At 34.9% G+C, this 142,471-nt stretch overlaps 1 protein-coding gene across 5 annotated transcripts; it reads left to right on the top strand.

Annotated features, from left to right (window-relative positions):
* Positions 1-21,351: 21,351 nt before the first annotated feature.
* On the top strand, positions 21,352-105,252 carry twz (BTB/POZ domain-containing protein twz). Of its 5 annotated transcripts, none has more exons than XM_017614971.1 (5): positions 21,352-21,544; positions 49,327-49,389; positions 99,762-99,869; positions 99,946-100,421; positions 103,817-105,252. In XM_017614971.1, the coding sequence occupies exons 1-5, from the start codon at positions 21,495-21,497 to the stop codon at positions 104,257-104,259; spliced, it is 1,140 nt and encodes a 379-aa protein (XP_017470460.1). In that variant the 5' UTR covers positions 21,352-21,494; the 3' UTR covers positions 104,260-105,252. The 5 variants fall into 5 exon arrangements, with proteins under 5 accessions (XP_017470460.1, XP_017470462.1, XP_017470461.1 ...); XM_017614973.1 differs by lacking the exon at positions 21,352-21,544 and adding an exon at positions 44,221-44,600; XM_017614972.1 differs by lacking the exons at positions 21,352-21,544; positions 49,327-49,389 and adding an exon at positions 44,227-44,280.
* Positions 105,253-142,471: the final 37,219 nt, after the last annotated feature.

Here is a 142,471-nt window from a genome sequence, read left to right as displayed (position 1 = left end):
AAATTACAGTTATTTTGGATTTTTATATTATATGTCTTAGAAAACAGTTATTGAAGACTTTTATTTATAAAAGTCATCTATAAAACCGACCGACAGTCACCGACTTTTATTTTTCAAGTCGTATGTATGAAGTCATTATAATATTTCGCAGTTAAGAATGTGTTGGAGAACTAAAGTTTACTAAGACTTATACAAATGACTTTTATAAATATGATTTTAAAAATAAAAGTCAGTGCCTGATTGTAAAATATATAATTTAAAAACCAAAAATAACTGTTATTATGCAGATTATTTTGATAAAAATCAAAAATAATTGTTTATTTTGGATTTATCAAATAAAAATTAAAAAAAAAAATTGTTATTTAGGGAGTAGTTAAATAAGAGTAAAAAAATGATGGTTAAAGGGCGATTTTTTAATAAAAGTTGTAACTGTTACGGTCCCTGGTACTAATTCAATATTAACTTTATCTTATCAATTTAACTGAATTAAGTTTTCCAAATAGGTGGCAACCCTTCAACCTCTTAATTTGATGCCCATATTGAAATATTTAATTTGACCCTTAAATTAAATGATATTAAAATTTTCAAACAGGTAGCAACCTTCCACAAAAATGGTTTGGGCTGTAAGCTTTCTTAAACCTCTTTCCTTTGACAGCCTTATTGCAATATTTAATTTGTCTTATCAGTTTATCTAAACTTCAAATTTCAAACAGGTGGCAACTCTGTAAATTTTTCTTCTTCTATATTTTAAATTGGACCTAAGCAATACATCGGTGGAAATTGCATTCGGTTCCATGAATTAGTTTTCGAGTGACATACAGACATACAGACCAGAAAAAATTCTAAAAGTTGTTGATTTGGCTTCTGTTTTAATAATTAAGACCCACCCTTATTAACTTTTCTTTAGTATCTTCACCACAGTTGAACTTATTTTCATGACGAAGCTTCATGTCAAAGTAATAATTTTCCGCTCGGAGTCAACGTACTTTTCCATTTATTCTTGCACTTACATGTTTAGGTAGACAGTTTAAAGATGTTGCTGTGTTGCTACTGCTAAACAATGCTGTATGTATGTACATACTAGAGGGCTGCATGAATGCATTCAAAACGGCTTTTGAATTATTCATATACAAAACGAATGAATGATTTTGGCTTCAAATTTTTTTGAATTTGAGTGTCGACGTTACAACATTCAAACAAGGTGAAAATAAATTGAATTTAAATAAATGACAATTTTTTGTACGAATATCCAAAAATATTTTTTCTATGCACATATGTACAAACATACATATGTATGTATGTATGTATTGCTGCGCTCCTATTACATACGAACAATCTTGTTTGTAGAAAAAAACTTTTACCGAAATGAGTTTGAATGATTTGAATGTTTTCCATTCATTCATTCACATTCTTCCATTTGAAGGTAGAAAATATAAAACAAAATGTATATTCATAACTTACAAAATTCCAAACGCTGAGTGTTTTCTATGTGAAGTAAAATATTCAAATCTACTATACTCTGTTTGGCTAGAAGTTTGAATGAATTCATGCAGCCCTCTAGTACATACACACATGCTTACACCTTATGTGGAAGCCCTATTGTGGAACCACGACTGGACAATATTTATTTCTGCTTGTTCAAGAATTTGGAGTCCCTGACGATTTTCGTAGTTGATTTATATCCGCTACATCACATACAGAGGCCGTAAAAACGGCAACTGCAGAAGCATCACTATACTTAGGGCAGGTGTTATGAGAGCAGCTTAAAAATTCCTCTTTTAGGAACCAGACAGGGCATACCTTGAACCCATATCTAATTTGCTAAAGCATAACAAAACTCTTTAAATAGCGCTTAAAAGTAGCAGAAAGCATAGGTTAAGTTAGCTTAGCTAACGTAGAACTAGCTGGCTAGTTAAAGCCTCGCATAGACAGATATTTTCGTCCATAGGGATACCAACTAAGACGACCACTTAGGTAAGCACTATCCAGCAGCTACGCTGGCTAGCTCATGTCGTTCGAATTGACAGAAACGCTCCAACTCTGAAAGAAATAAACGCGGGTCGCGATGCTGGTAACAGAGGAAGAAGAAGGCCTCCTCTGCGTTGGAACGACCAGGGGGAGAAGGACTTGGCTACATTTGGCAAAGAAGAAGAAGAAGGTAGGCACTATATTAAGTATCCACGAAACCTTCCTAGCGAATTTTATGATTTTGTAGAACCCGACTTTTGCGCAAAGTTCGGCGTCTATGAAACTATTGGCGACCGTATGTTCACCGTATAGATTGTGCCCATCTAGGCCTCATAGCTTCCTACTTTATTTGTACCGAATAACCAAAGGCCACCTGTTTGGAAGACAGTTTGACGTCAAATGTGTCCCGGTGCTCAGATACTAGCGAAGTGGTTTTATTCTGCAACGGATTTCAGCCTCACCGGGCCAAATTTGAATGATGTGCAAAGGGGTTTCTTGGGTTTAGGGCAATAATTTGAGAACAGAAAGGATCTCTTATTGTCATTGTACTATCTATAAAGCAGAAAAGCCGTATAGATCCGCCGTGAGGTCCCTGTGATGGTGCCTACATCGCTTCATTGGCGGGCAATGGCAATTCTCCAAGTGTATTTTTGTCTTGAAAATGCTTCTCACTAAAACCATTTTCCGTTGGAAGGCGGCGTAAAATTTAAGATCCCTCCATAAAACAAATAGTAGCCAAAATATTACAGTATATTTTGCTTAGCTGCACATCCTTCTTTGCACGAAAAACTTGTGCACCTAACCGAAAAAGGCACTTAAGCGAATTTTCTTTACTACTTCGATGAGGAAGGTATCCGAATCCCTATGAAACCAAATAATGGAGAAGCACTTATCACGTAGAAAATAATGCAAGCGAAATTTTTTTCGAATGGTATCTTATTATCTATATAACTACATAAATTGATAGCCATTTTCGTTGTTCTGCGATATGAGCAAAATAAATAAAAGCTTGTAAAATTAGGTAATTGTAGGGCCAGTGCAGGTAAGCGTAATACTTTCTTTTATAATTGATACTAGTTACACAATTTAATGGCAGGTATCGCCAATGTGCAGGTATGTTGATTGCATCTATCGCAGCAGTTTCCTTATAAATGTTAAAAATAATGTCTCAGATGCGCACTTTGGGGTAGGTATCTTAAGTGTGCACTTAAGCATAAAGGCAGCAAAGCAAAATATACTGTATTATTACAAGCCGGCCTTGCATGTGCGAAGCTTCGCCCCGCGCTGAATGTGGATAAGGCATATTCTTTCACCTGCTCTTCCGTTTTTTACTCCAACAACGGTGAAGATCTTCTAATTTTTAAAAATATGGTAACCCTACTCAAAAAATAATAACAAATTTCTGAACATCTATAGGCCAAGCCGTTTCATTTGACACCTACTTTTTCGTATTCCAGCGAACAGCCCACATCTTATAATTTTTATCACAGCTGGCAACCCTCTTCGAAAAAATAAAACCTTATTGCACATCTAAAGGCCCAGACCTTTCTATTCAGACCACACTTCTAAATTGAATGAACTGTGAAAATTGGATGTAATTAACAAAAAATTACTTCACTTAATTCACGTAAGGTAGTAATTTTGAAATAGGTGACAACTCTACTGAAACAAATGAAAGCTTATTGCACATCCGGGGATTATGTCCTTTCACTTAGCACAGAATTTTTTTAAGACCAACGTACATTGAAGATATTTTAATTTTTAAAAAGGTGGCAACCCAACTCTAAAAATAATACATAACTGAACATCTAGAAGACAAACCCTTTCATTTGACATCTCACTTTCTCTAACTCAACAAAGGATCTTATAATTTTTTAGACAGGTGGAAACCCTATAGAAATTCTAAGTACAAAAGATAATACTCTTATCGATACAGAATATACTAAAGAAACTCGTCCAATTCCTGTCAGTTATTTTCGAAATTAGCGCGGGGTAAAATAGTACTTTTTAAATAGGTGGCTACCCTACTCAATAAATAAAAGTTGTTGTTTATGCTAAGGCCATGCGCTTTCATTTGGTATCTCATTTTGTTTTGCAACGAACGATGAAAATCTTATAATTTTTTAACAGGTGGCAACCCTACTCAAAAAAGTAATACATTATTGCACATCTAGGGGCTAAGTCCTTTTAATTGACAATGACGGTGAAGAGCTAACACCTTCGCTTATTAAGATTGAATATAGTAATTTTCTTAACAGTTGGCAACCCTACTCAAAAAAATTTAAAAAAGAATGCTTCTCTAGAGGACAATCGTTTTCGCCATTTCTTGTCACCATTTTTTGTAATCCAACGAACGATACGCATATTATATTTTTTAAACAGGTGGCAACCCCATAGAAATTCTAAATACCAGAGGTTTCTCTCCTATCGATGCAGAATGTATTAGAGAAAATATTGTCCAAATCCGTTCAGTTGTTTTCAAGATTAGCCTTCAAAGAATCTGTAAAACAATAATTAGTTGGTACTATTTAATAAAATATACTACTTACTTTCCCATGCATGTCAAACGTGGATCGCTACTTCGACTCGAAAGCCATGATAACGACGTGAAAGCATAGGCTCAATCATTTATAAATGTTTATTTGTTTGTTCAAAACTGGATATTTACATATATCTCTGCATTTACTTGAATAATTATGTTGAAATAAAAACCAACTGATGGGTAATTAAATTTTCAACTTTTTTAAGTGGGCCATCAATAAGAAAAACGAGTTATACCACTCCGTGTTGCACGCTACATCGTATGTATGCCCACTTAGTTAGTTGAAGCAGAGCACATCGAACGTTGCTTGCTTGCTTTTGCCGTCTGCTTTTTTCATACATTTGCACGGATGCAAATAACGTTCCGCTGATTGTCCAGCTGCGCATACATACGTGCCTCATACCGGTTCAATTTGTCGGCACACTGGCATGCGTTATTGGTGCAATTTGTTGTTAGCAGTGGCGCTACCAAGCGCTTCCCCCTATGTTGCTAATTGACTTAGCAGCTATCCACTCCAGACATGCATGTGGATGCAACTGCAACTGCGAATAGTACATCCCCACATGCGGTCGGTCTAATGTGCTACCACTTGTGTCTGACCAAAGACTGGCTGGCAGCCAGACCGCCACATTCGCGTTTACTATTTTGCTGCTGGTACAACTCCTGGTGATGTGCACTGGCAACAGCAAGCACCTTTGTTTAGTTGTTTGACCATTTGGCCAATGCTGGGGTGTGTACTCGCATAGCTCGTGGCTGTTTTTTTTACGACGCAGCTATCGCTACTGGGCCATACTAAAACTGGCATTTAGTTAGATACTACTCGTAACAATTTGCTGCTAATATCTCGCGCACTTGCATGCACTTGTACTACAAGCTGCCTGCAGTTCGGCGAATCAGCCCGTACGGTTTGATCGTCTCTACGTCGTTGTGTCATGACATTAAGGTGCCTTTGGTTATGTTGCCGAGGCTATGGTGTGTTTGCATTATCATTAAGGATGCGTTTGGCGCCTTTTATTTGTGCGTTTTTATAGCATTTGGCGCCACTTAAATGGCTACTACTAAGTTGCTGGATAATGGAAATATATTCATAGATATTGGCTTAATTTGCTTTGTTAATTTGAGCGCTGCCGTTTCATCTTCACCTTGATAATGTGTTAAAGAAATATTTAAAGCACAAGTAAGGTGCCGCACCAAGCTTAATATTAAATGTGTTTGTATCATACCCTGCCTGGCTTGCCGGATATTGAAGCAGCCAAAACAGAGAGCGCATGAAATCAATAAGCAGGCCACCACTAGAACATGATACTTGAGAAAAAGAAAAACCAGCGGCTTTCCTCAGAGAGGTTGCTACTATTGATCTTGGTGGAAAATGGAATTTATGCTGTAGCTTACTTATCCCTTACAAATTCCTGCTAATGATAAGTGAGCAAGTATGTACCGAAAGCAATATTAGAAGACAACTTAAAGTGCACCAATCTGAAGGGTTGAAAGTTAACCCCTCCAAAAGAGATCTGCTCTTGTTCACAAGAAAATCAAAAGAGGCCTCATTTTTTTAGTCGAGGTAAGAGAGTGCTACTTTGACCACACACAAAAAAAAAAATCAGTTCCGGAGAAGTGCCATTTGTATTATTATGTCCTTTGAGACGCTAAATCTAAATCCTCTATCAGAATTGGTCTTGGTTCAAATCTAACATTACCTACCATTAGGGTAGTTCTTAAATGTTTTTTTTCCCTCTAATACCCAAAATCGATGCTGCCATAGTGGAAGATATTGCGTATAAATTTTGGTCCCGCTTGAAGTTGGTTAAGGCGTGTCGCACAGGGGGCAAAGTTCAGATTACCCTATGAAGACGCCTTAATTGTCTCCAATGGGAACCAAAATTTATATGTGTGGTATCTGTGACTTTGGTATTACCGATTGATTTTAAGGACCACCCCAATTTACATACATGAATACTTCTATGATTTGTAAAGTTGAGGTAAGATTTTAGCCAAGAACCGTTATGCTTATGCTGATAGTGGATCCCGGTTAATCCCCCTAAACTACATGGGAATATATTTTTATGCCACTTCTCCAGATGCGCGGACATTTTAATTTGCAACTTTGTAATGCCTGAGGTCCTAGTCTGTTGAAAAGCTTTACATTAAGGGAATAATAAGAAAATTATTGCAAAGACTCGCATGCCTCGACATATGTTGAGCGGTGAGTAGTGCATCTCAGAAAAAGCTTAACATGATCTCTAGCCTTTACGTTCATGTTTTGGCTGCGCTTTCCGATCACAGAAGAATGAAACGAATGCCAACTACACTGAGTGTTCAAAAATGAAGCAGCGAACAGGTGCCGATCTTTATTCTCCTGGCTCTGCAGATCAGCCAGTCTCTTTATTTCCCTAATGACAGCAATGTTTTTCGAGCTGATATTTATACCATTGAGAAGGAAACTAGTCGCCTACTAAATAGCACGAATAAAGACAGTTAAGTCATTTTGTGCTATGACTTATGGACCCATGAAGAAGATGATTGCGAGGTCTAGCGGTCAATATGACCGTTGTCAAATAGGAAAAAATACAGAAAATTTTCTAAAACTAAACAAATCACCTTGCTCTAACTATGACGAATACCGAAGGAATTCTCTTTTAAGAAGCCGACGCGTTGAAAATGAGACGTGTTAATTGATCAACTTACTGTGCAAATGTCTAGCCCTGCAGCCGAGGCGACTTAAACCACTGGGACTACGCTTCTTCACCGGTTTGCCAGAAATATCGGAGGTGTAACTCTTGAACCTTCTCAACTTAATTTAGGATAGCGAATGGTTTAGCAGGTTGGCGATTATTATCATCTAGTGAGTAAGAGTTTAAAATCAGATATGTACGTAAAAATTAACTCAAATTCCAAATAAAGCCCAAAAAGTCTTAAATTAGACCTCCTTATTTGGATGATTTTAAACATCGATCTCATTTGAAGTGAATGACAATGCCACAAAAAAGATTAGATGTATGAGCTCATTTACGAGTGCCACCAACTTCATCAACTTCATGATATCAAAGTCGTACAGGGTTAATAAATAGATTCGTTTGTGCAATCCACTGAAAATTAAGCCTTTAGGACCATACATCCGGCAGCGATCTGAGGCTTGTATACTTCGCCGGGTCTTTATAAGTGGTATTTAGTTCTTAGCAACAGGTTCTACCATGAAAGGTCTCCAATCGGAGAACCAGAAGCTAAATAGATGAAGATGTGAAAGGCGAGCTGCTTACCTCTTCAGTACATGTTTTTGTGATAAATATATGTAGGGGAATACCAAGAGATCTCAATCCCTGTTCAACAGTCTATAGTTTACTGAAGGTTTCAAGATCAAGGAGAATGTAGGGCACACATCTTCACCTTACTGAGCGGCACCTCATTAGGGCGTAGCCGTGCACCTCCTCCCGAATATGAAGATGTAAGGATGACAAACAGCAAAGCTGTTGGAGCTAATGGCCTGCCAGCTGAGATTTTCAGTCGAAATAAACGGATGGCTGAATTTGGTATCTCCATGAAACTGATATCGCCCTGTAAAATGACGGAGAGCACAGCCCGCACAGTGAGGACTGGGAAGGGTTTCACCGAGCCGTTTGATACCAGAAGGTACAGTATTGATGTTCTTGTTATTGTATCAATTTCCAGCTGAGTTAAAGGAGTAGTAGTGCTGCTCAAAAATCCTTTAAACAAGGAATAAGTACTCTCAATTGTAAATACATATGAAACAAATGTATGTATGAGCGATACGCTGTTGAATAATGCCAACCTCATTATCCTTTCTTTTGAAGAAACGATTTCCATTTAAATTGTACTCGCTTGAGTACACGAAGAAAGTAAAACAAGCGTTTCAAATGTGAAAAAGTATGCAGCGAATAAAGTGAATATTGGTACATTGCGCTAAGCGGAGGCCTGGTAATAGGGAATGAGCAGTGGGGCGTGCAGTGGCGTGCAGTGGAGTCGCTTGAAAATGTGCGCAAAAGAAACAATTTGGTGCTTGCATTCCTAGAGTTTTCCACCTGACGCGAATCGTGAGTGCTGGATAAGTCAATAACGCTGGCCTGTGCACTTTCCCCACTAGCTAGCATACAGTCGTACATGCATACATACATACATACATACATACATACATATGTACACATGTATATGGCCATTATTTTTCATTTACTCACATTAAGTAAATACGAGCAGAGCAAAATGAATGAAACGATTTTACAAGCAAATGAAATGAACTGAACTGGACCGAAATGAAATGTAGTAAAATAAAACAAAATATTTTGAAGAGGGAAAGACGAAAATAAAATAATAATAAAGTGGGGATGGTAGTGAATGGCGATGATGCATTGAAATTCGAAAATTCGCCAGGACTATACCAACTGGTGCTGGAGACGAGTGCGAGGAGATTGCGGAGCTGTAGCAGCAGTTGTAAAAGATTATGACGAAGAAAAGGTAAGCGGCAGTAGATGCGGGTCGAGCAAGTAGAATGAGAAAAAAAAAACATTGAAATAAAACATGAATACCGAAAAGTTGCCAATAACATTTAACTTTCAATTGTAATTTTCGAACGAATTGACCGCAGGGCAAATTGCTTCATACGCACATGCACTCCAAGGGAAGGATTTAAAACACACATACTACATGTACACAGCCGTATGTTTGTACATACATATGCATGTGTAAGTCAGTTTACAGAGCAAGCTTATTCATTTTCTTTAAGTCAACCTGCAGCATGTACACATTCTACATGTATGTAGTAGATATGGCGAGCAGCAATGATTTTTGGCAAGACATGAGTATGTGCCTGAGCGCAAGCCTCTGTAGGAAATTAAACCAAATTCAAAGTAACTTGAAACCGATAGATAATCACTTAGTTGATTTTCATACTCGACTAAAAACTATCGTAGCTAACCTTCATTGCCATTAACACAATCGACAAAATGAAGATTCCAGCGGACCTGTTCCTGTTTGCTTCTGTTGAATCGCAGGATTTCCTGGTGATGCGGGCGACTGGATGCAAAGATCAAAACTGTCAAATGGTCACATCGTATAAGGCTGATCTCACTGACTATAACAAACTTATCACACGCTAAAGAGGGAAATCGAGGAGGAAGTAATGCTAATCAACAGAGAAGCGCTCTGATGGTGATGGCACCTTCACGAAAAAAGTAAGTGCGCCTGGGCCGCACTGGAGAAGTGAAACTTACGTTACATATAAAGTTTATCGCATAACCAATATATGCACATACATATGTACACATCTGCTCTTGCTTAAGGTTATATTTTTTGTCTTTTTTCTATCCACCGTGTTCTTTATAATTACTTCAATGTTATTCTGTTTTCCTTTATCTTTATACTCTATGGATAAAGCCTTAACTGCAGTTTATGTCGTTTGAAAAACGGAGATTACAAATCGAAGGGGGTAATTCCGCCAATTAAGTAGAGGCAAACGAAAGAAAAAAAGCAAAACTTAAGAAAAAAACCTTGCCGATCACCCTGCATCAGGATTATTTAAGTTTCACTGAGCTCTTAACTGCAGTTAAGCCTTTGGTGGAAATAGGCTAATAGTCTTATGGAGAAAGCAAAATATTTTCGCCTATAACTTTTTAAGTAGCCTAGCTGGCGAGATGGGGATTTCACGTACGCATGGAATAGAGGTTAAAGAATATGATAGTATATATGACTCCATTCTTTCTTAAGTCTTACATCTAATGACAACGTATGATTTTGAGAATTTTTTTTCTGTAAATAAACACGAAAATCGCTTTTTTCTAGAAAAATTCGATTTTATCCGAACTTTAGCACCCTAATTCGAGGAAACTTCGAATATCGGAGCTTCGAGCATCGAATTTACCCATCCCTAGGGCATACAATTCAGAAGCAGTTGTTATCGTCCCAAGTATTTCCCAGCCAACTAACCAAAAAAAAACCGCCGCTAAAGAAGTTTCACTTTAAAAAGCCAACTAGAAGTGAAGCAAAATTTTGCAATAGCCAATTTTCTCTACAGGGGTGATCGTCATTTAATATCCTTTGAAGTACCTACATATATTTGTATGTATGCAAGTCATTGTTACACAATTACATTCACGTAACGTATATGTATGCCCATACACAAGGTAAAAGCTATTCATCAAGCTTACCGAAAACATACACATGCATACATATTTATATAAAGACATGCAGTTGCAATGTTGCAATAGTTGTAATTTAGTTTTTAGTTAAATAAACATGCATAGAAACATTTAATTTTTTATTTTACAAGTCTAATATTAAGCCAGTAAAACTTTTTGCTTTTCATTTTATTTAAATGACTCTCTATATTTAAACAAAATTTATTTAGACAAATGCATTGAAGCGTATGTGTAGCTATGAGAAAGGAAAGCAAAAATAATATTTCCACAATTGCATGTTTATACTACATACATACATACATACATATATACATATATATGTGTTTAGTTCAAACGCATTAAATTACATTTGGAATATTCGTTTGTGTGCTTTGATTCTTTTACGAAACATCTGATTTATCCAAGTGGGCCCTGAGTTAACTTTTGGCTTTTTGCAGTTCATTTATTTCTTATGCCTAGTGGCAGCAAGCGAAGTCGATATACACACATACATACACATATATGCACATATATGCATATATATATATATTTATAAAACTATTTACATATTTCTTTAGCTGTAATTGAAATTGAAGTTAATTTACATTTACACAGATGCAGTTGAGATTTATTTAATTTAAATTTATATAAAACTTTATTTGCGCAATGCTTTTCTTTGTCTTTTAACAAAACAATTTTTACCCTGTTGAACGATCTCAATTACTAATAAATTTATTTTGTTGTGCTTTTTGAAACTACTGTCTTATATATTTGGATCAGTACCAAGAAAAAATTTCCACATTCTGTTTGATTTTATAAAGTCAATCCTCGCAATACAGAAATGGTGCTTTTCACAAGGAAGTATAAAACTCCTATATTAAAACCTCCCACTTTAAACGGGGTGGCACTTACACTCTCAACCGAGGTCAAATACCTTGCAGTTATTCTAGACAAGAAATTGGACTGGAAGCGAAACATTGGATACCGCTCCAGGATGACCAATACCGCCCTGTATGCCACGCAATGAGCGGCAAAACGGCGAGCGCCTGAGCGGTGAATGGCTTAAAATTAAAACAAATGAAATACTATTGAAGTGGCCACGCAATGAGCGGCATTTTTGAATGATTGGGCGACGCCGCTCGGGAATAAAAGCCGCTCACCGCTCAGCCGCTCATTGCCTGGCCTCGGTCTTAGACGCCTATAGGTAAAAAATGGGAAACTGGATGTACACAGCTTTGATTAAAAACCATCCTTTTCTACGGGGTCGACGTATGGTGGGTGACCTGCGCTAAACAACACTTTGCCCAGAGAGCCAAGGTGGAACGAGTGCAGAGGACGGCTGTCTGGCTCGTTACGGGAGCACTGCCCACTACACCCACCAAATATCTGGAAATAATGTTGAATCCTCCACCTGTTGATTTCTACGGAACATTTCGGGTCGGCTGCAGTACGGCCAGGTTAAGTACGATCCAACCGCGGAGTGATCTTAAAGCACAGACAGACAGCAACGTTGTAGAATACACAGCCAGTAGAATATTCATTTAACATTGTTTTATTCTTTCAATTATAACTTCTATATATTTTTTAACTTGGTTTTAATTAGTTGTTTTTGACTTTTTTAGTAAAATTAAACTCTAAAAAATTAATTTAACCAACAATAAAAAAAGTGAAATAAAATAAAAAAATAAAAAATAAAAATAAAATAAATAAAAGCAATTTTTTTTTGGCAATCGCTCCAACCGAGGATCGAACCTGAGACCTGCTGGCTTGTAGTACGCAGCTCTCACCACTCGGCTACCGCGGATGAAGTAGTTGGCTGCTTTGTTTGCATATTGGTTTGCTCAGGGAGCGTAGAACACAAAGAAAAAGCAAAATTACTTAGCGTGGACACTCACCTTGCCGTCGGTAAAGCAGTCACCGTATTAATTCAAATAAGTTCTTATTTAATTTTAATTGGATTCCCATCTGAATTAGTATGGTGACTGCATTACCGATGGAAAGGTATATGCCCATGCTAGTTTTGTGCTTTCTCTGTATTCTACGCTCTCTGAGTTTTCGCCAGTGTTGTCATCGAATATTTGCTTGATCCGCGTTAAGTTTGGGAATTAACTGTAGGACTTAATCCGGATCAACTGGAGTAAATTCCCGATATACATAATTCCGAATTAACGAGTTGATCCGGATCAACGCTGCCGTCTGTTTGAGCTTTTAGATTCGGAAACGCAAAAGTACTTGAAGCTCAACCGGATAATCTACGACAGTTAGATTATACCATTCCTCTACTATGTTTAGACAACAACTTCTCCACAAGAATCCCAGAGAGGAACGAATGGGAAGGGGTTCTGTCTTAAGCTCAAAAAAAGAGTTAGAGAAAGATATAGGATTTACTCTAATGAACTCGCGCTAAACCTCAATTTTCGCTTACGGGACCATTGTAGCGTCTTTTAACCAGAGCTAAACGCCATAATGGAACCAGCTTGGTGACTCAAAACCTCCGCCGCTCCAGGCCGGCCTATCGCTATTTATTCTGACACCTTTGACTGCTATCAAATCTCTCAAATCTAACGCCATAGAATGCAGGAAGACTCACAACCTGCTGGCATCAAAATACTCCTTGACTGTTCTATGAGCCTCTAGGCACTGGGACAATCCTGGCAACTGCCTAGCCGATGGGCTGGCAAGGAGGGGACGGAAAAATTTTCTCAGAATGCGGACATACCTCTAGCCTCCTGTAAACACAGAATAAAGGCGCTTACCTAACCTAACCTAACCTAGATTTTATAAAAAAAGATGAATCATCTAAACACATTCTTTTAGGGCCAGTTTTGCAATGTCTGGTTAACAGTAACTACAGGTTAAACATCGTTATCGACTCTCTGTTATATGATATGTAGTCGATCATGTCGATAACGATGTTTAACGTGCAGGTTTTTCGTTAGTTGAGAGAATTTTTAGTTGTGGATACTTAAAAAAATTAGGAAAATATACAAGTGGAATGAATTTATGTATTCGCATACTTGCATAACACATTCCACAAGCACATGCACAAAAATACTACAGTTACAGTTAATAAAAGCATTTTTTACTATCGAAATGTCCTGGAATTGTATTAATTAATATTAAAATAAATTTCTTTCGGTTAGTTACAAATTCATGGTACTACTGTTTTTTGTGATTTGTATGATTACAATCAACTTTATCTATGTAAGTACATTAGGGAGATCCAAACCCAAAGAACAATTTTTTTGGGAACATTCAAAGTTGACTTAGTGTTTGCGCTGTAGGACTCGCGGTGCGCTAAACATTTTGAGAGGAATAAGCCCTTCGAATTCCAGTTCTAGGACGTACACCCTCTGAAAGTAGTCAACGGAAATAACGATTTTTATAGCCGGGGAAGAAGGCCTCCTCTTTGGTGAAAAGCACAGGTCGTGAAGGACTTGGCTTCGCTATTTGCGCAATTTGGCAAACTCCAAACTAATTTTAGACCCAAAGTTTTTTCAGAAAATTTGTTTAGGATTACAAATAGAATTCTCGTATGCTATACGCGCATAGTAAAAAAAAATTGTCCCGCCCTAGTGCATACATAAGCAACCATATACATGTATTCACATACTAATGCGTTATGTAAAGTTTGTGGATAATTTCATTATGTAAAAAAGTCCGCTTAACATATTTCGCAAAAAATCACGCATAGCATTATTAAATAGTGAGTATAATTATGCTGCATAACTCGTATATTTAAAGATGTAATTAAAAATTAATTTGGCAAAGTTATATAATTGATTTTTATGTCTATCGGGGCGAGTTTAATTAATTAGCATAAAAGGATTGCAATGGAATTACATTTGTTGGTGGAATATGAACAATTGTATTAATTTGTAGTTGAAATTTTCACCTAAGCTATGAGTAATAAACTAATCCCGTTACAAATCGATTTCTGGAAATAGATTAAGGGCCGGTTACTCAATGTCTGGTTAACACTAATCTGCGGGTAAACATCGTTACCGACGTCTTCGACTCCATGCATATAGCAGGGAGTCGGTAACGTCGATAACGATGTTTACCCGCAGATTAGTGTTAACCAGACATTGAGTAACCGGCCCTTAGCTACTTATGCATACAACTTAAAACATTTGTTTGTAAATGCATGAATCTTCTACCCAGCCAACCAGCGGAGTCCGCTGGGAGCAATTAGGATTAGTCACAAAGGAGCATATGAAAAAAGTGTGCCGATAATATGCAAAGACTCCGTTCGCACTCCCCTATTCGCCTATGATTTTTTGAAAAGGACTCCTTAAATCATCCGAAGATAACCTAAATCGAGTGATTTAGGAGCGTTTTTGTGGACTGAGTAGGCGATTCAGGAGTAGGGTCAAACTCGACGTACAAAAACCACACTTTTTAAGCCACTCATCATGCCCGTGCTGGTATATGGCACAGAAGCATTTTCAATGACAGCATCCGATGCGGCAGCCCTCGCTATAAATTTCTGAAACGTTCGTTTCGGGTTTCGTAGCCGCTAAACGGATCCTTCCCGCATCCGGGTTGTTCGGGAAGAGACTTCTCGCTGCTCAGCGCCCAGTTAACGCTTTCGTCCTTTATGTTTCTCAGGGAAACGGGATTGTTAGAGAGACATCGCCTAAATCTCGAACACTCCTGACTGCCCTTCACGCTTTCATAGAAGAGTCTCCACGCTTTCCAAATCTCGGATTCTTGTAAGGATACTGCTTGAAACGCGTTTCGTCCAAAGTGAATTTTATGTATAAAGTTTGATAGTTTGATTTATAGAGTTTTGGTTAAAGCATGAACCACATTGTAAATATTTAAAAGAAAACACCAATAATTCAGTTTTGACCATGAGGTGTATCTACATTTATAGTATATTATCTATATATAAATAGGCAAGCATGAATCAATTGGGAACAATTTTCTGTTATGTTTCTTGACTGATTCGAATAGTTGTTGCTTTGTTGGAAAGATGTTTAGAAGGAGTAGTGCTCAAAGTTGTAAGTTTTCCGATAGGTGGCGCAGGTGGCGAGCTATGCAAAAAAAATCGCATTTATGGTCGGATTTGCTTCAAACTCAGAATCTATAATACGCTAACGAAATCCCATACAGATGTAGTCATCCCTACTGCTACTATGTTTCTCAACCGATTTTAATGATTGTTATTCTGTTCGAAAGATGTTTAAAAAGAAAGGTGCGCATTTGGTTTGTTTTTCCGGTAGGTGGCGCAGGAGTCGAATAATTCCCTAAAATTTCATTTATGGTCCGATTCCTCCCTACTGTTACTATGAATTATGAAATTATTTAACAGAAAAAATTTCATTTCACTTAAAAATATTAGTGACCTAGACGATCAAGACGTGCTCATGGACCTCAAAAACGTCACAAACTAAATGAAAGTGCGTGAAAAATTGAGGCGGCCGAATATTGACAACGGGGCAAAACTAGTATTTTATAAATGGCCGAACAACCAGCGAAGTACTGGCTGGGAGTGTGCAAATATTCGCAATCATTTAAGTAGTATTACGAATAAAAGCACATACACACATACAGGCATACATACAAACATACATATAATCTATGTACATAAAAAAATATAAAAATACACAAAAAGTAAAAAAAAAACACAGCAATCAAAACAAAACGGCAGACAAGCGAATAGAAAACGTAAAAATATGATTGCGACGGACGAACCAAGTCCGCCTGCCCTGCAGCCAACTGCGAATGAAGAAGAACATATCAGGGTTACAGTGCGGAAAGAATGAGAGCAAAACATGAAATTTTTATTCATAATCAGCACTTGTGCTGCCGAGGGCCATCCCTGGTAGCGCCTGCGGCCATCAAAGCGGCAGCGAGTTGTGCGCAGAGCAGCGTTCCAATCACAATCACATACACACAAACCCAGCTAACAAATACTCTTTAGTTTCATACACATACAAACTCGTTTGCGTTGACTGGCGTTCGTTGAGGCGCTGCTGGTTAGTTGGTTGGTTGGTTGGCTGGTTGGTTGGTGGGTAGTAGTAGCTCTGTGTATTATTTTCAGAGTTGAAATCCATCATTGGTGCAGTGCCGGCGGTCACATTTGGGATGAAATATTATAATTACGAGCGAAAGGCCCGCGGGCGCTGCAAAGCGAGGCAAGGCGCTGCCTGGCAAGTGAACGATAGGGAATAGTGGTGGCTAGTGGGAAAGGTGCGAGCGGTTCTGGCGCAGGCACTCAGCCAAGCAGGCGATAGCGTAATTGAAGCTCTGGTGGCAGTACTGAAACTGAATCTGTGTCTGTAGTCGGAGCTGCTGCTGCGGCTGCAACGACGTCGACGTCCGAGATTGAGTCAGTTTGTGTTTTGCTGCAGGTGATGCAATAAAATGTGGTAAGGTGTGGTGTATTAGTTGTAGCAGAGCAGAGGAGAGCAGAGCAGCGCAGCGCAGCTTTGTTGCTTATGATGGGTGGGGTATCTTAGCTTAGTTTCATGTTTGCATATACATAAGTATAGGTACTAGGGACATATATGTATGTTAGGGAACAACTTATGTTTGCGGACGCTAGAGTTGAATACTATCGACGTAGGTATGTATGTATGTATGCTTGTAGTTGTGTTGAAGCAGGCGATCTAATGCGGTCCAGCAAGTAAGTATTCGCCCAAGCGATGTTGCTGTCGCGTAGCTCTTGTTGCTATCTAACTTGCCGTCTGCGTGTACTGGAGATTGTGGCCAATTTTATTGCTGACGGGTATTCTGTATTTTCTATGTTAATTTTTACAAGTGTCAAAGTGCGATTGTATGTGCATGTGGAGCGTAGTGTTTTGTTGATTCTGCCAAATGTGGCAAGCAAATCGCCAGTCGCTACTTTGTTGCTAATGGCGCTTTGTTATTGATGTTTTTGTGTTAACAACAGTGCCGCCTCATCTTAGATGTAATCATTAGAAGTGGAATGTGAAAATTTAGACACACTAGCAGCACAATCAACAATTTGTTGCAGTTGAAATTGCCGAAACCAGCAATATTCATATACATTAGGGTGCCCATCAAAAATTATTTTATTTTTTTTTACATTTCGAGACCCGATTCTATTGTCAGCACAATGTGTATTGGTATGTTTGTTCGAGATCGGTGAAGTAGTTTTTGAGATACACATATATCATATACATAAGTGGGCGGTGCCACCCCCATTGCCTAAAATTTCTTGAAAAACCACTTTTTTGCTAAAGAGCGATTGTATATATATAAATTGTGAATAAATATTGATGAATTTCTTAGCCACACTGCTTAAAAAATCGGAAATTCCGATACATAAATTTAAGGCCGTATTCAATAAAAGTCGCCTAACTACGACAAGTTTTATGCAATTGCAATAAATGAGCTATAAGTTTATTTAAAAATAGATTTAGATTTAAATAGTACTCCATATTTTAAAATTGTGGAAATTATCGATGGTCAAAATTTAAAAAAATCAAGAGAACAATTTTTTTTTTTTTTTATTTACCCGATAAAAAATCCCAACAAGCCAAGTCCGACAATAGATTATTATATACAATTTTAAAGGCCGATATATCCTCTTTTCAGTTCATATTCATCTTTGAAATCGAATCAAAAATAGTCATTGAAAAACTCATAAATCTACAAAATCGTGTCTTCTGGTCTCAATCGACAGGTCGCGGCCTCTAAATGACCTTTAAAAAATCTATAAAAATACGCAATAATATTTCTCCTAAAAACGAATAAAATTAGGGAATAGGGTCTTGAAATGTCCAAAAAAATATTTTTGATGGGCACCCTAATATACATACATACACCTGTAAGCATATTTGAATATACCCTGAAGGAAAAAATTATCAATCGATTAAAATAACCAACTTCTAGTTAGCTTTTTTGTGGTACTTCGATAATTAACTAACTTTTAATTAGCTATTACAAAACTAACTTTACGTTAGTTGTAAAGTCGTGCATAAGTCATGCAGACGTTGTCTTGAGTTTTTTTTTACACTTTTTGCACTTCGCAGATTGTTTTTCGTACTCAGGACAAATAAAATAAAGAACGAAACTTTACATTATCATTTTGATGTTATTTATGTCTGACCGAATTCAAATAATAGAACACCCACAAAAGAACATGTAAACAAATAAGCAAATATGTAATGTTAAATAAAATAAGTAAATATGTAAATAAAATAATATAAAAAATTAGAAAAATATTTTTTTTTTTAATATTTCCCTGCAGGGAGTGACGTTGGCTTATACCTAACTTTAGTCTGTTTACGCGAACACTAGTGCTAATTATTAACTGTGTATTTTGTTCGAAAAAAGCTAACTACTTTTGTGAGGCGATGGCCGCAAAAAAGTCAGACCTGGATACCTCTGCATTACATGTCAACTAACTTGTAACTTACTACTTTTGGACATAAAATATCAATAAGAAAAATAAAATATTTTTTTTGTTTTTTTACTTTTTTATTTTCTTATTTATTTACTTTATTTTATTACATTTCATATTTGTTTACATATTCTGCTCTGGGTAGCCCCATATTCGAACACCGTCAGACATAACTTCAAAATGATAGTATACAATTTCGATCTTCCTTTTATTTGTCCTGAATATGAAAAAGAATCTGCGAAGTTCAGAAAAAAAGTGTATTGAAAGTAATTTTTGTATGAGGATATTTAATAGAAACTTGTAAAGAAAACCAACTCCCGATTGCGTCTGCATGACTCCTGCACGACTTTACAATTCACTTTAAGTTGGTTTTGTCATAGCTAATTAAAAGTGAGGTATTAATCGAAATCTCGCCAAAAAGCTAACTATAAGTTGGTTAGTTTTAACAATTGATAATTTTTCACTGCAGGGTTTATGTCCAAAGGTAGTTAGCTACAAGTTAGTTGACATCAGAGGAAACAGGTCTCAATATTTTGCGGCAATCGCCCTTCAAAAGCAATTAGTTACGGCCAAAGGAAATATTTAATAAATATTTAGTTACCACTAGTCGACTGCTAGTTAGGTAATAGCAAACTAGTCCCATTTCCTGCCGGGTATATTTACATGCTTGTGTATAAAATATGCACACATACTGCCAGCAGCCTTTGCAGTTATGATGTTGCATGAGGCGCAGTTGCAGCGTTGCTGCCGTTGGTGGTGATAATTCAGATGTTGCCATTTTGATAAGCGTCCAAAATCGTACAAGTTGAATCTGTGTAGTTGCATGTGGCTTTTGTTGCTGTTGCATGCAATCCGAGAAAATTGTTTACGCCTGAATTTGGTGGTGTGCATGAATCGATGGTGCGGACAAAGCGAAATGAACTTAAATGAATTGAAACGAAATAAAATAAAACACCTAACGAACCCCAAGTAGCCCCTGCTGGCAAGAAATATTCTTTGTTTAATATCCAGACTATACAAACCTCTTATGATTCTTTTTATAAGTTGAGAAATGCTGCGCTAACGTTCCTGCGTTTCAGGCCGACGAAGTCAATATCATCTGCATACGCCATCAGTACCGTATTTTTTCTGTATTTACATCGATACCCGAGTGGAAGATGGAGCTATCTCGGCAGCCAGTTCGATAACATAGACATCTTCGGATGACTTAAGGAGTCCTTTTCACAAAATCATATGCGAATCAAGGAGTCCGCACGGAGTCTTTGCGGATTATCTAAGTGAGCTTTCTGGAACTCCGAAATCACTCATTTAAGGAGTCTTAAAGGCAACGTTTTTTCATACTTATTTCGAAGGCACTTTTATCCGGCGCATATGCTCCTTCGGGACTCTTTTCGGAGCCTCCCTAGGAGCATAAGCGCGCCGCACAGGGTGTCCTAATTGTGCACCCTGCGGACTCCGCTAGTTTTCTGGGATGTACGTACATGAACTTCTACACAATACGTACGTACATTTATTTTATATACGTACTTGAATAGTATATCGTGCCTTTGTCGCAAGAATGTAATAATACCATTAATATTTTTTTTAGTTAAGTATGTATGTAGGTACATATATTGAAATTACCGCCACCTCATTTCTCTGTTATCTAATAATGCCATAGATGTATCAATGGCTCATTAGAAGAAAACGTGTCTTCATTTTCATCAAGGCACCGAAGGAGAACTGTAAACTTTAAAGCCATTATTATGGAGTTTTTGATTTTTTCGGATTATGACACTCTTTCAGCAAACGAACGATATGTACATACGTATGTATGTATATCTGCATTTTAATAGCACAACTCTCAAAACATTATTTTCGGCCTGAGGTCACACCTCGAGACATTTAGTACCCACCATCGCCTCACATACATATGTACAAACAAACAAATGTATAAATGTGTGCAAATGCCTTTGTATTTATGTATGTATTAAAATTCCATTCAGCGCATAGCTAGCGGCAATGCAGAGCGCCTAAGGCGAGGATTCTTTTTCTAATATCTACAATACACGCAAAGGCAAACGAATACGCATACATATGTACATACATAAATGTTAAGTGCGAACGCAGCACACCAACGCACAAACAGTGTGGACTTGTCTGAACCAACTAATTGCCGGAAGCGATTACTGGCTCGCCATTCACCAACACCAGTACGCTACGTTTCATTTCCTTTGATTCGACGCTCGCTGGTTGGCTTGGAACCGGTTTGACGTACATAAGTTAATAGTCGTATGTAGGATCGATTGCTGGGTTGCAGTTGGTTGTTTGGTTGTATGCTGCGTCGCTCAGTCTTTGCTGATTTTTTATAGTGCTTGGTGTTGGTGGATTTGAACGGAAAAAAGTACACAGATAGGTACTTACAAGTAAATACATCAGTGTTGACTTAAGAAACAATCAAAAAGACGTCAAAGTTGTAACATACTGACAATATTTACGGTTGATGAAAGTGATTCATAGCAAGATTTGTCACAATACGCGGAAATTGGTTATGTAAGTTAACTGCATTCGTTAATTTATTAGCAAGATAGACAAATTTAAAATTTGCGTATGACGACACAATTAACAATTTTTGTATATGCACACCTCACCATATCTCAGAACATTACATACTTCTTAAATATTTGAGTTCAAAAATACTGTGAGTAAATCCAAACATAAAATGAACTGGAACTGGTGGAAGTGGCAACTTGTTGCAGCATGGTCACGTGTGCTGCACAAGCACACAAACATTCCGAAATAAGCGCATGAATTTGTTTCGACGAAGTTTTCGTACTCCTGTGAGAAAAGTTAAATCTCTTAAAAAAATTTAGTTCACATTAGTCAAAAATTTAATGCGATGCCATATTGAACGTAACTAAAAGCTTAACTAATCACAAATAAGATGTCTGTTGCTGAAATTTTACTCATTCAGAATTTGTACATCAACGAAAAAACGAAAAAGATTCTGTTATCGATTGTTTATCGATTTTGTTATCGATTGTTTTTCGATTTTGTTATCGATTTTGTCATCGATTTTGTTATAGATTGTTTATCGATTATTTATCGATTTTGTTATCGATATTTTTATCGATTTTGATATCGATATTTTTAGCGATTTTCTAATCGATTGTAATCGATTATTTATCATTTTCTATCGATATTTTTATCGATTTTGTCATCGATATTTCTCTCGATTTTGTTATTTATATTTTTATCGATTTTCTATTTTTTATAGGTTTTGTAATCGATTTTGCTACCAATCCAAACCAAAGTTGTCATCGATTTTGTTATCGATATTTTTATCGGTTTTCTTGGATGTTATATATATACTAACTGGTGGATAAAATTTATTCATTTTATTCGCGTATAATTTTTTCATTATTTAATCATACATTTTAGAATAAAAATATCGGCCACTCGGCTACACTGAAGTTTCGTAAATTTACGAACTTTACGAGGTTTACGAGGCTTTAACGAGTTTAAGGGAAGACCCCTAAAGTATCTTCTGCAACATCTTTCTCACCGAATCCGACAATTTCTGACTAAATCCTGTAAATCTGCACAGAACTCATGTGAAGAATATTGCTTTAATTTCTACGCCTAAAATTATAATGCAAAAACTTGATTTAAAGAGTTCCTGTAATAGCGACGAAACACTGCTTACATTCCGCATCAAAGCTTTAGGCGCATTACGAGCATTTCACAAAAAAATACTTATATTTTCATCGCCAGACTAAATAAGTATTTTTCCGGATGAATTTTTCATCGGAGCTGTGAATAAAATTAGCGCATAAATTGATTTGAGGTACTGATACTATTTATCAATCTCGGGTTCTAGGCCTCTGAAAAGGTGGTTTCTCGGGCGTGAAGCGGCATGCTAAAATTATACTTAAGATAGCCTCAGCACCAACTTTTCTCTACAAAAGTGGTGAAAATTTAAATTTATAAAACTGATATTCGTACGAGTCCGGTTCAAACTATTTTAATATAACCCAATAAGCTTTTCTTGAAATGAATATAACATTACAACTTTTGTTGTTTTAATCAACAATATTTTAATAGCGTTTTTTGTTTTTAATTATCATTAATTTCGCTGAAATTTTCCATACTAAGATTCACCATAGACTAGACTGCACTGAGAAAATAGTGAAGTTAAAAACTTAAACAGAGAGTAGCGTTGATTCGGATTAACTCGGACTTAATCCGGATCACTGCAGTTAATTCCCGAGTTGATCCGGATCAACGCAGCCGTCTGTTTATGCTTTAAGTCAACTAAATATGTTTCTGTCAACATATTATTTGGTAATAATTACTCTATTTTGTCATAGTTACCAAATCATGTGTTGGGTAAAATACATTTAGCTGGCTTTATTCCGAGTGTAGAGCTTTCCCATACAAACAGGCAATTTATATTAGATTGTTTTCGGACATACGCGAATATTACTGAAAAAATATCTTAACATACAAATGTTATGCAATAGATCATATATCGACACTCCAACACAGTCATGGTTGCCACTTTGTTAAAAATGCAAAATTTTTTTTTTGCAATTTTCGTTCATGAAAATATGCACTTGATCTATTAGATATATTTAACTATCGAAATCGAGCTTCCAGGCATTTCTTCCTCCTTGCTTGTTCGAGTGTAAGGCATTAATTTTGATCACAATTTAATATCACAGTTCAATAATTTAACATTTCGCAATTGTTGCACGCGAATTCGGAATTAATTTTAACGCCTCGAGAACATTTGAAAACAACATTAGTTTTGAAGCAAACTAAATAACTAAAATAGATATTAGTAATTGTATATATGTATGTATACACGACTGGGCGTGTTTCTACATATGTTTCTCGATATGTGTACGTACTAAATACGTATGTATGTATGTATATTTATTAAACTACCAAACGACAATAAAGCCTCAAACAAAATTTCAATTCGACAATGAGAAAACGCAGTGTGTGTGCATTTAAGCTTGAACAGGTAAATTCTACAAATTAGCTGGAGGCGTTAATTTCAAATCAAATATAAAATCAGCAGAAATACAATGATGACGACCGCAACGAACGACGACTGCAGCGTTGGCGTTGAGTGAAAAAAAGTAGCAGCCAAAGCAACATTTATGACAGCGGTGGCAGCAGCTGCAGCCACACCATTGCCGGCGGCAATGATGGCAACAGCTGGCAGCGGGGGGCAGTGGTGGCGGGAGCAAAAAGGCAGATATAGACGCGGCTAAATAAGCATCAATTTTGTGCTAAAGCAAAATTTTAAAGTCGCATTTTATGGCTGGCAGGCAAACCGGTGTTACCAAAGTTAAAGCGCCGACGGCGATTAGTCCAAAGTAACAAAAAAAAAACAAAAACACTTTGCCAAGCACGCAACCATTGAAGCAGTCGCTTAAATCAGCGGCACACAAAGGTGGAGTTGTTAAGCAGAGGCGCGAAAAAGAAGAAACGAAACAAAAACGAGTAATGTAGAATATACATATGTGTGTATGTGTCTCTAAGCGGTTACCCAGAAACAAGTCGGTAATCAGTTTCGACGTAGAATGCGTCTTACGTTTCGATATGGAGGCTATGCTCAAATGTTGTAGTTGTAATTTTTAGAGCTTTACGAAAACGCTTATTGCACGAGAACTAATGAAGTGATTTCAAAGAAAAGGGTGGCGTTGCAAAGAAAAAATTCCAAACCTGTCGACAGATATATTTCTGCAAGTAACCGATTCGTTGTCTGTCCTAGAAATAACGGTAAATATTGGCTTATTTTGGAGTCAATTTTGAGCCTTTAAAGTGCTCTAGCAACTTACGATTTGGAGGTTAAACTTTCATTTTCGATATACATATAGGTTCTTTGGAGCAATAGAAATTTTATCGTGTGCGAATTTTATATATAAACAAATATTGAGCATTTTAATGCAAATTTTTTTTGAAAAAATTAGCAAATTTTTTCTACTTCAAAAATGCTCGAAAACCGCAAGACTTTCCCTTTCATTCGGTGTATGGGAAGTATTGGTTGATATCTTCTAATTATGTTTATTTGACTCAAATATATGGACATAAATAATTTTCAATATAAAATCACTTCGTCATCATTTTGTAAACACGTGCATGCGCTGGAAGTGAGGGAAGGAGACAAAAGAATGTGTGTGTAGGCATTTCGACTTTTAAGTAACAGATGGCGCAATATTTATAAAAGGCAAAGGTGAAGGGGAATATGTAGATGAAGAATATGATAAACATAAAGGTAAAAACAAAGATAAATATAAAGAAAAATATGAGGATGAGGATACCGATAAAAGGAAAGATGAAGGTAGAGGAAGAAAGATTAAAGTAAAGGTAATTATAGAGAAAAGGATATATACAAAAGGAGGAGACTCATTCTGGGGACTATTTCGGGATTCTAGAGATTTTCGGAATTCTCGGAACTTATCGATATTTTATATTTTTTGCTATCGATATTTTTTTATCGATTTTGTTATCGTTGTTGTAATTGATTTTGATTTCCCATCGCTTAATTCCATTCCAGTTTAATTTTTGTGGTAGTCGTGTTTTTTGCCGGGTACATACGAAAACACATTTGCAGAAGAATCTGTGCATGCAAAAAAAAAGTCACAAAATACACACTCAGAAAACGATGTACACGGACGGAAATCGAAAAAAAAAAATTTAACTAAAAAATAGTGATTAAAATGAACACTGCAGCCGCAAAAAATCCACTTGAGCGTGGATGTGATTAGCGTGCTTGCACAAAAGTGCGGCGACGCAAAGTGCCGCCTAAGTGGGGAAAAATCGAAAAATTTGTTGTCTGCAATGTGAAAGCGCTTGATATTTTTGTAAAGAATTAAGAGCATAGCCATTCGTAAGCTTTCACCGAAACAAATGTCAAAATTACATTCTTTGAAATAAAATGTTGGTTTCACGTTTTTTATTTCCACATATGTAGATAGTAGAGAGCTATAGGACGAAAAATTCTGGAATAAAATTAAACACAAGGTGTCCCTGCGGTATTCCAGGAAAAACATTTTTTTTAATCGAAATTTCAAAAAATGGTAAACTTTAATGGAATGAATAAAAAATATATGTAAAAACATGTTATTTTTTACTATTTTATTAAATAGTACAGCTTTTACAGCTTCCGAATGAAGATATAAAAACCTGCTCATTTTTTGCACTTTTTGGAGTAATGCGTTTTTTGTTAATGCATAAAATTATTGGTTTAATTTTTTGTCAGTGCCATCAGATCTGCACGTTTCGTTCTATTTTCCAAAATGAAGTGTCAGATTAAAAAGCTTGACCTGTAGACAATAGAGGTTTATATATATTTTATTAATAGTTGCCACCTGTTAAAAAATTAAATGAAAATTTTTTAATAAGTTAAATGAATTATTAAGCTATGGGTATCAATATAAATGTGTATGCAACGGGTATAGGGTTGCCAGCAGCTAAAAAAATCAAGTTCCATTGGAATTAAAGGAATTACGTTATTTAAATAGATAGGTATCACCATATGAGAGTCAGACGAAAGAGGTTTAAGAAGGCTTTAGCTTGCAAATATTACGAAGAGTCTTGCCACCTGTTTGTAAAAACAAATTTAAACTAATTTTTTAAAATAGAACGAACTATATGTACATACCAATGGAAGTGCCAGAAGAACACAAATTTTCAACTTCAAACTGAATTTACAGTGGAAGTATGAAAGTTATAAAACAAAAAAACAATTGCATTTTTGAATTTAGCGTCCTCAATATAATTCTATTTTTGCCCAGATTTTATATGGAAGGGAAGCACTGTGCAACGGCGTTGTGAAATTTTACGCTCTTATGGTAAGTACTCTCTCCTCTTCATACAAACACAACAACGCCTAAGTCTAATAAATAATTAAAATTATTTTTGCAAAAATTTTATTTTTACACAAACATTTCCGTGATTCACGCTATCGATTACTTTTAATCACACTGCGTACCAGTGAAAATTAACTTGGAATGTCACATTGCGCATATTGTGGGCCTAGTTGAGTAATAAATAAATAATATAAAAAAAAACTTTTTAATATACAACGCTTTTATAAATGGACTAAAAAGTAGAAAATAATACTTCTCAGTCCCATAGAATTTGTTTTGATAACTTTTGATTTTGAAATTTTAGCAAAAGTCATTATAAACAATCTATGAAATTGAAAATGAAAAGCGTGGGGCGCATGTAATACACTTGAATTGATATGAAAAGTAATATATGTATGTATGTATGTGGGTATATGAATAACGACCGCTTAAAATCGATTTCAAAGTTCTACTTTCGCTGTAGAAATTTTAGGTCTACGTTATGTAGTTTGACTATTGTCAATTAAATCGAATGCTTTGTATCGCATGCGCTCCACGTTTTTCATTTTCAATTTCATAGATTGTTTATAATGACTTTTGCTAAAATTTCAAAATCAAAAGTTATCAAAACAAATTCTATGGGACTGAGAAGTATTATTTTCTACTTTTTAGTCCATTTATAAAAGCGTTGTATATTAAAAAGTTTTTTTTATATTATTTATTTTCTACTTTTTAGTCCTGTCTGAATAAAATTTTGCAATAGATATTAAAATAATTCAACGATATTAATAGAAAGGTGCACACACATGCATTTACATATGTATGTACATACAAACGAGCACCAATTAATTTTATTTAAAGAAATGGCGTGTCGTCTATTTCCGCTGTAGCAAACGTAGTACATAGGGCGACATCTAGATGTCATCTACCTCGCCCTATTCACTACAGATGTCGCCCTATGCACTATGCTTTTTTATAGGAACTTTTCAAAGCAAAGGTTTTATGGTGTCGGACACACAACATTGAAAGTTTCTGGATGCACAACATTGAAAGTTTCTGGACACACAACATTGCAAGTTGACAAAAGCGTTGTAATAAAAACTGGGGCTGAAAATCTCAAAATTAAAACTTCACAATTTTTATTAAAGGTGTATCTTAATACACTCTACCAAAATCTGTGAAAAAAGCAGTTTCGAAAAAAGTGTTGATTGGGGCCTTTGTCAATTAAGTTAACGATATGTGAACTTCAAAACTTGGTCCGCTCTTCTTGTTCCCTCACCAATTTCTATGCGACGCTGAGGTCTTTAACTTATAAAAAATCTTAAATACCTTCCGTCAGTTATAAGCATTAAAGCTGTATGTGATGCAAACTGGTTGTCGTCGCCATATATCGAAAATTACTGTTTTTAAGTTTCTGAAAAATTAAAGGTGCGGACGAAAATTGTGATTAATCAAGGAGGTAAATGTGCATTTGATGACGATGACGATGACGATGACAATGCAGCCAGTGACACTGGCAGTGGAGGAGCCTAGCGGCTAAGGCATACAAGTATGTACAACGAAAACGGTGATGATGATAATGGTTAAGTGACGTTTGCACGCAAGGGCAAAAATATCTGACGCATCATTCGCGCAGTGACATAGAGAATGTGGAATAAAATTGGAAAGATGGACAGACCCAAAGAGATACACTTGAGCCTAAAAAAAAGGAAATGAAAAAGCGGAGTTGTGTGCTTCAAGGCATTTTCGAATTGACTTAATTTATGATTTTTTTCTGTGGTAGTTGATGAGAGTGATGTTGTTGTTGTTGTTGTTGCTGTTGCCGTGGTTGTAATAATAATAAACGATACCGCCACACAATCCTAACGTTATCTTTGCTTTAAGGTCCTTTGCGAGATATCTTACCTTGGCAAGAAGAGCGAAAGCGTACAACACAAGCAATGACAACAATAATGTGCTCCAATATTAACTACCTCTGGTGAAACTGGTGCTAATGTCCGCAGGAAGCATTTATTTACTAGATTTTTTCTGCACATTTCATTCCTTTTATATTGAGACAAAGTGTAGAAAACGAAGAGGAGGTGAATATAGGAAACGGGTAGGGTCTTTAGGCAGAAGAAGCAGGGCAAGAGGTGTGCTTGCAACAACAGAGAATATCAAGCTGTCAGTTTTCGAAAAGCCAACCGCAGGGCTATTTAATACATTAAAAATTAATTCACACACACACATACAAAAGTGGACAAGGAGACATGCATGCAATGGTTGCTTATGTGTATAGATATTTATTAAACGCCTGCAGCAGGAACGGTTAATATAAAAACAAAAAATAAAAAATAAAAGCAAACAACAAAAAGTATGCAATAATAACAAAAAACGGGAGGAGGGAACGTTGCATTTAGTTTATGAGGTAAATGTGAAATGTCACGCATTGACAGGTTTCTGAGATGTGTTTAAACATTTTTGACCCCAAACAAATTGCAACAACAAAGCGCTGACTGCAGGAGTTCGACCAAAAACGAAGGTTGTCCATGTGGGCAATGCCAATGAATGCGATGCACACGAATTGGCTGCAACAGCGTATGCAAAGGCAGCAACAACAACAACAGCAACAGCAACACCACTGCAAATATTGCCACAGAGCATAAAAACGTCAAAGCAACATAAAACTGTGTAAACCTTCGTGACTTGAACAAAATATGATTATCAATTCGGCCCGAAGGCGCATTCCTGCATTTCCATACAAAATGCGCTCTCAGATTATTATTGTAAAATATGAACAAATACATATATAAGAATACATACGTATGTATGTATGTACATATAGATATGTATGTAAATATGGACATTTAAATATAAGTATATATATATATGTAAAAACCATATTTTCCCATACAAACAAACAGATCAATCAGTGCACACTGGTTGAAACAGCCGATTTTTGGTATAATACAAATTTTTAAGAGCCTATCTCTTATTTTACTAGAACTTACAAACATCTGATCAAAGTAGGCTAGAATGCCAATTTACCTACAAGTAGACGTTTGTACCATCTATACTATAATTATAATAAAAACTAAATAAAGTAGTAATTGAATGAATTAAAAAAATTTATTATGAAAATTCCACTGGCATTGAGACTCGAACCTTCGACCTCGCGGCTCGTTAATCCACATTGCGGCCATCTGTCAAGATATAATTTTGATCAGCTCAACCGCTAGTCCAGATCAACGTTGCCATATATGGTAGTGCTCAAACATATACGGTGTACCTACGGTGACCAGATTTCTGTGGACCAAAATCTGGACATTTGTCAGAAAAAAAACTCGAAAAATTCCTAAAAACATTTTTACTGGATGGGTATTCTACCGAAAACCTCTAAAATATTAAAATGTTTGCAAAATCACGTTTTCTGACACCTTGTTAAATATAGTGTAAATGTATGTGTTTATAAAGCATATGCAGTAGCGGCTCCATTCAAGCCACAATTAAGGCAATTTCGACCAGTGTGCAGCATACGTGTGACATTAAATGGTAGGTTGCCATCTAAGGTAGTATACTACATATAACTTACATAAATATGCAAATGTATGTACATACGTGAAAGTTTGTTTGTATATATGTACGTACATGCATATGTATGTAAGAGCGATTGTTTGTGTAACTGTCATACAATTAAAGTCAAAAAAGTTTTTGTAATTGTTTCGTAGTTACATATTTGTTTGGATACTTTTTTAAATACAATTTTGAAAGTTTTGTTATGCATTTTTATATACATATGTACATTAGGGTGGTCCAAAATAAGTGAAGTCGGAATTTTAATGCTCTCACCCCCTAGGATTGTTCTTTATCGAAAAAATACACACATTTTTTATTTTTAAATCAAATAATATTTAGAGGTCGCTCGGAGTGCTCCAAAATTTCCATGTATTTTATATGGGAAAAAAACAATTTTCGTAGAAATGGTATGGAATTCTTGAAAATCAATGTTTTTCGATCGGAAAACTCTAGTCCTCTTCAGGAGAATTCCAATAACAATGCTAAATTTTTCATTTGATCGTTTTTTAATACTAAAGATTTTTTATTCAAAATTTGATTTCCAAATAAAAAATAGGGGTACATTTCTTTCATTATAGAACAATCTTAGTGGGTGTGAGCATAAAATTTCCGACTTTACTTTTTCACATGCAACTTTGGACCAGCCTAATGTACATTCATATTTCTATATACACATGAACAGGGCGTGCAAATATTTAAAACTGATATGTAGGGTGACCAGGGGGCATATTGTGTGATATTTAAATAATTACATACAAAGGTAAAAGTCAATGATTACATATGAACATATCTATGTATGTAGTATATACTTATATGTATGTATTTACATACCCTTATGTCTTTAATGTGAAAGTATAAACCCCTTAGCGTTTTGTGGCAAGTTTTTACGCAAACTTCAAATAAACATCTTTTTGTTACAGCAACGGCTACCAACTTATTCGACCAGCCTAATAACTGTGAAAGCGTTTCTTGCTAAAGTAGTAGCCAATAGCTAAAAATATTTAAAAATAAATGTTCAAAAAAGTGGAAAATGTTTAGAATTTTTCAAAAATGTTATTATATTTTAGAAATCGAAGAATTTTCAAGGATTTATACAAAAATACCACGAGCAAAAGATTTTTTTTCGCCAATTTGTGACATTTTAGGATGGATTTCAGAACAAAAAAAAAAATCTCACAATTTTGGAAAATATAAAAATTTCTAAAATCGCTATAATTTTGTATAATTGAAAATATTCTCATTCTACCTTCGCCTATATTATTACTTTTTTTGTTTTTTACATATGATAGTAATGAATTATATAACTTAAGAATAAGCTGCTTTTTTTGCGCGAAGACGCCACGAAATTTTGGAAAACTAAAATATTAGGATTTAGCTAAGTTTTGCCAGTATACACAGTATAGTTACTTAACTGTCAGTTTTATCCTTGAGCAGAACGTACGCAAAGTACCCATTCTGACGAGGTTTTCATGTTCTTTCAATGAAAATTATTTGCACCACCGAAAATGTCAAAAATATTTTATGGGCACTTGCCACTTTCGTACTTTTAACAAAAAAGCCACGATATGTACATACGTACGTATATACTCGTACATATACAAAAGCATATATTTTTAATTCTGATTAAGTACAACGAAAGAAGCCCTCCAGCCTTACAAGCGCCTAAAAAATTCCAATAATATTGTTTAGCAAATTTTTGTTTTTCATGCCAAATACATATGCACACATGTACGTACATACATATGTAATCGTACGACAGTGAATTTTTGCAAACGTCATCATGCCAATATTGTAAGGACCAAAGGCAATAATTACTTACATATATAGCTGCATAGGTATGCAAATGCAAACAAACGTTCATATATGTATGTATAAACATATGTACGTTTGTATGTGTATGGGTAGCCACGGACACAATGCCTCTTCACATGCTGGACCCCAAACGCTGCTACTCGTTGTTGGTGTAGTGGAAATGGTTTAACGCCGCTGGCGAAAAATCGACCAAAAAGCCTGTAATTTGTAAAATCAAAATGTCAAAATTTGCGAGCAATGTCAGAGAATAATAACAATTGCGAAGTTTTAACACATACATATGTATCTACATATGTACGTATGTATTTATATGTATAAATTCTTTAGTTGTGCGCTCATATGTACCATAATTGTGAATGCGTTGACAGAATGGGAGAATTGGCACTGCAGGCTCAAAATGTCCTCTACATTATGTGACCACTGTAAACATATGGACGTACGTATGTATGTATATTTGTATGTGTTTGTGTGAGTTTGTGCTGGGCGCAATTAAAATATCCAACACACTGCAGGGCTGGCGCATCAATGGCGATAGCACCAACAGCTAAAATAACACAATAACAAAAACAATTGCAGAGTTCGAAAGTAACAATGGGAAAAATATGTGTATGCGTATAAAGTATATTATATATTGTCGCCTGGGTAAAAGATTGTCTCATGTTACTTTCGCGATTGAAGTTTGGTTACAATTTCTCAAAAACGCGACAATAGCTTTTTTTCCAATGTATCAGAAAATGTTACTAGTACACGAAATTATTTTATTTTTATTGTTTATTGCTAATTATTTTTGAGTTTATGAAGTATTTTATTTAATAAATTTTTACTTTATGCTACATTTTTCTGCAGTTTTGCAGCCACTTTATATGACATACCATAAAATATGATAAAAGTTTGTACCAAAGAAACGATATTTTTTAATTATTATCTCGGAAACTAAAGGAGATATCCAAAAATCAATTACGCCATTGAAAGATCTTGAAAAATTAAAAAAATTACTGTTACAATTTTACTTAAGTACCAGGTTGGCCGACCTTGCCCGGAGTGCATACACTTTTTAAAATTTCACGGTTTGTATATCAAATACTGGTCAATTGGATAGCTTTAAAAAAATATTTTGGAAATGAAAAAAAAAATGGATTTCGATATTTAGTAAGTAAATTTCTTACTCTAAATTTAGGTGGCAACCCCATTCCGAAATACGCCGGATTTAATAGTACATACCTAGAGCATATACATACTGTGTATACTAACAAAAAATGCTGATCAAAATTAACAAAATGCAAAATTATATTACATAGAAGCGTGGCAAACCGGATCGAAAATATTTTCTGACCAAAGTTCTCAACAATACTTTTCATTTGATGTTCATATTGCTATGCTTTAGATAAACTGTGAAGAATCGATAATAAGTGGCAGCCTTACATCCGAAGGGACAACATTTTGTATACAGGGAAAGCACTATTTAAGAACCTTCTCTTGTTACCCATGAATAGTAACATTCTATTTTTTTTTTAAACAAAAAATTAAACAAATATGCGATTCAGACTAGGTGGTAATCCTACTAAAAGTATTTTTTAATAAGGGATCTTCAAAACTACCTACCTTCCATTTGATACCAATATTATCATGTTTTATTAACTTGTAACTAATTTCGAATAGGTGGCAACCTTATACCGAGATAATGCCTATTAAGATAACCTTGAAATCCAAAACATTATCTGTGTACAAGATTTCTCAAAATCATTAGAGACGTTTCCGAGAACCATATGGATATATGTATATATGTATATCCAGAATCCAGAAGAATTGCTCAATTAATGTAATAAACTAAAAGCTCAGTTAGTCCAGACTTAACTTAAGTTAACTTACCGTAAGAAATCATCAATGGTTATTCAACACGTCAACTTAAGCCAAGAGCGGAAATATTTTGTTTTTGTATTTCTTTTTTCAGCTGTTTAACAGTTCGCTGGCTAAAATGCCATATCAAAAAAATTTATGCAAACAAAAATGTTTGCTTTCATTTATTTTTAAGAAATACAAAAACGAGAGTCTGGCAAGCCTGATTCTCTCACCGCTCTCAATTTCCGTAAGGCCGTAACTTGAGAACCTAAAATCTACAGGTTCTTAAGTTTCTTACGGTAAGTTAAGTTTTAACTAACCGCCAACACAGTTTCTCATATAACAGGTTAGCCAAAATATTAAATTAAGTTAAGTTACGGAAATTAAGTCTAGACTAACTGAGCTTTAACTCGGAAACTAAAGAAGATATCAAAAAATTTATAACAACAATCGCAATTTAGTATTACAAATGATTTATATAACTAAACATCGTTAAAATGGCGCTTATGTATATAAATGTACATATAGAAACTTCTGCATTTGTATTTTCAAATATGCATACATATGTTGGTACATTGTACATATGTATGTATGGATATAGATACCCAATATCGATGGCTGAGTGGAAGATCGACCTATCTCGGCAGCCAGTTCGAAAACGCTCTATCTCAAAAAACTTTTCAAGAACGCCCTATTTCAGAATTTAATTGAAAAACACCTTATCTCAAAATTCGGTTCAAAAACGCCCTATCTCACTTTAAAATGTATTGAAAATATGCTGATATAGGGCGTTTTTGAATCGGCAGCTGAGATAGGGCGTGTTTGAAACGAATTTTGAAATAGTGCGTTCTTGAAAAGTTTTTTGAGATAGAGCGTTTTCGAACTGGCTGCCGAGATAGGTCGATCTTCCACTCAGCCATCGATATGCGCAAAGCAAATGTTTTTCCAATTTTTTTTCCAATCTTTAAGAAATTTTAAGTTCTCAAGTGGATCTATATCATTTTTATGCAACATTTTTTCCAATGTTTGACTAAAAGCTGAAGCAAGTTTGAACTCAAATTTTGCATATAAAAAATTTGGTCTTTTGTTAGAGAATAGGTTTGTTATCCAATTGAGGTACACTTGAAAATCAACTTTGGACCTTGGAATTTGTATTGGCTCTCCACTTGATCGCCAACCCAAATGTTTATTGGGTATGCGCGTGCGTTTATATGAATGTAGTTTAACTTAAATGGTAGATATGTTGACTATAGCGCTGAAATGCGGCCGATAGCCAAAACAACCGCAATAATTGCAAACATATCAGCGGACAATAACGACAGTGACATATTGTAGAACAATAGTGGCTGGGATGTCATGACAACTTAAGCCTGTTCTTATGAACATTTATGTACATATGCGGATGTATTTACATGAATGAAAAGCGTCCATATAAAAAATTCATATGCACATATACATATACGTATGTATGTACAAAGAAATTTAAAAATGAAAACTCTTAAAGCCTTTTACTTTATTTTTTTTTTTTATTTACGAAATAATAATTCAAACACATAAATATTGACGAGTTATTTTTTATAAACCGAAATTTCGAACTTTTTTTAATAATAAGAAAAATTCTGCAAACTTCATCGCAATTTTGAACCTTTTATTAAGATTTCTTGAAAGATTTTGAATTTGCAACTTTATGACCCAATGAATTTAAGTGCAAGGGCAATGAATTTTGCTAAAATTTTAAGATCGAAACTTATCAACACAAATTTTATGGGTCTAGAGAGAAGTCATGATTCAATTATTAAAGGTTTTGTAAGTAGATTTTTTTTTTTAATTTGACGCTCTCACCCACCGGTATAGCTTTTGGGAGCAAGAGGAAAAGTGAAAGAATTTAACCACACAAAAAGGTGTGCATAATATTTTGAAACAAAAACGAATTTACTTTAATTATTTAATTTAAACTACATTATTTACATCGAATATTGTTTGTTTGTGGAATTTTTTTGTATTAAACAAAAGAAACAATACTATACAAATCTAATTTATTGTCGCCAGCGAACGCAGAAAAAAAATTTTCTTCAAATTTAGAAAATAACAATTTCACTATAAAAGTACGTTTTCACAAGTTTTAAATTCGGCAATTTCGATTCTCAATTTCAATTAGAAATTTTACAACAAATTTAGAATTGAAAAACAATTCCGAAGACATTTGTTTACAATCGTTGTGAAAGGCTGAAAAGTAAGCAAAATATATTGTTGCTTTATCTACTAATCAAAAAATTTTTTGACGTATAAATCACTTAAACGTTATAAAACTTCAGAATTTTTACTCAATTTCACACAAATTTAAACTCGTACACAATTTTAGCTGAAAAAAATATGGTTCATTCTAAATACAGCAAAAAACATAAGAATAAAATTTGTAACTTTGTGCAAAACACGGGGAAATTCAATAAATTTTTATGTAAATTTTCGACTTAATGGTATTTTTAGGAATTTTTTTGAAAATGCAGTTTTGTAGCCCATTAAAGTCTAGTATAAGAAAAGTTTAATGTGCGCAGAATTTTAAGATTTTTTTTTGTGTTGAAGGTGCTTAGCATTTTTTCCATACAATGTATTTTTGAATCTTTTTTTGTAGGGAAGAAACTTCAAAAAAAAATTGCCAAAAATAAACGGTAATTCGTGCGTACTTCAAAATAGCACTATATTGTAATAAAATTTATTGGGCTACATAACTGTATACTAAAAAAAAACCAATAAATCTTATTAAAATGGTGAAAATTTGCATATAAAATTTTTAAATTTTTCTGAATTTTTTTCGTTGTAGTATGAATCATATATGTGTTTATAAAAAATTAGCGAAAAAAAAATTAAATTAAAATATTTGCATATATGTATTGTAAAATTTTTTTGTGCCCAATATTTTTTCCGGCAGTGTATGTATGTGTGTGTACATATCTACGTATGTTCTATACAAGATGATAATGAATGATTTTGCACTGTTAGCGCTGAGCACTAACTGCGGGTTACTTTTCAGACTCCGCTTGTAAAATGATTGCTGTGTTGATGACGTTGGTACAACTAAATGATGTTCGTTGATATGTTGTTGTATTTAGTTGTTACAAAAGTGCAAATGATAATAATAATGTTGGCGTTGTCTGTGTGTGCAGCTGATGACGATAAAGAATAGAATTAAAGCCTAGCGGCTAACAAATTTTAATATGAGGTATAGTTAGAAAAGCGACAACGACAACGGCGGTGCGCGACAGGGAGGATACAAATTTTACAGCTGCACAAAACGACAATACCGCCAGCTATAATAACAACAAGAAAGCTGCTGCAGCATTGATAGAAATAACCAGAACAATGACAAAATAGCAACAACACAAATGGAAGTAAAAGCACACAGCTTTGGCAGAAACAGTGAAAACAACAGCAACACTAACGGCACCGGCAACGGCAGCGGCAACTGTAAAAGCAATAACAAAAGCACTCGCAACATTTTTTAGCCGCTGGCAATGCAAAGAAAAACTTGTGATAAACTAACCTCAAGCAATATTTCGAAACAAATATGCTTTAGGCAAATCAGCTGTAATTAGTGTAGCATCTTAATCGGTTGTAGGGTTGGCGCCGGATGGGCAGGGCGTTTGGTAAAAGGCAGCTATGAGCGAAATGCGCTCAATGAAGCTAAGGAGGCGGCTCAGTGAGGGGTGTGACGACATAAGAGAACGCTGCTTTTTACATAAATTAGAGTGACGCAATCGGCTGGTGATAGGACTATGCAATAGGTTTCGTTGGCGCCGGCGTCTACTGCAACGCGTTTTAATGCCCGCCAGCAGCAAGGGGCTGCAACATGCAACATGCAGCACTTCTACCCAAAGCACCAGCGCAATGGTAAGATAAACGGCTGGGCGGCAAGAGAAATGCATTGAGACATGCGACATCGACGCCTGAAGTTATGCTGAGGCTTCGAGTTTGAAAAACTCACACAAGAAACTGTGTTGGCTGCAAAAGAGTGAAATGGAAGCTGAACAGATACAAAAGCGGGGATGAGCCCACACACATTGCAGACTCATTAAATCATACACGTGTACAAATATACTTATATATGGGGCGTTCCATACCAACATGGACGGGGTTCACGCTTCATTTGTGTGATTTGTTTCAAATTTTTAGGGTTGATATATAAACATAAAAATATAAATATGAAATTTGAACTTGATTAATACATTTTTAAAAACTTTAAAGCACAAAAACCAAAACAAATCGAATTAATAGTTTTCCAAATATCTCGAGAACTGGGGGAGGCAAAAATTAAAAAAAATCACACATACACACATTAAAATTCTATATGAAAAAAAAAATTTTTTTAAATTTGTTTTTTAACAAATTTTATCATAAAAATTTTTTGATAAAAAAAAAAATAATTTTTGAAAATGTGCCATCTCAAATAAAACTTGGAAAAAACTCATAATGGTAGCTCCGAGTATTGCGCAATATTTAACTATAGTGTTACGGGGTGCATTCAACAATAATTTGAGTTATGAATTTTTTTTACACCGAAGTTGAGTACATTACGAATTTATAAATTTTAAAATTTTATTTTACTGCAAAATTGTGTTGATTTTTAATATTTTTTTACGCTGAGAGGCTTTTTGAACTTTCTTCTTTCTAATGGAAGAAAATGCGTAAAACCGATTTCAAAGAAAATTAAAAAAAAAATTAACGCCAGTTTTGCAATCGCTTAAGAACTTCGATTTTAATGGGCTGCAAAACTGCATACTCAAAAAAAATTCTACAAAAAAATTAAAAAATTGGTAAATTTGTAATGTATTCATTTTACTCAACTTCGGTGAAATAAAAAAAAAAATGCATAACTCAAATTATTGTAGAGTGCACCCCATAATACTATGGTTAAATATTGCGCAATACTCAGAGTGATATTTTTCTTAATTTTTTTTGGGATGGTATATTTTCAAAATTTTTTTTTTTCAAAAAAAGTGTATGTGAAAAATTTTTCAAGAAAAACTTTTTTTTTTTTTAAATATCTCCCTTCATAGATAATTTTGATGTGTGTATGTGTGATTTTTTTCAAATTTTTTCCTCACCCCGTTCTCGAAATATTTGGAAAACTATTAATCCGATTTGTTTTTGTTTTGGTGCTGTAAAGTTTTTAAAAATGTATTAATCAAGCTCAAATTTCATATTTATTTATTACTTATGTTTATCTGTCAACCCTAAAAATTTGAAACATATCAAGGACATGAATTGTGTACCCCGTCAATTTTGCTATGGAACACCCCATATACACACGTGCGTATATATTAAGGTAAAGTTATATTGTGGCACACCTGAACATATGAAACCACAGAGTAAAAGATATGCGGTTTGAAAAGGGGTGGTGACATGCATCACGCCTTTGATGGTGTTGGCGACAACGTAAATGCTGGTGATTCTGACGGTGAAAGGAATTAATGCTGATGGTTTAAATTTTATTGCAATTAGCACTGAGTTCTATTTTTGGATACACACATGTACCTATGTATGCAAATTGTGTTTAAATATTACCGAATACCATTGGACCCGACGGATTTCGGATGCTGATGCTGAAATATTTAGGACCGGCGCGAGTAGCCTAACCCACAGAGGTCCTCAACCTTTCAGTGACCACTCTCATCATTCCGTATGTGTGGAAATCAGGGAGTTTGGTCCCGGGTAAACCTGCCAGCAAAGGAGACACATTGCGCCCGAAAATGCTCCTTTCCCCGGACGCGAAGGTACTTGAGGTCCTGCTATTCCCGTAATTTAAACACCATCCAGATAACTCGTGGCCTAAACCATAACCGCCCCTGTCCTAGTAGCGCTAGATTTGTGAAAAGCATTTGACACCGTTTGTCATTCCACGCTATTGGAAGACATTGAGGCTTCCTCCTCTTTTTCACAGGGACTCAAACGGTGGTCGGCGAATTGTATGACCGTTGTCGACCGTTGTCAATAATCTTTAGAGATCAAACCCTAAAAAACTAGAAGAATCAGACAAGAGGTTTCACAAAATGGTGTTCTCTTCCCCTTACTGTTTAACTTCAACATATCGAAGCTCGCTCAGCCCCACCGGAGCCAATTTCCCTGATCTCATACGCTGACGACTGCTCAAATGGCAAAACTTTTTACCTTTAGTTGATGAAATTGAACGAATAACAAACGTCTCCAGATGCACAAGAGGTTTGGAGTGACTTAAGTTAGTGCAAATTTTTTAATCCTGCGAAAGCAGGTGGCATATAGGGCAGTAATGCAGAAGCGGTAGGTGATATAAGCCAACCGCAGCGGTAAAAAATATTGGGAGATCTATACCCACTGCTCATTTACATATATCCGGCCGATCAGAAGTTTCGCGATTAAGAAGAAGTGAACTCTGAGTGGGGTGGGGCGGAAATGCCTGCCCGCAGAGATCTGAGCAATGATTATCTTTGTTGAACAGATTCTATAATGTTGAGTTCCCTGAGGCCGAATGAAGGTTTAATTCTAGCACTGAGCCCGCACTCACGCACTATAGAATCTTCACAGATGGTCCCAAAACTGATTCTGGATCAGGATATGGGTTCTTTATCGCAGTCAATGGGGATAACCTTCACTTTTATCATATGCTTCAGTCTTCAAGGCTGATGCATTTGCAGCGCTCAAGGCCATGTAGTACATGGGGGAAAACAGCTGTAAGGAAGAAGGAATTTACGTGTCTGCAGTGGCAGTCAAGCTGCACTTAAGGCATTGGCCAGTAGGGCGGGTCGAAATACACAAAATGTTTGATATGAAAATTGTATAGGTCTTAAAAGGTGCTATTTTAATACCTTATTCTTGAAAATAAATCCTAGTTCGCTGCGATAATATCTTCCATCTGCGAAATGAGCTTGAAAATTTGAAAATAAGAGTGAGAATATCAATTTTTTCAAATTTTTACAACGAGTTGTTTAGATAAAAGCCGGAACATATTTCCTATCATAAAATCATAAAAAAAAAATAATTGGGCAAATTAAAAGTAACATCAAAATATTGACTAATTGGACAGCTGACTGGTCACTTCACGTGGCACAAACACCTGACTGTGGTAGGCGTACATGATAACTCCATTTGCCCATTCTACCTTGAAGAGGATGAGACGGTGGAACACTTTTTTTGGTGCTGCCCCGCCTTTGCAAGAATTAGGTATGAGACATTTGGCCGTGATGTATTGAGAGACGAACAACTGAGCTCTTTGGCACCCAACAATCTGCTAAGAGTTTATTCGTAAATCATGTAGATTTAAAACAGATTAAAAGGGACACGAATGAGTACAATGGACGGCGTTGTTTTGTGCCTGATTCCGACAAAAAAAAAATAATAAAATCGTCTTTCCTTCTTAATTTTTTAATTTGTTAAAATACTAGCAGATCCGGTGGACTTCGTCCGGCCCAAAATTAATTTTTTATTTAAACATTTGGTCCAATGTTTTCACCAAAAATTTACGTACACGTTTGATTTTGTGGTCGTCAGAAAGCATATCCTCCATTGCCATCTTAAATAACCTAATGAAAGAGTTATGTCCGTGAAGAAGTTTTTGTGTCAACAATGATCTGGTTCGATGTGGAATCGCCCTTGAATCTATATAGAACAGTTGGTGGCAATTTCAAAATGGGGGAGTATCATTAGTCCACGAAAATCGAAAAAACATAGACTTATTTCAGACGAAATACCTTAGATGTCTTACAGTTGTATTTGTAGGCATTTATCAAGAATTGTCTTTATTCAGTTTAGTCGCCGTAAAGCAATGACTGCAATGGTTTTGGTGGTTGATTTAACGGTGGTAATTTAACTTTGAACCTTGGTGTCTCCGAGTGAATCCACTTGACTAATTTTACCAATAATTCGTCTCCAGCTTCACCTTGCAGCTCTTTTTGTGCAATAGAACCTATTCTCGAATATGAGCCAAATCGGACAATAAATACGATTTTTAGTAATAACTCGACTCCAGCGCCACCTGGAGCTTCAAGTTGTGAACCTAAATAATACAGGGACCCGCTGAAACACATAAAAAAAGTATTAAAATTGTTTCGTGAATTCGTGAAGAGAAGCAAAAAACATTATAAAGTGAGTATCAAAAACATGTGGCATGTGGCATGTTCTCCGTTGTTTTTGGTACTAACACTTTACAGTTTTTATTGAAGGTGTATTTTAATACATCCTACGAAAATATGTGAAAAACGCAGTTTCGAAAAAAGTGTTGGTTAGGGCCTCCGTGAATTAAGGTAACGATATGTATTTACCGATAAGTGAAAGTTTCAGTATGTTTGGAAGGCGCCACCCCCCCTTTTCCAATAAATCCTACATTTCTCCCTGAGTATGGGAAAATACCTCGGTATCTGGTGTACCTATCAGAAAAAAGTATCCTATATGTTAATCCCATCAATAAGCTACCTACTTACTAAATTTCAAGCAAATCGCACCATAAATAAGATTTTTTTTCCAATAGAGCGGGTCCTGGTCCATTTACCGGAAAAAATACACTTTTTTGGGCCATGGTGGTTGCTGAAAGCTATTTATATATAAAATTTCATGAAAATCGGACCAGTCGTTCGAGAAATTACCTGTTACAAAAAAAGCAAATTCTCTTTATATAACTAGTATATACGATATTACTTTTAACTAACCTATACAATTTTCGTATCAAACATTTTGTGTTTGTTCGCGCCGCCCTTGTGGTCAGCCCGCTAACTACTTCCAACTAGTTCTCGACTTAATTATTTAAACATAACGAGCTAGCTTTTCTCAGTGAGCCAAGTAACTCGGGAGTACCTGATAATGAGACATCTGACCATTTGGCCAGAGTTTGCTCAGGCCAGGCATTCCTCGGTTCGCAACCAGTTATAGAACTCCACACTTCGGCCATCGAAGCCACCAGCATTTAAATATTGTTCGACATACATAAATATCAAAAAAACCAGTAAACATAAGTTGGCGACTAACGACAAGTGGAGTGAGAACGACAAACGGCCGCCGGCTATTGCATTCTTATAAAATTACCATAGCGTAACACGCTAAGTGGCCAAGCCATTTTGCTAATCTCGCGTTTGTTTTAATTACTTACAGATATGCTAAAACAAGCTACATATATGTATGTATGTATGTATGTACATACACTAACCATCAACAGCCAAAGCAACAATCAATTAAAACTCTAACAACAATACCAAACACCCATCCATTAGCTGAGTAACAACGGCAGCAATGATAATCACTTTTAAACACACACACATACACACACAAACGTATATTTATTTACATACGATGTATTTGTGTGTATATAATTGGAGCCGTTAACACACATTGCTTTGCCGGAAATAGATAAATCAAGCAGAAAAACTTGAACAACAACGACGGCAGCGTTTGAGAAAGAAGAGAAAACAAAAAAAAAATTGTCGACCATTGAGAAAAAACCGCCATAACAAACCAAAACATTGGAAAGGAAAAAAAAAACATAGCAACAACTTTTCCAACTGAACACAACCGCAATAAACAACAGCATCGGCAGCATTCGAAAGCGCGCCATAGTGATAGCAGCAACGACAACAACAACAACAGCAACAAATGGCACAAAACAAGCAGAGGATTCTGCGCCACATCAAGGTCGTCTAGGAAAAAGGTGGGTGTGGGTGTGTGTGTGTGTGTGCGTGGCAACGTGCAAGCGAGCGAGAGCAAGAGAGAGAGAGAGGCTCCAAAAGAGTGCAACAACAAAGTATAAACAACTTTTTGTTGGCTATAAAGGGGGCGTAAGGGAGGGCGTAGTAAACATAGAGCTAAACATAGAGCGCGTGTGTCACAAACGAACAAGTTGCACGAACCAAGAAGCGAACAAATTGAAAACCAATCGAGCCTCGAACCGACACAAACGAACATCTTTGGCAAAAGCATAGCAAACAAACGAAGCGACATCCACCAAAACACTGTTGGCGCTCAATGGAGTAAGAGCAACACTACTAACAAGCGCAACAGCAACAGCAACAGCAGCAGCAATAGCGGCAGCGACAGCAACAAAAGTAATAAAATACAAAAACCAGCTAGAACAACGGCAATCAAAAGCCGACATTAGTACCAGCAGCGGAAACGAACGGTGTGTGGTAGTAGTCTCGGCGGCAAGTCGCGTGCATTTGTGACTTCAGTTCGAAACGGACATTCGGCGCGAATGCAAGTCAGGTAAAATTTACTGCTGCACTTGAACGATAAAGTGAAGTAATAAATAATTATAAACACAAGTGGTTGTTGGGGAGTAAATGGAGAAAATTAAGCTTTTTTAGGCTGACTTTTATATATTTTCGGATTTCACATTTAAAGCGTACTAAGTGTTCCGTTTAAAGTTGATGAAGTAGATAATATTTTTAAGATAAAATATTACGCAGAAGTAATTTTGTGCTTTCAAAAGTTAAGTGATCGCTGTGAACCTTTGTGTTATTTGAATTTTTAATTGTTGCTGTTGAATACGTGAAAGTGCATTTCCTCAACCTGAAGAATATTCTGTGAGTAATAATTATGTTAAAGCTGAAACTGCAATTTTCAAGCATTGATGATGAGTCGTAATAAATAAATATTATAGTCAAATTTTCAATATATTTTTAGCAAAAGCGTTTTATTTTGAAACGAATTTCCGTCATCTTTTGTCAAGTTTGGTTTGGAGACACACCGGTTTTAGTGTTGTGTCATCTTCAGTGGCATTTTCCATGTAATTATGTTTAGACCATTGTCATAAAAATATGTTAATTAACCCTTGTGCGGAAACCTGAAAACTACTAGGTACAGTAGAAACCTAGGTACAAATGTAGCTATGTGCATCTTTTGGAATTTATACAAATAAAATTTATTTTAATTTGAGATATTTAAACATTAGGCACTTGTTAAGAGCTGTTCAGGATTTACTTCGTGAGCGTGTACGTATTCTACAAGTTTTCACATAGTTAGTAGTATATAAAATAAATAGGTACATTTGTATCTAGAACTCAGTTCTACGGTATACCCCCACAAATCATAACAAAAGTTCACTTTCTATAAATTTAATAATCTGGGATTAACCAAATTATAATACAAAAAAATTATTCCGAATTCTGTTTCAAACCGGTAGTGGGTTAAATTGACCAGAAGTCCATTCTTTTGAATGAGGCATACTTGCTTTTACCTAAGATTCGGATTCTGCGGACAAAGATACGTGGACTTTCCGGTAGTATAATGGACATACGGTCTGTTTGACCCATTTCCGGTCGAAACCGGACATCGGTGAAACGATCATAAGATAGATAATTCACGACTAGGATTTTAAATTTCGTTTCGTTTTCCAGTACAAAACATTTTTGTCCATTTTAGAGGTTGAAAAAGAGGAGCATAGAAGTGTCAAACAAAACTTACATATTTTTAACTGCAAAATCCGAGTCTGCAGTAGAAATATATGTGCCTCATTTTAAAAACTGGACTTCCTTAAATAGGGCGAAAATATGGAGCATCCCCGACTTGGTAGTTCATATTTTTGCGTTCATCATGAGCAGGTTGTATTTGTCTCAACTAGCAGTCCTTATCACAGGGTACTGGGCCCTTGAAAGCCATGCTGCAAGACTGGTACTGGGACACAACATTTCTTGTCGTAGCTGTTATTCATTATATCAAGAAGAAATGGTAAATCATCTGCTCTGTAGTTGCCAAGCACTACGTATCTCCCTCTCGAGTGTCAGGACACTTTCGACCTCTATTTTTGAAGCCATGCAAAACTAATTTTGAACTAAACGAATCATTCCATGGTTTATGTCAAGATTTTAACTCTCATTCCAGCAAGTTTGACATATCGGACTCGATTTTTGCTATAAAGAAAACTATCATTTCCACTCTCAATAATTGAAATTGTATTTAAATTAAAATTTGAAAAAGATATAGGTACTAAAAGAAGTAAAAATAACCACTAATGCGCATAAGCCCGTAGTTGCGTATGTAACGTATACGCCCCGTAGCACCAAACACAGTCCTCTATTAACATGTTTACTCGCGCGCCTTAATATAAAAGCCATCTTATTCAAAAGTAATTAAATATTGGCGTAGGAGATTTTTACACAGTATTCCTTATGCACTTGTTTATTACCTTCTTCATGTATATAACAATTTTAGAATGAATTTCGAGTTTGCCAGTAAAAATTGTAAAAATGGAGTTTTAGTTTCTCTCAAATCATAGTCATCTTTTACTCAATGTAATTTTTTTTTTCATATGGTGATACACTAAATTCGTATCACTAGAGTAATTCGTTTTAGACTGAAGAGCATTTTCACCGTATGATTTCAATATTTAAAAATATCTAAAGTTATTGACATTAAAAACATCGTACAATTTAAAAAATTAAATTAAATTATCTATTGCGACAGATATTCCGCATGGTGCCATTTTTTTTTTTGGTTTAGTTTGGTAGCACACTTTTGAAACTTCACAGATTTGCTCTGCTTGATGCCAATCTCCATTGTCTGTAATATGAACATTCTATTTGAAAACTGCCCAAGGTTATTAAAAAGATTTATGTTTTTTCTCGGTGACAATGAAAGAATTAATAACTTCGGTACCTTTTCGCCTAAATAAAGGTTTTAAGTAGCGATGTGCCGGGTAGAGATTTTGCCGAATAACCGGATTCCGGATATCCTGTAAAAAGTAAGAGCCGGATTCGGATATCCGATCGGATATCTGGTAGACTGCTTTTCTTAACAAGTTTCACAATATTGTTATATGTATTAGGTTTTTTTTGTTTAGCTAGATTTTCTGCTTTTTCGAGCTGAACTATCCAATACGTAATTAAGAATACAAAATTTCCCCTCTGAAATCCAAGTTTTGATATAACACCGTATTAAAAAGACAGCTTCTCCGTCTGCAACCTGGATTTATCGATTATTTTTGGTAAATAGAGGAACGTCAAAGACAAAAGATAATCAAGAATGAATGCCGCAAAGAAAAAAACGCGTGACTGACGTTTTTTTATTTTTAAATGTGATGAAAATCAAACTAGTGTGCACGGTAGCATATCGTTTCGCTTCCCGAATCGCCCGGTAAGGCTTCATTGTTGCAATATTTAGTGACACACGTTTCAAAACTCGATTTATTTTCTGACATCAATAAATCTAAAAACTGGGAAGATGGTGAACCAAATAATTCGAAATTATAAATCAGCATGGAGACGCCTAATGAATCATATGAAAACGTCGAATTCTAGTGAAAGCTTCTATTGAAGAGCAAGACCAGAATATTTGCCAATGCTTTGAGGAAATAGGCAACGGCTCTGATACTGATTCCAGTCTTTCTAGTGATGCGGATTCGATTTTCTGACGGGTCCAGAGGTCGGAAGGCAATGGAAAACCTCCGAGTCTATTTCTGCCATGAAAAACAGCTTCTCATAAAAATACAATCGCCGTTCGGAGTCGGAAATCGAAATATTGCAGTTTCAAGCATTTCTGAAATTTACCGTAATATGAAAAGCGGCCGTAATTTTAGTCCGATTTCAATAATTTTCAACGGTTTGCTTTTATGTGGCAAGCACAATAACAATACCGAGTTTGGTACAAATTGGTAGAACGGTTACCGATATACATATATGTAATCATAAGTGGGCGGTGCCACGCCCATTTTCCAAAATTTTACCACAAACGTATTTCTTGGTAAAGAATTGTTGCAAGCATCAATTTTGAATAAATTAGCTTTAATATTTACTGATTTATCGAAGATTTTGTATTTCTCTAAATTACCGTTATATGGGATGTGGGCGTGGTTACACTCCGATTTCGCCCATTTTCAATACCAACCTACCTTGGATTAACGGAAACCTACATACAAAATTTCGTTGAGATATCTCAATTTTTGCTAGAGTTATCGTGTACACGGACGGACGGACGGACAGACGGACAGACGGACGGACAAACAGACATGGCTTAATCTATTTCTCTATGCATTCTGAGCATTTATGTATGCATTTGTCTATATCTATCTCGATTCGTTTTGGCTGTTACAAACAACCGTNAGTGACACACGTTTCAAAACTCGATTTATTTTCTGACATCAATAAATCTAAAAACTGGGAAGATGGTGAACCAAATAATTCGAAATTATAAATCAGCATGGAGACGCCTAATGAATCATATGAAAACGTCGAATTCTAGTGAAAGCTTCTATTGAAGAGCAAGACCAGAATATTTGCCAATGCTTTGAGGAAATAGGCAACGGCTCTGATACTGATTCCAGTCTTTCTAGTGATGCGGATTCGATTTTCTGACGGGTCCAGAGGTCGGAAGGCAATGGAAAACCTCCGAGTCTATTTCTGCCATGAAAAACAGCTTCTCATAAAAACACAATCGCCGTTCGGAGTCGGNTGGCTGTTACAAACAACAAGTGCGCTCGGGTATAAATATATAAATTTTCAACTCCTAGTTACTTATTAGACACTATTAAAATTGATTATCAAAACTAAAAAAAAATGCTGAACTAGATTTTTAAATAGAATCTTCTATAATCGAAAACTGGAAATCCGGCCGGATTTTAGCCATATCCGGCCTGGCCTGATAGTCGGATAACAGAAAAAAGGCCGGATAAGCCGGTTTCCGGATGTCTACCGGATGCCCGGCACATCCCTAGTTTTAAGGGTAAAATTGTTCAAATACTTGATTTAATTTCTTATTGTACTTGTTCGCATGCCATTGATTGAAATAAATGCAAAAAACAATACTTTGCTGTCGAGAGGATGGAATGGCAATAACTCGCGAATTTTGCTGATATGTATGTATACATATGGGAAAATCTCCGAAACCGTGCGATTCAATGCTATGAAAACGTAAATTTTTTAATTGAACACAAAAAAATATTATATATATCAAATTGTTTGAAATCCATTGAGGAAACATTAAATGCTTGTGTGATTAATTTTTCTCAAATGCTTAAAGAGTTCTTCAACCAACTTCTTAGATAGAGTGTTTTTCTATCAACTCTTGAACTAGGGCCATCTTAAAAAGTTTTCTGAGATATGGCGCTTTCGAACTGGCTGCCGAGATAAGTCGATCTGGAAATGGAGCAGCATTTAGAAATCTTATTTATTTTTATCTTCCGTGCATTTCGAAAGTTTTCAGAATCTTAAATGTAAACCCAATTAATTTAATTTCTTTTTTAAATAAGTCGCTATGCTGAATTCTTCATTATGGCTTTAACTAATTCACTTAAAATTTTTTTATAAACTCCCGTAGAACTTCTTTCGTGGCATTGGATCAAAGGTCAGCTTTGACAGTGGATTCCTCTTGCCCCAAAAGGTGAGTACTAGCTATTTTCCATTATATTAAAAACAAATATGTAGAATCATCAATATTAGCCAAATATAACATTAACAAATAGTATTATAGATACGATATACAAATGTGCATCGTTCAACATTTTAAACCGATTTAAAAAGGGAAGAGGTAATTAAGTGTGTATGTTTTGATGTACATACATACACAATTTTCTTAACACTTATGTACACGTATATAAAAACTCCCATAAAAGGGCAATTAAACTAACGATAAAGATCGTATATGGCTTACTTATTTAGAAATCGATCTTGGTGTTGAAAACTTAATATTTAGTTTTATTGAGATTTGATTAAACTCTAAACGCGCCCTAAATTTTAGTGCATGAGAAAAATAATTAGCTGTGAGCGGATGAAGATAAACTAATTTTTGAAAGCGAACAGATTTGCTGGGTATGTTAAAATAATCAGCCCGAGAAATTCAGAGTAATAAATGGAATCATTAATTAGATCGTAAACAAAATTTAGAAAATGGATTATTCTTATGGTCTCAAGTGATTTTAAGTTTATTAACATACAGAATTCTTATCCGATTTTAGACTATACTTTATAAAATAAGTTATACTAGGTTTCTAATTTGTTTGTATTAAATTTTTTAGCCCAAAGAGCAGAAAAAGTGACAATCTTGAAGACAAGCGTTTATCTTGCTCTTGGTAAGTAATGTTAAATAATAATAACTAGTTGAAAACCATTATAGTGGGGAACGACAAAAAATGCACAGCAAAAATGTAAAATATTAAAAAAAAAATGTACCAAAGCATATTCAATTTTGGTATACTGTTAACTCGGTGATCCCCTTTAATTATTTTCAACTAATTTTTATTATGTAAAATTCACTAACAGGAACAGGAGAATCGATTTTCTTCAAAATTGTTACTTTCGCTGCACTTTGCACTAAAATTTTTTATATAAACCTATAAAACCCCACCAATATCGCTCAAGCAATCTTTTAAGAACATAGCCTAGTTAATTTAAAAATAAAAAAATTTAAATCTGTTAAGAATTGGAGGCTGTACTCTATTTTAACCTACTTTTTGATTTCAGACCACTGCAGTGGTGCACTGTGCGGCGGTCAGTCTAAAAATAAAATTACTCATACGCCCCGTATAACTTTTTGGAAGAACCCTTTCCAAAAAAAAACGAAAACTGGCAACTATAGACTAATAGATCAATTAAAAAAGCTGTTTCCTGTTGGAACTAGAACGACTAGTTCAATCGTTTATTGATATTTCCATTAACTTCAACTCTTCAGAAGAAAGCGCGGTTTGAATTTGAAAAGTCTTATTCTTGAAACAATGCAGTGAATATAATTTTATTTGGAAAGTTAACTATATCACTTAAACTGCTCTCGACTGAAAATTCGACACCGAATTTAAAGCCTTTTTGACGCTTATTATGCATTTTTATTGAAATCTGTGCGGCAGAGTGGCTGTGCGGTGAATTTGAGCGGGTAATTGTTAATATGTCATTGTGAAAAGTGTTTTCTTATCTTTTTTCCGCAAAATCGCATTTAACAAAATTAATGTGCATCCTATTTAATCAAGGAAAAATAGTTTCTGCTAGGCAAAGTAATTCGTTTTATATTTATATTAGTTGCTTGGAAATTCCGCTTACAGGCCACCTCTAAAGAATTTAAACATTATCTTGACTATATTCTCATAAATAAGTTTAGTGTTTAAAGAACTAAATTTAGTGAAATCCTTCCACCGTATAATGAGAAAAAAAGTTGCCTTTTCGAAAAAATTCTACACGCTCAAAACATTGTAAATTTTTTTCTTGATATTTGGCCGTTAGCCGTGTGATTAATTAAATATTCGCAATGCGTTGATAGTTAGGAGATAACTTCACTGCCTGTATTTCGAAAAAAAGCTTTCACGCCTATGGGAGTGTTTCATGTTAGAAGTAGAACCATTTTTAAGAAAAAGCTTTCTTTTCACAAACTACTTGAGTCGAAATTTCGTATTTTAAATAGGCATGTACAGAAAAAATAGGTTTTTGAAAGGTTTTTAAAATTAAAAAAATTTGCAATTTCTAACGGTCTGATTACATTTTTGGTCAGTTATAGTTCGGCTAAAATAAAATGCCCTATGACATATTTTAACCGCCGTATTGAATTCAGAAAATTCCACACAATTTTTGCAAGCACATATGTATATCTATTCTCTAAAGTTTAGTTTTTTTAATCTTTCAATTTCCGGTCACATTAATTTCTTACGATTTTGCAAGTATAAGGGCTGTTCCTAGCTGTTAAGAACTAAGGAAAATTCATATAAATGGAAAAAAAAAATCTTTCATCAAAATTTCGTATATCGGTTTGCAGCTCTCAAGAAAATAATGCTCGTTTATTTATTTCTTCAAGAAAATTTACAGCAACAGCGAAGAACTTTTCAAGGAACAGTAATACTTAGGCTTACCATGAGTTTCATTTTCCGGTCCTTACATAAGTAGGTATTAGAAATCGTATTTTTGCAAAAATGTAAATTTTATTTCATATTTGGGTTGGTTCGTAAAGATTTTGGTTTAAGGCGACAAAGCTCTAGAAATTGGCGTGGAAGTTTTAGGACTGAAATTAACAAAACTCAGATATGTTTGTGGATTTTAGAAGAATATCAATTCATTAAAAATATTTGTTTCGCAACTTTATTTGAATTCAAAGGATCTAATTGAAATGGGCGTGGTAATTTTAGGACCTAATTAATTAAATTAATTAAATTGAGATTTTATTAAGGATGTTAGCAGAATATCTAACACGTTCACCAGCAACGTTTGTTCCGCAACTTTGTTTTTGTTACAGAAGAAAGTCTTATTTTTACGTTATCGCAAATTCATATTCAAATATTTTGTTTGTGAGCTACATAATGAGAAGAAGATGGTAACTCGATCACGCCCTTCCAGTGGTAGCTTTCTCACTTCCCTGCAAATTCGCATTATATTAGATATTGAAACACATCCATAATATTTTCTTAGTTTAAGTAGTATGGAAGATATGAGCGAACAAGAAAGTACTATTTTCGAAAAAGGACTGCATACACGGAAATTCTTATTAGAAAGTTGGCGGGAGCATACAGTTTTTTTAAGTTCTTATTCTTCATCTTATTTGGCGCTGTAACTGCCTAGGCGATTATGGCCGAGTTTAACTTTTTCAAATTTAATTTCCTAAGTAATTTGTTATATAAACGATTTTACGCTAAAAGCATTTTTATTAAAATTTTTGTATTGACGTTTTTTATTTTGCTCCATATTACCCACCTTATTATTGGCTTTGTTTAGACCATGCAACTTTTTAAACCTGGTTTAAATTAATCTTTTTGCTTCTTTTATTCGCATTCAAGAATGGAGTGTCCCATAGTCATATATATATATATGCACGGTATGTATGTATGTGAAAAACAAGCAAACATATAACCATTCGCTTCCACCAAGTGTCAGTGGTAACTTTAAAGCGCCACAAAATGCGAACGTGGAACCGTTGCGGTGATGAGATTCTCAGACAATTTCCATTGACGGAAATTGCCTACATTGCGACGGCGTTGATACATTGACAGGCAAATATCAACAACGATTGCAACAATCAAGTCAACAATAATGATGCATGGACATGTACATATCTATATTTGAATGTATGGCTACAATGGAAGAGCAAATGTAGCAACAGCAACAAAAAACAAACCATACACACAGCGTCACTTGTACACAAACACATACGAGTGCATCGTGACAACGCAGTTGCAGTTGACAGTATTGTCAGTGGCGTCGTGGCAGCGTTAGTATGCGCATACAATAAACTGAATATACAGCCATACATACATGCATGTGCATATTTATGTATGTATGTTTGTATGCTGGTTGACAATATGGTTGCCATTTTCCGTTTGGTTGAGAAAGTCGCGTAAATTATCCCCCGGCCGCAAATCTCGCAGTCTTTTGCTTGTCGCACGGACTGGGCTAAGCGGTTGTCGTTAAGTTCCCTATATACATATGTATGTATAGTAACGCACTATTGGGTCTTTTGACTTTTTTCGTTGTAAAAATTATAACATTTGAACTAATAAAGATATTCTAATAATGTATCAAAGAGAAATAGGGTCTGGTACGATGTGTCGAAATTTAAAATGTAGAAACTAAAAAAACAGAAAACCAAAATTTCGAATAAAAATATTTCGAAAACCAAGATTTTCGAGAGAAAAATATCCAAACAGAAAATGTCGAAATAATTCAATTAATGATGTGTAAAATTCTCGAGATTATGTTATCGAAATTTTTTTATCGATTTCGTTGTCGCTGTTTTTATTGATTTTGTTGTCGCTGTTTTTGTCGATTTTGTTGTCGATATTTTTATCGATATTACTATCGATTAATTAATCGAACTAGTTATAGATATATTTATCAATTTACCGATATCCTTGTCTATACAGTTATCGATGTTATTGATATAATAATCAGCACAGAACATATGATCTCACGATTTGACATTACATGTAATGACATCACATGACATTAAATCACATGATATGACATGACATGACATTACATGATATCACATCACATTATATGTATATCGCACACGTAGATGTGAAGTAGTAGATGAAATGTAGGGCGATTTTTTTGCATAAATCAATTCATAGGACTTACATTAAATTAATGCGAATATTTTCATTCATTCATTTGTTTTTTGCTGTCTCTTGTTATTGTATTTGATACATAATTTCGCTTCTTGCTACCATGCATGCTACCACTTTGCAATGGGGTGCTATCATACTCTTCGAAATTTGGAATGGTATTTTTGCATTTCGTGCAATTCGTGCATCGTGAAAGACTTCGAGAATAAGCCTAATGTAATGCATTACCTGCCATCACATCACATAACATCTTATTACGCCATCGCACCTCACATCATCTACACTCTAAAAAGTGCATGTAAAACTACTACTGCAAAGTGTTTATTTTTACACCAGAATATGTGTAAATATACGCACAAGATTTCAATATATGGTTTTGAACATGAAATGCTTGAAATATACACATGAAATGTTTAACATTGCAAAAATTATGAAAGTAAAAAAACATTTTTTTGGTAATAATAAATATTTAGTGGTCATATTGAGTCAATTTTAAACAATTTATGTGTAATTTTGCTCTACGCGACAAATTTGGTATGCGAAAGTAAACAGCCAGTGTTTAATTTTATTACGCGGTATGTAGATTTGCACACATTACACTGAGGGAAATAATGCATAGTAAAAATGAATACTTTATATTTGATTATCGTTTAAAAATGTTCGTATTTAAAAATAATATTTTCATACAAAGATTATTACGCACGTATTTGACTGTTCACATCTGAGTATGTATATGTAAGTGTACATACGCACCCCAAGCATGAAGAGCGCCGCTCTGAGAGCTGTGACAACACACACATACATACATATTTATCCGCACAAATCGCGTGCTCTGGTGTTGATGGATATTCAACATTTGAAAGCAAATATATATAGCTGGGTGTAACTGAGTGCGCAAAGATGCTTGCCACAAGTTGTTGATATCTGGAGATGGTCGGGTTCGAATTCCAGTGCAGGCAACATGCAAATTTACTTTTTATTTTATTTTTTTCTTGATTATTCACTTCACGGATGCTTTTTCAGTACGAACGCGGTCATTTTAATATGCGCGTAATTGAATTGACTATTTACCAATATACAGTGCTTTCGTTGACGTTTATAGTAAGATCAATTACGTTTCTATTTGATTTTAATATTTTTTTCCCTCAGTGTAGGAGAGGAAACTGGTGAGCTCTCTTTATATGCGTAAATTAAAACAAACCTTTTTTAGAGCAAATTTTAAACATTTTATGTGTAAACTGTAAAAGTTTGAACAATAAATGTTTAAAATTCAACAAAACAATTTGGAATTTGTTGTACGCCACACATATGATAAGTAAAAGTTAACAAGTGGTGTTTAATTTAATTAACACGGTGCGTAAATATGCATTCATTAAGAGAGGAAACGTGTTACCTATCCTAATATGCGCAAATTTAAATAAAAATTTTTTAGAGTGTAGGTTTATATATAGACGAAGAAAAATTGCCATCTTTGATCGGATCTACCTCCGATTAATTGGTATCTATCGGCTCATCCCTTACGGACGCAACGGCCTAGTAGACAGGGTATTCGCCTAGCAAAGTTGGCCTTCTCTAGCAAGTGTTAGCTTCTCCGGGTCGCGTGTAAAGGTTTACAAATTAAATTCTACGTAGGATGTGCTCGAGCGAATGGTACTGTTAATTCATCATATAAAAAGATTGGCAGTGCTCTTGTCGCGCACTTAATGCCGTACTTATTCTGAACTTGGTTAAATGATATAACTAAAATCTAAGAAGTGCCGCACCAATTCGAAAACACAGACACAACCACAACAACGCAATATGCAAGCTTCCTGAGGCAAGCGTGATGGAGAAAAGGCCGAGCGGCTATTAGAGCAGTTTGCATTGACCCTTTAGACGCTGCCTGTTGTGATTATACATATATATGTACCTATGTCTGTATGTAATTGCTGATACCTTAGTCAAATGCATGTGTGTGACTTTGCTGATATCGTTTTCTCGCGCTGTCATTGCATTCCGCTGATACCGCAATTTGCAGCTAAGCCGCAACTATTAAGTACATTGCCTTCTGGTGGCATCGATGCGGTCGTCGCAGCGTTCACTTACCGCCGGCCAAGCTTACAAACCGACCACCTATTATACATACATACATATATACGTTTGTACGTTTGTTCATTCGTTTGTCGTTTTGCTAACAGACCCCTCCAGAAACTGTCCATATTTGCAACTGCAAAAGCCGCTGGTATAAACGGTTTCGTGGACAGAAGACAATTGGCATCGGCATTGGCTTGGGCATCGGTCAGCTAGTCAACCAAAGCTTACCGCAAGCCAATCTGGCGACCAAGCGATCGGCCTAGCAGGCAACAGCCAGCCAGGCGAATCGCGCTCTGAACATCTTCAGTTCGCTGCGCTACAGTTCAACTGCTTTTTGGCTGTGGTTATTGCTGTTGTTGGATATTCTGTATAGCCAGCGGCTAAATCGCGAGATTTTCGCACGGAAATCACGCTGATTTAGTTGTCGTAGCCACAGCCGCAGCCGCAGCCCCAGCCGCCGCTGTTGCCTTGCTTTGTCTTGCCATCAATGTTGTCATGGGATTTATTGTTGTTGTGGTTGACGTTAAATACACAGTCGTGGCAACAATAACATTATACGAAACAGCAACGCCAATGGGAATAACATACATCAACAACAACAACAACATGATAATAAGCATTGGCCAAAATCGTCGTAGCTTTAACGCAACAATGAAGATGAGTCGCCTTTAGCCGGTGAAATATGGGTAATTATTTGGATGTAAAACTTAACAAACACACATGCACCTACATATGTATACATATCTGTGGCGGTATGTGTCTTCATTTGTATGTTGGTATTGTATTTGTGGGTTTTTCACCATGCAATTGTGTGTGTGTGTTTATGCCGCAAAGAGCTTTGGGGAATGCGCTTGTTGGGAACCAGCAAGAATTCGTTTCACATACGGATTAATCCATATATATATATATATATATATATATATATATATATATATATGTTATATCCACATAACTTAATTCTCACAAACGTAGTTGTGTACATTTGTACATAAGTGAGTGGTTTTGCCCACAATAAGACACTGGAGATCTGCGCACGCTTTCGTATTTTCTCTTCTCTTTGTATATTAAAGCTACATTAACGATTTTAGCGCGAGATTATAATTTTTTTTATGCTAGTATGCATTTTTTTTGTGGGAGGACAGGGAATGAGGTGAGAACTAGGTTGTACATGAATGTTGAAGACGAAAACATTTTTAACGCAGCGTCACACAAACCTACTTAATCATTCATTTTTCGGTTGGGAACTTGGCTATGGGCGGCTTAGTTTGGGGAAGTAGGTGTGGGAAAATAAGAACGCAACGGCATGCTCAATTAAATTTTTGACCTAAAGAGTAAGCAATGTTACTCACTCATATCAGGAGCGCCAGCTAATTGTTATGGAGTTTTTTCGAAACTCCGAAATAAAAGTATACGTACAAGCTTATTGCTTCATATTTCCTTTCACCCAAAAATTACTTTTCGTTGAATCTTTCCGCAATTTGAGCCAATGAAAATCCTCGCCCTATTTTATCGATCAATTTACAAGAAAGACTCTTTCTGCATAACCTATCGTATAACTAATCGTTCAAAATATCTTTCGTTTTTCTTGAGATGTATGGTCTCATTATGCTTTTGCAATACCGGACGCTGATTGACAAGTGCCCGTTGCAGTGGTCCGCTGACAAATTTCTGATATTTTCACACCTTCTTTTCACAAAAAGAAAATTACTATTCCTTGAGATTTTGGTGCGTCTTCCATGCTAAAAAGAACATTGCTATCGCAACGCGTCTATATCAGTCGAACACCTAAATAAGACTGAACAATATTGCACTTAATAGTTGCATAAACATGTCAAGACTTGTTTGGCAACAATAACATTGCCTATAAGTTCTAATACGTACTGGACAATAAAAGCATTCACACACCTCGAGACTATACTGCACATTTAGGCCTCTATAACCGTTAGCAGCAGAGATATCAGTATAAAATTCAAACATAAGTATCTTACCCATGTCTCCATACTGGGTTAAAGTTTCTGCACATACACATTTGTCTTATTTAACTAATAATTTGCATTTATCTATTAAATTCACACGCAAACGCTATAATTGTGTAATCATAAGTACTCTGAAATTCAAATATTTACAATGAATGTCATAATAAATTAAATTGAAAACAATGCCTTCGATTAATTATGAGTTTGAATATATGTATGTACATCTATGTAAGTTCTGATAGATAGAAATTCAGCTTGATTATTTATGCAAATGAGGCAACGTGATTTGTCGCATAAGCTGTAGGGTAGTTTTAACAATTAACAAGCCCCAAAACACTGCATCATACATTGCTTATGCACTAGAATTGCATACACCCTATACCCAACAAACCACCTGGGTCCTAAATAAATGAGGCAGCCAACTTAACTCACGTCTTGTACATAATAAATAAAGCATAATTAGATCACGTTAGCCAATTTCTATAATTCCTTTTTTAAAGGTGTTACCTCGCAGGTGGTCCCATAGTAATTTGCTTTAAATTCGTTTATCGGATCATGAAAAAATTAACGATAATCTTACATTTTTATGTGAAAATTTAAGTCGGATTTTCTTTTGCTTAAAAATTACTTGTTAATAAAAAATTTCAATTAGTATATAGTGAAAATGTTGTACAAAAAATCCATTTCCTAACGATTTGTAATTATAAAATTTACTATAATTTTCGTTAGCTGGGTCATAACGTACACACACACACACACACACACACACACACACACCAAAATTCGGCCTACTCAAATGTCAGAGTATTCAAATAACAATAATATCTAAATTTCATTTTCACATGTGGCAAATACATATGTATGTATGTATAGCCAGAAGAATGCGAGGATGAAGCGTAAGGAATATACATATTCGGCGCCCGGATAGATGGACGACGGATGGTGAATGACTTGAACGTTTAACTCGTTGGCTCTTTGATGCCTTGGCTGGTTGTAAATTGGTTTGATGCTGTCTGTGCCTGTTCAACAGTGTCGACTTTGTTGCTGCAACAACGCCAACGCTGGTGCTTAGTGCAGAAGGCTGGTTCACTGAATGGTTGAATGGCAGTCAGTCAGTCGGCTTTGCTAACTTTGTAATTCGCAACGTTCCTTGACATCAAAGCGCCTCAAGCGATTTCTAACAAATAACAGTGTGAGATTTTGACTTAATGTATGAATTTGTATGAATCTACAATAAAGATAAGTTGCAGTCCGATATATGTATGTACATATATACTTAAATAAAATTTAAGACCCAATAGCGTAGAGTTGAGTAGTAAATTGTAGTAAAATTGGTTTAAACGATGGTTGTGTGTGTGTATAAATAAAGCACACACACACACATGCAGTTGAAAATACAGCTTAGTTCACCGACTTGTTGCATCTGTTGCACATCTGCATTGACAATGAAATTCATGTTGCTGACTATTTGGCTACCGTTTGTCGTTTTATTTATTTGTTTTTAGTTGGGCTGTCGACTTCCGTATTGCGTCAGTAATTGAAAAAAAAGTGTTGAAGTTGAAGGATGCACTTACTACATAGGTATATACTCGTATGTTGCTACTGCGTTACGTGACAGAAATAGTTAAGATGCAAATGTTTTATGGACACATACTACGGATTTATTTTTTTGGTCTACGTGTGTTAGGCCTTTAGTGATCAGAGAGCATGACCTGACCTGACCTGACCTAACCAGACCCTCACCACTGCATGTCGGTTTAGCGCACGCTGTTCGAAAAGAGCTTGAAACAATTAAAAAACCGCAAGCAACGTTTTGAGAGCGTCCTTGACTGGACACAGTCCGGTGGGACGCAGTGAGACAGTCGTACATATATAAACGTCGGTAAATTGAAGAATACCTTTGAGCATCCTAAAAGCAAGCACGTGAAATGTTTACTACTATTTTTTTTTAATTATTGCCATTTCCATCTCCATAGAAATGCGAATTTGTCTTGCTACTTTTGCAACCGGTTTTGTTATGTCGAAGATACTTTGTGCACTTTGCTTCGGGCAATAATCTGTGCACCACCTACCGCACTACACACGGTCAACCGCCTCGTCTCACCTGTACTTCACTAAGTATTTATGTAAGTAAGTACTATATACAGTGACTCAAACAAGTGACCACGTGTTGATTTTTGAAGTAAAACTTCTTTAGCGGCGGTTGGTTGGGAGTACATTCATTGACAAATTCAACGGAAATTTCACATGGAAAATAAATATAAATATTAAGAGAAAGATAAATAAATATGAGATACCGAAAGATGTAAGTATAGATGAATATAGAAAAAAAAGATCAATGTAAGGGTAATTATAAAGAAATGGATATATGTAGATAGAGAAACAGAGACTCAATTTGGGATCCATTTCGGGATTTTAGAGATTTTCGGGATTATCGGTACTAAATCAGGATTTTCAAGACTATTTCGGGATTTCCGGGACTAAATCAGGCTTTCCAAGACTATTTCGGTATTCTCGATACTATTTCGAGATTTTCGAGACAATTTTGGAATTTTGGCTATATGTATATATCGATCTTGTTATCGATATACTTATCGATATTTTTATCGACATGATATTAGATTTTGTTATCGATATATTTATAGATGTTTTTATTGATAATTGATGTGCAGAACATTTTTCAAAATTCAAATTAGTTTAACATAAAGCGAAAAAATCAGTTCAAAAGTGGCACCAGCACTAATGCCGTACATGTGCATGGTTAGGGCGGAAATGCCTCCTAAATGTATGCTTTAATACTGGTACTGAATTTATGATACGTGCTAAGCAGCAGTTTAAGAATGAGATTTATGTATGTATGCACATGAATAGATTATTTAAGACTGGTACAAGGAAGGATATAAAGTTTAGTATGTAGAAGAAGAAAGGGATAAGGCAAAGATTAAAATAAAAGTAGAAGAAACCGAAACATAAAGATAAAGAGGACGGTAAATTTAAATACTTAATATATGTAATCGCAAAGATGTGGGTGAATATGTACATTAAAAAAAGAATGCAGATGAAGATCTGGTTAAAAGTTACGGAAATAACAAATAGAAAAATTAGAAGATAAAAAAGATAGAGAAAATAATATAAAAGTAGGGACAAAGACCAAGAAAAAGAAAGAGATAAAATTGAAGGGTCACATGTTACGTTATGTTATGTCATGTTATATGTTATGTTATGTTATGCCATGTTATGTTATGTTAAGTTATGTTATGTTTTGCTACGTTACTTCATGTTATGTTATATCATGTTTTGTTGTTCCATGCATTTCACCTCAATTAACTTAACAAAATTCAACTCATCTCAGCTCAGCCCACCTCAACTCCCCTTAATTTAAAAGGTTGAATTTCAAGCGCTGGGCGAACACTAGTTATATTAACTAGACTGTCGTTTTATTCACAATTTTGAGCCAATCAAATGCATATGTATATATTTATATTGGTTATGAGACAAAGTAGATATGTTATGTAAGTTTCACTTCTCAAGTGTGGCTCAGGCGCACTTACTTTACTTAAATAAAATTGTGTATCAAAATTGCCACTTTTAAATATGAACATTTTTGGGTACTCAGTTTTATAGCCCACACAATTTTAATCTGATGAAGTGCAAATTCCAACGGGCTAAAAATCGCGTTGATTTATACCAATTTTTTTTTTTGTTGAAATTTTAAACTTTGGTTTAAATGGTTTTGGCTGAAGCTTGGGCACTATTTTTTATAGAAAAATACAACAAAAAAGTTTGCCTTGAAAACCAGTGCGAATATTTAAATAAATCAAGACGTGGTCACTTGTTTGAGTCACTATATGTACCTTTCAGGTCTGTATATAAATTTTATTGCTAATTTTTTATTTAAGTCACATTGTTTTCACTGTTGTGCTGCTTTGTTTAAACTTTTGCCTTAACTGAAGATACACACCTAAACACATTTATATTGCCAGTAAAAGAAAGAACAGAAGAAACAAAAAAAAAAATGACTTGCCCCACAGCTGTGCTAATGTACGTCTGCCACTCGTAAAGTATTCGAGTGTTCGACGTCGTAGTTGTCGCCGTCGCAATATCGCTGCCGGTAAAATTCTATAAATCTATTGATGTATGTATGTATGTGTGTGTTTGTGTGTGGTATGCTCACCTAACCGATTTTTTTTTTTTGCAATGTATACTTGCGTGTGAATGCATATATTTACTAAACAAGTTTGCTTTTAAAATGTTTTTGATGCCTTCGGCAATATTTCTGGTAATTACGATTTGATTAACTTTAACTACATACATAAAACACATGTGCGCGGCGTTGTAGTGGTTCGGTCAGTCGCTTATGGGTGGGGGGGTGTGGTAAGAGGGGATTCAAGTAGAGATATTGGAGCAACTGTTTGAGCGTTTATGTATGCAGCACGTCAAAGGGTGTAAATATCAAGCGATGGAGGGATGGTCGGAAAGTAAAACGTGCGACAGCAGGGCGGACGATTGAACGCTTTGTGCAACACTGCTGCATCGTGTATTGGGTAGGCGTGTTGTGAAAAAATTTTTTAAATCACTGTAGCCTTTTATGTGCATGCTTATATGTACATACATATATACTTGTACGTAAACCATATACATACATATAAGCGCAATAGTTTGTGTGTACTGTGCTTAAAAGCAAAATTGCCAGCGGCTTTCTCATGGATTTTACTTTATTTGTTATTTTTTTTTTCTTTATTTGCCATTTATTTCATTACTTTTATGGCAATTTTTATTGTAGATGATTTTCCATTTTCGCACTCTCTCGTTTTATTGTTGTATCTTTGGGCGATTTTTATAGCAAATAAATTGCTTTTAAGGTAAAAAGTAGATTTTTTTTATTTAGCGTTTGCTTTGAAAGCCGTATTAAGTTGATTTTGCTCATTTGAAAAAGTATGTACATATATACATATACTACGTATGTATGTAATAAGTGCATTAGGCAGGAAAATTAGAGATATTTTTAGTACTAATAGAAAGTTTAATTAAAGATGTGTTCTGCAATTACATATTAGAGCTTCCAGAGGGTTTTCAAATTTCCGGAAGAAACTGTTTATTTCAGTTTATTGCATTTATACGAGTACGAATTCCACCAAAATATCCAAAACTGGAAGCGATTTCGCTACAAACTAATGGTGTTTTCGGTTCTACCAAAAAAGGTTACCTTCTCTTTGCTATCTACGCACAAATACTAAGAAGAGGGCAATGAGAAGGCAACATTTTTTGTAGAAACGAAAATGCCATAATTTTGTTTTTATCCATTAGGCCTGCTCAAGTTTCTGGCGAAATTATTTTTTGACTAAACGGCAGAAACTACAGCTGTTTGTACTTGCAGCAACATCGACAATTGAAGCGGATCCATATTCCCAGACATGTATACAATTAGGGTGTTCCAAAAAAAGAGTAAAGTCGGAATCTTTATGCACTCGCCCCCTAGAATTATTCTATACCGAAAGAAATATACCCCTATTTTTTTTTTGTTTTGAAATCAAAAAATACTTAGGGGTCGCTCAAAGCGCTCAAAGTTTTCCATGTATTTTATATGGGGAAAAACAACTTTCCGTGGAAGTTGTATGGCATTCTTAAAAATCAACATTTTTCGATTGGAAAACTCTTGTTCTGTTCAGGAGACGTCCAATAACAATATCCATTTGTTTATTTAACCATTTTTTAATAAGAACGAATTTTTATTTCCGGTCCTTTGCACTTTTCCGAGTTTTTGGTGGTTTTTAGCGGACCTATTAATTATAGTTACTATGAACAAATTATTAAATAAACAATTGGGTATTATTATAAGGAATCTGCTATAGAGGAGAAGAGTTTTGGATCGAAAAATATTGATTTTCAAGAATTCTATACCGTTCCTCCAAAAAGTTGTTTTTTCCCATATAAAATACTTGGACAACTTTGAGCTCTTTGTGCGACCTCTAAGTATTTTTTGATTTCAAAACAAAAAAAAATAGGGCATATTTCTTCCGTTATAGAACAATCCTAGAGGGTGAGAGCATAAAAATGCCGAATTTGCATTTTCTTATACATTTTTGGACCACCCTAGTGTACATACAAATGTACATAAATACATATATAAAAGGTGTTTTTGAGCTAACAACTATCGGATATGGTTTTGGCAGTAACCGATGAGCTGAAAAACTAAAAAAATTTAGGAAAGATGAACCAGCATTCGAACTTAACAAACAAACGGAATTCAGTGCAAATAATAGCAATAGCAAAGCGCCTGACATGCAAAAAAATGTGTGCAAGCACAAAGAAGGAGTAGATCGATCATCATTGCAGCGAGCATTTGGAAAATGAAACCTACTAGCTGCATTTACTTGTTCATACGAAGCTAAGAAATGTGAAAAATTGCAATTGATGATTGTCAAAAGAACATCGACAACTTTGATATGCCTAGACTACGCTTATCATTTCTATGCGAATTTCTACAGTGTGTAATGTGCAACTCCGAATTGATTAATTGTGTGCAGAAGTTCCAGCTCAATTTTATTTTTTATTTTTTAAGTTGCCAATAGGCTGTTGCTCATCTTAGAGTAAATTATTGAAGGATTGCGATTTCTTTCAGCTGGGGTTGCCCTTCTATGCTTATAAAAATTGTGACCGGCTTTTGATTTTAAACTGAAAGCTAATGCGGAAAATGTTGAAAAAATATGCGACCCTGGCCAAAAGAAGTTAGTGAATAGTATCTATTTTATCCTAGTAAATTTCAGGTAGGTCTATAAATTCCGAGATTCGATTAAGGACTACAAAATATTGAAAAAAATGGCCTAACCCCTTACCCAGAAAATTGTTTCGAGCCACATATAGAATTCTAAAATATTTCAAGATTTTTTCAAGTGAATTTCGAAGGCTCCCAAAAAGATTTGTAAGCAAAAGTATATTGACCAGGAACATATCCATTAAGATTACTTATTTCCAGATATTACTGCATGCCCGACTCACCTTTCGCTGTTCGCTATGAATAACTAATGCCTATTCAAAAATTTGTGTAAAACCTAATTTGGCTCTGTCAAAATGGAACATTTTCAAAACTCATTAGACCATTACTTTCCTCCTCACTCTAACTAACTAACTAGATACAGTTGATGTGTATCCCTTGTGTTATGTTTAGTATGTTGTAAAATCTAGACACCACCCACATAAACTTCATTATCACGCTGCACCACCTTGCCACACAAATTTGTTTTCCACTATGTGCCATTCAAGTCTATTCTAGTCCATTATCACCCGCGGCTCTATCTTTTCTATGCCAGTTAAGTGTTGTTCGCAGTGCCTGCAGCCAATCTTTTGGTTGAAAATTTTGAAAAGTTGTCTTGTCCGTACACACACACAGCAGTTGTCAGTTTTACCATTTGCCTGTATGTGTGTACGCAAAAACTGTCTACGCATGTATGTGTTACCAAGCCTCTGACTAAGTGGACAATTCGTATGGAGGTACATAGATGAATTCTCAGTGTCCACTGTGCATACATACATTATACATATATTTATGTAGTTACGTATGTATGTATATGAAAGGCTCTTTAAAACGTTTGTTTACAAAACGAGCAGAGAAAACCGACTGGGCGTACCATTATTTAGTGTGTGTTTAAGGGTGTGTGTTTATCTATTTATGTGTGTATGTATGTAGTGTGTGGCATTTGTTGGCTGTTGAAGTACAATTGTCTCTTGATGGTTGACCAATGCTACGTATACTAAAGTTAACGTTTAATTTTGGGTTTTGTTTTCTGGTTGTTTGTCATTCTTCCTGTTTTTTTTTTTGTGAACCGTTTTCCTGAATCTCTTGCTTGTGTGCAGTTAACTTTGTTTGGCGTTTTTTTATTTATCCTGGTCGTTCGATAGACAACACCTACATACATATGTATCATTGTGCGTGTTGAAGCTGCTGCGTTAAAGTTTGTTTTAGTTGAGACGTGAGTGTGGGTGTATGCTGATATCACTCTTAGTTTGCCTTTAATTGTTTCAGTTTTATAGCCATGCTGCTTTTCACGATTTGTGTAAAGAAAGTATTGATAATTATTTTGAAATTTTTTTATTAAGTTTCTCTGTCTCAGCCTAGGCAGCCTATACTGTAAAGTCAGTAATACTAATACTAGGAGCTCATATTTCATATAAGTTCAGTTAGAACAGTATTAACATATTTTTTATTTCGGAACGAAATAAATCATCTTACCACCCAGTCGGAAAAATCAACCAACACCAACCCTAAAATATGTATACATTTTATATCTTGACAAAAGAAAACCTCATCCATTTTAAATTTTCGGACTATCTCTGATACAAAATATTTCTCAACCTCTGAGGCGAACTCTTCCAGCGTATTATTGGTTTCCTAGCAGCGATTTGATATATCTGCTCTGTGTGTTCGCTACCATAGTCTTCCTCCACTGTGTCCCATTAGCAAAATTTCGCCCATTAGCAAAAATTTCAGTGCTTCCATCGAAAAGAACGTCTGCGACATGTGTGTATCTTGGGCTCCGGCGATGAAATTGTTGTCAGTAACAGGTTTTATGATTATACCTGTAGGTCTGTTCAACCTGTTTGAAAAATTATTTTTAGTTTGAAAATATTTTGAAGAAAGTTGCTACCTGTTTGAAAAGTCGAAATTATATAAATTATACACAAATTAAATGAAATACTAAAATATGGGTGACCAACGAAAGGGTGTTGTGAAAGCTAGGGTTGCCACCTGTTTAAAAGGTTAAATGCATTACTAAAAGATAAGTACCAACCGAAGTGGGTTTGAGAAAGATTTATCTCTAAATTGTATTTAGGAGGGTTGCCACCTGTTTGAAAGTAAAATTAAATTTAATTCACTGAAATACATATAATTATGTACCCAGTTGACACATGTATCACAATTTAAATTAACTTCAATTTGAAAATTTAATTCAACAGGGTTGCCACCTGTTAGAGTAGTCGAATTTACACAAATTATATGAAATCTTTAAATATGAAAGTCAAACGAAAGAATGTTAAGACAGCTTTAGCTTCAAAATTTTTTTTTTTGATCGCGGCTGCCACCTATTCTCAAATTAATATCTACATTATACATACATATGTTCATTATTCTGTCAACCACAGGGAATTTTTCTCAATGTGTGCAATAGTTTTTATTTTAATGTCTTTTCGCAAATTTTTGGTAAAAGTATATTTCATACTATAGTAAAAAACATAAAAATAAAATTTCTAAACTTTGTGCAAAATTTAGGAAAATTCACAAAAAGTTTCAACTTTTTCTTTAGAATTTTTGGCGAAATTTTCTCCAGTTTTGTAACGCAAAAGTACCGATCTTTGATATGTTTTTCCATATGAAAAGAAATTTTAATATACAGTATAGTCCGTTTAGCTGCCTATTCGCTAATGTGCACTATTTCGACAAAAAAAAATACTATTTCACAAAAAAAGAATGGAGTAGAAATTCTTGGAGAATGATGTAATTTTTCTTATAGGTCTTATCCAATAAAATAATAACCAAATTATGAAATTTGCAAAACGTCCCGAAAAAATTTGAATTGGGGTCTAAACCTCCGATTTTTAATTTTTTACCAGCTTTAGAAAATAGCAACTCTGTAAATTTTCAACCGATTTTCAAAGATAAACATTTACCTTTTACTCGTTATTAAACATACATCACGATTATTATTACAGTTTCTTTATAAAACAGTGCGCAAAAACATCGCTCATTTTAAAAAAAAGACAAGGATCCGTTAAGAGTTCTAAATTGATATATGTATGTGTGTATATATCATACGACAGGTCCAAGATTCTTCTTTCTAAAACAGGCAAGAATCAACTAAGTCACTGGCTGATAACACTGTGACTGAAAATAAACTTTTTTATAGCCATAAAGAAATTAAGCATTATTAACAAATAGATACAATTCTTAAAAATTCAAAATGAAGGACATAATATGTCGGATACAATATGAACCTTTACTGAATGCGCCATTTTGAATATTTGAAACCTGATTCAGTTTTGTAATCAGCCATACAAAGAAACTTTGGATTTAAAATTTCATACAAATCTTATGATTAAAAAAATCCATACGCCATATTGTATCCGCCATTTTTAGTTTTAAAGAACTGGCTTCAGATTTGAAGTCATCCACCCCAAAAATCTTAGATACGGGTACTTTGGTTTTGTCTTTACTTTCCGAAAATTCTTGATTTTTAACGGGTGTAAAATCGTGTCGGACCGTGTAATCAGCTAAGTTAGAGGCTTTTAGTGCCCAATATACCCAAAACCGGTTTTAGGCGTCCTAGAATGGAGAAATCCTCGAGATGACTTTTCTCAAATTCATTATGTATAATATCTAAAATTATTTCTATTTTGAGAAAGTATTTATTTTCTTTATAAATTGTTTATAAATATTTTTAAAGCTTGTGGTGTTGTATAATAATAACCTCTATTTTGATATATTTCGGTAGCATTCCCATTGAATGATTTATGGACAGCAGAATAGCAGTTCCAGCAATGTGTGTGATCACTAAGCATTTTTAAAAGAGCACCGGAAATTGCATGGCAAAAACTGAGATGTAAAGTTTCGCAACCAGCCGTAACCAAACTAAAAAGTAACATTTAAAAATATGCACGCTTGGATTTTTTTTACATTTTGGGTTCAAAAAATAACAGCTTAAACTAAAAACTTTAATGCTGTTCCTCTTGAATCTTTCATTTAATGGAATATGGCAATTTTGCGGCTCTATATGCACACACACACACACACACACACACACACACACACACACACACACACACACACACACACACACACACACACATGTATGCACAAATTTCGCCAACGGGTCTAATTTGTGTTGAAAAACAAAAATACTCGCAACATTGCTTTAGGCATATTGAATTCCACTCCCTTGCTAGGGGTCACAAAATATTCTTACTAAATATACATATGGTTGAAAATACGTATTTATGTATGTATGTCTATATGTCGCACATGTGTATACATTTATGCAGGTTTAAACGCGTATGCCAACTATATCTAAATACTGTATGTATGTATGTACTCGTAGTTCGCGTGCGCTGTTGTTTAGCCGCGGGTGGAATGTATGTATGCACATGTGTGTCTGTAGCATGTTAGTATGTTGCAAGTAACTGCAGGCGATTAAAATTTCATTATAGAAAACTTGGGAAAATTCGACGGCGACATACAAGGGTGTGTAGAAAAGGTGCAAGCAAACTCCCTAAAGTGTACACTGTACACATTTATATTTGAGGCCATGAGCGCCAGAGAAGCCTATCTACAAAAATATTTTTGCAAGTAATATGGGAAAGAAGTATCTATAACTACATATTTAGGATATACGGTGTTTTACTGAAAGGTTTATAGCACCTACGTGATGCTACCTTGGAAGCTAAAAGGGCGTGCCCTGGGCTATTACCGTTCCACTTCGAATAATGCATTTTAAGCTGTACCCCAAGTTCTTTGAAATGTCAGTTAGGCTACTCTGTCTCTCAAGGCCTCATTTATGTAAGAGTTCGCATGCTGCATTCCTATTATCAGCTTTAAAGTACGAACCCTATTAACAACCGCTAGCACCTGCAAAATATCAAAATTACAGGCTAGGATATTTATGATGTGCATATTTCCGTAGGATTTTTTAAAGATACAAGCGTATAGTAAAAGCCTTACTCAAGTGTGGCTCCTCAAATACCTGATGAATATTTGCAAATAGATGCTAGCAATTTTCTCGATTGCTTAACACTGAGCACAAACCAAAGCACCCGCACATAAACCCGGAAAAAATTACCATGCATGGCGGATTTGAGAATCTCCAGAATTCTGTGTAACGGGCTTTAAATGATGATAGCTATATCTGCCTAGGAAAATTTCTATGTCCCTGGAACACAGCCCTCCACGTCTATTGATCTTTTTATATAACACAGCTATTCAGGGCATGCCATGCGTGGTGATTCATACAATTTATCCTCATGATGAGGAAAAACCCGCCGACCAACCGAAGTCAGAGACAGTTTTCCTCAAGAAACCATTTAGCATAGAAATCAATGGGCGTGTAATCGAGAAAGATCTATCATCCACACACTTCAGAGAACATCAAAGAAAAACCAAAAAAAAAACTGTAGCTGACAATGAGGTGGCGGTAGTGGTGGCGGTGGGTTTTATCCTTAACGTAGAGCGTTTTTCGGTAACATGGAACATTTTCTAATAAAAAACTGCATTCGGCGCTAAGAGGTTAATGCTATCACATGACGCAGGATATCAACCCCACCCACTTTAAAGGACATATAAAAGAGCCAGATGCTAAGCTACGAAAGAACCTCCGCAAGGAGGAGCATCTCCCTTTAATTATGGTTTATCGTTGTACACAAGGTAGTTATTATGCCTTCTTAGTGAAAAGGGCCTCGACGTGCAAGGCTACGAGAATGTCACTGTCATCGCAAACAGAAGACAATATTGTGTTTTGTCAATTTGCGCAAAGCTCATAAAAACTACTAAAAAATACATACATACATACAGAGTTCACTGAACATATGGTGCGACATAAATGGGTATAACGCAAATCCTAACATATTTCCTTTTTCCCGGAAAAACTACCATTAGCCTGAACCATTTATTCAAGTAGAAAGGATACGCTTTTCTAATGAAGTCAACTACCTGTAAGGCTCTCATGGTATCCACACCTAGATAAAGCTATTCAAAAGGCAAGGGCCGCTATTTGGATCAGCCTGAACTTAATGTGAAGGAACTGACGAAATTATTTCGCCTTTAGCAATAAGTTTTTTAAGAAGTAAATTAAATTAAATAAATAAAAATCAAAAACAAATGAAAATTCTTATAAAAATCAAATCAAATTTAAAAAGATATATATACTTTTTTTAACAATACAAATTTTAAATTAAAAAAAAACCTTTTTTTAAAACAAAATTTAAAAATTAAAAGAAAATTTAATTGAAAAAGTACAAAAAAAAAAAATAAATAACATCATAAACATTAAACGAAATCAAATAAATATATTATATTTTTTAAAACAATAAAATATAAAAAATTAAAAGTAAATGTAAAAATTAAAAACAAATTAACTAAAAAAATAATTAAAAGAAGAAAAAATAAAATAAGTTCCTAAAAATTAAATGAAATAAAAAAAAAAATTCTTTTTGGTTGTTGTTGCTTCCGATAGGGTTTGTCTCCTTTTTAAAACAACCACACTTAAAATTAAAAGAAAATTAAAAAAAAAAAATCCCGCTGCCCGAGGACTCGAATCTGGATCTTTCGAATGGCACGCCTGTACTTTGTTCACCCAGCTTACTTTTCCCCAAGTGGTGAAAAGGGCCTAAAATAATAGTTTTATCGTATAATTTCAAATCGATAGTAAAATTAAACTAATTTTACAGAAATTTCTGACAGTAAACGGAACTCATCAATAAATAAATCTATTTAGATAATTATGCTCCAGAATTAAATACATAAGTGTGCTTTTCGTCGACATGGAACTTTTGTGACGTCACATCGACAACTGGCTTTGCTGTCATATTTCAAAATCGCATTCTTACCGTTGAGTTTTGCTGGTACTTCTTCCTTTCGTCACATGTCAAAGAAGATATTTCTTCCTAAAATNGCGAAAATATCTATTTAGATAATTATGCTCCAGAATTAAATACATAAGTGTGCTTTTCGTCGACATGGAACTTTTGTGACGTCACATCGACAACTGGCTTTGCTGTCATATTTCAAAATCGCATTCTTACCGTTGAGTTTTGCTGGTACTTCTTCCTTTCGTCACATGTCAAAGAAGATATTTCTTCCTAAAATACAGATACGCTTCTAAATACATACGCGCTCATGGGCATACACACACATACTCTCATAAGTTGTATGTATGTATGTTGGTGCACACATTGCGGGTGGCTACCTCTCTCGAATGGAACTTTTTTTTCTTTGTTATCCTCTTTTTCCACTTTCTTAATGCTGCTTCCCAACAACTACTGCTGCGTACGCTTCATTCGTCTTCCGAAGCGCCAACGGCATTATCCTTCAACCAATCCCACCACCAATTTACCTGTCTGTCGTCAATCTTCATTTGCTTGCGTTCCGACAAAAGTTTGGTTGAGAAGTGACTGCCAGCGGTACAACGAAATTGCCAACAAATGTTTGTATACATATACTATGCACATGCATACTCACATAACTGCATACACCCACATGTGCTAGTATCTTTTCACACATACGCTTGCGTAGCATTCCTTAATTCCACTTTTTTTTTTGTGGTATGACTTTTTCCACAGAATCATCTTTTTTTGTAGTTTGTGTTTTGTTTTGGTATTTCCTTCATCTCCTGCATTTCAAATCATGCCGTACACTATAGCACAAGCAAAAAATCCAATCGCAATTCAATTTCCGTGAACGTTTTACAACACTAAACGAAATTATTCTGTAAGTTTTGCGAATACCTCGAATTACTTGCATGCTCTCAGATTTCTGTGCATGGTTTGGGCGCAACGTTTTGGATACGTGCACTTAAAAAAATTCAACTAACTTTATGCAGGCTATTTTAGAGTTGAATAAAGAAGATTTTGTTTAAAAAAAAATTACCCGAAATAAGTTCTTAAAATTATTTACTAAAGTCAACTTCCGGCTGGGAATGAAACCAAATAGGTACATAGAACATTTCATGGTGCATAACCTGCTTCTCCAAAAAAACAGAACCTTCGAAGTTTGCTTAGGATCGGTTTTAGTGGCTGTCCTCCTTACGAGGTCCTCTGTCCTCTGTGCGAAGTTATAGAACTGAAAACTAGTAGGCCGCCGCTTTAAAACGTACTAATTAATGAACTGGTATTTGGATCGACTGTTTGGCTTTTTACTGCAGGGATTCTACAGCTCCAGTGTACTACTAACCAGTTAAAAATTGAAGAAAAGTTTAATCAAATAGCTGTATTCCTTAAAACGTACCTTAAATTTAGGTACGTAAAAAGTGTGGGATCACTGATGCAGCACCACTCGAAATTGTGATTAAATGAAAACTTGAAAAAGATATACTAAAAAAGTCAAAATAACCACTAATGCTCATATATACGTAGTTGCGTATGTAACGTATATGTCCCGTAGTACCATAAGAAGTCATCTAACAACTTTGCTTGCACGCCTTAACTTAAAAGCCCATTTTATTTAAAAGCTCAGCCAAACACTAACATATGTGTAAGCGTCAATCTATTATTATTATTAATTAAATATTAGCGTGGGAGATTTTTACAGTACCTATTCCTTATGCACTTGTATATTTCTTTCTTCATGTATATAACTATTTTATGTTGAATTTCGAGTGCAATAATAAAAACTGTAAAAATGGAATTTTAGTTTCACAAATCATAGTCATCTTTTACTCAGTGTAATTTTTTTTTAACTTGGTGATACAGTAGTTTAATTTTAACATTTTGAAATAACTTAAGTTATTAAAATTACAAAAAAAAACGCAAAATTTCAAAAATTACAAAATAGCTGCGAATATCTCCGCACGTTGCCATTTTTTTTTTTTTAATTTCGTGTGCACTCTTGAAACAAAGTTATTACAAAAAAAAGTGCGCCTGGGCCACAATGGAGAAGTGAAAATTACGTTACATATCTAGTTTGTCTCATAACCAATATACAAATGTACATATGTATATACATCTGCTCTTGCTTAGGGTTATATTTTTTGTCCTTTTCCATCTACATATATAGATCCCTACATTTACCCTGTTTGTTCTAATTACATTTATGTTATTCAGTTTTCCTTTATCTTCATTTTTATCTTTACACTCTATCGATAACAAAATCGATAGTAATATCAGTCAAAATATCGATAGCAAAACCGATAAAAACATCGATAATAAATTCGATAAAAATATCGATAGCGAAATCGATAATAATATCGACGGCAAACTCGATAACAAAATCGATAGTGAAATCGAGAGCAAAATCGACAAACATATTGATAACAAAATCTATAAAAATATCGGTAAAAATACCGGTAACAAATTCAATAAATATTGATAACAAGATCGATAAAAAAAATCGTTAACAAGATCGATAAAAATATTGATAGCAAATCGATAAAAATATCAAAAATAAATCAATAAATATCGATAACAAAATCAATAAAAATATCTATAAAAAAATTGGTTAAAATATCGGTAACAAAATCAATAAAGATATCGATAACAAAATCGATAAAAAATATCAATTTTTATGTCGATAGGCTTCGAGAAAACCGAAAATCTCTAAAACTTGTTTTCCTCCTAACCATTTCCGTGTGCAATTTCCGTTGAATTTGCCAATTTACTAAAGAAGTATCTCTTCAAAAACTATTGTGATTTTTTTGAGTGACAATGAAAAAAAATAATAACTTCGGTACTTTTCCGACTAAATAAACGTTTTAAGGGTAAAATTGTTCAAATATTACTTGATATATTTTTTATTGCATTTGTTTCTGCCGCTCCATTGATTGAAATAAATGCAAGAAGAATGCTTTAGTGACACTATAAAAACATCTCGTGGAATTTGCTCACATAGAGCAGTGTCGGCCACACCAACCCAAACGGCTGCATATCTGGATCTGCCAAGCATGTGAGAAGCGGCCGGCAGCGCGATAAGGCTTCTAATAAGTTAATAATATTCTGTAGAATGCCTTATTATAAGGACTAGTGTAAGCCCAATTTCGAATGGGCTATAATGTTTTATCATAAGGCGTTATTTTGCACAGCATATAATCCTTATGCATAGGAGTGTCTCTCATAGAGTTAACCTTATCAGGTTGTGTTCCATACATCTGCCATACTGGTATTCCTTACAGTTTCATGCATTAAACTGTAAGACTTACAATCATATCAAATAAGGCCCGTATAAGGTCTTAATATTTAATATATAGTATTACGTATACGAGTATGTATGTAGAAGTATAAAAGTTGCTCATACGCCACCGCCTCTCAAGGCCTTTTAAAATAAAATCTAAGCAATTGCCTCTTCTTAAAAACAAAAGTCATACGAAAATTTAGACTTTATTGCGCTTTTAATTAAGCATTTTCTATAACTTTGGTTATAATTCATTTATGTATATTTGAAAGTTGTTTTGCTGTTCCTGTAAAACTTCAAATTGTCACTTAAAGCATTTTATGATGTTCGTTAATATATCAAGAAAACAAAATCATTGCAGCTATTGAAACGAACTTAAGTTGACATACTACGAATGCTCCCCACCAATGTAGGATGGGTGAGTGCACTTTCCAATGACGCAAAGATTACCCAAACATCACAAGTTTCGCCTTCAGCAGTGTGAAAGGAAAAAATGATAAGTATAAGTATACTGAGGCAGTTTTAGGTAATTTAGAAATTTTGAAAAGTTGCCAAAGTTCGTTTATGATGTTGTGGGTCGACCATGTACTTACATAAATATGTATGTACATATGTACTCGAATCCTTTTACAATTTATGTACACATACATATGCACCATAAATCGATATACATATATTTGGGAAATAAAGTACAGCTTTGGTGGAATACGTCTGGGATGGTTAACTTCGTTTATTCTCTACAGTCAATTTGCTACTCGAAAAATGTTGATAAGATAGTAAATCTAAAACTGAACATAAGTTGGGGATTTACAGATTTATTGGATTTAGTTTTAGGTGAAGCACCATAGTGAAGTGAGAGCATTTTACAAAAGTAAATATTTACATATCGTCGTTTAAAGTGCAACACCGCGTATCAGCAAAATGCAGAACCGCATATGTGAAGTTTTTGAAATCATTTTCTAGAGTGTAAAAGCACCCATATTTCCAAATGGTTCTTTTTTTTTATAAAGAAATCGCACTTCTGGCTAGTATATTTCACGACGAATGGATAAGGATTGAGCAAAGAGCTTGTGTAAGTAAATCCAATTTTTGGCTGCCAATGGCAGTTACGCGGTTTTGCAGAATGACGATACGCGGTTTTGTACTTTAAACGATGATATGTAGCTCGCAAAGTTTTCAGAACGGTTTTCGTACAATAAGTTTTCCTCTACTGTATCTCCTGGATTACGCTATTGATATAAATTGTATATCCGTGTTGTTAATGCAAGTACTATTACTATCCGATATAAAGAAAACCAATCTCCAAGTATACTCNGCAAAGCTTTCAGATCGGTTTTCGTACAATAAGTTTTCCTCTACTGTATCTCCTGGATTACGCTCTTGATTTAAATTGTATATTCGTGTTGTTAATGCAAGTACTATTACTATCCGATATAAAGAAAACCAATCTCCAAGTATACTCATACATACATACATAAACATTCTAGGGCGGGTCAATTTTGTCGAGTTTGCCCAATTGCCCAATTTTCACTGTGGCGCCCTCTNGCTCGCAAAGTTTTCAGAACGGTTTTCGTACAATAAGTTTTCCTCTACTGTATCTCCTGGATTACGCTATTGATATAAATTGTATATCCGTGTTGTTAATGCAAGTACTATTACTATCCGATATAAAGAAAACCAATCTCCAAGTATACTCATACATACATATATAAACATTCTAGGGCGGGCCAATTTTGTCGAGTTTGCCCAATTGCCCAATTTTCACTGTGGCGCCCTCTGGCGGAAAAATCACTTATCGCATGTTGTTGTACACAACCCAGTGAGAAAATGTAATGTATAGTAATTGAAAAAATAATCAGTAAAACAACCCTTTTCACATTCGAAAATGCATTTTTTCCCAGGGCGATGTCATAAGAAAAGTGGGGCATACAACCTTGCATTACCTAATATCGAGAAATGAATGTGTTTTAATATGAAATTTTTGGAACTTTTTGAATACATTCGAATACTGATTACATAGTTAATAATAATACTAATACTATGTCCCCACGGTCACTGCCAATTACTTAGTTCGCTTCTGAATTTTTTTGGTGAATTACCCCGTTTACACGACTCATTCCTAATTCGATTTGACAATTCATTATGTCTATTCTCTCTTGCTCTGACAGTTGAGTTTCATAAATTTCCGATTAAATTTAGAAACGGCAGCGATCAGAAACGCTCCCTTCAAAAGCTGCCGCGATGAAGATGTGAAGCAATCAATTGACAACTTTCTGCGTCGCCTGTCCATGCGTACAGCCGAACCATGTCAAGCTTTTGGGATCAGGCGTATTCAGAAGTCTAGCAGGTAGAGCGGAAGTGAAATTTTTGGAGCACCTCAATTTCATTTGAACAACTATGACTCCGAGTGAAAGTCTGGAACAACTAATACACGCCTTCCTGACCTTACCTAACCGACAAAAGACGCTACACATACGAACAGAGACACCCTCTAGTTTTACACATTACAAATCTACGATATGAGCTACAATCTTTCTTGATAACATCAAATATATATGTGATACCGAAGCTGTTAAATAGACTTCACTCAAGCTTTTCAACAAGACAACTTCTTTTAATTTTGAGCTTAAATATAGCGCACACAAGCCGATCAGAGTGATATACACACATATGTATGTACATACCTGAAGTGCTGATAATTAAGCACATTTGTCTAAGTAAATTTGAGTGCATTTAAGTGAAAAGGCAAAAAAAGTCTTCAAAAGCAACAACTGTGTACAAAAGTTGCTGTCGAAGTAATTTGCGGTAGCAGCCAATTAACGTTCTGCACAGTCAGAAAATTCGGGTTTCAAGCACAATTGTTATGGCAAACCATACCAAAACCTCAAGGGATAACGGCAATATGCAGTGAATGCAAAATGCAACCAAGTGTAAATGCAACTGCCGCAAACAAGATCACAATATGGTACCATGCACTGACTGGTAGCTGCTATTTGTTGCTCTTGTTGCTCTTGTTGCTCTTGTTGAGTCTTTTGTTGCACATGGCGCCATCATTTTTGGGGAGAAGAGGATTTTAATTTGTTTGTAATTGAATTTCAATACGCTTCACTAGTCAAAAGATGCACTACCTATGCCTATACATTCACTACATTCCGCATGTTGTGCGCTATGCGTGTTAATTAAGTCGTACAAAGAGGCTTAACGTACATATGTATATATATGCCACTTATCAAATGCCAAATGCAGTTGAATAGGAAAAGCTTTTTCTTGTGCTTACGTTGTGGAAGTTTGGGGTTTGAATAGCACGCCCAATGCAACATCACTTGCACGCATGTATGTATGTATGTATATACCTTACGTTTCCAATGCAATTAGGCACCCATTAAGGTAACTGCATTTCACACTTTATATTTTTTTGTTTTTTAAAACTTTTGGAAAATACATATGTAGGGCGTAATAGCTGCTCCCCTCACTTGTTTCTTTGGACCCATGCATCATACCTTGCTTGCTTCAATATTTATTAGCAAATGAAATCAATTAGTTATTTGTGGTTCAGTCAGTTGCCAATTGCACTTGCATGACCTCGCTTGTTGCTTTTCATAACATTTTGATGCTTTCAAACCAAATTTTCGTCGTTTTCCACGTGAATACACTGCGCGCCACTCAACTGTAAATTTGTGAAATTTTATTAATTAAGCCCCAATGGTTGCATGTTTTTACCATTCAGTTGCTCGTCTTGTTGTGTGCTTTGTGCTATTACTGTGCCTATATGTATGAGGCATCTATATGTGTAAGCCTATGTCCATACATATATGTTTGTATGTACATATATGAGCACTAGGATGGTCCAAAAATACATGCAGGGAAAAAAGTCTAAAATATTGAGCTCTCACCCCAAGAATTTTTCTAAATGTAAAAAAGAATACCATTGCTTTTTTTTTTAATATATATAGAACTCCCTCAAATGCCGTAAAGTTTTCCATGTTCTTTAATAATAATAATAAATTGGCACTTTTTTTCAATATTTTAATTTTTTTTTTAATTTGGGTTTTGATGTTTGAAGCCAGGCCCCGCGCACTGCAAGCCACTATACCACAACGGCGCAAAATGATATTTGGAACCGCCCAAAGTGTTCTATAAAAAATTATGATCTTCAAGAACGCTGTATGATTTCTAGGAAAAAGTGTTTTTCCCCATAAAAAATACATGGAAAACTTCATGGGCTTTGTGGCAGTTCTAAATATATATCTATATATTTTTTTAAACAAAAATACAGCTATTCTCTTTTCCATTAAGAAAAATGCTAGGGGTGAGAGCTTAACATTTAAAATTTTTTTGGACCATCCTAATGTACACATATAGATAGACATTGCCATGATTATTTGTGAGCTTTTATTTAATTAATTTCTTTTAGCTGTGCACATTTATGCTGAAACCTGCAATGAAATTGGCAATTTATAATACACAATTAATTAATAAATTCATGAATAATTTCAGCTCAAATGATTTGATGAGTTTTTTATGTTTACAATTTTGGTATGCGCTTCTGTGTGAAATTCAAGTTTATTTCATCTTTGGTTATAAAAACATTTGCAGTTTCCACTATACGCAATAAACATAAATAAATTTAATTAATTTATGCAAGCGCAATGTGCAAAGAAATTTTCCCTTTTGCAAAATATTAAATTTGGCATGAAGTGAAGTGTAAATTTTTGCACATAAAAATTTTTAATTCATAAATAAGTTTTATGAAGTTACATATTTTCGATGGTTATTTTCAAGTGAATATATAGAAGGTGATTTTTTGATGTACATATATATATTTATGATTAAAAACCTCAAATTCTCGATTCGTGCGACAAAAAAAATGCGCTGCAATACAATGAATATAATGTATTGGAGAAAACCCGATTTTGGAGTTGTGCCATCTTTATTGACATTTTTCGTTCCGAATTGTTTCTGTTTATAATTTTTTCTGAGTATACATATGGGACAGAAATAATAAATCTGACGTCTTCAGTTCAAAAGAAGTTTTTAAAATAAAGTTTTGACATTCTAAAAAAGTATTTATTTCAGATAACAAGTTAAACAAGACGAGCTCCTTTGAATCAAATTCTACCCAAATTTCATGCGAGAGATAAAAAAAAAACTTTATAAAAGACAAGTTTCAAGTAGAGCTCTTGTTAGTCGACTAGTCGACTAATCGGTTAGTGAAATAGCAAAAGTTGTTTCAAAAAATAATCGACTTCACTTAATCGAATAACCGTTTCCCTTCGACTTTTTCAACTAACCGCTCACAAACAACTAGTCGATTATCCGTTCATTTTCGATTTTTCGACTAGTCGTTTTCTTTCAGTAAACATTGTTTTTTTTATATTTTTTGAATACTTATGCTTATTGACAAAACCCAACCACGCTAATAGCAAAAATTTTATGGTGAAAAACTGTCACTATTCGAATAATTTCGGTTAGTCGATTTTCAGACTACTCGATAGTGAGCGGTTAGTCGAAAGTGAACGGTTAGTCGAATTCGAGCGGTTAATCGAATAATTGCTATTCGACTATCAACCGACAAAAAAGTTGCTAATCGACTAGTCGACTAACCGAATAGCCGGATAGTCGATTTTTAACAAGAGCTCTAGTTTCAAGGTGAAATGTTGCTAGAAATTTGATTTATGGCTTTAGGAGCTACTGAAATCTCGCAGTTTTACTTGTAGAGATTTAATATGGGATACCCAGTACAATCTAGCCCATTATACTAGTCATTATAAACTTACTAATCGATTGCCTTGATTGAAGCATACTGTGGTATACGAAATTTTTTGTTTTGCTTCGTATAATTGACCCTGAGTGAAATATACACTTTCTAGTTTACGGCCACAAACACTCAAGTATTGGCCTTGTGATTTGGTGATCGTCGTGACAAATGCAAGACGAGTCGGAAACTGTATAATCAGTTACAGTTGAAAGAGGCTACCGTTAATACTCATTTAAACAACCTTTATTCTTTCCTTCATCTACATATTCACTTAAATCTTAATTATTGTATTAATCTTACAGGGAAATTCTTGCTAAGACAGTAAAAAGTCTTTCGTAACACAAATGAGAGACCAATTGTATTCGAAGTCTGAGTGCTTGACCAAATAGTCGTCCAGCCATCACTAGGGACCGTAACAGTTACAACTTTTATTAAAAAAATCGCTTTTAACAATTAGTTTTTGACTTTTATTTAATTACTCCTAAAATAACCGTTATTTCTGACTTGTACTTTATAAATCCAAAATAACAATTATTTTGGATTTCTATCTAAATAATCAGCAAATAACAGTTATTTTTGATTTTAAAACTATATTTCTTAGGTAACAATTATTTTTATATTATTTTGATTTTTATATTATATGTCTTAGATAACAGTTATTGAAGACTTTTATTTATAAAAGTCATGAATACAAATCAGTCACTGACCTTTATTTTTTAAATCGTACTTATAAAAGTCAAAGGTATAAGTCGTAGTAAATTTTTGTTTGCCAACACCTTCTTAATAAAAGTCGGTGACTGATTTATATTGATGACTTTTAAAAGTAAAAGTCACTGACTGAATTTTATTGATGAGTTTTATAAATAAAAGTCTTCAATAACTGTTATCTAAGACATATAATATAAAAATCAAAAATAATTGTTATTTTTTTTAATGTTGCATAAAAAATTTCTTTTTAATATTTTATGGCCTTATAGCAATTATATTCAACAATTTTTACTGAGCCCGAGGCCGTTTCGAATCCTATTGAAAGATATCTGATGAGAAAATGTGGTGATTTCCGAAACAGCTATCACTTCTACATTTTTTTCAAATTATTGTTGCTTTTCCACAATAAGTTTTCATTAAAAAACGGCCTCGAGCTCAATAAAAATTGTTGAATATAATTGCATAAAAATTAAAAAAAAAATAGTTTCAAATTTGAGTCTCGGTGAAAAAAGTAATCGATTGGCATGTATCACTTAGTTGTAGAACATTTCCATCATAGTGAACTTTTCCATGACAGTTTTTGTCAATAACTGTTATGTTCGGTCCCTGCTACGCACCCATCTGCATCATAATCATACAAATAGGCTTCACTTAATGTCACGCAATGGACTATAGTGGGTATTTATGTCTGTAAGCAAATAAGCATGTAGGCCACCATCGTGGTTGAGTTGAGTTGTTGGTAAATTTTACGCGCTCAATTTGCAACGCTACGACGTGGCAACTTGCCATTTCGCGTTCTATGTAAATTGACTTTTTGATTGATGCAATCAGCCGAACAACTGTAAGTGATTGTTGTTGCTACCTTCACCAAAGCTCATGCTTTGCAGTCGCGATGCATGATAAGCAAAATATGCTACAAAACGTGTGCACTAACTTAGTAACATGTATGTACGTATGTATGTATGTACACTTTTGCAAATGCACACATTTGCATAGTATGTGCACAGTGGCAAACATTGCAATGTCGTGCTGCAGTTGGCATTGATGTTGGTGTTGTTGTCGCTGGCAGTCAAGTGGCGTTGCTGCCATTTTAGTGATTTTGACACCTTTCGCGCAAAGCCGTGTGTGTGTGTGTGTGTGTGTGTGTGGGCAAGCAAGCGTGCCCAGTGGTCAAAAACTCACACACAATACAGCAAAGCGGTTCGTGTGAAAATGCAACAACATCGCCTGCTGGTGTATAGCAACATTGGCCGGCAAGGTGCAAAAATGCGTTAATTATCTTTTAATTGCTTAATGAGACTTTAACGGTGTCGCTGTCGCTGTGTACGGTGAAGTTTGCGGTAATGACGACGATGGCTGGACGCCACCAAAATCCTGTTGCATTAATTACGCATGACAACGTGCGGATGTTGTGGCGACAAGCTGCTTTGCACTGACGTTTTGTTGTTACTATTATTGCAATATTGTTTGTGCGCAAACGCATCGTTGGCAAATTGTGATGATGGAGAGACGGCGGCGTTTATTTTGTTTTGTCAGCGAATGTACATACATAGTTGCAGCTGTTGAAAACGGCACCAATGCTGGTAGCGAGTATGACGCCTGGTGTTGTGTTCGATTGAGCGTTGTCATTTGGCCAACACCTTCGCTTTGTTTTTGTTTGCGCAACTTTGCCTTCGTGGCGCTATGTTTATTGTTGTCACACAGGAGAGGAGATGAATTAAATTATGATTATCTACTTCGCTCTGTTGCTACATATTCGATTCCATTGTCCGCGAATTATAACAACAGCATGTGGTTGAAGAGATGAAATTATGCGTGACACTTAGCCGGCAGCGTTCATAACCCCAAACAGCCTGGCGGAAATGTCAGATTTTACATCGAACCAATGTGGCGTTTCTTGAGGGGTTTTCAAGAGAAAATATGAATATATTTGAATAAACTGAAAAAATACATACATACATAAATAAAAAAAGAACCAAATCGCTGTGCGAATTTCGTCCGTCGAAGCGATGCCATCAGGTAATATGATTTGGGGGTGTAATATTTAGAGGTCGCGTTTAATTTTTTTATTGCACAAAATTTTCAAATGTCAAAGTCTGCTATTAACATGTTATCATTCTGCTTATCAGTGACAGTAAATTTACAAGAAAAATGAATATATTCGCGAAATTATGGGTAAATTATAGTAAAATTGCATACTTAGTTTTTCCGTCTGACGTAAGGATTTTTTTAAAGGGCTGTAAAATTTAAAAAATATATTATTTCAAAAAATTATTAAAAAATTCAGCGCAATGTAGGATAACAATAAAAGTGTCATATAAAAGAAAAAAATCTGTAGAATTATAACAGAATAAATTTTTGGTGCATAAGGACGAATGGGTACAGAAAATTTCCTTTACAAATTTTGTCTTTAAATATCCTTGAAAATTTGTAATATTTTTTATTTTTATTTTTTTTTTTTTNTGTTTGGGATTTACGCACGATTCTCGTTCCCTGCAGTTTTTATTAACTTAAAAAGATAAAATTTATAAAAAGGCGCATTTTCAATACCTATTCATCCTTGTAAACCAAACAATTTATTTTGGAGGTTCTCTCATTTGATACCCTATTGTTATTCCAAATTGCACTGATTTTTTTCAATAACTTTTTGAATTAATCGTATTTTTTAAATTCAAAGTCCTTTGAAAAAAATTCTGGCGTCAGAGTGAAAAACTAAAACCGCAGTTTTACTATATTTGGCCCATTGTTTGGTGAGTATATCGATTCTTTCGTGTGTTTTGATTTTTTTTGTTTTATCTCGGCACGGGCATATATAGGTTTCAGTAAACCAAATTCATAAAATTCAACCCGCGGCAAGACAATTATATTAGGCATACTAACGCCATAAAATACAAGGTTGCTTAGTACTTTACAACAAAAGCAAAAAAAAATAAAATCCAACTCACGAAGAGCTGGTTGTTAAATTGCAGTTCTTGTTTTTATTAGGCTTTGATCTTTTAAGTTTACGCTAACCCATTTCGAAGTAGACAGCACACCTGGAAATTTCAAACAACTTGCTGAAAATTTTGGAGTGACTCGTAAATTGACAGCTCAGCTCGCAAAAGTAAAAAGAAGAATATGTTCGCACCACATCCTCATTTTTTGGCAGTGACTGTTGCCAGCGGGGAGCAAAGTTCTCGAAATTGAAGCTCATCAAGACGTACTTAAGATATATTATGGCCCAAGAAACATTAAACGCTTTAGATATCCTATCTATCGAAAACGAGATTGCCACTCAGACCGACTTGTCCAAAACAATCAAAAAATTTGTTTTGTAACTGATATTTGAAGTTTTTGATTATAACAAAAATTAAAAATTCTTAAATTTCGACTATTTTTGCAATACATTGATTATCCTATAAAAATAGGAACCGAGGTGATAAACATCATTCGCATCAGCTGAATTATAAAAAAAAATAAAAATAAAAATTAACTGAAGAATGCTATGGCGTTGCTACAGAGAAATACGCCCGAAGCCAAGAGATAGTTGAGCAATACCGGGAACAGAGACGCCAATTATGAAATTGGAAAATAAGGCAGCAATGAAGTGATTACAAAACCGGGGCTGGTCCTTGCGAAACCGGCCATGGAGCAGTTGCAAAGCCGCCTATCTACCGTATGTAGGCTTAAGTATTGCATTTTTAAATACTACTTTAAGCTTATAATTATATATTGTTATGATCTAGGTTCAAAAGAGCCGTAAGAAATAAATAAATAAATAAATAAATAAAAATTCAATTCTTAAAGGAGATCGAGAAAAAATATTTTCTATAAGGCCGTTACTTTACGAATTTCTTGCTGCAATAACAATTTTACGATTTTTAAGCATGAAGCTCTGTGCCTGGAGTTCCGATGTACCAAATCAAATTCTTGCTAATATGGCGATTTTTCAGGTTTCGCAACTAGTCGATGAGCGGTTTTGCAAAGCCATCAGTGATTTGATAAAAAAAAAAAGAACCTACATTGGGTATAAGGACGATTCTGGCGTCGATCTACTAGACCAAGGTGAGGTCAGAAGAGCAATGGTGCGACATAAAGACAACAAAGCCATCGAAGCCGAAACGATGAGATGTTTAAAGCTAGCGGCAAAGAGCTGGAAAGAGGCATGTACATATTACCTAGTGAGCAGAATGTGGTCTAAGGAATACATGAGCACAGATTTGAATCTAAGTGTACTTTGCTTAATCTTCCGCCTTCTTAGCCTTTTTTGTTGTTGCATTTTTCGGGGCTAAATAATCAAAAAATTTCGAGTATAGATTCCTATCGACGATACTGTGTGAAAGACTGAAGCTCATAATAAACCAACTGATTTTGGGCATTATCAGTGTGGTTGTTCACGTTTGCCTGGTTATCAGATTATCTGGTTAAAAATTATTATTATATACTGTATTTTATTGTTGTAAATTGAATAAAACATATAGCCACAATGTGGTTCCATACATAGTGACGCCGCACGAAGAAACACACCTTAGTATCCAAAACTTCGATTTTTCATCCATATTTGTAAATTTTGAGTTTATCTTTAACGTAACGCAACGTCCCGTAAAATTAAAAAAAAAAGACGCTAAGGTGCGTTTCTTCATGCGTCGTCACATGTATGTATGTCTTCAAGCGAGTAAATTCTGCGCCAAATGACTTGCAAACATCCCCATAGGTATTAGAAATATACTTTTATCAAAAAGTAATTATTGAATTTTGCTGAAATTTTTGATTGCTAGTTAAAATCTTGAAAGCAAGTCAATGGCAGCGACGAGTATGTATTGCGTTTCCATTGCAGCGGAATAGTATACTTTTTTCTAGTAGTGCATGCACTATATGTGAATAATAAATGTACATGCATACATACATATGTATGCATGTTAGTGTATGCTTGTGTGCGCTAGCTCATGTGAATTCGACAAGTAGCCGCAGGCGCGCCCATGTAAGATAAATAACTCAACAATGAGAAAGATTTAATGAAATTTTTGGCCAACAAGTAGCACAACCAGGGGCACACAGTAGTAACGACAACAATACAGAGAAATGAGTCTTATTCGTATTTAGTTGCGGTAGCCATATCAACAATGAAACCGTACAAAAAAAAAAAAAAACAATTATACTATGTACGTTAAAGTGGTGCAAAAATGCATGTGAAAAAGTAAAGCCGGAATTTAAATGCCGCCACCCGCTAGGATTTTTCTATACCGATTAAAATGTATATATATATATGGGGCGTTTTCGAACTGGTTGCCGAGATAAGTCCATCTTCCACTCTGCTGTCGATATCTGCTTAATGCTCAGCCCTTGCAATTGCTTATGGTATTTTTATATTTAGGAAAGCAGAAACTCAATTTTTATTTTTTTAATAAGTAGCAAACAATCGTCCATTAATAAATATAAATTAAAATGTTTCTGTATTTTGATTTTTTCCACCACATAGTTGATTTCTAACAATAGATTTTTTTTATAAGGAATTCGTAGAAATACGAAACACAGATTCTTCGCAATCTCTAATATAGCGTCCAAAAAAAGAGAAAGTGAAACTACTTCTTAAAAGGATTGTATCAAGGTTATTCCTGTGAAGCAGTGATCTCTAAGGTACGAATTTTTTCCAACGTATTTACACGTCGAAACTACTCATACGCACTGGTACACCCATATCGGAAATATTTTCCTTTGCAAAATTTTGGTATATTTTTAAGCATTTTTGTGATTGCACAATTAAATATACTACAATAAACACAATTTTTGTTAGGCAATAATTAAAATTTTTTCACAATTGAAGTTGCCAGCTTTGGTTTTATGTTAACGCCAGTGAATAGAATATCCATTTCAATGACATTTTTAATGTACATATAATAACCGTGAACGGCAGCGCGAAAATTGATATTTCTGACTTGCCTAATTTTGATGTGAACCATATATTTGATGTGAACGGCAGCGCGAAAATGAATCTTTTTGACTTGCTTAATTTTGATGTGAACCTTAACATAAAACTCGATCTTAGTCTCTGATTAATGTCTACATCCTACAAAAGTCAAATGCCTGCATTGTTTCTAATGATTTTCGAAACAATACCTTTGTATTTCAAATTGCAATGATTACATACATGCAGCGCTTCCACCAACAAGCGCTCTTTTAACAACAAAATTTAGAAACTTTACTAGGAAGTAAATGTAGTAGCTCGTTAAATTCGATATTTGTATATACATATATGTACATACATAGAAATACGCACGTACACACCGCTTCACTTAAGTAGACACAATATTTTTGTTTTCTCGAATCAAGCTTATATTTTTACTTGTGGATACCGTTAAAGTTGCACTGTGAAGCGTGATAAATACATATATACACTGGCTTCGATGGATTTAATAATTGTTATGGCGATGTTTGAAAGAAAGAACGTTGTTTGACCCCAATCCATAATCGTGGAGAGGGTGAAGTGGCCTAAAGATTTAACTTTTTAAAATAATTGAGCTAAAATCACAAACACCGAAAAAAAGGGACACAAATTAAAAAAAAGCAACCCTTTCCCAAATATTACACCTTTTAGATCAATTTCTTGAACAAACCAGCAAAATAATGCTCTGTTGATGTGGTGTGAGCGCTATAAAAAGAAGGATAACCAAGCAACAATTTAATTATTTCTATTGGCCACACTACTAATAGGGAATTTACATGACTCAACTTTCAAAGGCGATTAGTTGAATCAAAAGTTGAACGAAAGTAGGCAGCTGACCAACTGCATTGAAAGCGATTAGTTGAAAGGCCGTTTACATCAGGCGATTGTAGCTTTCAACTAAAAATCGTCACATGTAAATTCCCCATAACCGATGCTAAATTAATTGCAAAACATTGGGGGTTCGTTGTTTTGCAAAATGTATGAGTCAGACAACGGACTTAACGATTCATAGCCTCTCCTTCGGCAATATAGGAGACCAGGCGCGAAATTATTTTATTTATTACAAAACTAGCCGACCTCGTATGTATGAAAAACTGACCGTAAAGATAATGTTCCTATCGATACAGATTATATTTAAAAAATCTCGTCTAAATCCGTAGTTTTTGAAATTAGCGTATTCAAAGAATCTCGACTTTTTTTAAACTAGATATGTATAGAAGATAGTAATTTTTAAATAGGTGGCAACCCTACTTTAAACAAATTAAGTTTTCGTACATGCGAAGGCCATGACCTTTCATTTGATAACTCATTTTGTAACCCAACGAACGGTGAATTTCGTTCCACATTTTATAAGGTGGCAACTCTACTGAGAAAAATAATCCATTATTGCACATCTAGAAGCCAATTCTTTACATTTGAATGCGATGGTGCAGAACTGATGTCTACGCTTATTAGGAATGTATATAGTAATTTTATCAACAGCATTTGTGCTTTTCAAGAGGTCCTTTCATGTAACACCACAACTTTTGTAATCCAGCGAACGGTGCGGATCTAATATTTTTTTAGACAGGTGGCAACCCGTTCAGTAGTTTTCGAGATTACCGCGTACAAAGTATAGATTATCTGAAAAATCTTACGAGCAGATTATTTTCCATACATTAGTTGTACCCAATACTATTACTTTTAAATATTAAAATTAAAGTATTGGTTTACTCTTTGCTCTTTCCTAGCCACTGGGGCTATGTATTCAAGTGTCGACTGTCTTTTAATTTGTTTTCACTTTAAGCTGCTCCGAAGCGCAGACGTAATAATATAAACCCGATTCTTGAATTTAAAAAAAGTGTGACTATTCCAGCAAAACGGTGTGTGTATACACATATTCGAGTCCGTACACTTATATAAAATACTTAATAAAAACTGCTTGGATATTTTGTATGGAACTGCATACAATCTAGTAAATCTGTGTGCACATTAGACTGGGTCGGTTACCATACAAAGTATACAAATTTCAAAACCCATATTAAATTAAAAACTTATTCTGGGTGAATTTTGATGTGATCAAATTGTTCGTCCTTGACGCAACCTAAACGCAGCCAACATAAATGTTTCTTCGTAACTTATTTATTTAAATACGATATATATACATTTTTTTATATCGCTTTACATATAAAAAAGCTATGAAGAAAACTTGATTTTGGCTGCATGATGTGACAAAGGAGAAACTTGTTATGACGCCAAAATTTTTCCTAGTTGAAAACTTTTTTCACGACCCAGTCTAATACACATGCCTACGTTCATTTTCTAAATTTCGCAACTATGATATGTACATATATGTATGTACATATGGATGTATACATGCCTGCATGTTCTTTATTTCATATTTTTTAATAAATTTTTCAAAGTTTGTTCTTGAAAGCCCTGCAGTCTTTTAATATCTACAAGTGCCCATACAAATATATTTGAACAACTTTGTTGCCCTTAGTCTTGCACACATGCATGTATAAGTACCAACATAACTATATATTTTTACACTCATATATGTATGTACATATGCATGTGCATGCATCCGTATGTGCTTATATGCACTCGAACAGCCAGCCAGCCAGCCACAAACCGCCCACATAGTAACTGCTCTTGCATACATTCTAAAGCGTAGCACTAAATGGAACTTCTATTCCCACTTCGGCGACTTCTCTAACTGTGGGGCATTTCTGTGCGCACACACAAACNGCCACAAACCGCCCACATAGTAACTGCTCTTGCATACATTCTACTTCGGCGACTTCTCTAACTGTGGGGCATTTCTGTGCGCACACACAAACACACGCACACACACTCGTATACACTTCGTTCTGTTACATGGCTGGCTATATCCCTATGCTTGGCATGGAGACTTTTTTGCCGCTGGCCATAATCTTACTAACCAAAGAACCAGTCAACGAAGTCACCAGCAACCACTAACACCGCCATCGTCATCGTCATCGTCACCGTCACCGCCATCACCAGCACCGTCATCAACGTTGTCGCCATTATTCTCGTCCTCCTAGCCCACTCTCGGTATCGTTATCGCCTTTTAGCTCAAAGCATTGTTTACTTCCATACATTATTGCTCGTACCTCATACATTTCTACCACCTACACTGCCTGCATACATACATACATTCATACATATGCATATCTATGTACTTTCTTCGCTCTGTTGAAGCTCTACGCGCAGAGGCCAAAGTTTTTCATTTGCCATCTCATCAGTGTAGTGATTTAATTCAGTTCGAAAGGCAATATTGATACAACAACAACAACAACAACAAACTGCCGCACTCACATCTTACCAACCAAACAGAAAGGCAAGCATACACTGGTCCTGAATTCTTGCGCGCCAACTGTATTGCTAGATACTGTAGGGCGAGCAAGCTTCTCAGTGTAGTTGTATGAGTGCAAGAGGAAACAACAGCGCAATGAAATGAAAATCAAACCAAACGAAACCCATCCAAATGCCCAGCGGCGATGAATTTTTCTTAACTTGGCCCAAAGGAGTTTTTGATTTGTGTGCCTCTCATTCGTTTTTACTAACAACGCTATTGGTTTTGCTGTTGTTGTTGTTGTTGTTGTTGCAGTTTTTTGTTTTGTTTTGCTTTGCCATTCGCTATGTTTAGCTTGGCATTCAACATCGCTATCTTAGTCGCCGCCATCGTCGACATCGCCAACCTTATCGATTTACTTTGCTTTAGTTTCTTCCGCTCGCCTTCCGAGTTTTTCTTTTTTCTTCTTTTTTTTTTGAGTTTTTGTTTTCCATATCGCCTCTGGCGCAATTCTCTGGTGTGTCTTCATCCTGCTCTATTTATACCTACACATATGCAAGTGAGCATACATACATACATATGTAAGTATATATGCATGTATGGGAATAGCTTTGGGACTGGCTTTTGCTGCTGCCATTCCGTGGCCTATGCTTGGATGAAGTTGCTGGTGGCACTGTTGCATTGGAACAGTATGAGTTGCAATGTACGCAAATATACTACTATTAGACTGTGAGCACAGTGTATACTAAATAAAGAGAAGGAAAGGTTGAAACTTTTCCTTAGGTATATATTTTAGTAAAGTCGCTTAGAAGTTGTTTGGGTATAACAAGCACACAGATATACATAAATGCATAAAAATGTGCACATATGCAAGCCTATTTCGATAGTATTCATGGATGAGTAATGAGCGTACAATATACCAAGATTGTTTGCTCTACATACATACATATACTTATGTGGTCAACAGTGGCCCCATTGCAAAGAAATGCTTTCAAAAATTAAAAAAAAAAAANTAGCGTACAATATACCAAGATTGTTTGCTCTACATACATACATATGTACATACTCATACTTATGTGGTCAACAGTGGCCCCATTGCAAAGAAATGCTTTCAAAAATTTAAAAAAAAAAAATGACACCCAGCGTGCTTTGGGGCGGCTGCTAAATTAATCCTTTATTATTCATTCTTGGCGTAACTTAAGGATCGTCGCCAATTTATTTTCAAAACCCTATTCCTCTTTATACTATATTAAATTTCCTTCATACGTTTCACTGACTGCGAAATTTTCTGAGGGCTTCATTAAACATAAGAGATTTTCACTTTATTTTTTAAACCTTTCAAAATATTTTCAAACTTAAACCTTCTCAAAACTTTTTATTATGATACCTTTTTTTTAACTTTATTCCCTTAATTCAAGTCCAAATTTGATTTTCTCTGCATGTGGCAATCCTCCCAAATTTACTTTAGNAACTTTGTTCCCTTAATTCAAATCCAAATTTGATTTTCTCTGCATGTGGCAATCCTCCCAAATTTACTTTAGAAATTAAGCTTCTTCGAAAACATTTCCATATTTATCGATTTTGTTATCGATATTTTTATCGATTTTGTTATCGACATATACCGATTTTATTATCGATATTTTTATAGATATTTATCGACTTTGTTATCGATATTTATCGATTTTGTTATCGATATTTACCAATTTTGTTATCCATATTTATCGATTTTGTTATCGCTATTCATCGATTTTGTTATCGATATTTATCGATTTTGTTATCGATATTTATAGATTTTGATATGGGTATTTTTATCGATTTTGTTATCGATATTTTTATCGATTTTGTAATAGATATTTTTATCGTTTCTAAAAGATTTTGCTACCAATATTATTATCGATTTTGCTGTCGAAATTTTTATCGAATTTTTCAATAAAAATAAAATATTCCCATAAACTTCTTCTTCAGTACACGGTTAAAAATTTCGATTTTAATTTTAAACTTTTTGGACTTCATATATGACCAAACTAAATTCAGTTTCAAATACAAACCTTACAAGTTTAAAAAAAAAGAGAGCACATATGTTTGGTTTAGAATTTAAACAGTTCGGTTTAAATTTTCAACGCAAACATTTTCATAATTAAGAATAAAAAATAAATAAATTTCTGATGTGCATTGGACCCGTACAGCCATGGTAGCAACCAATTTGATCAAGTATCTTTGCACACTCAGCTGCAGCCACGCATGTAAATGTGCTTTCATATGTTGAGTTGAAGCGAAATGTGGTGCGCTGTGTGCAAAAATTTTCTATTTCGGTTTAGATTTTAAACCAAATTTTNCAACGCAAACATTTTCATAATTAAGAATAAAAAATAAATAAATTTTTGATGTGGATTGGACCCGGACAGCCATGGTAGCAACCAATTTGATCAAGTATCTTTGCACACTCAGCTGCAGCCACGCATGTAAATGTGCTTTCATATGTTGAGTTGAAGCGAAATGTGGTGCGCTGTGTGCAAAAATTTTCTATTTCGGTTTAGATTTTAAACCAAATTTTCTATATATGAAACCTAGAAACTAGAATTAAAACATTTTGGTTTCATTTTTAATCCGCGAAATTTTGGACTAAAATTTAAACCAGAATATATTAAGAATTGCTTAAAACTATTGACTGGTTTAAAGAGTAGACAATAAAAGATTATAAAAGGCAGTAGTCCCAGCGCGGTTTAAAAATTAAACCCAGATTTTTGACCGTGTTCTCCAGTGTGGCGCAGGCGCACTTACTTTTTTTCTTTGTGGTTTATGCAATAATGCGTTTGATAAATACTCTTACGAACTTACATAACAAATTTTATAAAACTTATATTTGATCTACGAGTTCGCTTTCCCATTCCACTGTCCGACATCTTCTTTTATACTCGCTCTCTCGCTGCTTCCTCAGGCCATAATTTCTTAGTGCAGTTTTTCTGTTTCAACGACAGCGAGACGATACCTCGCCGCTTCTACATATGTATGTATGTATGTACATGCTACTAACTTTGCTGGCTTCTCATATTCCGCCTTATCCTTCCGGATTTGCACAATTTTGCTCTGTCGCCAAGCCCGCCTGCACTGTGAACTTGATGTTTTGATTATTGTGGGAGCACAAAACGATATTTCATAAGAACATAAGGCTCCAAGCGCCTTAGTCGGAAACAGTATAACAGCGATGCAAATGTACAAATACGAGAACCCAATCAGCAATTGAAACTTGAGGTCAGCAGTGATAAGCTTCGATACCAAAATTTTTAATGATGAAAAGCTAGCAATGAAACCTAGCTACAAATGCATGTATGTACATATATACGAGTATGTATCTAGAAAATAATTTTTAATTAACTTTTTGATACGATTTCAGAGCCTTAGATGTTAACGCAGGTAATTTAAAGATTTATTAGTTAAAACTACCAGCCACATATGAATACGAGTTTTTTTAACTGGGTGCTTATATTTACATATGTGTGTACATAAATATGTAAAAAATTTGCTTAGCATAGATGTACAAAAATACTTGCTTGTTTTATCACTATTATGGTGCATTTTCGTTATTAAGTACTGCTGCTTGGCTTTACTACTATCACAGCACATTGATACATATGTTCAAGTGTATTTGACTACCAATGTATTGTATGCATATACTACATACATATGTGCACGTGTAGGATTCTTACCACGCTACGATATCAAGTTTGGCTTCTGTTGAACCGAGCCAAAACCGAAAAGCTCTCAGGGCGGTATAAATTATGATAAGGTTTATACCTGTAAAACTTTTTCTACTTAGGTGCTGGCACACACATACATTTAAATACTCACATGAAAATTCGTATGCGGGTGAGCATATATGCAATATCTTTTAAATACAAATACGAACATACACTCATAGCCAAACACAAACATATGAAGCAAGGAAAAGTTTACTTTTTTTTGTATGAGTTAAAACTTGCCGTAAGGAAGATTTGAGCGGCCAATACAACGATGTAAATGGCATACCTCTATATGTATGTATGTATGCATGTGTGTTGGTATGCCTGAACACCTGTTGGCAGTTGCCCAAACTTTGTACTCAAATTGCAATGCCGGTTTAAGTTTTAAGTCTACTGTGGCTGCTTTGTTAGCTCTTCCAAAGCACAAAACAAAAGGAATGTTGCTCTGGTGTGAATGGCTTAGTTGTGGTTAAATAGCAATCTCTATATGCAGCATCTTCTTCGTTTCTTTGAACCATAAGAAGCCGCACACTAGTGGATTACTGAGAATTTGGTTGCCACATTATCTCTGGCATATTTCCTTGTGTTATGCTAAAAATAGAGCGAGAGTCCGTAAATACTGTAGATAATATATATACTAAGTTATAATATACTAGTGAATCCGCATAGCGTTAAGACGCCAAATTTAATTTCACTTTTTAAACAGGTGGATACCCCAGTCAAAAACCTTAATAGATATTCCATCAAAACACCCGCTGAAAAAATTTCGTTCCGCGGAGATATGACACTGATTTTCTGTCAAAATTTCCAGCGCGAAAGAGCTGTCACTATCAAAATAACACATGATTCAACAAAGAGCACTATATAGACCACACTTAATATATCGTTAATATAGTATGGAAGAGCGTAACTCACATTGTCGCATACGAAACCCTGTAACTAACTAAAATCCCAAATTTAACTTTTGATTGATTATGACGCATTACATGGAATTATAAGACCACTCATCGCTTTGTGCAATAAAACATTTTAGTTAGTTGTGGCTTTTTTGCATTTCAGCGACGATGTAAGATACGGCCACTCCTTACTATACTAACGATATGTAGATAAAGATAGTACTTTTCGAATAAGTGATAGCCCTTAAAAGCTAGTGCGCCTGGGTCACACTGAAGAAGTGAAACTTACGTTACATAGCTATTTTGTCTCATAACCAATATACATTCATACATATGAATGTACATACATAATACATACATCTGCTTTTGCTTAAGGTTATATTTTTTGCCTTTTTTCTATCTAGATCCCTACCTCTACGCCTGTTCGTTCTAATTACATTTATGTTATTTTGTATTCGATAGTAATATCCAAAAAATACAAATATCGATAACAAATTTCGATAGCAAAATTAATAATATTGGTAGCAAAGTCGATTAGAAAAATCTATAAAAATATTGATAAAAATATCGATAACAAAATCGATGAAAATGTCAATAACAAAATCGGTAAATATATCGATAACAAAATCAAGTAGAAAACAAATAAAAATATCGATAACAAAGTCGATAAAAATATCGATAACAAAGTCGATAAAAGTATTACAAATTTCGATAGCAAAACTGATAATAATACTGGTAGCAAGATCGATTAGAAAATCAATCAAAATATCGATAACAAAATCGATAAAACTATCGATAACGAAATCGAAGATATTTAAAAATCGATAAAAAATATCGATATCAAAACCGATTAATAATCGATAAATAATCGATAACCAAATCGATAAGAAAACCGATAAAAATATCGAATATTATATCGATAAGTCCCCAGAATCCCGAAAATCTCTAAAATCCCTAAATAGTTCCCAGATGGAGTCTCTGTGCGTCTATGTATGTATATCCTAGTCTCTATAATTACCTTTACTTTAATCCTTCTTCCTCTGTCTTCATCTTTACTTTTATCGGTATCCTCATCCTCATCTTTTTCTATATATTTTTCTTTGTGTTTACTTTTGTGTTTATCATTTTCTTCATTTACATATTCCCCTTCACCTTTGCCTATATATAAGTAAAGTGTTTAAATTTACCTCTTAACTTTTGCCGCATATTTGTTTTTGTTTTTATTTTTACCTTTTTATGTACTGGTCTTTTTCTAAGTATTCTTTTCTCATCTTTTATTAGCACGTTTTTGTTAAATGAATACTATATGTTCATTCAAGAAGCACTTGCTTCCATCCCAATCATTTCCGTTGAACCATTTCCGTTGCATCATTTTCGTTTTACCATTTCCGTGTGCAACTTCCGTTGAATTTGCCAATTTACTCCCAACCAATATATTTGGAAACTAAAGTTTTCGTTAAACTCTTTCGTTTTACACTCATATTTGAGTATTTAATTTAACTTGTATATAAGTTGGACTTTTTTTAACAGGTGGAACCCTCTTTAAAAAATGTTCAAACTAAAATCTTTTGTTGTTTTGAATTTTGAGTTGTGTCGTTATTGCAGAGGACCATCGACATACAAACTAGAGGGCTGCATAAATGGTCTTTGAAGGGCCATCAACACGTTTGCTAATTTGGCTATACTTCACTTCACTTCCTCAGAGCTTTAAAATTTTAAAATACTGTCAAAATCGGACTACTGCAAATAGTGAATCAAAATTTTGCTTAAACAAAACGTTGCTGTAATAAAAAAAGCAAGCACACTGCATTTACTGTCGTGTGCAACTACTGGTGTACAGTAATGCAGCGAGTGCAGTAAAATCCTAAGTATGCATAAATGCAGTGTGTGTCTATGTAACCTAAACTTAGCAACAATTTACCCCAATTAACCTTAACTTGGGATTCTTTGATAGAAGAGAAAAGCTTATTTACAAGATGAAAAACGTATACACGTATGTTTTTTATTAAAATAAAATTTGGATACATGCATCACGATACTAATACAAAGTGACTAACATTGAACATGTAAACTGCTACCGTTTACTGCACTCGCTGTACCTCCCCCGTTATTTTTCTGTATATAAATACTGTCATTGCAGTGAGGATTGCCAGCAGCGACACTGCAGTATTTGTTTTGGTTGCAAGCAAGCCATGAGTTTCACTTCATTTATTGCCAAGTGCGTTTGCTTCATTAATGCATTTACTGAAGTGTGCAATAGTGTACAGCAAAAGTAAAACCATTTGCGCAGCCCTCTAATACAAACTTCGGTTACAACGTACCTATGTTTTGCATACTTAATGTGAGTAGATATATACGTATGTATGTATGTATGTATGTTTCTTCAACCGCCAACTTTCCCACATACACATACAAACTCATGCCTTCACCTTAGGGCACTTGCTACAGTTTTCTTTTGATTTTGGTAAAGTTTTTCGCCTGATTTGCGTAACTAAATTTTGTGGGTTGCTCTATAGTTTATTTGTGTTGTAAACATTTTTTGTTGTGTTTTGATTTGGCTGGATGGGACAAAATTCACTTATGGGTAATGTGAAAATACTGATATTCAAAGTAAGTGTTTATAGTTTCATATAAGACGAAAACTTTAGGGCAAACAAGAAAAAAAAATTATTCTGCAATTTATAGTTTTGAGCGCATCTACGAGTAGCCTTTATATTGTGAGAGTGGGCAAATTTGAGTTAAAATCAGGGACCGATCATAACAGTCATTGATGAAAACTGTCATGGAAAAATTCACTATGACGGAAATGTTCTGCAACTAAGTGATAAATACCCATCGATTTTTTTCACCGAGACTCAAATTCGAAAATAAATTTTTATTTGCATTTTTGATGCAAAATTAAAAAAAAATAACAATTATTTTTGATTTTTATTTATTTGTCTTAGATAACAGTTATTGCGGACTTTTATTTATAACGATCCCCTGAGAACTCAAGCGTTCCCCTAGGACTCACGCTCTGGCTCGCGGCTTCCAAGGGATTTTATCCCTATGCATTGCCATTAAATCGGCGTCGGGTCACAGCTACACAAGAGAGGAAATGGCTTCCTTACATAGTCGCACCCGACTTGTCGTCGGCGAGGAAAAAAAGTAGTAGAAAGAGGTCTGCGTCGCGAGGGTCCAAGATTGTTCTGGAGATTATCCTTATACACCTGGCATATACACAGCAGCACAGACCTCCAATCTCCGGCCGTAAGGTCTACTTACGGTAGCCCCCTGTCCATTACAGGAGGACTAATTGCGTTTGAGGTTTTGGGCCTCTTTGGTGCGTAATCTGCCGAAACCTGCCTTTTGGTGGTCCATGGAACCCCAAGAAGTAGGTGCTGGTTTTTTGTCGACACTCCTCTCCTGAGGCAGCCCACGGATTTCCCAGATATGCCCCTGGATCTTTCAACCACCTTCTCCAGATTATCGGAAACCGAGACGCTGCTAAATTTTTTAAGCAGTCAGCCTAGAAGCAGCTCTTTGATCGCGTTTCGCCTTGACTGTTGGTCGGCACTTCCTTTTTAGTACGCGAACCACTGGGATCTGGAACGCTTTTGGTGGCCTACTGAACCGAAGCCGTTCGGCGACCGCGTAAAAAGTTAGTGAGTTATTCACATTCTCAAAAGTCTTGCACAGCGAAATTGAATCAAATACGTAAAAGTTTTTGAAAATTCTTGAAAAATGTTCCACGCGATGCAGGGTTGCATTTTACAAAATAATTGTAACTTTTGAACAAATATTTTTTCTGAATGGAAAGTGAGGCATTCTAATACTGGTAAACGCAAAATGTAAAATAAGACGTCAATGCCCTTACATAGTAAAATAAATCAAAAGTGCACATGGCGACCCACACCAAAACCTTTGGCGCCCAAAGCAATGCACGAAGACCTCGTGAGCAGCAGCAATATGTTGCCAGAGGGCCAAAAAAATGGAACTCTGACGCAGCTAAAAACATGTGTATATACATAGTCGTTTATATATATATATATATATATATAAGTCATTCTATGTTATTGCACACTGCTTCTGTCGCAACCGCTACGAAGTTTTGTTTAGCATCATGACGCAGCGCCTACGCGCAAACACTCCGAGCATAAAGTCTGGCAATGCATAGACGGCGGAATCGTATGCGAATTGAAGTATACATCGAAGCAGTGGTGCGACTGCAGCGCGGTTTCAAAGAAATCGAAATTGCCAACTCGCATGCGGCAATCCGTTTTTCAAGTTTTCAGGCAAAAGTTTTTGCCAAACTTGCCAACGGCCTATGGTAGTTGATTTGCATGCGCACGTCTTCGATAAAAATAATAAAATAATGAAAATAATAAAAGAAATTAAAGGTTTAGGGGGATCATTGCGGTCAAACTATTCATTATTTGACTAAAACCGTATTGATTTTAAAACTAAGTGAGTTTATAATTTTTTCTCTCTCTTTCTTTACAGAAAAAAATGCGATATGGACCGCGAACGCGAAAGAGATACAAAATCGCTCGAACCGCGCGATCTATCATCGACGGGACGCATCTTTGGCAGAGGCGATATTAAAATAAGGTTAGTAAGTGCATTTCTTTGTTAATTTTTATTTATTTGTTAAAATTCTCAATCGCATCACTTTCTACGCTTTCAGCGCTTCACCCACTGTCTCGCCCACGATCTCTAATTCTTCGTCGCCCACTCCCACACCGCCAGCTAGTTCATCGGTACCACCGATCGTTGGTGGTGGCGCTTCCAGCGCACCGGGCAGCACCTCCGCCGCTGGTGCTAGTTCCTATTTGCATGCAAATCATAAGCCCATTACTGGAATTCCATGTGTGGCGGCTGCTTCGCGTTATACTGCACCCGTACATATCGATGTGGGTGGCACGATTTACACCAGCTCATTGGAAACGCTCACCAAATATCCAGACTCAAAGTTGGCGAAACTCTTCAATGGCACCATACCGATTGTGTTGGACTCGTTGAAGCAACATTATTTTATTGATCGCGATGGCGGCATGTTTCGACACGTATTGAACTTCATGAGAAACTCAAGACTTTTAATTGCAGAGGATTTCCCGGATCTCGAGCTGTTACTTGAAGAGGCGCGCTACTTTGAAGTGGAGCGTAAGTATTTATTCTGATTTTTATGAATATATAGAGACTTTACTGCCAAAAAGCCGTGTGGATTATTTTTTTTTTTCAAAATTTTACTTTTGATCGAGAAATATTGCTAGATCATCTAGATGCATTTTTGGAGCAAAAATAAAATTTGGAAAAAAATTTCGCTTAAATTTTTTTTGCGGTTAGGACTCGATATGTATGTATGTATGTATACAGTAGCGGTCAAATATGGATGAATGGTGTTTCGTGTCGAATATTTACAATGTTTTTCAAGCTAAAATTTTTCTGATATTTTTTTATAAAATATGATTTATGCTTTAACAAAGACTATATAAATCACAATTGCAAACTTTGTACAGAACTTAGAAAAATTCCACAAATTTTTATCTAAATTTCGAGCTTTTTAACCAGAATTCTTAGAAATTTTTTGGGTATGCAGTTAACAAGCTTATAAAATTCTGGTAAAAGGAGTGCAAGTTTTAAGCACCTAAAAAATCGCACTGATTTTTAATCATTTTTTTTTTTGTTGACAGCGTTTTGGACTTTTTTCCATTTAAACATCAATTTTTTATGGAAGAATATACGCACGACCGATTTCAAAAAAAAATATATATAGAAAAATTCAACACCAGGTTTCCTAAATTTTGCTATTTATATGAAAAAAATCGTAAAAGCCGTCAGCAAACAAAAAAAATTGAATTTTATAAGTTCTCCTTCAAAATTTAAAAAGCTAGACCGAGCAATTTTTAGCTCTTAAGCTGACTTTACGCGAGTCGATTTTTTGGTAGTTTTTTGTCGTTCAACCAAAATCGATCCGTGTAAATGGCAATTCAACCGGTCGCAGCCGACAAAAATCGACTGAGCCAAAGTAGACTTGCGTTCAACTTTTGCCAGTCGACGGCGAACCGTCATTTTGAAAATTTGTTATATTTTGTTGTTCGGAAAGCATTTCATTAATCTTTTTCGAATCATTTCTATTCACGCTTTAAAAATAATTTTTCTGCGGCCCATATTAGAAGAAAAAATTTATTTGCGACTCTTGTCGACTCATGTAAATGATTTGGCTGGTCGAATTTCTAGTCGAGAAAGTGAAAAAAATGGTTTAAATAAATGTCTGAGTGAAATTAAAAGTAGTAAAATTTCACGGTAAATATTTTCGTAGAACATTTTAACCCATTAGCTCCTGCCTGAAAGGGTCGTTTTGACCCTTACTTCAAGAAACCCCGCAAAAAGTAAACTTGGAAGGTCGTTAGAGAATTAATATATTCTAGAAAACTATTTTTCGGGAAATTTTACTAAGGGTCTTCTTAGGTAAAAACTTCATGCCACCAACGTAAAAGTCTATAAAATTAATATCTACTGAGCCTTGAAAAATTTTACCTCTTTGGTAAAGTGTAGTTTGTATACACAAATTTTCTTCTTAGCTACTTAATTCTTGAAATGTTTGTCTGTTTAGATCAATATCAAAAAATTTGCGTCTTTCCGCACTCGGTACTTTCATTGTGCTCGTGGTCATCCTAGCTTTCATTGTTCGCTCACTGGAGATAAGCTAAAGAATATTTCCACCGGAAAATCATCAACTGTACGACCGTGATGTTCAAGTCAGCACTGTCGTATTTGTATGCCTTTAGCTATATCCATGTATTTATGAAACTATTAAAGTTCGTCATTCCCCCTACTTTGGCACTCGTCGCGCACGAGTTAGGTAATTAAACAATGCAGTTCGTAGCAAAAGCTTGCACTTTATTTGAATGGAATCTTAAGACTAAAATTACAATGTTAGCTTACATCTAATTGGGATTTTGGGGAGAGTTAACAGTGGGTGATTTTTCTAACATGAGTCTGGTAATAACATTATGTTAGAGTAACAGAATGTAACTCACGCGAACATGCTTAGAGTAGTTCTCTCGAAAGCCTTCTCTTCTTTGTTTCAGCGAAATAATGAACTACATGGGCATGAAAAGGAATTAGTAAAAAGTGCGATCTGTTTGTCATGGGAGACCTCTTGCTTTCAATTATCTAACGAGCCCGCCTGTTGGAAAAAAATTGTTTGCTCGCAATGCTGTATCCTGGTGAACGAAGTCCTTTAGTACTTCAAAATTGTATCTGACAAGAACGACCCTTGTCCCAAAGAATACTCTTTTTGTGTCAGCTAGGAGGTGAAAATTGATTGCTCTTGAATTAAGTTGTAGTGAGGAGGAAGATAGAAATCTTATTTCTCAGTGAAAACTTTGGCGAACTCTGTCTTAAACTGTACTTCTCAAAAAAATTAAGGTAGGTTTCAAAAGAAGGAAATTAAGTGTTAATAAGTCCGTAGTCAAAAAAAAAAAAAATACAAAAATTTGCAAAATATTTTTTTCGCGCTATCCTAATAATTTTTAGCCAAGAAATATGAAAATTAGAATCTTACAGCTTCAAAAGCTTTTTTAAAGTCTCAATACGACTATTTTTTACCTAAACCCGCAAAATGAAACATCACTGAAAAATGTAGAAATATGGATTTTTTTGTTCCCTTTCTCTTTTTTTGAGTAGTGTACCTTGATAGGTAAAGTCAAGCCAACATACTGTCGAAACCCGATACATTTTTGAGAACCCCCACACGAAAAACTAGACCCCCATCGAATTTCCTGTTGACCCCTGGGCTCCACCTGGACCACTTTGGAAATCACTGCTCTATAGCAACGTTGGATAGAGAGAGCTTTTACTCTGCAAGTATCTATACCAAAAGTATGAAAGCCTGAAATAGCTTCGCTCGCGGAAAAGGGGCACCGCCACTAATACATAACCCGGGGGGAGTTAGGATGCTTTTTGTTTCACTATTGCCATTCTTGCGTCCTTTTTACTGAATGAAAGGACTTAGCTCTTGACTTAATACCTAATACGTAGACCAGGGGCGGGTCGAGCGGGGGGGTTTTAGGGGTTAAACTACGTGGCAGTCAGTGGCGGACCCACGGGGGGTGTTTTAATACATAGACGCCATATTATACATACATATGCGCCATATTAAAACACACCCCGTGCGTCCGCCACTCACTGACACGTAGTTTAACACCCAAACCCCCCCGCTGGATCCGTCACTGACTTAGACTCTTAATAAAACGCGTTATCGTTTGCGCCATTTAATAGTCTTACGGCGAGCCTTCCTCCTGCCTTTCATATCGGGAAAAGTTTTTTCTTGTGTTCATTGATCACTAGACACTCAAGGTAGATCATTGATATTTCAGAAGAAATGTTCTTCACATCTTGATTTACCCACTAAAGCATACTTTTGCGATCAATTAGTGCCAAACGTCATTAAGTTCAATTTAAAATTTTTGCATTTTGTTATTATTTTTCTACAATTATCACAAACTAACTAATCACTTTCACTTTCCAACTTTTCTTTCCTTCCTCCATAGCCATGATCAAACAGCTAGAGAGCATGCGCAAGGATCGTGTGCGTAACGGTAATTATCTGGTGGCACCACCAACACCACCAGCGCGTATTAAAAGTAGTCCGCGTACGAATTCTTCGCCGGAATATAACTACGAAGTAGTCGCATTGCATATATCACCCGATTTGGGTGAACGCATTATGCTCTCTGCCGAACGTTCACTACTCGACGAAGTCTTTCCCGAGGCCAATCAGGCCACACAGACCAGCCGCAGTGGAGTGTCATGGAATCAGGGTGATTGGCGGCAAATTATACGCTTTCCATTAAATGGCTACTGCAAGCTGAATTCGGTGCAGGTGCTGACACGCCTGCTGAATGCCGGCTTCACCATCGAAGCGAGCACTGGTGGCGGCGTCGAGGGGCAACAGTTCTCCGAGTATCTACTGGTGCGTCGGATTCCAATGTGATAGTCCTATGGATGGCAATTTATTTACGTTAAAGTAATTATTTAAATTTTTAAAAGACTTTCAGCGAAAAGAAAAACTAAATAGATATTGAGTACTGAAATAATACTAAATGAAATTAATAAATAAGGAGGCGAGAATTTGAGAAAAAGAGCAAAATGAAAAAAAAAAAATTAAATTGAGGAGTTTTTAAATGCAATGAGGGGAGGGCACACACAGAACTGGTGCGGTGCAGTAATTTGAGTGTGGTGCATATGTATGCGTGCAACCTGGTTGATGAGAACCTGCGTCATGCCGTGACATGCAATTTTAATGAGCTCGTAGTCTATACAAAACAATATACATACATACATACATACAAGCATAGTTATACTCAATGTAACTAAATTAATTGATTAGTGTTTTAAGCTCTTAGAGTTAATTGAAAACTAAAATACGACGCATTAAAGAAATGTTTTGTTTTTTTTTTTTACTAAATACTTTTAGTTTAAATAAATTTAATTTAAACACATACATATGTTAATTGCATGTACTGATTTGCTTTACGAATTGACTTACTGTACAATTGTTAGCCAGGAGATAAAAATCTAAATTATAAGAAAATTGTTTACCACTCTGCTTGGCTTTGTGTTAATTTGTTTTAAGAAAAATATTTTTGATCCCAATTTGGTATACTGATTAGAAAGATAATAGTATTTAGCAGTAGCCAATACACATAAATGCGTGCATACATTCGTACATACGTATTTATTAAGTATGTGTGTTTGTATTGCATTTCAATTCAACGTTTTATGAATGTAACTTTTGCAGAAATCAATAGAAAAAAAAAACCAACGAAACAAAACAAAACCGAAGAAAACCAGAAAGCAAATTAAATGTATTTTGAAAAAAAAAACAACAATAAATAAAACCCATGGATACACGCATGCAACGCATAAGATGTATGAAAAAGTGGTACTCAATAAATTAATTATAATTAATTACATTAAATGGAAATACTTTGTGTGATTTATTTAAATTAAGGACGGACGATGCTCCCAATCATTGAGAGCGTGTAAGTATGTGTGAAAAGATTTAATAAACATTAACATTTCACTTTTATTGTGGGACTTTAAGATCTACAAGGGCCTTAAAACGACAAAATTGTATTTCACTTTAATCCGTTTAGCCATTTTCGGGCGATGAGAGCTTTGGCTGGCTGTCAATTTTTCACTGAAATTTCAAATCCCCTGCACCGCACTTTTTAATTTTAATTTGACATCTCATTTTTGAAATTTTGNAGTCATTAAGAGCGTGTAAGTATGTGTGAAAAGATTAAGTAAACATTAACATTTCACTTTTATTGTGCGACTTTAAGATCTACAACCTTAAAACGACAAAATTGTATTTAACTTTAATCCGTTTAGCCATTTTCGGGCGATGAGAGCTTTGGCAGGCTGTCGATTTTTCACTTAAATCTCAAATCCTCTGCACCGCACTTTTTAATTTTAATTTGACATCTCATTTTTGAAATTTTGAAAGAACGGCGCAGATCTGACTTTCACAACAAATGCCTTCGCTTAATATATTTATGTGTACATATAAACAGTGACTCAAACATCTATAGAAACATTGTCCAAGTTTTAAGAAAAACCATACAAATAAAAGTTTCAAACTTTATGCAATGTTTAGAAAAACTATACGAATTTTCATCAAAATTTAAAACTTTTTAATCTGAATTTTTAGAAGATTTTCGGGTATGCAGTTTTAAGGCAAATATAAATTTGGCCCAATGAAGTGAAAGTTTCACCGGCTCCAAACTCGCGTGGATTTTTAATAATTTTTTTTTTTAACACTTTGGCTATTAAAAACTTTGAAATTTTTATACAAATTTGTTAAATTTTCTTAAATTTTGTATAAAGATTGAAACTTTTATTTACATGGTCTTTGTTAAAGCTTGGACAATATTTTTATAAAAAACTCATCTTTCCGTGTATACGATAACTGGAGCAAAAATTTAGATATCTTAACGAAATTTGGCATGCCCTTTATCCAAGGTAGGTTGGTATTGAAAATGGGCGAAATCGGACTATATCCAAATATTGGCTACAAATTGTTGAAAATTAGTATGTGTAAAAGAATTTTGGTACAAAATAATACTTTTATGGAAGTTTTGGAAAATTGGCGTGACCACGCCCACTTATGATGAAAGGCTGTATCTCAGTAGCCCCTTCACCAATCCTTACCAAACTCGGTACGAGTCTTCTTTAGGGCTAAGAAATCTGTTGAAAATCTTTGAACTCAGGCAGTAACCACGCCCACCTCCCATATAACGGTAATTTACACGAAACAAGAAAACTGCGATAAATCAGTAACTACTAAAGCTAATTCACTTAAAATCGATTATTGCAATTACCACCTAACATAAAATGAGATTTTAACAAATATTTGGACAATGGGCGTGGCGCCGCCGCCTTATAACCACAAATGTGTAACTCGGTAACCGTTTTATCAATTTCTACGAAACTCAGTGTACTTAATAACCTTCGTACGGAAGAGCAATTTGTTGAAAATTATTCAAATCGGACTGAAATTACACCCGTTTCATGTATAACGGTAAATTTCAGAAATGTGAAAACTCCGATATTTCAATAACTAAGGACGCTAATTTATTCTAAGTTATTAGTTACAACAATCGCTTAACAATAAAAAATACTGGTATACACTTTTAGGAATTGGACGTGGCACCGCCCATTTTGTGACTACAAAGGTGTACCTCGGTAATCACTTTATCGATTTCTACCAAGCTTGGTTCAATTATTACATTAACTCTAAACCAACATAATATCGAAAACCCCCCAGCTTATCATGCAAAGGTAATTTAGAGAAAGTTGAAATAGCGATATTGATACCTGCGCCGGGTATATAAAGTTCAGTTTCGCTCGACTTATACTTATTTATTGCTTTTTTTATTTAGGCTTTTAATGTAAATTTTAAATTTAATTAGGAAAATGTATATACATACATGTATAAGACTAAAGGGACTTGAACCTGGGACCTCGGGAATACCACGCCAGTACCCTGCTCTGTCAGCCATTGCGCCTGTTGGGGTGCCGCGAGCAAAATGGCATACTTATGCTTTTCACGGGAGATGAATTGGCAGACTATCTCATCAACTGACATGATGCTATTACTATTTTACTAGTAGAAACTGATGCATAACCTGAAAACTGGCATCTCGTAGGACATCGCCATGTTAAAAATAATATTGAAAAAGGATAGAACGTGAAGTAGTTGGACTGAAACGCAAACTGGTAGCTTTCTAGTTCACAGCTAGTAGCTTTCCCTGCAGGGTATTTACATATACGCATATACATATAAGGTTACACACGCAATTGCTGGAATTGCAGGAGCACACAAGGAAGTAACAATGCAAGAGCTAAAGTGGCAACAAATTTTCTCAGTAAGCCACTAGTTGGGGCGTCTTATGTATGTATGTATGTATCAGAAGAGCGAACTAGAGATTTGGCACATACAGACTCCAGTGCAGCCTGCGCTGAGCCATTCTCACTAGGGAAATCGCCCATATGTTATATGCCAAAATCTCCTAAAGCTAGCTTAAGTAGTTTTGGAACAGTCAATAAAGGAATTTGTGGGAGAATCAATATGTGCAGTGGCGGAAATATAAATAGGGAAGAGACATTTCAGCATTCTTAGGCTCGTTCCTTTCGGTTATTTAATTTTTATAATTTTTTTATGAAAGTGTTGCTCGTTATGAAACAAAAACCATGTAACCCACAAATTTATTGAGCTTGAGGCAGTTTTTAGTGAAAAACTATTGTGAAAAACAACAAAAAAAATCTCAAAAGAACAACAAAATCAAGTAAAACCCATGTAAGTCAAATGATCAAACTTTGTAAAAAAATTAGCAAAATTCGCCTAATTTTCATATAAATTTTGAGCTTTTTAGTTAGATTTCTTAAAAATATTCTGAGTATGTAGAAAAGAAAAGTAGTGAAAACTTGTTAAAATGTTTTTTCCCTATTGACATTATCGCCACCGTACATATCTATGTATGTAAATATGTAAGCTCACACAGCAGATTGTATTTACCATACCGCAAAAAGAGGCCAGTCCGATTACGGGCAAACAATCTGGCAAATAGCTGAGCAAACTCTCTTATAACCGCCAGGGGCTAGACAAGCTTATAGCAAAGACAGACGGCAACGTTGATGCGGATTAACGGAGCAGTTAATCTGATCAGAATTGTAACCTGACAAAATTTTTTTATATTTTTTTTTAGTTTCTTTAATTATAATTTATTATATATAGTATTTATTATTTATGTGTATGTATGTAGTTTTTACTTCAGATTAAAATCTAAAATACTAAATAAACTTGAAATAAAAGTGAAATAAAGTGAAATAAAATTAAAATAAAATATTTAAAATAAAATAAAAAATAAATTTTAAATAGAATAAAAAAATAAAAATATTGAAAAACGTTATTTCCACCTTTAAATTGACGACCACACTCAAAAATAACCAGCCGTTATTTTATTTTTGAAAAAAAAAGATGAAATTGGAAATCATTAAAACAAAATGTTATTTACATGTTCCTTTATATAAAAACTTTTTGCGCTTAGTTAAGTATACTCTAAAACGTTTATGTTGTTTTATTTTAAATGAGTCGTCTTTTTCGTTTATTAATTTTTTAAAGGTTAAACTTTTTTGGTCGAAATAAATTTTTTCCGGAAATTTACAGTTTCTTTTCTGGCAACACTGTTCGAAATAGAAAACATGTGGCTATTTTAAACAGTGTTGTCACCAAAATTGCTCCTGATTCGCATTTATTTTGAGAGTAAACTCTAGGATTTAATCCGGATCAACTAATTAAATAATTCCTGAGATACACGGAGTGAAGTTTTCTATTTAAACTTGAATAAATGTCTTCTTGATCATAATAATAATAATAGATTGGCGCTTACACATATGTTAGTGTTTGGCCGAGCTTCTCCTCCGATTTGTGGCGTGCGCCTTGAAGTTGTCACACAAAGCGGAGGGACCTACAGTTTTACGCCGACTCCGAACGGCGATTGTATTTTTATGAGAAGCTATTTTTCATGGCAGAAATACACTCGGAGGTTTGCCATTGCCTGCCGAGGGACGACCGCTGTTAAGAAAAAACCTTTTTTCTATATTTTTTTTTGCGATGTTGCTTTGACCAGGGCTTGAACCCAGAAGTTGCGGAGTGTAAGCGCGCACTGCTTACCACTACACCACAGCGGCCGTCTTCTTGATCGCGGAATAGTAAATAGTAAAAAAAAAAAATATCTCCGTGTAATTAAGGAATTGGTTCGAATTAACGCAGCCATCTGTCTGTCCTTATATGTGTGTATGTATTATATGCTCATACCCAAGAATATTATTCTATCATTCTTGCTCATACCTACCTGAGGGAAAGTTCAAAGTAAGAGAAAATAGTAATTCTTTTTCTATTCAAGTATAAGTTTGAATTTGCCTTTAAAAACTATTGCATGCGCATATCAACAAAACATATGGCTTTGTCTGTGCTTTTTTGGCAAACATAACCTTATTTCAATTTTAAACCGCCCTCAGAGGTTTTGTGCTTTTCCTTGGTTCAACTGAAGCCAAGCACGAGACCGCAGCGCAGTAGGAATCCTATGCATGCATATACATATCTGTACATTAGGGTTGTCAGAAAAAAAAACAAAGGCGCAATTTGAATGCTCTCACGCCCTAGGATTGTTCTATACTTGGTTTTTTTTACCAAAAAAATATGTAGAGATCGCTCAAAGCGCTTAAAGTTTTCCATGAACTTTAAATGGGGAAAAAAACAAGTTTTCACAGAAATGGTATAGAATTTTTCAAAATCAATATTTTTCGATCGGAAAACTTTGTTTCTCATCATTGGAATACCAATAATAATACCCAGTTGTTTATTCAACCATTTTCTGTTGTTAACTATTTTTTATAGCACACCTCTTAACTCAAAAAATGGTAGCCTCCTGAAGAGAAACAAAGTTTTCTGTTTGAAAAGTATTGATTTTCCGGAATTCTATACCATACCTACGAAAATGAATTTTTTTCCAATATAAAATACATGGAAGACTTTGAGCGCTTTGAACGACTTCTTAATATTTCTTTGATTTCAAAATATGAAAAACAGGGATATAATTTTTTCGGTATAGAACAATCCTAGAGTGAGTGAGAGCATTCAAATTCCGACTTTACTTTTTTACATGAATTTTTAGACCACCCTAATGCACATGCAAATGCCCATATGTATGTATGTATGAAATGACACAATCTCATAATAATGTAAAAGCCAGCTGCGGCATCATTGTAGCACGGGTGTGTATAAAATAAAACCATTGCATGGAAATTACCTACAAGCGGATTTGTTTGAAATAACTCAACTTAGGATGTATTTTTGTACGGCTGTTAATATATTCAATTCAAACTCTTACAGGCACTTTTAATAATACATACAAACATATTTATGTACACCCATTTTGAAACCTTGCCTTCACATTTCGTATTAGGTGTGATCACAAAATAAAAAAAAAAATAAAATAAGTATAAATTAGGGCGGGAGTTCTAAATGGGGGTTTTTATTTTCAAATAACAATTTTCATTTATTCACGAAGTTTCTATTGTTTATTTAGCAACTCTATAGATTCAATAATCGAATACTGTTAAGGATATCCAGATATGAAAATGAACGAATATGCGTATAAGAGAATTTAAGGACATTAACCGTATATCTGGATATTATCCGCACAGAAGAATATCGGAACCAATATCCAGATATTCAAATATACAGATATTCACTTATACGGATAGTCCCATCACTAGTATAGGTATATACATGAAGGTATATGTACAGGAGTCAATTAATCATAACGAATATATTAGTCATAAACGCTTAAAAGGTTAAAAAATAATGTGTACAAAGGTTGATAAATCGTAAAATCGATTAAAAACGGAAAAGGCCATATTAAACGCCGTTGTTTCAAATTTGAACATACCCCCAAAAATGGAGTTTTTTATGAATAAAAATAGTTTAATAGTTAAAGAACCTTTTGAAAAAAGTCCCCTCAGATGACAAAGCAGATTATGCTTAAAAATTAAATAACTGGGCCAAAACTATTGTGATTTAGACTTATGGGATCTCGGTAGAAAGGTATATTCCCACTCTTTTTATTTATGTGCAAAAAAAAGTCATTCGTGTCCCAATTTTTTTTTTTCAAATACCAACACATCATAATTCAACTTTGCATGATATTCGTTCATCCTACCTTTTCTTTCATCCTTTAAATGAGCTTATTAGCAAAGAAATAAAAAGGGTGAGAAAATACCTTTCCAATGATACCTCACAAGTCTAAATGGGAAGAGTTTAGGTTCAGTTATTCAAGTTTTTCTTATACCAATCTTTATTACGATTCCGTTCAAAATTTTTTATAAGTTTTTAAAAATATTTTTATGCAAATTTTTTATGCTTACACTGTTTTGTCATTTGAAGGGATTTTTTCAAAAAACTCCATTTTTGGAAGTATTTTCAAATCGGTCCAGCTCGCTTAAATCTTAATATTTTTCCGAAATATTTTGATTTTGATGGACGTCTTAAAATATAATAGATTCTATAATTCCAATGGAAAAACAGTACGGATTTTTTGTATGGGGAGTGATGCAGTCTAATGTACATATTTTTACAATTTAATATCATTAAATACGCTTTCTAACGAAAAGTTGAATAGTTATTAAGAAAATTAACTGTTTTTACAGTAGCTTTTATCCTTCTACTTTCCCTTTTATTCAGTTTTGTTTACTTTTACTTAATAAATGTCATATTAATCAAGTATGCTGTCTTAATATTCCAACTCCCAACGGAGTACGCGTGTATGCTTGTATTTTCCGCACTATTTCCGACCTAGCCGTGTGCAGTTTGATGTTCTTATGAAAACTATCGTTTTGTGCTCCCACAATAATCAAAACATCAATTTTATAGGGGAGGAGCAAAGTTGTGCGAAGCTGGATAGTGGCGCAAGCATTGGCAGCAGCAGCGGCAGAGGTATCATACGGAAAAACTGCACTGAGAAATTATCGCCTGAGGAAGCAACAAGAAACAACCATATAGTAAGGCGACTAACAGTGGGTTGAGAATGTAAGTTTGGGAGTAAAAGTTTATAATTACACATGAAATTTGATATGTAAACAGCGGTGCCATTTCGGGATTTTTTTTTTTACCAAGATTAGTAATTTTGTTTCTTTTTTGGGTTTGATAATTTGGTAATTTATTCGACAGTTTGGTAATCTTTTGTCATCAAGCGAATTGATGACCTCCATGAAAAAGAATAACTTATGACAGTCGTTAATGAATAGAAAGTGCGCCGACCCTCCATCAAAGTCGATAACTGATAATCAATTCTCATCTAAACCACTTAATAGAATTTCGGAATTTTCGCAAGACTTCCAGCGTTGGTCCTTTTACTGGTCCTTATCCGGACCATAACTTGAAAAAGTTAGTTTTGAATTTCTTGACAGTTTCAGATTTTCCCAGAAACTAAGTAAAAGTTTCAAATTGTAGACAAAAATAATAAAATCTACAAAGTTCTAAATATCAAAAATTCACACTTTTTAGAAAATTTGGGTATACAGTTTTCTAGCTAATTAAATTCTAGTAAAGTAAAGCAACACTGTAGGTAAGTGCGTTAAAGCGTTCGCGGAAGGATATTTGCAGACCATAATAATGTATGAACGCTAAAATAACACAAACAACGCCTAGATACGTAAAGTTAATTTTGGCTCGTAGATTACGAAACTGTATACCAGTTTTTTATATCAAGTAATTTTTCAAAGATATTTTTAATTTAAGTTTCCATAATAGAAAAAATATTACAGCTTTAACACTGAAAATGCTACTCATACGCCATGTACAACCATAAACCGAACATCAGCAGGAAATTATGGCATAATTCCACCTTTCGTAACAGAATAAAATATTTTCATTCAAAATTTGTGCGCCGTTTTAGATTTCTTGTTATACTGTGCTCCTTTGGAAAGCGAATCCTTCAAATCATCTATTAAAACTGCTTGCAACTCACATACACTTATGCACATATGCACGTTAATTTATGTACATATGTGTGTATGCGTTAAAACACGAATGTTCATGTGTTTGGGGTCATTTGAAAAATCTCTCCAGATCTTTGTCAATATGTGGTATGGATGTTCATAAATTTGGCAACACTAATCCAATTGCATGAAACGGGCGTACGTTTCAGGCTACCGTTTAGTGAAATGGTTTAGTCTTTCGAGCTAAAAGTTATATTGATTTGAAAATGAGTGAAATATCTGCAGAAATACGCACAGTACACTTTTTTACTATAAAAAGTGAAAATTCTGCGAAAATTTTGTGATTTGTACGGTGAGATTGCAGTGAGTGAACGCAGGTCCTAGAAGTGATTTCCTCAATTCCGTTGCATATGTACGGAATGTATGTTTCAATAAATATTTTTTTTTTGTCCAAAAATATACCCTAAAATCGACGGATGCTTTCCTTATGACCCAATATTTACATACATATGCAAATTATAAACTATGTGCGACTACTCAAACAACTTCTAAGCGATTTCCTTATCTTCTAGAATTTCCTCTACTCTACGTCCAATACACATTGCAACTCCCACTGCTCAATGCAACGGCACCACCAGCAACTCCAGCCAAGCATAGACCACCGATAACAAAAACAACCACTGGTGGCAAAGATACTCATATTTATATGTACATATCTGTGTTCGTATGGAAAAGTAGCTTATGTCGAAAGGCTGGCTTTAGTATAAATCGGCATTCGCAGCATACGATTACGAATGACTCACGGGCGCTAAGCCGTTAAACAGCTTTTAGCAAATAAACGTACAAGAAATAGTTCCGATACTAGCAAGTCAATATTCTTTTTAAGTCTCATCAAAAAATTCCTTGTCGTTTAAAAAATAAAGGGAATGCCGCATTATACTAAAGCCGGCCTTTCGACATAAGCTACTTTTCCATACGAACACAGATATGTACACATTCATATGTGTATGTATAAATAGAGCAGGATGAAGACACACCAGAGAATTGCGCCAGAGGCGATATGGAAAACAAAAACTCAAAATAAGATACAAAAAAGAAAAACTAGGAAGGCGAGCAGAAGAAACTAAAGCAAAGTAAATCGTTGAGGTTGGTGATGCCGACGACGTCAACAGCAAGCGTTCGGGCTTCACTCCAATTGGAGTAGATGTACTCCAATTTTTGTAAAAGCCGCTTATCTTAAAACATGTTCAATTTTCGCACTGCTGATGTCGTCTTTTGAGGTCATTTCTTTGCGGTTAAACCACGATTTCCAGTAAAAATTTAAAGTAAGGTAAAATCCTACTGATAAAAGGAAACTCAGATATTTGATAAAATGAGTCAATTTTAGATCCAATTTGGTATCTTCAATTGAATAGTTTAAATTTCAGCAAGAAATAAAAAAAAGTAAATCAAAAAAGAAAACAATAAATAAGTAAAGTTTACAAAAGTTAATTGAAACTTTTTTTTTTTAATAAAAACTAAAATTTACAAGTAATTTTTAAGCAAAAAACACAACCGACTTCAATTCTCATCTGTATAAAAATGGAGTATCTACCGTTCATTTTTTCAAGATCAAATGATCGGATCTAAAGAAAATTAGTATGGGACTAAACAAATTTAGTGTCAGACACTACCTTTGCGACAGAAAAATAATTATCGGAATCGGTTGACGTGGTCCAAAGTTATGCGGTAACATGCAGAAAAAAAATATTTCAACGAATTGATACCTTTCTCCTTTTTTTGAAGTCGGTTAAAAGGAAAATAAAATCAAAGAAAAAAACAAAGTTGAATGAAAAAGGAAAACAGGAAAAAAATTAAATAAGTTCCTGAAATTTAAATGCAATAATCTTTTTTTTTATAAAATCAAAAAGTTAAAGGAAATTTAATAACAAAATAAAAAATAATTAAATAAAGTAGGTGTTTAAAAACTATATGATAATAAAATTCCTTTTTAAAATAATAAAATGTAAAAATTTTATAAAATAAATTTTTAAAAATTAAATTAAATTAGAAGATTATACGCATGAAATTTTCTTTTTAAAATAATAAAGTTCAAAAAAGAAACGAAAAAATTTTATTTTTTTAGAAACAAATTTAATTAAGAACATAAAAAATAAATAAAATAAGTTTCTGCAAGTTTATTGAAATTAACTTTTTACAATAAAATCTAAAATTTAAAAAAAAATAGATTAAAAAAGAAAAACAAAGTTTAATGAAAAAAGGAAAAAATTTAATGAGCTCATAAAACTTAAATGAAAAAAAACGTTTTTTTTTCTTTTTGTCAAAACAAAATTTTTAAATAATAAAATGTGAAAACTTTAAAAAAGATAACATAAGGTTTTAAAAATTAAATGACATTAAGATAAGAAATGCATGAGCCTTACTTTTCAAACCAATAAAGTCAAAAAAATGAAATAACTTTGCTCAGTCGGCCATTGCGACTGTTGAAGCAGCGCGAGTAAATGATATACAACTCCATTTGCTCAAGTGCTTTTGGCCAAAAATAATTTCGCAAGGAGCTTTTTTGAAGGACTTTCGTGACAAAAAAAAATCTTTCAAACTATCTAGCTAACTTCCATTCATTTATCTTGCAGAAGGCTTGGAACTTTCTTAGCCAGCATTGCTCTGTAGGGTTTCTTTTTACAAAAGGTCTGATACAACATGTTCTACTTTTATATAAGATTCTACTAACTAGATACATACCTTAATGCGCAAATTATTATTCTTACCTTGGCTCAGGTTTGCTTTTGCTTTTAAAATATTTAAATGATTTCCTATTTCATGCAACTCAGGTAAAGTTTGAAAAGAGGATTTTTGACATGAAAGCGAAAATAAAAAAAATCCAAATCTACTACGAAAATTTTATTTTCCCTCTGATTCTACGAGTGATTTACTCTTGAGTCGAATTTGAGTAGTCCGAACAGTGTCGACGACTTCACCGAAGATAGCGATACTGGTCGCAAAGCTAAACATGGCGAATGGTAAAGCAAAACAAAACGAAAAACTGCATCAACACCAAAACCGAGTTAGAAATACACAAATCAAAAACTCCTTAGGACCAATTAAAAAAAAATGCATTGCTTTTGGGCATTTGGATGGGTTCGGTTCAGTTTGATTCTGTCCTCATTTGAAGCTCAATCAAGTTAGCGGCGCTAAAATGAAAAAATGAAGAAAAAATTTGTCCGTATTATTGTGCTCATTGTGTGCTATTTTCGGCCACTTTTCGTTTTTTTTGTGCNTAGCGCCGCTAACTTGATTGAGCTCTCATTTGATTAGGTTGCTACCTTCTCTTGCACTCCTACAACCAAATTTAGAAGTATGATTGCTGTATATTTACAGTACAGTCGGAGCGCAAGAGTCCAGTGACGACCAGAGTAGAGTTTAGTTGGTTCATGATTTCCAGGGCTGCTAAGATGTGAGTGCGCTCGCTTTTTGTTGTTGCAATGTTGCCTTTCCGACTGAATTAAATCACAACGCTGATGAGATGGCAAATGAAAAACTTTCGTCTGCGCGCGTGGAGATGCGCTATAGTTAGCTAAGGAAGTGGAAAATGTGGGTGGCAGAAATGTATAAGGTATGATGAGCGGCAGTGTTTGGATGGCAAACAATGCTTTGAGCCAAATAGCGATAACGAAACTAAGCGAGGGCTAGGGCAAGAACACCCAGTGAGGGCAAAGTCGGCGACGTTGGCTGCTGACGGCGATGATGGAGCTGAATTCGTTGCATGGCTGTTGGGTTAGTAAGAGTTATGCCCAGGAGCATAGAAAGATGCATAGGAGTATGGTTGTACGATTCGTTAGAATGGTGGCCATGTACTCAACCAAACTCTAAATGAGTAGCAGGGTGGGCTTTTTTTTGTGAGTGTACGCAAAGAAATGCCTAACAGTTGAGAAGTCGTCGATGTGGGAATAGAAGTTTTGTACGCTGTCATGCTTTAGAAAGTATGCAATTGTATGTGAGCGACTTGTGTGCATATGTGTGAGGGGTAAACGCATCGTCTGTATGTACATATGTATGTTAGTCAGTCTTGTGTTCAAGACGAAAGCCACCGAAAATGTTCAAATATATGTATATATATTTTTATGGACACTTGTAGATATTAAAACACTGCAGGGCTTTTCAAAACAAACAAGGATAAATTTATTAGAAAATGTGAAATAAAGCATGCACCAATATTGCTATATGTGAATATACTACATACATTAGGGTGGTCCAAAAACAGTAAAGTCGGGATTGTAATGCTCTCACCCACTAGGATTTTTCTATATCGATAAGAAGTATACCCCTAATTTTTATGTTGAAATCAAAAAATATTCAGAAGGCGCTCAAAGCGCTCAAAGTTTTCCATGTATTTTTATATGGGAAATAAATAATTTTTTTGTAGAAATGGTATAGAATTCTTGAAAGTAAATATTTTTCGAACGGAAAACTCTGGTTCTCTTCAGCAGACTTTCGGTAATAATACCCAATTATTTATTAAACAATATTTTAATTATAAAGATTTTTATTGGTCGTCCCATTGCATTTTTCGGGGTTTTTGTGGGTTTTTGGCGAACCTATAAAGAAATATAAATTAAAAAATAAGGGTATATTTTTTCGGTATAGAGCAATGAGAGCATAAAAATTCCGACTTTACTTTTTCGCATGCATTTTTGGACCACCCCTATCTACATACACTTGAGCCTAGACCCGCGAATACATACACATGTCAGAATATGTGCATTTATATATTATAATTACGGTGACCATATATTCGCATGGTTAATGTTTTTTTGAATAAATATTTATAAAATTATAATAAAACATATAATAACTCTAGCTTACACGAAAAGTGAACCACTTTAAAAAAGATAATTCGCTGAATTTTTCATCGCCAGTTTAATTCCGAAAATAATTGAAAGGTGAAAGAGGTTTAGAGGTGATGCCAGAGAAAGCGGAAGATGCTTCGTCAAATCAATTTGCGGAATTGATGATTTCATCATCAGCTTGGCTTTTTAACCCTGACATCCTCCCATCGAATCCTGGGGCTTAGGGTTTGCCACAAGATTTTTGGTTTGGGAAAAACTCTCATACGTGTGTTAATCTAGTTACTTTTGTGCCTTTAGTCTAGGAAGTCATGCTTCGTCTAATGTGACCTTCTATGGTTGAGTTAAAGTTTTATTAAGAAATGTGAAAATTAATAATTCTATTTTGTCATTCTTGGGGTCTGAGCATCTGAAAAGCTGGTTAAGCTACCCTCAGCTGGTAGAATTTTTAGTGAAATATCATTTCGTCGCATTTTTTTTATTGACGCGATTCCAATTATGGTTTTATTTCTTTGAGTGAATGAAACTTTGAGTGCTGAATGAGCATTCAGCTGAAGTACATGGAGTATTTAATATACGAACCGCTTTTTTGCTGAATTCTGTGGACCCGCAAATACTTATGCACCATGTGGAAATAGATATTTCTTCTATGCTGCTGCACACAAAATTTGTAGCCCATAAATATAGTTTGTTAGATCCACCAATTCCGATTGGCTTAAATCATACCCTTGACTATTGGGGTCAAGGAAACTGTTATCCTTTCACAAATAATGTAGATTTTATATAGAATAATAATACATTTTTCACAAAGAAGAGTAACAGTAAAGGCAATATGAAGTGATTTTATCAACAAAAACTGTGCAAAAAATGGCATAAAACAAGGTTGAACAAATTTTTCCCTTTTTACACTCGATAGGTAGAAATCCATCTATACGAATTAAAAACAAAAAATTTAATAATAATCAAGTAAACTGTGTAGCTGATTGTAAATCTCACTATTTTCGACTGTGATCGCTTGTAGCATAAATAATTTTCCTTAAAATTGCACAAGTTCCATAATATAATTTATTAAGAGGTTTATTGGGAGTTTTTTTTTTTGTGGGATATTGAAGAAAAGCTTCGAAAAGTACCAAAAACCACGTTTTTTGAAGAAAATCCATCCATTGTCCGTGGCCGCACAAAATTTAGAACGCAATGACTGGTTGAAGTTTCAAGTTCAACCTCACTCTCATAACTTATACAATGTTCTGACCGACAACGAAAACACCTTGAAAACGAGTTTTGGGATTGTGGGCTGAAGGCTGTTCACACCGACTGTTGGTGTTTTTGTTGACATTTCTTACATCTTTTGTTTACAGTTTTGCTGCACAAATACAAAACCAAAATATTTTCCCTTCAATTTCTTTTCATTAACAACCTTTTACTTCCATGCTTATTTTATTTTAGTCAGCCAATTAACAATAAATCCGAAATGGCGTGTTAAAGATGATAAAATATAACTTCCACTTCGATAAATAATCGAAAAAAACTAGTGCAGACACCGATTGGAATGAGTGGAACGTAAGTTTTCAAGTGGTTTTCAGCGAAAACTTGTTTTCGTTTGACAGATTTTACATTGACGAAAACACAAGTTTTAGGTCAAAAACCAGTTTTAGCAACGAAAACATGTTTTCGATGTCAGTCAGAACATGGTATTAGGTTCATATCCAATAAGGCTCTCATATAAGGTGCAAATATTTTGGTGGGGTGTTAAATGTACTCTTTTTAATGAAGCTTACTACTTTTATAAATGTTTTCATCGCAATATAAAAGCATTCCGCGCTTACCTTTTATACTCGTATAATAGATTTTTGGAATGGCTTTTCGGACCACTTCCGTGCATCGCCGGTTAAGTATCACTGTTCTAAGGAAATGCTCACTGTAAAGAATCATATTGTTCATATGTGTACAACAGTGCGTATGCGTATTTTTTAAATGTATGTATGCACATACTAAACACATATGTATCTAAGAATATGTACGTAGTGTATATATTTAAATACATCTCTTATTACATTCATAACTGTTTTTACGGTTTCATAGTGAATATGGCTACCGCTACTAAAATCGAATGCTACTGCTCTGTATTACTGAAATACTTATGTATGTACATACTATGTGCCTGTGATTGTGCTGCTTGTTGGCCAAAAATTTCATTAAATCTTTCTCATTGTTGAGTTATGTGTGTGTCTTACATGTGCGCGCCAAAGGCTATTTGTCAAATTCACAAGAGCACGCACATACGGATAATTCATACTCATTTACATACATTATTCACACATAGTGCATGTACTAAATATGTATGTATTTACTTATCTACAAGCAATAGCATACTTTTCTGATTCAATGAAAGAAGTGCATCACTCGTCGACGCCATTGACTTTCTTTCAACTACTCGATATTTTTACTTCCAATCGAATAATTTTACAAATTTCAGCATTTAGCTAATCAATGTAAAATGCATTTAAAAATACATACATGATTGTACTAAAGTACGAAGCATTTTTTTCATTTTCATTTAATATTATTTCATGAGTTCACATTTTACCCGTCACACTTAAGTGTATTGTGAGTATGTTTAACCTGGCGATATGTAAATATACTTACATATACAATATTTTTGCTTGCTTGTATTGTTGTTCAAAAAGTTAATTAAAATATAGAATGAATATTCAATATTTAGAATACTTTTTAAATTTATTTCTAAGGAAAAAAGTGTTGTTTTGCAGCGAGTAACAGTTGAGTTGAAAATTTATTTACGCTACGCACGCCCAAACTATTGTTGTCTGCAAAAAAAAATGTGCATTTTAGGAAATTAAATTAATTAAAATTTTAAATCTTTCGATTTTAAACTTATTTCTTAGTAGTTTTTCTAAAGTTTTTTAATCAACAAAAGTTTATTGTATTTTATTTATTATAAAGGCTGCATATATCAAAAAGGCTTGTAAAGAGAGTTTTAAATAGATATATGTATATATTATGCATTAGGGCGGGTCAATTTGTATTAGAGATTTTTTAGACTATGCGCTTATATCACTGAAGGATTATACGTACGGTGACCAGATTTTTGTGGAAAGAAATTGGGACATTTCTAAGGCATAGAATCCGAACATACATTTTTTTTAGAATAAAAGGACATAACATCTTTTGACACAATTTTATTTAAAACAAAATAAAGAGAAAAAATTTAAACTGGTCGCAAAATGTACACACACTGAATATAGGGTAGCGAAAATGTATGTAAGTAGGGAAAAAAATTTTAGCAAACTTTGGCTTTTTTCTTTGTTTACAAATTTTTTTATTATTTTTTTATGAAAATATAGCTTACTATCAAAAAAAAATCAAGTAAATCAAAATTTCAAAACTTTGCAGAACATTTATAAAAGTTCGACGAATTTTAAGCAAAGTTGATCAAAATTTTAAACACTTTTATCAGATTTTTTTAGAACCGTTTTGAGTATGCAGTTTTGTAGCTCACTAAATTTTAGTATAATGAAGTTCAAATTTGAACTGTCAATTTTTTGCAAATTTTTTGTTGGCGCATTTTCTTCCATACACCGATTTTTTTATATGGAGAAAATGACGACTCCTTCCACAAAAAAAAAATCTCAAAAATCAACAATAAGTCCTAGCTACTTAAAATTTGCACTTTGAATTGAATGGGCTACAAAACTGCCTACTCAGAATGTTTCTAAGAAATCTAATTGAAAAGCTCAAAATTTTTATGAAACTTTGTCGTATTTTGCTAACTTTTACATTAAATAATCGAAAGTGGATTAACAAAAAGTTGCTAAAATATCTCTTCGTTATTTATATTTTTGCCACTGTATTTACAACTTATAGTTTTATATCCATGAATTTTTTGAAATAATTAGTATTCGTTTTTATAATTTCAGTAAACTAAAGTTTGAATCGTTTCATTAAAAAAAAAATGTAACAAAGAATTATAAAAACGTTTAGGAAAAAGATATAAGAATGATGGACTGCAGCGAATACTAGTTAGAGCGAATAAAACATAACCAAACTTCAAATAAAATAAGGATGCTGTCTTTATGTTATCTATGTTGAGAAAAACTAACTTACTACCTTTTAGATATTTTTTCTTCAAAAGCAATTTAAATTTATAAAATATCTTCATTAGTTTAAAAGTTATGAGTTTTGCAACAAAAAAAGTCAAAAACACGCCATTGTGCGTCGGCCGGGGAAACAAATAAAAATATAAAGCAGTAATACAAATTTTCAGTTCAGCATACATTATGGGAGAAAAAAAATATTTTTATTTAATTTAAGGCCTCCTTTGAACAATAATTTTATTTTTACATATAATTCGGACATCCCTCTCCTGAGCCATACATGTCGTATGAGTAACATTTTTCTGTTAATGTTTCATAAAAAAAAAAAAAAAAATCATTGCGCATTTTCAGTTCACCATTCACAGAACTTTAGTTGTCCATCGATTTTCTTCGTTAGGAAGTTTGTTTTTTTGTAATGGAAAAAAGAGGCAAAATTTAAAATTGTTTTCCTGGCTAAGGGCTGCCTGCAGTTCTCAAAAAAATCACAGAAAATATTTCTCATTATTGCGTTTTGAGAAGTTTACAAAAACAGTTAAAACCCTGCTGAACGTTGAGTTTTGCACTTTTGTATGTTTTCTACGTTTACTTTTTGCCAGGCCAGTGCAGCACATTTCGGCCCACCGTTAAACACTTCTGCTGAAAATGCTTCAAAAAACTTCCATTTTGTTTCCCCACATTTTAACCCTTTCCGGTCAAATCCGTCCCTGATGAATATAAAAATTTTTTCTCTAATTACAAGGTTCATAGAGCCTCATAATACCAAAAGTAAAAAAAAAATTATTCAAAAGTGGTTTTTGGTAGCTATTAGGGCTACCTCAAAATTGTGCAATATATTGTACAAAAGTACTCAAAGGAGTAAAAGAACTCAAGAAAACTCAATAAATATTTTACTAAGTTCGACGGAATAAAACTTTTATTTCATTGAAAATGAACTTATTTATGTACAAAATAATTGATTTTTCTGCAGATATGTTGGAAAGATTATTTTATATCTTTAGTTAAGATTTGCATTCAAAAATTTAAAATTTTCTACATGAGAAGAGAATTATATAAAGAAATTTTGAAAAATTTCAGATGCAATTACAATATAAAATACAAATGACCCGTTTTAATAAACCTTCCCGGGTTTTCTGCCTTCAGTAGATCGAGAAATCAAAAATGTACCCACGGCAAAACTACCCTAATTGCCTGTTCAACTGCAACCTTTGCGGACGTGTTTGTACAATATATTGTACAAGACACTTACAACCTTTCAGTTTAAATGTACAATATATTGTACAATTTTTTTGAACATTTGCGGAAAAATATTTTAAATCACGACAGTTTAATTTTAGCATTTTTAATGATTAAATGCTTTTTATATTTCCATACTATATGCTTTTATTAGCGATTTTACTTGACTTTCGCGAATTTTTTGTACAGTAAATTACCACAACTTGCGTGTCACTGGAATTTTAATTTGTTTAAATAAAAATATTTTTGAAACGTTTTCGATTTTGAAATTTACGTTAACTATTCGGGATACTCCAAAACTCCAAAAAGTTTAATTTGTTTTCAAAAATATTAATAAGATTTTTTGTGGCACGCTTCCAATGTTACGAAAAATTAAATGTACAATATAATGTACAAATGCAGGGAAAGGGTTAAATATGGGTCTAAATTATATTAAATGGCATCTTAAGGGATTGCCCACGAACTGGAAATATGAGGTTTACCTCTGAGCTTTCGGATTTGATTTATTTAAATATTTTATCGGAGAGGCCAGTATATATGGATTCGAAAAATCTTGTACATGCAAAAAGAAAAATAATGAAAATTTTGTGAAGTTTAAAACACTTTAACACGCCTAATTTAATATGCACAGCTGATACTGACTACATATTGTACTTCTTGTCTTACATACATATACATATGTAAATGAAATATCCGCAATTCATTTAAATTTATAAATTTTTTATATCAACTGGCCGAACTGCCAGCGATTGCTCCGAGTCATGTGCAATCTGACACTTCCATCTGAACGTTTGTGCGCCTCCACGCTTCTTGTTGTATGTCACGCATAATGTCTTTTCGCTAGCCTATATTTGTAATAATTTGCGAACAGTAAATAATAAAGAAACCCAGTAGACGAATCGCGCATAATAAAAATTTTATTTTCTCTTTTGCTATGTGACAACAATTACCGAAGCAATGCGGCTATAAAGGAGTAGAAACAAACAAAAAAAAGCGAAGTTGTATGTATGTATGTCAAACAATTGTATTGCAACAATCACAACATCAGGCGTCATACTCGCCCATTGCACTCGCTTGTCCGTTCAACAGCTGCAGCAACTGCTTACATTAGCAAAACAAAATAAACGCACGCATCTCTGCGCCATTGCATTTTGCCATCGATGCGTGTGTAGCGACCAATAATAATAATAATGGTGGAATAACAGCAACAACAAAACGTCAGCGCCAAGCAACCGCCACATGTTGGATCGTAGTATAATTAATACAAGTGGAGGTTGTGGCGTCATACATACATTCATGCGGATATTGCCGCAAACCCCACCCGACACCGTTGAAGTCTCATTAACCAATTAAAAGATAATTAACACATTTTTGCACCTTGGCTTGGCTGCCAATGTTGCCACCACACTAGCTGGGCATGTTGTTGCTTTTTCACACGCATTGCTTTGAGCTGAAAACTGGGCGCGTTTGCTTGCCACTCACGCGTTTACGCGAAAGGTGTCAAAACCACTAAAAAAGCAACAACGTCACTTGGCTGCCAGCACAGCAACAACAGCAAAATCAACTCCAACTGTTGCAATCCACACGACATTGCAATGTTTGCTATGAGTACATATGCGCATGTGCTAAATGTGTTCATATTTGTGCATGCACATTAGGGTGGTCCAATTTTTGTAATGGGGGGGGTTAGGAATTTCATTGTAGAAAATGGGGCACCTCTTAGTTTTTTCCTTTGGATATTTATACCAACTTTCAATTTTCTACTGTAACCAATACAGGGTGCTAAATGACCTTGAAATGCGCTACTGGATCGCTGTGAAACTGGCAAAAATATTGGTGATTTTCATAAAAAGCTAATGTTGTCATGACAACTGAAGCTTGTGATATTTTTTTAGATAATTTAAATTTGAAAAGTTCTTAGGTAGCTTAAACAATTTTTTGATTAATATATGTATGTACACAATACTTCTAGAGTAAAATATTAGCATCATGAGCATCCCCTAAATTTGTGCTTAGAAACGTAAAGTTTGTTGCCAGCACCGCTGTCGGCAAGAGGAAAAATTTTGGATGGTGTCCCGAACCCTACCGACGAAAACATTTTTTTAGACCACTCTAATGTATGTACATACATATGTATGTGCGCTCGCTTGATGGCATGTTTTTGTTTTTGGAGCATAGTCGTGGGCATCACAAAATAAGCAGCGCGAATAGCGAGCGTAGGCAACAGCAATCGCTTGCAATTGTACGGTTGATTACTACAACCGAAAAGTCAATTTATACGCGTGCCATTGCAAAATTGAGCGCGCAAAATTCACCAACACAAGTTTGCCTAAGCTGACAGCTAGTCACAAGCCAATATTTACCATTTACATAGATAGGACCTTTCATGCTTGTTTGTTTACATAAATCCCCACTATGGAGTAGCGTACAAGTGCAAGGCTAAAAAGCAAAAAAGTACCGAAATTCATAATTTTTTCATCGTTACTCGAAAAAATCATAATTGTCTTTTAATAACTTTGGGAAGTTTTCAAATAGAATGTTCATATTAGAGGCAATGAAAGCTGGCATCAAGTACAGCATATCTGTGAAGTTTTAAAAGTGTGCCACCAAATTAAAAAAAAAAAACGGAAGCATGGAGAATATCTGCCGCAGCTCTTTTTTTAATTTTTTTCATTTTAATACATTTTTTTCATTCTAAAAGTTGAAGATGCTTTAAAATGTCAACACTTAACGGTGAAAATATTCTTCTTGCCTTAAACGAACCAAGCTGGAGTAAAAAAACTAGTCTGCCCTGGAGGGTTAAAATGTTCTAGAAAATTATTACCAAAACATTTCACTACGAGTATTCTCAGACAAAACCTTTATATAAAGAACGTAAAAGTACACAGAGAATAAAAATGTAAGTATAACTAAAAAAAAAGTAAATGCGCCTGGGCAAAACAGGAGAAGTGAAACTTACGTTACATATATACATACATACATAAATCTGCTTTTGCTTAAGAATATATTTTTTGTCTTTTTTCTGTCTAGATCCCTACCTCCACCCATGTTCCTCCTAATTACGTTTATGTATGTTATTCTGTTTTCCTTTATCTTCCTTCTTATCTTTATACTCTGTCGATAACAAAATCGATAGTAATATCCAACAAAATATTGATAACAAAACCAATAAAAATATCGATAACAAAATCGATGACAAATTCGATAAAAATTGCTATAGCGAAATCGATAATAATGTTGGTAGCAAAATCGATTGGAAAATGGATAAAAATATTGATAACAAAATTTATGAAAATATCGATAACAAAATCGATAGAAATAGAATAATAGAAAAAAGATCGATAACAAAATCGAAAAAAAAATATCGATAACAAAATCGATTACAGAATCGATACAGTATCGTAATCGATACAAATATCGATAACAACTTCGATAAAAATATCGATAATAAGATCTACAACAATATCGATAACAAAAACAATAACAATAATGATTAAAAGCAGGGACGTGAACCAGATGAAAAATTTGGTCGGTTCGGTTCAGCGGTTCGAACCGTTTTGCACTTTTGGATTGGTTCGTCAAAGCGGTTTTTTTGATCTTTGAACTGGGGTTTCGGTTCGGTTCAACGGTTCGAAAAGCAAAAAAATAATGCGCAAGTTTAAGTGTACAGTGTCAAGTGCTACAACGCGCAAGGTTAAGGGTCAAGTGTCCGTCAAATGAGATGGGTTGCCTTTACATTATATATTGTCACATGGTAAACAAACGTGGTAGGTATTACCATGTTTAACAAAAATAAAAAAAAGGTGAGTACATTTATCTATTGAAAATTGGTTGAAACGAACCTTTAAACCTTTACGGAAAGTGGTTCGGTTTTCGGTTCGGATCAAACATTTGTGGAAAATTTCGGTTTCGTTAATGGTTCAATTAATCAATAGAAAAAAAGCGGTTTCCGGTTTAAAACTGGTTCGGTTGACGTACCTGATTAAAAGTATCGATAACAAAATTGTTGGAAATATCAATTACAAAATCGATAAAAATATCGATTATCATATCGATAGGTTCCAAAGATATCGATAGCAAAATTAAAAAATCGATAATAAAGGCGATAAAAATATCGATAAGTCACGAGAATCATACCCTCTATGATTACCTTTATTTTAATCTTTCTTCCTCTATCTTCTCTTCTTTTCTCTTCTTTACTTTTATCGGTATCCTCATCCTCATCTTTTTCATTACATACAAATATAATTGTTTTTACTTTTGTCTTTATACTTTTCTTCATCTACATATTCCCCTTCACTTATGTAAAGTGTTTAAATTTACTTTGATCTCCAGCTTTGCCTTTATCTTTACACATCTTTGGTTTTGCTTTTATTTTTGCCTTTTCTTTATCTATGTGCCTACTCCCCTTTACTTTCATTCTTGTATTGGTAATTTTCTAAGGGCCATTTTCTGAAGTAACCTTTAAATTTAAAGCTCACTTTATATCTAAAGGTTGGATTAAAAATAAAGCTATGTCTAATGTTAAGCATTTCTATTATCGGTTTTTGACGTATGTCTGTTTCTTGGTTGTAAATCAATTTAAAACCGACAATAAAATGATTTACTTTAGACACAATCATAAATTTTAATGTAGCCTTTAAATATAACGTGAGCTTTAAAGCTAAAGGTTACTTCAGAAAACGGCCCTAAGTGTTATTATTTAACCTTTTTGTTAGCAATACCATGTGCATACTCTCAAGAAGCATTTGTTTCAGCCCCAGCCATTTCCGTTGCACCATTTCCGTGTACAATTTCCGTTGAATTTCCCAATTTACTCCCAACCAACCAACCGCCGCTAAAGAAGTTGCACTTCAATAAATATGTCTCCTATCAACTAGTTGCTATCTATTCCATTTGAAATGAAGTAATAGTTAAGCACTTGTATTATAAACCTTTCATAACTTATGCAAATTTCTAAAAACTTCACCAGATGCAATTATTAAGAAATTTGAAAAAGGACAGTGGGGCATGCTCATCAGATTCCGATGGCAGGCGGCAAATGGTGAAAATTGGTTTTTTGGTATCAAATTTATATTGCGTAGGTTCAGAAGGCGCATCAGTTAAGCACAACCGTTGCTAAAAAAAATCAGCGGTTAGTGAACGACGTTATATGTCTTCTGAACGGCTCGATACATTAGCTGCTAAATTTAACTGTCAAAGGTACACACAACACCTGTTGCTGCTGTTGCCCCTTCGGAACGTGTCCATTAATAGCCGCAATCCAAAAACTGATACATACATACAGGTTCCCTTGGCTAAACCAGAATATATGTATTAGACAACGTGAGAGTTTTGAAATTTGAAGAGGTAAGGGAACAACTATTAAGTATTTCCTTTTTGTTACCGAAACAAAAGAAAAAGATTCAAGAAATGTGAAATCACTTTAATGGGCAAACAAATTCTATGGAAACATTTGCATTTGCACGTTACCAAACGAGGTTCTCTGTTCTCTTAATTAACGCACAAAGCATACGATATGCGGTATTGAACTGCAATAACCTGAAAGGGGGAAAACGGCAGTGGCATTTAGTGAGCTTTTGACTAGTGAAGCGTATTGCAAATCAATTACAAACAAATTAGTATAACCCCAAATCCCACAAACAAGCGGACATGTGCAGCAACACACTCAACAACTTCACTGCCGCCACTGCAATTGCATGGCAGAGTGCTGAGAACTTTTGTTGCATCAGTTGCATTTTGCATTCATTGCATATTGCCGTTGTTATCCGGAGAAGTACTGCGGCTATTGGTGTTACAATTGCGCTTGTAATCTATAATTTCTGACTGCGCACAATGTTAATTTGGTTGTGGTGAAAATTGCTGCAACTGAAACTATAGGCTTTTCACATCGCCTTTTGTGCTTTCACTTAAATTCACTCGAATTCACTTAGCCAATTTTGCTTAATTAGCCGCACTCGAAGTATTTTACTTCGATCCGCCTACATGGTAGAGCCGTCAATTATCTACATAATTTTTGTGGAAAGTATAACGCTACGACTAAGCGCTTTCCTTTTATCAATTGTTAATATTTTCCCATCAAAAGTTTGTTCAAATGCGTCGTACATGGCGTATGAGTAACTTTAAGATGAGGAATTTTAACACAAATTTTCAAGAAAATCGATTAGTTCATGATTTTTGTGAACCAACATTCTATACTAAAAATTTTAAAATTTTAGAAAACTTTTGTAGAAATACGCTTTTGAAAATGTATTCCAAAGGTCGTTTTAAAAAGAGGAAAAAATGGCACCGTCGGGCCCATGTTTTGCTAACTTATAGATATTTAAAAAAATTAACGTTTTTTTCAATCGATACCTCGAAAACGTGTGTACAAAAACATTTAAAGAAATATCAGGGAGGCCACCGTCAGTTGGTGCTATAATATAAAAAATTTAAAAAAAAAAGGGATATATAAAAATCTTTCTATTTAATCGTTATTTTCGGTTCCTGGTATATATATATATATATATGTATGTATGTACATACATAAATTTCAGACCGTCTTAATATTTCAACGCTTCCAAGGCTTTCTGCTCTGTATATTGTCGATTGGTTTGCTAATTATTTTTTTCGTTGAAATTCTGCGCCATTATTCATAGAATGTATGTCATATTTTCACCTACATAAATATGGTGGAAAATTTTACCATTTTTGTTCCCTATATATTTTCTATGCATGGCTTTGTACGATATAGCCCTCCGTTTGTCTAAAATTTTAGACTCTAAACAATTTTTTCATTTCATATCATTGCGATGCGGTTTCTGGCAAATTTCGTGCATATTATTTCTTCTATTATACAAATGTGCATATGCACATTCTTTATATATGTATGTATGTATTGTCTGAATACTTTTGTCGATGTATGCCGCCATGACTGTTGGCAAAAATATTCCAATCTGGCTTGTAATATCTATTTTAAGTCTTGTTGTTGTTGGAGGTTTTGATTTTTTTATTATAACCTTGACCCGATGTTTGTAGGTATCAGAAGTATAAGAAATATACCCATTAAAAATTAAACCAAAAATTTCGCTTTTAGTTCAACGGCCGAAATAGATCTAACGTAGAAAATAACTACAAAGGAACTTGGCCCAAACCAAACCTAAAAAATATTTCCCTTCGTTAACAACACTTCCACTGCTGAGTGGAAGATAGACCTATCTCCGCAGCCAGTTCGAAAACGCCCTATCTCAAAAAACTTTTCAAGAACGTCCTAATTCAGAATTAGGTTGAAGAATGCCTTTTTTCAGAATTCCTTTCAAAAACAGTGAGAGCGAGTGAGTTTTTTACCACCCTAATAAACATACACATGCGGCTATACTAAAAAAATATTTCTTCCAATAAATTCGCTACTCTAACGAGAAAAATATGTTGTGATTGTTGTAGCAGCCGCAAAAGAGTTGCTCTATTGTTTCATCTGCATGCTATTTTCGCAATTGTTGCAGCAATGACTGCGGGCAACCGTTATATTGACGATAATTAATACTTGAAAATGTAGCATATATCTATAGTATGTATGTATGTCTGTAAACTATATACCTACTCGTCTGCAATTGTTTTTACTGTCAGTGGTGATTAAAACACACTCTACCCCACTCACCATTTGAGACTGTCTATTATTCATATCTTGCAGATATAGATTGCGCAATGTGACAAACAATATACATATATCTGCTGCTGGAATTTACAAATACAAGTTTATATATATGTATATGTGTAGTATGTATCTAGCTGTTGCCGATATTGGCTATCGTAGCTGCAGTAGCTACTACTATTCCTATGCACTCAAATGTCAAATAGCGGTTATAAAAATATACGTCGCAGTTGGGATATTAGCCGCCGGCGCAGTAGGCATCAGAAACAGCAGCAAATGCATACACAACTCTTCTTTTAATAAATAATAAATAATTTTGTCCTTTGGCGTATTTTAACAGTTACATGCGCCTTAAAGTATGCAACTTTAAAATGGCATAAACATTTCAGGAGCACAAGCGCGCTTGTTTCCATAAAAGAATTGAAATAAAAACACTGCTTTTAAGTCTATGATGGTTTCGTCAGCACAATTCAAAGCAGGTAAAGAGAGAAGAACGGAAACACCAAGTTCCTATAAAAATAGATCCATCCTTCTCCATTTCGAAAAACCAGAGGCTCGCTAGGTGTTGTCGCCTTCTCGATAGTTATTTTTCTCTAGCCTGTTAGGTAGGTTTAGATGGCTGCCGAAACAGAGGCACACTTGCGCCATAAGCTCTGTGCGCCAAGGACGAAGTCTCAAAGACGGCGGAATGTTTAGACTGTAGCCTCGAAAAAGCTGGCAGGAAAATATATTGAGATAATTCTAGCGCACCGCACTTCAAGCAGTTACGACAGCAAACAACCAGAGTAAAATTTAGTCTCACAGTGCGAAGCACAATTAGGCATTGGCCTGTCAATGAGCCTTCATGACTGTCGGAGTGTAAGACTTTGTAGTAGCACAAGTCCTGGTTTTCTCTTCTAGCTTTCGCTGACGTGGCACTATCTCCATCTATTTCAGAACAGCTAACGTGTAGTCGAAGGTACTCCTACTCTATATTTTATCGGTGAGACCGATTATAGGGGGTCCACTTGGCCAGCTTATACGCCAAACAGATTCATACAATATGCCTCTGGCATGGCGCCCATATGCATAATTATGAACAGGAAATACTCATATGCGACCGAAAGGGAGCTCAGTCCCTACTAGCCTTGAACTAATCGAGAGCGAGCCCGAATCCCCGTCGCTTCACTATCAGAGAGTATATTTACCTTCCTTGTCGATTCCGTGCAAATAAGCCACTTTCTTTATGGCGGCTATGTCTGCTTGGTCGAAGGAGAGTTCTCTGCATAATACCGCTCCATCGATCTTTCTTTGAAACTTCCAATAAGAAGTTTGAGTAGAAAATAAGCTAATGAAGGCCTGTGAACTTGTGAACAATTGAGGAAGAATTTTCTTGGGATAGCTTATTTTTTCTAGTGAAAAAAGACGAGTTCCGTACGCTATCAAAAAAGGAATGAGGGGAAGCCACCCTGGCGTATATGCAGTTTTACTCTAGCGCTATTGCATTTCGTTGCGATGTTTTATCGCAGAATATAATATATATAAACTTAACTGGCTCGGTTTTGACAACAAGCTTAACTAAGGATCTGGCCGAACTGTCGCCGGAGGGAAGTCTTTATAAATGAAATTGAAAAACTTCATTGAACACCAGATAGGCTATTGGCTGTCAGTAAGATTTTTTTTCCCTAATATACAGATCAACCATCCACCCAGAGCCTTAAGTAAAAAAGAAGAACATATTGTTGGTCTGAAATCCTATCTGGAGAGATGTGAGAGTTTTTTACGGCCTTCGGTATAAAAGCTTTTCTGTCTGACCATCCTCAAAGCCCTTTTGTAAGCGTGGAAAAATTTACATCTAACGAGACAAGGAAGTTCGGCTTCGATAGACGCTGCTCCACAAAATGACTGGTCGATGAAGAATGCTGCTCTATAGAGTCCCGCTGCATTCGGGCGCAGAGGAAATTGGTTTCATTAGCTTGCTATTTGGATGTCAACAAATTCAGAGGAAAAATAAACAGGAGGTTAGGTTACGTTATGTTATGCTGGCTGACGATAAGAGGTCTCAAATAGAAGAATATAAAATCCATAGCGTTGCCAGATGCGTTTACGACCTATGAATCAATGCTTTCACGCAATGTTAATGACGTAGCTTTAGCGAGCTCTAATAGACACTTTAGTCCCTTGTCGATTTCTGCTCGTAGGCTCTGCAGCTGTTCCTCGTGAAAGTTACATTTCCTGCATTTTTGTCCTCCATTCGACCTAATTTGAATGCATGTGCTATTTGCAAACAATGACCTGTTAGCAATCCTATCATGAGCCTCGAGTCTGTTCTTCTTATTGATATTAGGAAATTACTAAGTTTCCTATCATATGAATTACACATAATTTTCGCAAGTTTGCAACCCTGAGTTTGTTTCCAAAACCTGTCCGTTTGGTGGTACATGAGCAGATCTTGCGATCTTTTGATTTCCCCAACAAGAATTGGTACATTTGTCATTAGTGAGGCGTCTAAGAGGACGCCTTCCTTGGCTAGCTCGGCAGCTCTCTCATTACCTTCCACACCTTTGTGTCCTGGGACCCAATATAGGTGGACGGTTTTAGCCACAGCTAGCCTTCTTAAAGCCTCCTTATAGTCAGCGACGGTGATCGAATTTTTTTCATATGAAAGTAGAGCCTTAATGGCCGCCTGACTATCTATGTAAATATTTATTTGCTCGCTTGTCGGGTTGATTTCATGCAGTATCTCTGGCGCATTCGTTATTGCAAAGACCTCGCCTTGGTAGATGCTGCAGTGACCTGGTAGCCTAAAGGACCGATGAATTACCGGTTCTGTTCAATGTACTGCATCCGACCCTTCTTCGTCCATTTTAGAACCGTCTGTGAAGAATAAACAGGAGAGTTTATAAACTTCAGCAAGAAGCTAATAACATTAAGGATATGCCTATCTAACCACCTGGCATGTATTTGTATGCCCCAATACATATGTACATACATATAAGCGCTCATCCTCACTTTTTGCGCTGTTCTTAGTTCAGTTCAGTTTTCTTCTGTGTTGTTCAAGCTCGACGCTTCAACGTTACTTCTGGCTCAGATGTCGCATGTTTCAATGCATTTCTTATGCTGTATTACTGTCTCTCTAATGCAATGTTGCATTTTGCTGTCGCGCTGTATTTCATGTTGACCACGATTGAGAGAATACAAAGGTTGCGCCGATCTCGGACCGCTATTCCTCTCTTAACGAATTTGACAGAATCGTTGTTTGCATGACGTCACACTTGTGCAACTTGTTTACGTTTTCCTTGCAACATTTTTTCTTCTTCTTCCATTCTTGCTCACGTTTTGGCATTTCTCTCTCGTAATTGCACCAGTGTGACGTCACACAAAAGTTATTCTCTAAAATCCTCTCTGATCGGCGCAATCTTGTATTCTATCATTCTTGCATGTTGACATTGACTTCGGCTTCGGCTTAGATTCTGACGCTTTATTTTACATCAAACTTGCTGCCTCGTNCATTTGCTCGCTTGTCGGGTTGATTTCAATGCATTTCTTATGCTGTATTACTGTCTCTCTAATGCAATGTTACATTTTGCTGTCGCGCCGTATTTCATGTTGACATTAACTTCGACTTCGGCTTAGATTCTGACGCTTTATTTTACATCAAACTTGCTGCCTCGTCAAACCCTCACCGCAGCGACACTCCCACTTCAGCTCACTTTACACACAGACATATTTGCCGCAACCTTCTTCCACAACTTCCCTTTTCTTAAAGCGACAAACCTAAAACCGACTGAGTTGCTCACTAATTACAGCTGATCGGCCGCAAGCATATTTGTTTCGAAATAGTGCTCGCGGTTAATTTATCACAATTTTCTCTTCGCAACGCCGACGGCTATAAAATGTTGCCAGCGCTGTGTTTTTGCTTTAGACTTGCCTTTATTTTTGCTTGTGTTGTTGTTTTGTCATTGTTCTGGTTATTTATCAATGCTTTAGATTTCTTGTTGTTATTATAGCCATAGATTTTGATCATCTTCACCACGTGCTGCCACCCGCTTGTCACTGACGCCGTCTAAGTACAAAATCATACTTATTAAAATTTGTTACCCGCTGGGCTTTAATTCCATTCTTTATATAGCTAACATTCGCGCTTTTGTACGGGCTACAGCAACACGGTAACGAACATCAATGTGCCGGGCGAACGTCATCAACAAAGCAATTATTTTCAAATCATAGTCAACGAATTGGTCTGCGGTCTGTAGATATGCATCACATATGTACATATGTATGTAAAAATTCATGCATGCATATGTAGAAATGTAACCACCCCAATGTCACCACTACAGCTGTTGGCATTTCATAGTTTTATTACAATTTGATTACCTTTATTTTGTTGCGTTTTTCACTCTTCTTCATTTTTTCAGTTGTATTAAATTAGCTATATTTTCGCATACTCGTATTTTACCGTTTTTCTAGATCAAGTAATTTATGGTTTCTAAAAGGGAAAACTACCCTTAACAACCCCTAAGCTTAATCAGTTTAAAGAATATTCACTTTTGATTTTGAAAACTTCATTAACTAGACTTCGTAACTAAGAGTTTTCGAAACTGAGGTCGGTTCTTGAGAATTCAAAATGGCGGATGGATTTTTTTTATATAGATTTGTATACAATTTGACATCCAAAGGTTCTTTGAGTGGCTGATTACAAAACTACAATCACCTTTCAAAAATTCAAAATGGAGGATCCAATAAAGATCCATCTGCCATATTGGATCCGCCATTTTGAATTTTCGGAAAACTCATTTCAGTTTGGTTTTCGACTGTACTTTTCAAAAACGCAAATTAGGTCGCAGCACAAAACCAAAGTAAAAAGTAAATTTTTAAATTTCTAAAAGTTAAACATTCGGCAGCGTTAATGCGGATTAACTCGGACTTAGTCCGGATCAACTGCAATTAAATCCCGCATTGATCCGGATCAACGCTGCCGTCTGTTTATGCTTAGACAATGCTCGAAAATAAATATCATTTTGAGTACCCACCAAGTAAAAGATGAAATAAATAATATAAAAAAAACTTTTTAATATACAACGCTTTTATAAATGGACTAAAAAGTAGAAAATAATATTTCTCAGTCCCATAGAATTTGTTTTGATAACTTTTGATTTNAACATTCGTCAATGGGAACAAATTGGCGACTCATCGATTTTTTGCCGTGGTGAGAAATCGGCAAAATCATTTCTTTCGCGTTATTTTGAAAAAAAAGGTTATCAAAAATTCTCAAACTAATGAATCTCACTTCAGCAGTATTCTCCTAAAGCATCTAACTTATGCCCAAGATAGGATTGAAACAAAAACAGGAAGCTCCGTAGCGAGAGAAATTATTAATTTCATTTTCAAAGTTTTACTTTTGTATACAAAAAATAAATGAGGTATTAAATACCATAAAATTAATTATAATATCGCATATAGCAATAATAAAGTGATAAAAAAAACAACTCGTCCAGGCGACTGGCCTTCGGCGGACGTTTTAAATCGACTGACAATATTCTCCTCCTTCTTTATTGACGCTGTAACCGCCTGAGCGATTTTGGCCGAGTCCTAAACAGCACACCAGTCATTTCTCTTCTATGCCAACTGACGCCAATTGGAAATGCCTAGTGAAGCCAAGTCCTTCTCTACCTGGTGGTCTCTCCAACGCAGAGGAGACCTTTCTCTTCCTCTGTTACCAGAATCGCAACCCGCGTTGAATACTTTCAGAGCTGTAGCGTCGGTGTCCATTCGAACCCGTGCTGGCATGTGGCGCAGAGGCAAGCACAATGAGAACATCCGATGAGGCGGCTCTTGGAGCATACGAGAGAAAGATTTTCGAAAGATTTACGGACTTTTACGCATTGCCGACGTTGAGTACCGCAGACGATGAAACGATCAGCTCTCGCAGCTTTACAACGACATAGGCATAGTGAAACGACTTAAAATACAGCGGCTCCATTGGCTTGGCTATGTCGTATGAAGAGTGACTTATAAATTGTGTCGCACGTCAAGAGAGGAATTTACTTCTGAATTGCCTACTCAGTCCAACGCCAGAAATTACACGCTCTCGTAAAAAACTGTTACTGAGCGGTTCAGTTCTGCAGCTGCTATTATCTTGTCCAACGCTTGAAGTCGCTAAGCACGGTTGTGATATCATGGCATGGCAGCGATGATATGTGAGCTCCTAGCGCTTATAGAAGCTATCCGAGGTCACTTCGTCTTTCTCTTCCGTCGGCGCGTGGGCGCAAATAAGTGTGGTATTGAAGAATTTTGCTTTGATGCGGATTGTGGCTAGACGGTGGTCCACCATCCGTGTTTACGTGGCGGGTCCCAAACCCTGCGTACAACCCATTATTACCCTTAAACCGAACACGTCGGAGTGGCCCCACCGAAGCTGACTTATTCCCTTTGGTAATTAACCAGCTCATTGAAAAATTGTTTAAGTGAGAATAGGAACATTGAACAAGTACCAGTATTCTAATCTAATAGCCAAAGGCCAAAAGAGGTGGATTATATTAAAACAATAATAATAATTTTGCCGCCTTTGCGTCCCTTACCAATTGCTCCCTCGGACAGCTGGCGCGTGGGATCGTTTTTCTTTAATACTGGGCTTTAATTGCACATTTTTAATGTCTCTAAATTGCATACCCGAGCCTTCGCCTTCGCCCGAGGAATATGAAATTCGCTCTAGGTTGCTTATGAGACTTTTAACAGAACTTTTTGAAGGCTCCCCTATGTATTCCAATTATTGTCACCATCTTAGTTAGGCAGACTTAGAGGCAATTCAACAAAATCATGTATACATTTGCTTTCGCAAAACATGCGAATGTTAAAAATTATGCGAATAATTCGCGTAAGCGAATGCGAATGTAAATATTCGTAATAACCCTTAGTCCATACATATGCGCCTCCTAGCGTTGTAGCTGTTATTTTTGCTATGTTTAATCTGTATGCATCGCAATCGTTCACTCTGCCTCTGCTTGGACGCACCTTCGCTTTTGTCGCTTCCCTGCAATCAGTTGTGTTGTTGCAATTTTTTTGAGGTCAACAATTTTTAATCACATATCAGAAACATGCCAATGCGTGACATTTCACATTTACCTCATAAACTAAGTGCAGTATTTTCTGTTATTTTTGTTTGTTTTTAATTTTTGTTGGTTTTAATTTTTTTTGTTTTATGTGACCCTCTCCTACTTCAGGCGTTCATAAATACGCATACACAGGCATTTACACAAGCACGAGTCATTTTATGTGCCATTGTCCACTTTTATGTGTGTGAATTAATTTTTTAACTTTTAAAATGCCCTGCGGCTGGCTTTTCAAAAACTGACAGCTTGATATTTTCAGTTGTTATAAACACACCTTCCTCTCTGCTTATTTTTGAATGACCCTACTTCTACTCTAAGGGCATTTCGCTTCCATTTACCTTTTGATAACATACTCGTACACATGTATGAATAAGGATGAAAATTAAGTTAAAACATTCCAATGCTTCCCGCGGGCATAAGGACCAGTTTCACGCTGCCACCGCTGAGGTAGTTAGTACTTAACTTATTTCAGTTGTTGTTGTTGCTGTCATTGATTACTATGGCGCTTTTGCTAATCGTAAAGCGAAAATATAGTCAGTGATGCTTGCCAGGATCGCAATCAGTTACAGCAACAAAATAACTATCCACTACATAGGAATTTATGTATTATTTAAAACAACTCAAAAATGGCTGGAAGCGCCAAATACCCCACTGCGTAATTTTTCGACTCAAGTGGTGAGGTCTGATTATGGCCACCTAACCTAACTTAATGCCATGTCGAAGCCTTTTACATTTTGATTTTCTAAGTTCTATGTTACGTGAATTTAAGTTAAGTTGCCCAATCAGACCTTAACCCTGTGTGGCTATCCCTCTTTCAATTGACAGACATGTGTCACTGTGACAAATTATGCGCTTATAGATACAGATATTTTGGCCTTGCGTGAAAACGAGCTCAATCACTATAATCCTTATCGTTTTGATTAAGCGTACATACATATTTATACCTATTTTGCCGCCACTACCACTACCACTACCTGCGCCAACCCCACATTTACTTCCTTATTGATCAACATTTCAGACCATAATGAACCATATATTTGCTACTAACAAAAAAACGGATTTCCAACCTACGCTCCTATGCACTGCTAAAATCAGAATTTTGCCTCGACTTCGGAGAAATAAGCTAGGATAAGAATAAAAGACACCACCAAACTCTCCAAACGCACCACAACCACCTTATGCGAAATTGCCTTCTTAAAGGACCATTCTTGCTGTACATATTTCACGCCTGCTTAAAAGCGAATTAAAGATTAAATGTCCGACTGGGAAATTCTATTCAACGCCACCATCAAACTTGTTGCAATCGAACTGCCTTACTGGCTGTTCAACAACAAATTCGAATTGAAGCACAGGAAATGCAAAGTAGCGGCATGTAGCGGTTAAATCGGCGTCTGTAACCGCTTCCGGCATTTAGTTGGTTCAAACAAGTCCACAACACTTGGGTGGACGCGTGTCGTCGGTCGCGTTTAACATCCCAGCAACAAATCAAACCGGTTCATAACTCGAGCCGAACTAACTTAGAAAGGCACTGTACTGGTTCCTCATCTATTTATCCCAAATCAATGCTTTCAACTGTGTTTTTTTATGATGGCGATGTCCTTCGAAGTGGCAATTGCCTCCTTCTGCAGAACTTCTGAGCTCTTTCTGAAGTGGTTCCATTTTGGACAGATCTGGGGCAATAAGTTTTTTGACGTAGAATACGTTTTACGTTTCGGTATGGATGCCATGTTCAAATGTTGTAGTTGTAATTTTTAGTGCTCCGTTTCAAAGAAAAACTCCCAAAATATGTATTTGTAATAGTAACGGCAATACTAATTAAGAGAGCCACCAGGTGGTGCTGGAGTCGAGTGAGAAAATATGCCGTGAAAGTCCAATTGCATCGATTTGCTGCACCACTGAATATATTGAACTTCTGTGGGTCCCGATTGGGCCAATTAATGTAGTTAACCAATATTAGAACGCGTTAAAGTTTCATTCGGATACACCAGGATTAAGTTGTCCAGGCGCCAATCTCAATTTACCATAATTAAATCAATCCCCAGAAATATTGCGCTCATTGATAAGACATTTAAGATATTTCGTCGGAAATAAGTCTATATATATATTGGATTTCTATGCTCCTAGGATATGTTAATAGAATACATATTATATCCGGAAAATTGTTGCATAGAACCGTGAACAGAGTTGTGAGAATACCACAAGAAAATTAATATGAAGATTAATAAAAACAAGTAATTTTTAGCAAAAAAAAAACCGAGTTGAACTCTCATATAAAAAAAAATATATATATATATATATCTCATGATCCACTGATCGGATCTTAACCAGATTAGTATGGGACCACCTCTGAGACACTACCTTTCAAAAGAAAAAAGAATTATCGGTTGACGTGGTCCAAAGTTATGGGGTAACATACAAAAAAAAAAAAAAAAAAAAAAAAAATTCCGACGAACTGATAACCTCCTTCTTTTTTTGGAAGGCGGTTAAAACATGCCAGCTACAATGGCAGCACCAGAGTATTATTGCAACAGAATAAAAAAATATGCCTGCACAAATATCTATGTAGGTATGTATATGGACGTATATGTCATATTTACATACAACGTTTTTATGGCAAGCAGTTACGCTGAAAAAATCTGTCAGAACTTATTAAAAGTCACAAATGTCAATGTAAATATTTAGCGATATGTAACTGTACTAACATAACAGAGGAGAGCGAGGTCAAGCGGCAGGGTAAGCAAAGGGTGTTTCATTGCCAGCGATGCATCAGTAAGGTTCCTGCATACATACATATGTAGGTGAGTGTACAAGGGTCATTCCATGGAAAAGAGGAAAACGCCATAAATTCAAATATGCCCTAATTACGTCTATTTAAATTACTAAATTTCATTACGCTATTGAAAAATATTAGGCGTTTTTGTTAAAGCAATTTTTTATATTAGTTATCGTTCTATGTTAAAAAATATATTTCGCTGTTGTATAAGTTCCGACGACATAGTTATAATTCATAATTGATCCAATTCTGGAGCAATATATCCCACCAGGCACAATGGAATGGCCCATAAATTGAGCAATGCAATGGTGTAAAATATGCATTTAAAAAATTTAAATTTATTGCTTTGCAGTGCTCGACTGCAACAATACTTACATAACCCAGCAAGTCAAAAATTATGATATCGTTAAAATGTATGTATGTATATAGAAATGTGACTTCGGAAATGCCAAATTCAGTATTATTACTAAAGCGTCAAACAAAAACAACAAATAAACTTTGAATTGTGAAAGGGAAGTATTGAAGAGAAGTAGAAGATTTGGAGGAAAATTTTCAAAATTTTCTACGGCCATGTGATAAGGGGTTGAGCCCCCAGATTTCCTGATGGAGTATGCTGTATACGCTATCACAGCCAATAGTTAAATGGCATTATCTAAATCCTATTCCTCTTTGTCCTACACAATGGAGCGTAAGAAAGAGTTCATTTTCAAGATATAAGCAGCAATTTCTCAGAAACACTAAAATTAATAGCAGTAGCCAGAAAGAAAATTTTTAACAAGAGGAAATTTGTAAAAAATATATTTGTTCGACACGATTTTCTTTCTTATACTAAGTATCGAAACTTTTGGTCCCTGCGAAGAGCATTCCCATCTCTTCGGATTACTTCTTTAACAGCCACGGGTGTGATTCTAAGCTAGCGAATATGCAGTCTGAAATAGTCTTTAGTCTCACCCTTGTAAGAGCAGGGCACTCGCAGCAAAATGGTTTTACAGTCCGGCAGCTTTGCAGCTGTCGTAGAAACTGTTTAAAAGTTTGTCGATCCTTCACGTACGCAAATAAAAATAAGAAAGAAATTTTGTTAATTTTCTCGCCTTTAAATAAAGTTATTGGGGTTTGAAATTTCGGAAATGTCAAATTTCGTTAAAATGAAAAAAAAATATATTCTTAAAAACACATGGGGGCCTAGGTCAAATTTTTGGGGCTGAGCACATAGCAGACGGTCCCAAATATCCTCCATTTACTTCACACCAAGCCTTTTGGACGTTATGGCTTTGAGCGCTCTCACCGCAATATAAAACTTATAGCTGAATAATAAGCGAAAAGCCTGAAAAGTGGTGGATGGATGGCTAACAAATCTTTGGTAGAGTTCTACTCATAGATATTCCCTATATGTATGAGGGGTAAAGTGCATACCCATAACAAGCTTTTCAGACGCTTTTCAGGAATTCAGCGCTC

The sequence above is a fragment of the Rhagoletis zephyria genome, unplaced genomic scaffold (genome assembly GCF_001687245.7).
Source record: "Rhagoletis zephyria isolate East Lansing unplaced genomic scaffold, Rhagoletis_zephyria_1.1 Rzeph_scaffold_00937, whole genome shotgun sequence".
Taxonomy (NCBI): domain Eukaryota; kingdom Metazoa; phylum Arthropoda; class Insecta; order Diptera; family Tephritidae; genus Rhagoletis; species Rhagoletis zephyria.
Note: the sequence above shows the minus strand (reverse complement) of the source record. Positions and strands in the feature narration are given on the sequence as shown.

Coding starts and splice junctions, on each gene's coding strand:
- twz (XM_017614971.1), top strand. CDS start 21,495: ATGAAAGTGATTCATAGCAAGATTTGTCACAATACGCGGAAATTGGTT. Junction 21,545..49,326: donor AATACGCGGAAATTGGTTAT/GTAAGTTAACTG, acceptor AAACTCCCGTAG/AACTTCTTTCGTGGCATTGG. Junction 49,390..99,761: donor GATTCCTCTTGCCCCAAAAG/GTGAGTACTAGC, acceptor CTTTCTTTACAG/AAAAAAATGCGATATGGACC.